Raw genomic sequence first — 104,030 nt, 5'->3', positions numbered from 1 at the left:
ATCCTCATGTTTAAATGCAAAATGATAATAATAATGTATATTTATGAATAGACCCCTGAGCTACATTATGTGCCCATGATCCTGTTGCCAGTTTGAAGAGTTTCCTTCCTTTGGGCCACTATTTCAGCTTCTAACACATCAATTTCAAGGGTAAAAATGTTCACTTGCTGTCTAATATATCCCACCCCGTGGCTGGTGAGATTAATTGTCAATTCTTACTGGACATCCAGTATAAAATTTAATCAAAAATAAATATAACGAATAAATACTAATTTCCATCAAAATTTTATTTGTCATGGAATGGAAAGAACTTATAATAGTAATTAATAATTATCCAACTGAAGACTTGATCAAATATGTAATCATAGGATAACCTGTAATTACTATTCCAAATTATACAGTTTGGCCACTAATGAATACTTCATGCTGGCTCTATCCATTCACTGTCCCACGTATCACCTACAATCACATACTCTTGTTTGTATCATCTTAATGCTGCATGTCTGGATTTATTCAGACGTATGTATGAATTCATCCCATTCCTTCTGTTGCTCCCTTCTCCTCCACTTTTCTCCTCTCTTTCCTTTCAGTCTCTACCTGTTTGGCCCAAAGCCTCCTGGCCTCATGTATGATGGCTGAAAAGTTAGTAGCACTTCGCAAAAATTGTGTTGACAGCATAAGTGCAGCAGATTTGAAGTCACGGAGTCAGGAGAGGCTCGTTCAGCTCTGTCATCCAGTGAGTATGAAGTTTGTCCCAGGCTTTTTGGTAATAGTTTGTGTGTGTGTTTATTCTGACCTGTAATTTTCTCCCTTTATATCATGTGTTTAAGGCTGAAATGCTCAATGTTTACAACTCTAAGGGAGGTCAATTATCAAATTAAGGCCGGGGATGGGAATCTAGATTTGACTCATTGGACAAGTAATTACAAGACCGTGTTTTTAATTTGTGTGGCGTGAGGTGGGCTGTTTCACATCGCAAAACCCCGAATACGTTTCAATCCTCTTCTCCAGCAGTATTCACTGAGAATAACTGATGAGCCACGCTATGGCAAATGATACTGCAAGTCCAAAACAGCAATGTGACATTTGGTGGGACCGTGACCTTCTCTATAGTGGGCTGTGGTTGATCTCACATCCTTATATGTAAGGCCATTGCTCTTTGAGCTGCGGACACTAAGTCAACCACACTGTAAGAACATCTTAAAAAAACAATGATCCTCTGCGCAAGAGTTCCCTGCTGAGAGTAGAGCCACCGTGAAATGGCAACAATGTCGCCAAGAAATTTAGTGTCGAAACCAAATGGAAGTGCAAGCAGAGTTTGAACAGAGTGTAGTTATATATAACAATTTTCTGTTGTAGTATCTACAACACTGTATAGAACAAAGGTCTTATCCTGGTCTAATCTTTGGTTGATTAGACATTTTTTTTTATATGTATCCTTTTTTTTATTTCCCCCACAAATTTTAATTCCTTTAAATAGACATTAACATGAATCTAACATATTTTAGTGAAGGGATAAATGGAGGCAGAAGATGTTATCTTTCTGTCAGCACGTCATTCATTCAGGATACAGGAGTTGTCTCAACAGCACAGTTTAACACAGTGAAGCCTGTAAATCAAAGCCTAAATAATTGGCCCCGCCCCCATCACTGCTGAGCCAATCACGAGGCCGCATATTACACACTGACTCTTGAAATAAAAACATGAATAATGTACATGAAACATGTGTATTATTTGCATAACTTAATATTTAATGCAAAATGATAATAATGTACATTTATAAGCACTAGGCTGAGTTTAATATAGAACACATATAGAAGGTAGGGGGTCCATACTTAAACTCTCCATCAGTTTGTGGGTCCTTGGTATGAAAAACATTGAAGACTTCTGACTTAGAGAGTGTGAACTTTAATCTTCTAGTTAACAATGCTCAGTTGGGTGTAGAAGAAGGAAAAGTCCATATCAGTCGAGAGTGCAAATGGTTGCTCTGCTCTTTGGGATTGATAAAGAGATACCATTGCAATCTCTGGTGAAATGTGTCTAAGACTCAACGCAACTTAAAAACTAAACAAATTGGAATCAAGTGAAGAGGCAAGGAAAGCTGATTATGGCAAAGAGTAGCTTGTGTTATGGATAGCTTTCTCCCTGTGCAGCTGACGCAAGCAATTGTCGAGACATTTGAGTTAAGGTCAGCAGTTTATATCTTAGTAACACTCCAATATTTTGTTCTCTTTTTGTTGTAATGTGTGCAGTTTAATGTCTCGTTTCACTCTGAAATGAAAGCATAGAGCAAATAAACAACTGAAGTTAAATAAAATAATTTAAAAAAAAAATCATGGAATCAATATATAACCCAAAATATATTCTAAACTCTTGATTCATTAAAATAACCATCTTCGGCTCATTTAACATGTGAACACACTGTAACAGTTTTTCTTTCTAAAACGGACATCAAACATTGTTCAGAGAGTTGTTCCCAATTTTGTTGCAGAAGTTCCCAGAAATGTGTGTCACTTGTCAGGTGCTTTGCTCTCCCTCTTCTGTCCAGTTCATTACAAACCAGCTCCATGGGGTTAAAGTCTAGAGACTGGGCCGTTTTTTATCCTGAGGTAGATCTGGGAGAGCTTGGACTAAAGTTTTGGGTCATAATCTTGCTGTAGGACGAAGCCCTGACCAACTATACCAGGACAGAGGATACTGCGTGCTGTTCTGTGTGTATGTGTATATATATCTAGTGTATCTTTAATTGTTAAAATAACCTCCATGATCAGGCACATATACTCTGGGACACATTAAGCCAATCGCTATTGTTCCTTCTAAAGTTTTATCTTCAAGCAGACAAACCAGGGTCATCATCAGTGAAGTATTGAATTGTATTGGTCCGTGATGCATAGTCACCTGACAGTGTGGTGGCATTTATCATTTCTGATCTCTTGATTGGCGGAGTGTGAAGGAGAACGAATTATTTTATTGTTGTTAATCCAGAATATTCCTATTTGAATGTGGCTACTCCATTGGACTCTTAAGTTAAAATGCTCCTCTTCATTACAATTGGTGTAAACCTAAAAACACCTTCAAGATGATGGTTGCTCTGCTCCTTGGTGGTTTCTCTGGATGTTTCACGCTACAGCTTTTTGAGACAATTGAATTGTTATTGACACATAAATAAAATTGAATTGTACGCCAGAAATGTCCCCCACAATTCATTTACATCGTTTCAGCTCACAAATAAACTCAGCTTTAATTCCCTTAAAGTAAAGCAAATTAAAGTTTAACTGTCTCTTAATCTTCCCAGTAGAGTGCTCTGTTATGTTCACCTGGAGTTTTGTATTTGGGACCTGGAATGATGTGAAGTTGACGCTTCTTAATGATAATAAAAAAAGACATGAATTAAATTTGGACGTCCGCCTTTTTGTCGGGTTATCGAGATCAAAAATCCAAAGCCACAGAAACAGTTGACGTCCCTGTGGCTGAAAAGAGGAAGAAAAGAGACAAAGAAAAATAAGCACTGAATTGCAGCAGGACAGAGACAGAAAAAAGCTTTTTAACATTATTTGTGTTTCATCCATGTACATATATCTATAAAGTATGTTGTTTTTGTCTTTGTGCTGTGCATGTGCCCATGAATTCGTCTACATGTTCCTAATCCACCTCTTCAAAGGGACTGCCCACTCGGTTGAAAAATACATGGTGGTTGGCTTGTTGGTTTGTTGGTGGCTGCTGCCTTTTCCACTTGAAAAAACAACAGGGGGACTTGGAGTACCTACAAAGACACGTTTGACTTTGGATAGGTGCTATGACGGGCTGGAGAAACAACACCAATACCTGCTCAGGACCCACAGAGAACTGACATCTGCTTTACACCAAAGTGAAGCTGCAGTCCAAAGCCATAGGAAGTGAGATTACCACAGCAACAGTCACTGTATTCAGGGCTGTGTAGAGGATTTATTTGAAGGGTTAGGAGATAGGAGTACCCAGCTTAAAAATGGCAGGTAAGCAAGAAGTACCAGAGGTTGACAGCTGGAAATGGAATACGTGCAGTGGGACATGAAAAGCTCTGCCCGTTAGCGTTTCTTGAACAGCGGGAGTCCGGCAGGTTTGACATTTCGACTGCTCCACTCGCTCGCCATGATGTCAGCTACACAAGGAGGATGTGGTGAGGCAGACAACTCGGTGAAGTGGCAGTTGTGTTATAATGTCACTGCCAAGACCTGGTGGATGGTGAGTTTGACTTTTTGACCTTTTACTTCCAAGGACACGCACAAAAAAAATAAATAAATAAATAAATAAAAATAAAAAAATGTCTAGTGCATTGATGTGACGAATTAATACTTTCTGTTGGAAACTGAAAATTTATAGGAGATGAGATTCAGCTGTCCACAACAACAATATACAGTACTTGTACTTGTGTGTCTGATCTTGAATTGTACTCTACGCAGAAACTGAAGTACTCCTTAGCAATTACCTCTGAAGCTACAGATATGCTGAAATGTTTTGCATCACATAGTTGTTTATTCCATCTAGAGGATTTTCATATGTTCACTTCTCTCTTTCTCTGTTTCTGTTAAAGTTGCATTGGTCACGCAGCCCATGTTTAAGGAAAAGGTAGAGCCTTTGTTCACACTGGTCAGAAATGCATCACAATCATCAGGTTAATTCCTGATGTCTGAGAATACACAGACACAGAAACACAATCTTAAAACTGGGTTTAGACACACTGGAAAAGTAAATTGTTGGTATTTTCAAAAATATTTTCACTTTCACAAACCCATCAAAAGGCATTTTCTACTGTGCTACTGTAGTTTACTGTACATCTGTCTTAAGTGGAGATGAATAAATGTCATATCCAGCGCTTTTGTTTACGTCACACGTCTCCTCTGATGAAAAGCTGCAACAGTTGACACAAAATCTTCACTTGCTGATTTCAGTCAAAATGAGACGAAAATGTTTGCAACTCCAGCTATTGTTTGTTCACTTAATTATATTTTTTTAAACTCTGACTGGAGTAACTGGCGTATTGAATTTCCAAAGTACCGGGGTCAGCAGTAGCAAAGAAAGACGTTTGTTTGTTGGTTCAGGGCCTCCTTACTCCTCCATAATTTTTTCCTGTTTAAACAACTTACTGGGTGGCAAGTCACTTGTAGGAGGGCTGTGGGCAGTAATGATCTTTATATTGAGGAAGAGGAGGGGTCTCGGCTCGGGGACGGCAGGCACCGCAACGGGATGAGAAGTGAAAAGGCAACACACAGAACAATTAGCCAAACAGTGTGTGACAGGTAGACAAAACTTCATGTCTCTCTCACATGTTGCAGCTTTATTAAATTAAAACACTGCTGTTGCTCAGTAGTTAGTGTGAACAAACTGTTTCAGGCCGTGCAGAAATCTACTGATCTTATTTTCTATAGAATAGTCATTAAGTGTTAATATATTTCTATGAGCGGTTCTTGTGTTTGGTTTATCTTAAGTATATTCCTAAGGGTGAAATCAACACAAACAAGGATGAAAGCACAAGCACTGGAGTTGCACTTAACATCGACGTTGCTGTAGTTTAAACTTTGTCAGCCAGTGAGGGGAGCCGAGAAGTTGTCGCCCGTAAACAAGCTGCACCTCTGTGCGAGCTGATAGCAAGGTTGGGACCAGGTAATGTGGACAGGAGGCTGAGCGTGGACTGAAGGACTCAGGACATCTAGTGGGTGGAAAGGGTGATGCATGAAACAAGAAGAGGGCTCAAGAGGAGCAGAACCATGCGATGACAGTGACGAATAATTGACTTTATTTGCAGTTTGAGATGTCGTCTGAACAAGTTTACAGATGTTTCTTATGACTGTATAGTGCATGAATATCAAAGAGGCAAGAATTTCATAGCAATAATGTAATGTTACATATTATATCAGGTATATATCTGGATGTGTTGGGCTTTATTAGGAGGTATTATGGTTATTAATTATTAAAGCTGCAAAATTATTCATTAGTAATAATATGTATGGGGCACCACCAACGTGTAATAGGCCTATATTCAGTTATTCAAAACTACTTATTTCATAAAAAAGAAAAACACTTTATATTGATTCACAAATGATAATAATACTGTTCTCAGTAAAGTTGTGTTTGGTGGATGGGGGGGAAGGAGGAGCAAGATGATAGATGTCCAATTGAGGGACGTCTGTCATCAACGGTTAGCATGGTTTATAAAGACGCTGTCTCGTCCCCCACAGGCACGAACACTAATGTGTTTATGGGTAAAGTGAGTCACTAGACTTACTGCGGCACATTTTGCACAAGGTAGATTTAGTTAGTGTCACAAATTTCTTTTCACTGCAATTTCATTTAATTTTAATGTTCAATATATTATTGTGTATTTATACTGTAAATACAATAATAAACCTGTCTATTGTTTTATTTTAAACAATAGATAGATTCATAAAGTTTAAATATATTTCAATAAGTTTGCTAGAAACCCATTTCCAAAAGTCAAATATCATCAGCAAAGAGGCTGAACATTTGGCAGAAAATTATTTACATTATTTACCCTCGAGCAATAATTACTTTTTAACCATTTTACTAAATGAGTTAAGTTTCAGTTTTTCACCATTTAAACCAATTACAATGTGAAATGTTTGTAACTACATGTAAATATGTGCTTTCATAGACTTTTAAATTAACTTACACAAAGCTAAGCTACTCTCAGATACCACTAGTGTCGATTCTTTATAGGTGGCAAAACAGTGTAATACATAGTCCATATAGAACAGTAATTACAATCATCATGTTAATTTCAATGTCTCAACGTTGGGCTATGCATTAAAATAGTTTTCTGTTGTTTTGCTTATTAGAAAATGCAGATATTTACTTTTTTGTTTTAATATATAGATTAAACAAAGCCAAAGTTTGTTTGTGAAAAGGAAGCGCATATAAAAATAACCTGAATAATATAATAAGAGTTTTGAATGTTAGATTGGATGAAAATTTATGTATGCGTGATATGTTTTGCTGTATTTCTGCATTGGGAGCATATTTACTTTTGTGCTTTCTTGTATTGACTTCATCCTTGTGGATATAGTTTAGTATTTCTAAGCACTAAAAACGTGTTTTATGTTTAGATAATAATCCATGCAATAAATGGGGAGAGCATACATGTACCCTGTCAGGATAGCCTATTGTTAAAATTTCCAGGAAGCCTTAAAAAAACAAAAAACCCAGAGCAGTAACATAAAGTTGGGCCCACATGAAAGGAAGAACTGCAGAAAATGAAAACACGTGAATTGTGGCTGCGAAATGAGGAAGGAATGGAAATGGAAAAGTGACGACACAAATGAAAGGATAAACGGTGTCCGGAACAGGAGCAGGAGAGGGGGAGAAATAACAAGCGAGGCGGACAGACAGAGCCATAGAGGAAGCTGAAAAGAAGATAGCTGAGGTTAATGTGGCGCTATTCCTTTCTGCCGCAGCCTACCGGGCGGGGGACGAACTGCCGTGGAGCCCGGAGATAGATGCGGGACGTTTCTGGTCTTGAGCACCGCGGATTTACTCCAGCGGGCACGATCATTTTTTAATAAACACTGAATTATAACAAACAACAGCGCAAGATGAGCAGGCATTCAAATCAGCTTTAACTCCCCTCCGGTGTCGGCTTAGCTTCGAAATGGTAGGACAAAAACCTATTCTGTTGTAGAGTGTTTCTTCCTATCTGTGTGCTGCTGCTTCGTATTTTTCCAAAATACGCAATGCGAGGAGCTGAATGAGTAACATACACTGCGCAGCTGAAAGTGGAGCAGAAAGCGGCCTCTTTGCATTTCTCCAAATGTCAACAAGCCAGTTTTTCTTTATTTCTTTCTGTCCTTTTAGTTTTCTTGCGGCGTCCGATTGTGGTCCCATCCGCGACGCTTGCCCGCGAAGAGACGCTGAACTTCATTCAGAATCGCCCAAATAAAATATTTGTGTGCGTGATGGCAAATAGACACTCCGGAACAACACAACTCTACAGCAACGCTGAATTGCCAGTGCCCGTCCCTTAAATTCGGCGCACACACACCGAGCGCAAAACTCTCCATACTTTCATAAAATCCCAACTTTTCCAGTCGGTTCGCTTATTCATTCATCTGGCGTTTTCCACCTTAACAAGCCGCGCTGGCATGAGACTGCAGCGTTTAACGATTGTTGCAAGTTTAATTTGTATTGTCCTAGTACGCTTTTTACCTAATATGTCTGTGCCGAATTTGCCAACAGGCCATCTAAGGAGGGGTGGGTTCGTGTCACGCGTGAAACAATGTGTACGCCTCTCGTAAAACAAATCAACTCTAAAGTCCCGCAGTTCTGAATGAAGTTTTGAATGTGTGTCGCCAAGGTGCAGGAGAGCGAGGTTATCTCGGCGTCGCGCAGGCTTGATCCCAGCGGCCAAAAATGTGCCTGCTTCTCGACCCATGACGGCTGGATGTTAATCGCAAAACACGGGCTGTGGCGTGGATCGGTTTCAGGTGTGAAAGTCGAGGGATGAAAGTTGGGGCTTTGTGGCCGGTCTTGCTGCAGCAGGCCCAGGGTGTCCTGTTCCGGTCGCTACGCCGTGTGGTGGAAGGCCAAGTTGAAGTTCAGTTCAAGCCTCTAACCCTCCCGGTTTGTGGACGAGTGGATGTTTATGCGCGTTTGTGTTAGTCAGCAGAAAATGGCCGCAGTTAGAGCCAGCGGGCTGAGTTAGAATGACAAGCCGACAGAGGCCCTCCTCCGCCGGCTCATTACCGAGGCAGAGTCCCGCTAGGAAAACACCGATCTTCCCCATGACCGAGACAACTAGTCACCCAGTTCACCTCAGTCTGAAACACACAAAACCTCTTAATAAAGTTGAGATGTGAGCCACTCTACAAGTAAGCTTTCCTAGGCTGGAGGCTATTTAATAGATAGCTGAGGCATCACCAGAGCTTCAGTGTGCACAAAGTTTGATGTTGAAGTAAAGTCCTGATTATTGATCACTTCTCCAAAACAAGACCCATCACATTTTTTTTTTGTCATACATACAACTGACACATCCATTTCCCATATTTCCATGTTTAGTTATTTATTTATTTTAGCAATGGTAGATAAAGTATTCAGCTCTTTACTGAAGTAAAAGTGGCATTAACACAGTGATCTTGTTACACATAAAAGCATTGCATGGGAGCACATCAGTGTTATTAGAAAAATGCAGCCTGGTTAACTTCGGCTATGAAAAGTATTCATTTTGGGATAAAAGCTATTCAGACAAGAAGAGGTTTCTAAGTTTTAAATCCTACATTATATGATATTTCCTAAGGTGATTTATTACGCCATTATTCGTTTTCTGCATATATGTGATATGAATCCAAGCTGTTGAAGACCACGACATAGAGCCATAGTGCCTGCTGTAGCACCCTGTGTATGAAGTAATCCTGAGATAAACTGGTGGAGGAAGAGGGCAGCAGAGCCTGCAGCTTGAATAGTCCATAGTTTGGGATGGGCTGAATTCATGATGTCATTTAACTTCTTTTTCTTTTCTTTCGTGATCCTTCATCTCCTTCCTTTCTCTTGTGACATGCTCCGTTTCACCTCTGCGCATACTCACTGGACATTGATTGCCTCGAACTTTTCTCTGTTTTGCTTTCTGCGGGGGGAATTTTCCGGAGCCTAAACTTTCTGGCATGTCATCGTTTCTGGAGTTAACGTGGCAGAGTCATCTGAGGCAACCAGAGCTCTCTCTCATGTCTGGGTTCTTCGTAAAAAAAAAAAAAAAAAAAATCAGCATTTTCTCCAACCCACAGGCACAGCTGCCTAACTACATCAGTGTGGAAGAGCATGTAGCAATCTGCTTAAGAACAGGCAACGCTATGGGGATGTAAATTGTCCACCCAGGAATATTTATGTTAATACAAAGCCAAAGCGCGCTATTATCAAAATGATGTGTTCTTCCCTCTCCGCTCCTCTACGTGTCTCAGGTGAAAATGCTTATTTTTCCCCTTCACCAGTAGGAGATAAAACACCCTGTACAGTTTTTATTATAGTTATGTGAATACAATTATAATTTCTCTTTCCTTCGGCCTTTTTGCCATTTTATTGGATAATTCCTAATTGAATAGGACGCCATGCAACAAAGGCGACATTTAAATTCCCTCATAGATTTAATAGCATTCATTTATTTTCTCCTTTTTTTTTGCATTTGATCAAAAAACTTGAAAAACATAGCCCCAGGTCATTGCTTGAGAAGTTTCAGTACTGTACTTTCATATTCGGTTTCTTTTAGCCTGGAAACCTAACAAGTGACCTAAGTAGAGTCTGAATGCCACACCTGACTCCTCCATACTTTCTTTTTTGCATATTCTCCTCTTTTCACTTTCTGACCTCTCCATTCTTGCCCATTGGTTGTGGTCTACCGCTGGACCATAGCATTGCGGTACCACAAACTGGCTCCTCGCATGCTGTCTGTTCAAAAACCAACAAGAAAACAGAGAAAGACTGAAGAGGGAGAGAAGTTACTGCCAGTCAGCAGGGAGCATGACAACAACCTGCCCACCGCCGTGATTTAGCGACATGGTCCTTAATCTTTCTAGCAGATGACATACTGGAGACAATGGCCTTGACTGTGTACATTCAGTAGCCGCTGCATTAATTCAATTCAGTTCAGTTAAATTTTATTTATATAGCGTCAACAACAATAGAAATTGTCTCAAGAACCTTTTACAGATCCCAGAGCTTGAAAGGTGACAGAGGCAAAGAAAAAACTTTGGTCAGACGTAACATTATGACCACCTTTCTAACATTGTGTAGGTCTCCCTTGTGCCTCTCAAACAGTGGTGACTCATCAGAGAATGGACATGGGCCTTCTGAGGGTGACCTGTGGTGTCTGGCAACACAATGTTGTGTTTGGGTCCTATGGGGTGTGAATCAGGCTAGCTCTAATGCATCCCACAGATCCTTGACCAGTTTGGGATCTAGTGAATTTGGAGGCCAGGTCAACGCCTTGTGTTTTTCTTCTGCATCCTGCGGTGCGACTGGTCTAGGTGGGTGGTACATGTCTAAGAAAGATCCACATGAATGTCAAGTCCAAAGGTTTCCCAGCAGAACACTGTAATGTCACAGGATGGTCAGTGTGGTTTACTTTTCCAGTCAGTGGTCATAATGTTGTGGCTAAATCGGTACACGCATGTAATTAAAGCATATATGTAGAACATAATAATGTTATATACAGGAGTACAAGGTAAAGCTGGTGCATTTTGCACGAGAGACTGAGATGAGTGAATATAAGCAAGACCAAAGTGGTATAAAAATACAGCTGAGTGTCATCTGCAGAGCAATGGAAATTTATGCAGCGTTTCCTTAATAATATTGTCTAAGGGAAGCTTGTATAATGTGAAAAGTATTTGCCCAAGTAGAAAAGCCTTTCTACCTCTAGCACAGAACCCTGAGGAACATCAAGAATAAAACTTTAAATTCAACTCCTATCAGTGTATATTTAACTTGCTGATTATATTAGATTAGTTATTGTATATTGACTGTACCAACTACTCTAATGTAATCAGAATACTGGGATTGTCTATTGTACGTCCAATATGTGTCTGTTTGTATATTGTAGTCTGTTAAAGGAAGTCCATAACTTACTTTTGTGTAAAGCACTGACAAGTATAGACACAAGTCCATCATCTGATGCCAGGAAGAGATTGTTGGTAACTTCAACCAGTGCTGCTCCTGTGCTTAGAGTAGGAGGTCAATTACCGTCTTGGGAGGGTACAGAGCACCAGTGGAAACAGCTTTAGTTCGGGATACAAATAAGGTTGGTTGGATGAGTATAGAAAGAATCAGAGAATTTGAGGTGGGCAGCGCAGGGCTTAACAATAGGCTTAACATGTTGGATTCCAACCCAATAGACATGTAGCTGTACTATCATTAAAAGGGAGTGAGTAGGTGGTTGCAGTGCTGCACTGATATTTGGGTACAGTGGCCTCCGTTTACACAGAACCTTCCCTAGTGCCTGAGATGTCCACCTTCACAAGAAAATGATGATCTGGATGAGGTCTAAAGAGGACACTGGCTGATTCAAATAAAACAAATAAAATATAACATTAACGTCGTTGGTCTGTGATATAAATATAATTCAAGTCATTTTAATCATTGTCAAAATTGTTGAATCTGTGAATTTCCATTTGTGGGCCAAGCACGTAAGTCGTTTTATAAAAGAATGGTTACAGAAAAACAACAACAACAGCAAAAAAAATCAATTAATGGCCAACAAAATGAATGTTTTGGAATCGGCAAATCAATTTCCTGACCTTAATCGAATAATAGAAATGTTGCAGAAGGAGCTGAAATAAATCCTCACAGAAATGTCAAATACAATGACACAACGTTTTAGACTGATTGTAACACAGAAGAAGAGTTGGAACAACAATCACTACTTTAATTGGTTTAACCTTCAATAACCACTGAAGACTGATGAAGACTGCTGTCTGTTTTGTCGTGTATGCTGATAACCTGGTAGAAATTATTATATACACCCACTACTACCACGTTCATCATTGTGAGTTTTGATCCATCCACATTTTCTTGAACCAAGTATAACCCCCTGTTTTATTACATTATATGCTTGGACCAACAGTCAATTAAAGCAGTCTCAGTAATGTACTGATGTTACTCTGGGATACTATTTCCATATTTAGCTTTTTAAGCAGCAGGTGGTGAAAATGTGGAAAGGTTAGCCAGCAACTGTTTGTCTATGTTCCGTTCTGATTAGTAAGCTACAGTGTTTTTCCCCTTTCATTGGTTGAATAAATGGAACCAGGGTAGGTGAGTTACACTTCTACTTTAGGACATGCATGTGCAAAAATAAGTGTTCTTTAATTATCCATTATAAAAATTGGTTGATGTTTTTTATTTATTGTAGCTAATAGAGGTGATTCAGGTTGACTTGAAGGGGCAGAACATGACTGTGATGATGATTTGGTGCTTGTGGGAGACAATAGACTGTGACTCAGTAGGTAGAGAGGTTAGAGGTTCAATCCCCAGAATGTACCACATACCAAAGTGTCCTTGAGTAAGACACTGAACCTCTGTGACTGTAAAACACTTTGAGTTTCAGTATGTAGGAAAGTGCTATATAAAAACAAGACCATTTACCATTAGCAATAGACAATAGTCTGAATTACCGAGCTAACGAATGCTAACATGAGAGAACCTGACTGCAGACGTCTCAATACTAATGTAACAGAATAATCTCTGCTTCCCAAAAGTAATTTGCTGCCTCCACGTCCCCGTAAAGTAAAAAAAAAAATCTATTTCACGAAAATAACGATGCAGTTAAGTCGTGTTTCGTCGACAGAGTTGAGACTTTTCACCCTGAATCCTGAACGTCACCCAGTCTGAGCAGACGCACAAATATTCACTGCAGTCACACGATGAAAAGCAGCTTCTTTTTGATAGGATGTTTTTCTTATTCTCGAATACAAATAATTTGAAAACTATTTGTTCGAAATAAATATTTGTATAAAAAAAAAAAAAAAAAAACGCTTAGTTATTCGTTATTTTTGCCTGTCTGAACACCATATTTGGGTTCGACTCCACCCCTTGTAGGTAGGTAGGTAGATTCTCTAAATTCTCTTTTGGACTTAAAACCACGTCTGTGTAGATTTTGCTGTATTCTTGGGTCAGTTTGTCTTCCTGGGTTTTTTGATATTTTGCTGCATTCCTTTCAACCTAGACCTTTTCAGACATCCAAGGCCTTCCTCTGAGAAGCAGTTTCACAGCATGATGCTGCCGCCACCGTGCTTCGCAGCGGGGTGCTTGTCGTGACTGTCTCATCAAAAACATTCTTCCTGTTGACCGTGGAATCCTCCACAGATGAACTCTTGTCGAGATTTATTAAGAGCTTCATCCCTCTCATAAAGCTTTCAGCCGTGCAACAGTTATTGTAAGCAGAGTCTCTCCTATCTGAGCTGCAGCAGCTTTTAACTCCCCTCTTTCTCTTTAGTCTCCTTCTTGCACGGCCGCTCATTTTGTGAGGACAGTTCGCTCTAGGCAGGTCCGCACATAAGGCCTGTGCCACCCATTTCTGTATGATGTATTTATCTGAACTCCAGAGTGACATTTTATTGGACATTTTATTTGTACCCATTCCCTGACTTAAACTTTCCATAACAATTTGTCAGAGTTGCTTGGGGTGTTAGTTTGTCTTCATGGTGTAATTGTAGCTGGGAATACTGATTCATCAGTGACTGGACCTCCCAAACACAAGTGTCTCTATACTGAGACACAGTCACCGCCCTCAGGTGATCTTCATTTGACTAATTTTGAGACTAGACACCTCCGTGGAATTAGTTCACTTGAAAGGAAGCACTCACTCATTCCGGGCTATATATATTTTATTCAATTGCCTTTTTTTTTTTTTTAGTTTTTAATTTGATAGTAGAGATTATACTTGTGATAAGAATATAGCGAGTGGACTTATTAAACCAAACTGATGGTTTCCATCATGACAAAAGCCACTCTCAAAGTAAAAGCTCCAGTAAAAAATACTACTCTCAAATACTGTATGTAAAAGACTCGCGTTGGCCCCTGTAGACCAACTTTAATATAATTTCACAAACTTACTTCAGCGTAAATATTTAACGTATAAAGTTACGTTGATTTACAGATCAATTTGTAACCTAAGATTTTTTGCAGACGTTGTAAAAAATAATTTAAATGGTGGAAAATGGTGGACTCTTTCTTCTGCAAGACATACCATCACACCCCATTCTAAGAGCAACTCAGCAGCTTAAACGGATACTGAGTCATGAAATCCTTCAGCAACCAAACCTCATTTTCATAATGAAATACACTGCAGGCGATAACCGTCTTGTACTGTGTCTTTCTGTTTTGTTTTTGATTTTTTTTCCATACAGGATGAGTTCCATCCTTTCATTGAGGCTCTGCTGCCCCAGGTCCGTGCCTTCGCCTACACATGGTTCAACCTCCAGGCCAGGAAAAGGAAATACTTCAAAAAACACGAGAAGAGGATGACTAAAGAAGAAGAGAGAGCCGTCAAAGATGAACTACTGGGGGAGAAGGCAGAGGTGGGATGGATAAGTGGAGAGGTGGATAACTGAAATTTGCATATAAATTCATTTTGAAGCAGTTTAAATAATTTATTTTGCATCCAAACTGTGTGCACCTAAGTTATTCATAGCCACACCAGGGTTTTACGACACATTCATATATTTAATGTATTCCAAAATAACAGTGTGTTATTAAATTTAGTATTAATATGTATTGAACTGTATCTCTTCCTTTACAATATCGTTATTTTCGTAGGTTAAGCAGAAGTGGGCCAGTCGTCTTTTGGCTAAGCTAAGAAAGGACATTAGACCTGAATGCAGAGAAGACTTTGTGCTGTCAATCACCGGGAAGAAAGCCGCCTGTTGTGTGTTGTCCAACCCCGACCAGAAAGGCAAAATGAGACGCATAGATTGTCTCCGACAAGCAGACAAGGTAAACTGTGTTTTATTGTATTTGTTGGAGACAAGCTAAGGTGTGTATTTTATTCTGTCTCGTATGTCGTTGAGGCACAGTTTGCCATATGCAGGGGACACCTGTCACGGCATCATTTGATGATACACAGACAGTTTGTTGATGGAGGGATTTTAGCCCGTCCCTCGGTACAGAACAGTCCTGAGATGTTGTTGGGTTTCCTCAGATGAACTGCTAGCCTTTCTGTCGGATTAACATCAGGACTGCCACACAAACGCTGGTTCATTAGCGACAAAGTGACATTTCCTTCCATTGTTGGCGCATCTAAATTTTGTCTGTACACGACAAGCTTGATTCATAACAGCTGCAGTGGCTAAGACAGCAACATATTAACAAACAACGCTAACTGATATAGTTCGATTTCGCAATGTCAGACACCTGGGTTGTGTTTCTTTTAAACTAAAGTTAGCAGCACAACAAACTTGTGCTACCACCTGAAACAACATGGAGCAGGAGCTGCAAATAATCCGTGTGAATAGCGCTGGCTAACGAGAACTATATGTGATGATGCTCTGATGTTAATTTTCTGCTCAGCATTGTCACAAAGATGCCCTTTTTTGTATTGTTCTTGCTTGATTGGATGTTACATTTGCCACAATAATTTAATGAAGAAAACTGTTTTGACTCATGATTTGTCTTGAGTTCATGTAGGCAGAAAGAAATCAATTAATATCGACAACAAACAGCAAATCGCTTATTCTCCCAGCACCATGTAAACGTATGAGTATAACTGTAACTCTTTAACATTGCCAGGCAGCTGGATTCTCAGCCAGATTAACCCTACTAAATTTTCTTCTGTGTGCTTGTGGCAGATCCATTATGGTCAGAAAACCGCTTGCAGGCATGTTTAAGTGTAAAAGCTGTCACTTAAATCTTTTATCTGCAGCTTTTTTTTAATCAGATATGGCAACAATTTTCTGTTACCTTACGACATACGAACACTTTGGTACTCTATAGTTATGTTTGTAGATTTGATTTTTTTAAGTTAGCATGTGATTAAATCTCCTGCTAAAAGTTTTTGAATGTACCGGCCTAATCTGTGCCCAAGTACAACTTGTCAGATGGTTCTACGTAACGTAGTTTGGCTCCGACATGTTTCATAGTACGATGAACTAACAACCCAAGGCTATCACAAGTTTTCACACTTTAATACTTACTATTACTAATGTAACGGACTCTTACAACATTATTTCACGTATAAAACTTCCAAGATGCAGCAGTGAAGACAAAGAAATCTGGTCTCCAGACTGGATCTGGGTGTGAAGTCAGATTCCCTGTGAGACGACCTTTGCGCAACTGTCCTGATTCAGCAGTTGCACCTGAGGTTCTGCTCTACTTTACTTTCTGTCTGTACAGTTCCTGTTTTTAAAACCAGATATCTGAATTACTACTGCCTAGAACACGTTTTCCTGTTTCCTTGATTTCAATACCACTTTCTTTGTCAGTCACGAGTTGTTTTACTTCTTGCATTCGTGCATTTTCTGCTCTTGATGATAGTTCCTGCTTTGTATTCTTGTTGTTGTTGCTAGAAATCAAATCTCGTATCAGTACGAGAGTACACAATCTATTTTGGGTGCACCGCACATGTAGCATGTTGTCAATGTGGGGCCACCTGGTTACGACACGCTGCATGGTAATAAACACACCGCAGAATATATCCTTATGAATATGTTCAGTGGTGTCGCATCCACGGCAGGACATTAGTGCAACAACATGAACCCTGAGGTTATTTTTAGAGTTATAAATGTTGTCCTGGTCAGCAATTAAATTAACAGTGAATCAGTATTATACACCTCAGGACGAGGACTGACGCAGTTAATCCACAGAACGAGTAATTATTTTGTTTTTCGTCTTTTTCCGAGGTGTGGAGATTGGACCTGGTGATGGTTATCCTTTTTAAAGGGATCCCACTGGAAAGCACCGATGGCGAACGTCTCGTGAAAGGAGGCCAGTGTTCCAACCCGATACTCTGCGTCCAGCCTCGACACATCTCCGTCTCTGTCAAAGAGCTCGACCTCTACCTCGCTTACTACGTACACGAGAGAGGTATTTACCAGCACTCATTATAGTGGCGTCCTCATATGGCCCCGGCCAGCATGGAATAGTCTACAGCAAGTTACATGTTTTCATCCTTTTGTTAGTATAAATATGTTTTATCTTTATTTTCATTCATTTTTCACAGATAACGTCCTCCACTGTAATAGCACATCACTATTATATCCAAATTTGCACATTTTAGACAGTGTGTTCCTCCTAGCAAACAACGTTTCCTCATGTAGATACATTACTTTAGATCAGTGGTTCCCAACCCGGGGTCCGCGCCCCCTTCAGGGACGTGTAAAGTCAATGTCATGATATCAGAAGTCTGACATTTCCTAGTTGGAATATAGAATTTCCAAATTTTCGTGAAGGCATCATCTAAGCCGGCGTTTGTTTCATCGAAGTCACTAAATTTTTGAAGCCAGGAGAATGTGTCCTAACTGCAGACAAAGGATTCAATAGTAAAAATAATACTAACTAATATTAAATGTTAGAATGTAAATGTTGCAATTTTAGTTTTTTTGTATAAATTGAAAATGAATTAAATGGTTAAATTGCTAATCGAATAATTCCAATATATATATATGTGTAAAGCATATCAAATGCAATTCTTATAAACCTTGTTGTGCAACCGAGTCTAAACCAATGGTCCAAACAGACCTAGCTACCTGTTGTATCTAAGTCATTCTCCAATATATTGGTGAGGTGGACCACCACTCTTTCCTAGAATAGAAAATAGAAAGGAATACTATAGTAGTAAAACACCTTGGGTTCCTCGGGTTATCCTCAGGCTCAGGCTCCATTTACACTATTGGGACTATCCTGTAGGACACCTTTTTTTAACCTGGACAACCACACAGTGGCACTTGTTCTACTTTCCTACTTTTTCTCCGTCTGTTTTTCCACAGAGGCGGACCAGAGGAGCCCTCCCAGTTGTACAGGAGTTGGTTCTGATCAGGAGGACAGTCGAACTGCCAACATAGGTAGTGTAGCTGTTAATGTAGCTATATGGCTAAACCAAAAGTTCTGTGTGACCCGAGTCATTAAATGTAAATCACATCATGTTTCTGCAGATGGTCCAGAGTTCCAAGAGAGTTTTGTGACATCAGGCGTTTTTACTGTTACTGAACTGGTCCAGGTGACGAGAAGTAAGTCTCAGTTACAACGATTATGATTATTAGCCTTTACCCACCTGTGCTACCAAAGTGCATTGTTTCACGAAATATTCCACACTGTTCATGTTTGAGCTACGTTGTGCATGGCATGTCGTTATGTCTACAGACAGACTTTCAAACCATTAAACACAGGGAATATGAACTCTTAAGGTCTCCAATTATAATGTGGATGTTTATTTTTATAGCATTTGCAAATCAGAAGCCTGCAGTTACCATCACTTGATTAAATGTCAAATAGCATACAGTATACTGTATATATAAGTAAGTATTCATGATATACTTTGTATGGGAACATATTCCATTAATTACATAAGTGCTTCTTTGCATAGGGTCAACTGAGCCACTCCGCCCACCTTAGCGAGAGTGAATTCACTAAAAAGAGACCTTGAATTAATTGATGCAAATAAGTTTACTGGTAGACGGGACGTGAGGGAAATAGACGGAGGGATGAGAGGAGTTGAAGAGAAAGCATCAAGGCTGCAGAATTTTTCCAGATGAGATGAGGGTTCCTGTAATGAAAAGTGGAAGTGGAAGAAAAGAAAAGAGTAGGGATGAGGAGGGTGGGAGATGAGAACTGAAGAGAGGGGAGAGGGTTAAGGCACAACCTTTATAGGTGAGTGCGGTAAATATTAGTAAATATCAAACATGGAGCAACACACAAGTTCAGTATTTAGCATCTGAGAGTTGAACAGGAGGTTTTACTGTTATGACTGATCCGATGTATGAATCATAAAGGAGCCAGGGTGTCATGTTTACCAATATAATGTATATTAAGTGATTACTTTAACATATTCATGCACTTCACTTCACAGCTGGTTAGGGTGTCTGATTAGCACTAATAATACTTTGGCATTAAACTGGCCAATAGACAGAAATATATAATTCATAGACACAGAGTCTGTTTTCTCTTTTGTAGCTCCGGTAATAACAGGAGTCGGTTCTGGTTTCTCCATGGGGGAGCTCCAGGGTCATCTGGGCTACGACCTCAACCAGTCTGTCAACCAGCCAGTCAGCCTCAGACGATCCCTGGCCAGCACCTCATCCAGCGGGTAATTTCACACTCATCATTGCATGTTTTGGTACGGCCACGTCTGTGAGGACATTAATGGACATGATCTGTTCCCCACCCTAAATATAATTTATTCATAAATTTTAAGAGGATCAATTATTCCATCGTGTTGAAGTAAACTGAATTTATTGTCAAAATGTCCTAGTCTGGCATAGAGATCCACCCTCGCCTCTGTGTGACCCCGTTTTTAGAGGCTTAAAATAATAATAATAATAATAATAAGTGTTTCATAAACACATAAAACGATTTTACAGAAATAACCAAAAGCAATTTGTAGAACTTAATCAACTGAGGCTGAGAGGATACTAATAGGTCTGGGGACATAGGACATTATCTGGAAAATGTCTAACAGAAGCCCCTGTTCTGTACAAGTTCCCCAACTCCAACCTTTGGAAGAACTTCTAATGCGCTAAAGTTTAGGCTGAGAACAGGAAATCTCAGTGTGCCTCATTCAAAGCCTCTGGCAGCCAGAGGGAGCTGTGGTCAGAAGGTCACTGGTGTCAGTCATGGTGGCAACCTGAGAGCTGCTGGTGGAAACCAGTGATAAAGGAAGCTGTCAAAACCAGACAGGAGGCCTTTTGGGCTTTGCCAGCTTTGGGGTCGGTGGAAGCGCTTTACATGTACTGGGAGGCCAGAGGGGAATGTAGAAGGACTTATTACAGTATGTACAAATGAAGAAATAAACGTTGCATATGCGAATACAACTAAAGACTAAGACGTGTTTTAAATATATTTGAAATATTAAACATGTAAGAGATTCTCATTCACAGCCTACAAGCTTTGCAGTTGCAATTATAATAAAATTTCTGCATTGTTCCACTCCTCAAGCTAAAATACATGTAGGGCAATAAAAGTTGGATGGAAGAGAATATTTCCATTCCTCCTGCTCTGAAATATACGAACTGAGCTAAAACTATTCAATGTGTGCGTCCACAACAAAGTTCAGAATCAGCATGTGGTTTATTGCCACTGGTCAGGAAGCCCAGACTAACTGATTAAAAGATGTTTAATAAACATATTTTGTCATACTTCGCATAGTTATTCCCATTTGAGCAGTGATCCATTGCGCAATGTTTTTATGTGCGGACAGATGCCATCACGGTCACAAACCATATTTGGAAGCACAGCTTCATTGGATGTGTTTTGTAGGGGGAGTAGTATTTTCTGTGTGCGAGCTGCAGCTGGATACGGTCGCATGTAGTGGCTGAGTGCTGTCACATTCACAGTGGGACATGTAACTTATTGTCGCAGCACTTGCGTGATCGCTCAGGCTGCAGAAAAGGGTGATGGCAGTCCTTGAAGCAGACGCATGTGATGTATAGATAGAGATTTGATTCAAGGTGTGCCGCTCAGCACAGGTGTTAACGCAGCCACGGTGCAGCGAGGATGCACAAGATGCACCATTTTCTCAGACCACATTTGGCCACATTCTCTCTGGCAGTACGAACACGATGCATCCTGGCACACATCGAAGAACCACTTACTCAACCACAAGCCTCCCGTACACAACAAACAAAACATTCCAGTTGTTTGCGTAATATTCCACTGCGCACCAAGTGATGCAGTCATTTATTTCAGTGGGTGCACGGGAACACAGATCCAGTCACAAGTGGTCGCTGCAGACACATGTGGAGATTCGTTCTCATCTCAGGTGTGAGGTGGCGTACTGACACTGCACTCCCGTGACTGGTATGTGGCCCTACTTCCAAACAGCATTTTTACTCTTAGTCTGGTGCTGCAGCCTAAGAGGTCAGATCTCCCTCGGTGCATCTTGGATGTGTTTACAGGTGCACTTGATACCATTATTGGATTATGCACTGCATGTAAATGTCAGGTGTGACTAGCGCCGCGTTAAATTAAAGGAAATCAATCAAATTCGAAACTTTGTGGGACTGAACACCAGGTACACGGTTACAGACTGACATACACATTGTTGTTGACTATTCCAGACACAGCTACAGCATCACTGGAAAGGTCTCCCTAAATGCAACCATGCCACAATATGACAAGTGAAGGACGTCTGCCCTTTTCTGACCTGGCGCTGCTTAAAAGTTTGTGCCGCTCAAAATCTAAAAATGAATTAAAACGTTGTTAGCGTTGTTTTTGTAGTTTTGACTAAAATTCTCCATTCATTCATTCAAAACATCAGCAGATCTTCCCGAAAGCAGACAAAGAGAACCCAAATGAAAGTAACACACTTTGACATAGACCTCAGATTCTCTGGGCTTACAGTGGTCTTAAACGTCTATTCCACGACTACGGACTAACTTCTTTTTAAGCTCACTGCCCGCAGCACTGTGAAACCGTAATCCTACATGTCTGTGTCTACAGGAGTAAGCGCCATAAGTCTGGCTCTATGGAGGAAGACGCTGATAGTCCAGGTGGAGAGTATTACCACTCACCTTCATCTCCTGCCAGCAGTTCCAGGAACTGGACTGATGACATGGAAGGAGGTAACACAATAACAACGAGAATAAGACTAATACACCTCCAGTCTTGCATGTGTGCACATCTGGGTGGCAGAAAGAAAGTTTGTATGAAAATGCATCAAAATTAGATTTAATTAGTAATCATTGTTTGGGCAGAAAATGTAGTCTGATACACCTCTCGCTAATTGTCGTAAAATGATTCATTTTTTAATACCCAGTGTGAAACTGGAAACATCTGTGGGTGGTTTCCACTTGTCTGTTTTTGTTTCATCATATGAAATTTCTTCGAAAAGTAAGATCTTTATCCGAATGTGCCTCTTGAGACCATAATCTGGTCGTTTTAGTGGGTCGTCTTCTCCTTCACATTATCAGTGTTGTTTCGTTTCCAGATATGAGCCTCTCATTTAAACCAAACTATTCTACTTTGGTCTCATCTGTCCACAGAAAAAAAATTAAAAAAAATACTTAAATGTCTTCTGGCTTGTCCACATGATCGTTGGGAAACTGCAGACGAGAGCTTCCCACTCATAAACAGTAACATTAGCCAATGTGAGAGAAGCCTTTAGTTGTTTAGAAGTTAGCTTGGGGCCTTTTGGTATCTCTCAGACTATTATACATATTTCTTTCGGAGGGATCTTTGTTTGTCGTCTTAAGTCTCCTCCGTTTGACTGTGGATTTGTTCCTTTCAGACTCTTTAGAGATGGTTTTGTAGCCCTTTTCCAGCCTGATGAGCAGCAACAACAACTCTTTTTTTTCTAAGGACAAGGAGAGCTCCTCTGTCCGTGCCATCGCACACTTCCACAAACATCTGTTATGATGATCAGACAGAGACAGATTTTCTTTAAGCAAAACAGGACACAGAGCAACACCTGAGTCTCATTACACTGAGTGGAAACTCTTATGAACAGATGGACTCTAATTTGGCCTCGAAATGAACTTGTAATTCTAGAGTTGCACTTCATCTTTCAATATTAGCTCATTTTCCTGAATACACAAATGCCAAAGCATAAAGCTTCAGAATCATTTATTTGATTTAGGTTCTCTTTGTCTACTTACATGACTGATGATGTTTTGAATCAAGTATTTGAGTGTGAATACTTTTAATCAGCACTGTATATATTTCTCTATTAGGCAGGCCGTGGTTTAGGTTGTATCCTGGACAGACAGTGAGCTGCATGGTCTCAGTGTCAACATCTGTGCAGTTTCATTGAATGAATATGGTGCATTTTAGACACAGCGTTATATATTAGTAGACACCTGTCCTACCATGTGATTTGTGTGTGATTCAGGTTTGTCTCCTCCAGTAAAGAAGTCAGAGATGGACAGTCCGTCTCCCCAGGAAGACTCACCGAGAATGGGCTCCTTCACTCAGCACCACCGGCCTGTCATCGCAGTTCACAGCGGTCAGTAGCACACACACACACACACACACACACACACACATACACACACACACACACACGTATACACACAGATCATTTTCTTCTGCTGGAAAAGTACAAACCGTCATTTTAATTCTTTTAATTTTTTTTCCTCAGGTCTGTCTCGGAGTCCCCATCCCTCCTCGTCTCTTCACTTCCCGTCCTCCTCCTACTTCCCCCACGGAGCAATCCGGTATCCCCCCCACCTAACCCAGGACCCACTAAAAGACCTGGTCTCCTTAGCCTGCGACCCTGCCAATCAAAGCCCCAGTTCAGTGAGTACAGTGAGTCATCAGATGGCCAAATGTTGGTCCTTTTCTTCAAGGGCTCAGATAAGATGTAAAACACTTATTTGATACCTTTACACGTTTATTCTTGATTGGTGTTAATAATTACAGTTTAAAATTTGCTTTAAAGTAATACTACTACTTGGTGTCAAGGCAGAAACACTGAAGACATAGTTTTGAAATTTAGACAAAACATTTTTTACCCTGTTTGTACCATGTACTTTCAACATGTACAGGGTAGTTAAAAAGCTTACAGTGTAACTTTGTTCTCATTGCATCAATTATTTTTACTCCTTTACAGAAAACCATTGTTATTCTTATATTTGTCTTTATAAGAACACTTTTTTACACTGGAAATGTAAATTATTATGTTTTCTCCAGCTGTATACAACACCACACTTCATGAGAGTCATCTGTCTACATATATATTCCTGCTGGCCACACTGTTTAATTTGTCTGTCCCTCATTTCTCCAGCTGAATGGCAGCAACCAGGTGAAAGTTCCCAGTCACTACATCTCCTCTCAGATGCTGACCACCCCTGGACCAGTATCTTCTCTGGCTGCTCCCCGGTCCTCCCTTCCGAGGCCGACACTTCCTACAGAGTCGAAGGCCACTACCACGTCCTCTGATGGGGGAGCAAACTCCCCCACATCACCCAGTAAGTGGTTTCAGATCTATATATGAACTATGTATAGTATGCTGCAGGCATAGAACATCAGGGGGATATTTCATCCTGTGGGAAATTTGGATTTATTGAACTAAATTTCTCTTTGCAAGCTGATAGTTGGTTGGGTAAGTTGATGGCAACCCGATGGTATCTGTAGATGAGGTCCATTTTTCACACCAGAACACACACTGTTGTTGTAATTGCTGCAGCCGACAACAGACTTCAGCACAATTTAGAGTTTAGGAGCTGTGTCCAGTTTAAGATTTGAAAGTAGGTTCAGTGGGGGCTGGGAACATGACAAGAATGCGGAGTGTCTTATCAGTAGCAGGAAGCATGTTGGACAGTCTGAGACACTTACATCCCAACAAATCAAATAGTGAGGTTAGCTCGGATGTTAACACATCAGCTCGCTCACAATAAGGACAGTTTTGGACAGATTTCTGTGTCTACCGCCAAAAAGCGATCACGGTGAATTGTGTAGTCTTGACGCAGGTTTAGACAAATCTCAGTTATGTGGACAGATTTTGTTAAAGGTGCAGCATTGTTCCACTTTTATGGCCTCGAGCTTTGAGAGATTACGAGACCTGATTTTATTTTTAAACACCCTCAGCATACTCTGCCCCTGGGACACCCCCTGCCAATCGCTCCTCCTTTGTTGGAGTCACCCCCCGAGACCCTGGTGGACTCTACCAGGCCCAGGTTAGTACCAGCAACTCTATAGACCTGACAAACCAAAAAGCAATTTCCAGATATCTGCTGGATGTCAAATTTATACTGTGATTTCTTCTTCTACAAATGAAGAAGAGGTAGAATCAATAAGATGATTGTTTCATGTATACCTCTCGACTCTGGCATAGCATCCCTTCTCTTTGTTCACTCTGTAATATTACTATAATCGCTTTCAATGAACTCTTATAGGTAAGAGATTTAGCAAATGCCAGGTTGCAGGTGTGTGTATACTGCATACTACAAAAGTTATACATAGGACGGGAGTTAGCGGATGAAGGGGAGTCTCAAATGGTTTAAGTCAGTAAATTTTAATTTGTGTTTTTGTCTCTTTTCCAGTCTTGGTATCTGGGCAACTGAGTGAACTCTGCAGGAAAGGTAATTGTCCTGGCAGGAATGTCCTGGAGGAAAGGAAACAATGTTGTCAAGACGTTGCCAAAGGAAAAATATATTCAGCTTTGTAGTAATGAGGGGTTCATACATATATAGATATACATCACAGTATATTTATATATGTGTTGGTAGCCGGAAGACACGGTCTGGATGGAAGAAGGGAGCTGCTCTCACTCTGTCTTTTAACAGCCCCATGAACTACTCTATATGACACCGCGTAGCTGACACAAAGGGGCACTTGTGTGAGCTGTGATTTTCAAGTTAAACTATCGGATTGGTGCAGTGGTCTGGTTGGTCAAAATGGACTAGAGACCAGGACCAGCCATCAACACACCAGATCCTTAGAAGACTAAGACCTAACTGTTTCCCCAGGACGTGGTCTGTTTCCCTGGGACGGATGTCAGCCTTTACCCCTGTACCCTGGGTCTTTACACTAAACCCAGTACATGGCCTATATAGACCTCGCACCCCGTTCAACAACCCAGAATGCCCCTCTCTGCTGCAGGTGCTGCTTATAATATATGCAAATAAGAAAGAACGAGAGATCCTATTGTTAACATATGTAATGTTTTGTTGCACTTTTCTGTTACTGATTCGTTTGAAGAAAATGACAAGGTGAAAGGCACTTTGTTTTTTTTTCTCTCCACCAAAAGATAGAGGCTTTGCCTTTTTTTATTATTGACAATCATCAGCCTGACACCTTTAAGTTGCCGTGTGACGCTCATGTTTTTAAGACTGTTGGATAAGGCTTTTTAAAACAATTTAAAACAATAATAGTAATATAAGAGCTATACTTCTGCCTCCTTGCAATAGAATACCCAGTAGCGTACCCGTATAGACCCACGCCCGGTTTTCCCGTTAACTGGGTTGGCCTGCATGAAACAGCCATGACGTTGGTGGTTTTCCACATGGACAAAGGTACAGTGTTTTGAGTTGACATGCACCTGTCACTAGAAATCAAGGAAACTCTTTTAGAACTAAAAAAAAAATAAATAAAATAGAGAGACAAGTCAGAGAAGAGGAAGTGTGTGTGCGTGTGAGTGTGTGTATATGAAAGAGAGATTCGTGGATCCTTGGCTAAGGTTGGGGTTATGTTAGGGTTAGACTTAGCAAATTAGTCATTAGCGCTAGGCTTAAGAATGTAAGTCTATGCACATTCCCCAGGTAAGTTTATGTCTCAAAGAACACTGTGACAGGTGGATTAGAGCGAGACACGCCTGTAGGAGGCACTGCACTATGATGACCATGGTTAAATTCTGGTGGTGCTGGTGAATTATTGAAGTTATTGATGCTAAAATGAGGTCAGGTCACGCACATTCTGACTCAATCCGAGCACAAAATCCAGGTATCTTGTCCGTCTCTGGAACGTGTAGGGGTAAACCCTTGCAGGGTCCGCTGTATAACTCAATCCCAACACAATTTGAACAGTCCGCGGAGGAACACCAGCTGTAGTGTTTGGTTACTGTTCAGGCTCAGTGAGACGGAGACAGACGAATGAAAGAGCATGTCTCTTTGGGTCAAACCTCGGTGGTTAAGCAGTGCCAACAAGCAACAAATCCAGAATTTGAAGCCATAATTGAGGATCTTCAGTGCAATGTGCATTTCTATCGTGCTTCTGTGTGTCACTTAGTTCTGGCAGACTTTTTATGGCTTTAGTTATTTTAATAATGTTTTTAGAACCATTTTTTTTATCTTTAAATGTTGAATGTTGCATTTTATCATAGTCTGGAATGTCTTCAAACATTTAACATGTCACATTTAATCCAATTCCAAACATTAATTCCTCTCTTTAGTAACTGCAGCATCTCAAAACCACATGTTTTTTGAAGTAACCGTGAGTTTCTTAACCAACAGGATACAGTCCAGAAAGAGGTTATGAATGTTTCAATGGAAAATGTCAGCGTGTCTAAACGTTGATCCGTAATTGTTAATAATTGAAATAATTCATGAATAAGTTGATTAAATAAATAATAGTCAGAAGCAGAGATGCAGTCAGATCAAGCAAAGATGAAGTTTTTGCAGTTTTGTTACTCACGGGAAATGTTACCCAGCTATATGCCATTTTTATGTCCCTATAAATATCATTTATCTGCCTCGAAGATGTTCCTTAAAGGAGGAACAATAGATTCAAATCCGTTTTTCCAACCACTGCCATAGTCTGAGCAGTAACCCAATCTATGGTCCAGTTCTTCAGACTCTGCGCTTCAGCACATTCAATATGAAATACATAGAAAATATGTATCACCAAATATATGATATTTACAAACTCCTTTAACACAGCACAGTAAACTGAGAATGCTCTCCAGAATGTCGTCTTACATAACGACTTGTAAACCGAACCACAGAGGGTTTACTGTGAGATTAAATCCCGGGTAAGCCTCAAAAGACATTAAACTGCTCTGCGGTTTGCAAAACCATATAAAAACAAATCCGTGGAATACTGAGGACGGATGAAACAAAACGAAGCCTCAATCAAACAGTTTGAAAGAGGAAAGTAAAGTGAAACTGAACATTTACTGAGTCGATAAAAGCAACGCGGGTTTTCATAAAAATATACTAACTTCATACTTTATTTTTTAATTTTATTTAAGGGGTATCTGCAGTGTAGCCTGGAAGAGCATCGTCAGAGTCTGTCTATGAGCTGACACCTGGAACATATTAAACAAGAGGATAAATAACCGTCTGCCCCTAAAGCCCTCAGCACAATGTTCTTAACCTTTGGTTTGATAAGATGGGATAAGATAATCCTTTTTTTTCATCCCACATTTCAGAATGTGCTTTAGCTCATGGCCTGAAGAACAACAACAAAAAATAAATCAAACATGCATAACTTTTTTAAATATTTATGGGTTGGACAGTACATCCAGTGATAAAGATACAGTCAGTGCGATTATTGGTTTGGATTTATAGTGAATTCACTCACCAAGCTGCAGTAAAAGATACTTTTTACGCTATTAAAGTCTTTCACTTGCAAGAATGTGCACCAACTCTACCTGTAGAGGGTGGCTGGGTATGTTCAGATGAAGAGCAGTCAGTACTGAAATATTGATTTTTATCTTTGACATTCAACTGACGGAAAGGCATCTTTCTATCGACGCTGTACATACTATGCAGTCTGGCACCACCCTGAATTCGCTTCGTGTTCCGTCCGAACACGGGTGTCAGAGCGTTTCCTCCTTTTTTTCCCAGGGGTTTGGGGTTCACATAAGTCAGTGCCTACGAAAGGGGTTCAGAATTTAGAGTGAAAGTTGCCGGTATGAGCTTGGTTTTGATTTAAAGTTCGGTTAAACTTGGCTTAAAGCTGATGTATACTGCATGGTGCTGCCCTGGTCGCTGTGCTGACCTAAAGAATGCATGGCTCAACCTGATGATACCTCTCCATCTCAGTCCTGCTCTTCGTCCTCCTTTTCCTCTCTCTTTCTCTCTCTCTTAAACTTCTATTTTGCACGATATTTCATAAAGAGACATTATGTGCCTTGCCTTTAGTCAAAGAATAATAATACATTATGGGAAAGTGATCATACTTTTTTATGGCACAGCTGATAGCGCTTAATAAACGGCATGTTGGATTGCTTGACATAGTACGTTAGCAGATGCACTGATTATTTTGGTTGTGGCTACGTGTCACCAGAGATACTAGCTTCAATATTAACTCAGTAAACGCAACACGAGACAACGGGGCAGGTGTGTATCCTCTCCTCTACTCAACTAATGAGTGAGCATTTACACCGTCGTCAAAGGAATAGTTTGTAGAATTTCCTGTCACATGAGAAAGATGATTTTTCTTCCCCCTGTAAAGTAGCCCGTAGATACTCAGCTTACTAAACACACAATGTGTTTGGCTTAGCTTTGTGCTGAGCTGACCTAAGCACACCCCAGCCCTTCCCACAATGACACTCAGTTAATTTTTTTTTATTTTTTCTGATGCTTTGTCTGACATGTTTCATCTTGTGACTAAGGTCCGGTTGTCATCCAATGACCTAAGTGTGAAATCGGTCGTGTTACATGTAAGAGGTGGCCATATGTACAAAGGTCAAACTATAGAGGGTATGCATGTGACGTCACAGCCAGCGACGTCTCCGTGGTTACGGCCACTGAGTGGCAAAAAGTGAGAGTTGAACGTGGAGATTAGCTGCATTAGTTTGAATCATAGGCTTTAATGGGGTCTAAATTATAATTTTTTATTTTTTTTTAAAAGGCGAAGGGCTGTTGTGCGAATGACTGTACCGACACGTTTGAAAAGCAGTCGGAGATGTATTTTATAGCGATATCTCCGACTGCCAAAGAAAAGAGAAGTAAATGGATCGCTGCCTTATAAAGAAACAACTGGAATCCAGGCACAGAAACCTGGTGCTGTTGTTCACATTTAGTGTCAGGTCATTTTTGCTGTATTTTTTTAAAATTTTGTTTATTAAGTCATGCCTTATGTTACTTCTGAAGTTACGTTCTGGAGAGTTGTCAGATAAGTATGTGGATGTTGTTGTCTTGGTGTAGTTACGACTGACAGTAACTATTTCAGTTCCAAGATAGGTAACAATAAAACACTAAGCGTAATATTTGTGAGCACTTACTATCCTTTTAATACAGTATTGTATGGCTAACGTTACCAATCAGTAAAGCTTTTAGCGTTACCATCTTTTAATGAGCTACATTTTATCATAACTGAAATGACCTAAAAACTAACTTAAATTAACTGAAACTGAGGCTAATCCGCTTTTCCAGTTCCATTCTAGTTCGTATGGATCATTGTCGAGTCCAGTTGTCCTTAATTTGATCAGATAATCCACATTTTTTCACAGTCTCGCTGTGTTTACTGATACATTTCACTGTGTTTTTGTCACTGAAGGGGGCGTGGCCTCAGGCGGCAGTGACGTCAATGCGTATCCTCTATTGTGCTGATGCAAAGGTGTCATGATTGCTTGTAATTTACACTCCAGATACAGACGCTTTATTTAATCTGACAGTGGAAATAGCTTCTGAATTACAGCTCCTACTTTGAGTAAGCCCTGGATAAACAGGTGGCTGGAAATGAGTTAAGGAAAAGAACTCCAGTTCCCGAAATGTTGGGCCGTCCTTTTAAGAAATGTATTTTTTTTTTCATAGATATCATTTGCCATACTCAGGTGTTGATTGCACTTGCTGATTTAATTCAGTGCCTCTGCTGTTTAGTGTTAAGTCCTTCATTAATGTTCCCATTGCAAACAAAGTGCTTTTTTTTTTCAAAGATGCTGCTCAGCATTGTCAACATCTTTTGTTTGTTTGTTTGTTTGTTTTTTTCTAAATAATTTGTGTTAAAAACATAAAAATCCCGTTCGATAGTACTTAATCCAGGGAAAAAAACTTTCACTGTATTGTGAATATTTTGGCATTTTGCCATTATTGCCAAGTCACTTATCTAATGTAACTGAAGCGTGTTAAACGTGTTCAAGTTTGAGTTTCGAAGCTTTGACCAGTCAAAAGAACAACATCAGTTCACCTGTGTGATGACTCCGACCATGTGACTAATGTCACCACGTGTGATAAGGTACTACAAAGGTAATAGATGACTTTGAATTTTACATGTTGCATGCACTTAATTCTATTCTTAGTCAACATGGCATTTAGGTTCATTTTAGATATTCCTTGAGTTGTTATATTTACTTTGCTTATAGAATAATATGTTTAAACACAGCAATGTGTATAAAAATATGTACAACATGAACTTATTAGTTATAAAACGATGTGTAGAATGCGTAAGTCTGTTGTGTTTGTGCATTTTAATTTGGCTCTCTTAAGACGGTGGCCAAGTAACTGCGTAAGTGAACCCATGAAATGGGGAAACTCTGTGGCTGGTTTAGTAATAAAGTTGAGTTTATGATGGGTAAGTCTTGGATGTCAGGTTAAGTGAAGTGAAACGGTGAAATTGAATGCATAACAGTGTTTAGAAAAATGTATGACTGGACCTGAGACTAGTACACGATTTTTTAAAAATGACACCCTTTTCTTCCATTTTTTTGAGTTAAGCTGACCTATGAGTGTTTCTTTTTTGTTATAGCTCCGCCCATGTGGAATATGTCCTTAAATTTAGTAGAATTCATGTAATTAAGTTCACGTTCAACAGTAAACAGACACGTTGCATTAAAAAAAAAAAAAAAAGCCTTTATAAAATTGTTATTAAAATGCAAATAATGTAGTAGATTTACACAGACCTAAGACCTGCAGTACTATCACACCAGACCTGGCTTGAGTTTGAGCTGAGCTACATCTCATATTATTCACCCAAGTGACAAGTACTTAATAAATAACCTCATAATGGTGCTACTTTTTGTTTTCATTACTGCAACACTGACACCCTTTTAACCTTCAAAGCCATTGGCTAGACTAACGTGAACCAGGCCAAGATTTAGTTTATAATTTTCAGTTTGACCCTGGTGATTCACCCGAGACGGATGCAGCTTAACATTGCAAGTAGGAGGATGAAAGCTCTTTCCTTTCCTGCAAAAGGCATTAAGCTGCGTTATGGCAAAACCAGTAAATGAACTAACTGAAAGGTCAAGTGTTGTATGGTTGCTGTAGCCTGTTACAGATACTTTGAGGCTGTTTTTTTTTTTAAACAGATGATTTGTGGGAATCCTTTAGCCACGTTCAACATTTCAATCCTCCATTTATGTCCTATTTAAAGGCACGTGATCGAAAAGCTGTAGATATTTTTTTGAATGTAAGGTTGTTGGTACACAGTGCAAAAAAAAAGAAAAAACAGTGTCTACAAAATGTATTAGAGACATTTCATGATCATAAATAAACCGCAAATGCAACGACCAATCCAAAGAGACATAGTTATAAAGCTGAAGTTTTAATAAGTTCTTATCGACATTTAGGGGAAATAATAGCCTGCAGACTATTTCTCTCCCTCTCTTGCAACCTCTAACCTAGCGTACCACTGACTATGATGTCTCTAATAATAAAATAAATCTCTACAAGCAGTGCCTAACATTTTACTGCTGGTTAAACTGTGCAGGATGTGTTGAATGGAAAACTGGAGCACACGGCGTTGCCATCACTAGTGCAGGTCCTGAGGTGCCGTAAACAAACCAAAGATTTGAAGAAGTTTTCAAAGAAGCGCTGAAAGAACATTTTTAAGAGGGATTAAGGTTCGGTCATTTGAGAGTTTATGGTCCTTCGCCGTTCGCTGGTAGATTTTTGTTTTGGTTCATGGACTGAAGCTGTGTCCTGTTTTCATTTTCTTTCAAGAATGCACTTTAATGAAACTCTAAATGCAGCTAACAAATGTTAAAACACGTAAAAGGGACACAAAATTGACAGAGGGCAGATTAGGGGCGAACTCGGCATGTGAAGGCTAAATAATGAACAATTACTGATCCAGTATTATAGTGAGCTCCCTTGTCTGCTTTATTTTGTGATGTGATTCGACGTATCACAAACACAATGTTGATCAGTTGCTAAATTGACAATGTTACACTGTTGCCACACACCTAATAATTATAGTGTTTCTGGCAATATGGTAAAGAGTTGCTTCGTGCTACCTGTGTTTAATTTAAGACACGGCATAAATATGACCGGTTGGTTTTTAAAAATTTTGTTTAAATATTCACATTCGAATGCTTAGCTCCTCTCTCTCTCTATTTATATATATATATTTATATATATATATATATAAAACAAAATCCAATAATGAAAATTACAATATTATTTGGTGTGGATTTTTAACCTTTTTTTTATTATTTTTTATTTATTTTCTCTGTGGTACAAATCAAGTGTTGTTCAGGCGCAATTAGAAAGTTTCCGGTGTCATTTCTCCTGCCGATTCCTTTATGTGCTGGTACGTCGCTAGCGCACAGTTTATGTCGGGTTGTTTTTCTCAGAGAATATTTGATTTGAGCGCATATTTCAATCATTTTTTTCATGAAATTGTTAAAACACTGAGTAAGTAAGTAAGTAAGTAAGTAAGAGACTGCTGTGCTGACTTGCACATACACAACACCAGCGATAGCAAATGCAGGATGAGAGCTCATCAACCTACTGCATGACTTGAAGTTTTTGTTTCAGTTCAGCTATGGGATGACAACAATAAATTTCAATATGTTGATATGTTATACACGATGAGTTTCTCTGATACGTAAAAAAATAACCAGTGTGTGGTGAAAGTGGTGTCCCCTCTCACGAGTTATTTTACTTGCTTTACTGAAACACCTCATTCACCTTGGTCACTTCCATCTTTCCTGACTAATGAGCTTATCCTGATGTCAAGTTTCACCACCCGATGACACAGCTGCTGTGACAATACAAGCAAATAGTAGATGAGGTTGAGGCAAGTCTACCATGTGCTGATAGTGGTTCTGACTCGATTGTTTCTGTGGAAAGGGCTGCTGCTCTGGACTATCCTGTAGTTAGAAGCAGCTTTAAAACAAAACCTTTAAGTACTTTTTTTTTTCTTTCTTTCAGACACATTTTCTGCTGAAGCAATTGTCATTTATCAGTGTTTATTTTGCATGATGTAAACTAAGGGACTGGACAAACGGTGGTATGGTCCTGCTTGAATGTGTCATAGTTTGAGTGACAGCTGTCCGGACCTGTGTCTCTGATCCAGTGTTGTCCATCAGCCGTGGGCCATATTGACATTTTTAGACCTATATTTAGCTATTGCTATGAGCAGATTCTGATGAATTTATTACTGGAAATGAGTATGTTTCCCTATGCAAAAATGTACCATGAATAAACAAGCTATGCTACAATTCAGCCAGTGGGATTCTTTTTCTTTTTCGTGTCTTTTATACCTGAATTTGTGGTGTGGACAACAACCCTGCCTTGCAACACAACGCATAAGGAACAGAATAACAGAGATAATAGTTTGAGGAGTTATCTGATGTTAAAAATAAATCACATGGTTTATAAGTTAGAGTGGACTTTAAATATAAAACATGACCAATTTAAGTTTCTCATCCTGCCAATTGTTGATATGAGAACAATGAGCAGGAATTTATAAAATGTAAAAAATGTGTTTTGTTGTATGTTTTGTTTGGGCTGTTTGGGATTTTCCCTCAGTGCACTACCTTGATTGTGTCTTTTGTTGATTGATGCATTTGGTTCATTTTGATTTTTGAATGAAACACAACAGAATGAACTAACCACACAACAAAGAAGGAGAAGAAGAAAGACAGGAAGAGAGTATTAAGGAAAAGAGGGAAAGGAAAATATAGATGAAGAAAGAAGAAGACAAAAGTAAGGAAGAAGACGACGACTGAGGGAAAGAAGAAGAGGGAAAGGAATACGAAAACTAAGAAAAAAGTAAAAAGATGAAGAAAGAAAGGAAATAAATGAAAGGAAAAAAATGGAGAGGAGATGGAGAAAGAAGAAAAGGGAAAGGAATAGAAAGATTCAGAAAAGAAACGAGGTGGAGGAAGAAGAAATGGGAAAAAGGAAGACAAAGACTAAGAAAAAGAAAGAATTGAGTAAAAAGGAGGAGGAGGAAAGGAAAAAAGATGAAAGGGAAGAAGAAGATGAAGAAGAGAGGAAAAGAAGAAGGCTACAAGAAGAGGTGGAAGAATAACAAAAGGATAAAGAAGAGGAGGAAGGAGAAGAATGAGGCGATAGTTTCACTCCCAGTCGATAGGGGTCACTCAGGAGTTGTGAGCAGCCACCGGAAGCGGATACATTCATTTCCGGTTCCCGGACCGTTCAGTTGGCGGCAGAAAGGCGCCAAATAAGAAATGTTGTTGTGGGTCCGTGGAATAAGATGTTGTGGACTAGCGAACAGATTCACTGACGCATCTCACGTTTAAAGTTTTAGCGATAAGCCGCGGACCAAAGTGTCAACTTAATAACCGCGTGAAGGACTTTATTTATTTTTTTAGTTCGTCAATCACCATGGAGACACTTTTCAGTAAACTTTTACAGGTTAATGTGAGGTGCAGGGACTGCGAGGAAAGGTGAGTAAAGTGTTTACACTGACATTAGATCACAGCCTGGCCAAGTTAGAGAGGTTAAATACGTATGTCAGGTTGTAAAATAAGCTAAAGCATTCCTCTGGTAATGAATGCTATTATGATCAATTAATTTCCCTTGTGGATCATTAAAGTCTGTCTAAGTCTAAGTTTGATTCAGAAAAAGATGTGTAACCTGAAGCATATATTTATTAATACAGACATCTTTACAAGGCACATATATAATCTACATATAGGTGCAAAAAAAAAGTTTGTATCCTTTCCTTATCTCAGCTGCTTGATTTCCAGGGACCAGAGGAGAATCTTTTTTCCTGGCCACACATAAAGCAGTATCTATACCTACCTATACTGGGTGGACAGATGTCCACATCTGTCCCCCCATTTAACCCCAGTTTTTTTTTTTCGGCCACTACTACCCTGCTAAGAAACAAGATGTATACAAACACTTCACTGTATAATAACAAATTAAAAGCCATGAAGAGCACCAAGGTCTTTTTTTAATAGTGTCATTTTACAGGAGAGCTAATGTCCGCGTCACCATTGAGCTTCAGTTGTCGACAAGCCCAGTGCACAAAAGGGTGAGTCTGAGTTTTGCATATAACTTAAAAAAACAGTGTAATTAGAAGTTTTAACCCTGGCAAATACACCGACCAGGGCATAACATTATGACCACATTCCTAATATTGTGAGTGTCCTGTGGTGTCTGGAAAGTGGGAGTTGGGGTTTTCTGGTCTGGTGTAGGTTGGGGGGTACAAAAGTTTCCCAGAGGAACATTGATCTGTCACAAGATGTTATTCACTTCTCAATCAGTGGTTTTAATGTTTTGACCATTTGGTGTATAAATAATCAGTTCTCCACATACTTTTTAGGCTTTTTGTGTTTCCCCAGGCTGTCCTGTACAGTCTTAATCTTGTTGTTATTAATATTATTTTGCTGTAGTGACTAAACGTCTGGTTTGTCTTTGATATTAGGATCTTCAGGTTAGACTTACAGATGATGTAGATCCATATTTTCTCTTCAAACTCTCAATATCAGAAGAAGATTTTCAAAGGTTAGTATTATATAAAATACAACATTTACAAAAATTGAATTAAGTTACATGAGCAGCTGATATTCTCTTTCTGTGTTGGACAGTTTGAAAGTTCAGCAGGGGCTACTGATAGACTTTGCATCATTTCCTCAGAAGTTTATTGACCTGCTCAACCTCTGCTATTCTGAACAGGAGTCAGACAATCCAAGGTATCAAGCAAACCACCACATGACATCACACTGTTCAGCTAAATAAGTTTATTGTTGACTGAAATTTGGTCACATATACAGTTCTGTGCAAAGATGTGGTCATGTGGAAAAACTAAGATTAGTGCTTCAGCAATAATTACACAAAACAAAATAACTGATTAGAACTAGTTCCATATTTACAATACATGGAATGTCAATTTCTCTACGTGCCTGCCACACAGATCCACTCAGCAATGTAAAGTGCTTTAACAACTATGAAGAGGAAGAAGTGATCTAAGGTGTGACTAAATGAAATTAAAATTATGCAGCTTGCAGTAAAAGCGAGGCTGGGATTTGACACAACCAGTTTTTCCCATAAATTGGCAAATTTTTTAGCAGCATGTCATATTCTCGCAACCATTCAGGGAAAAAAAAAAGGCAGAATGCAAGAATTTGGTTGCACTCTGTGGGTGTTACCCATCAGAAACTTGTATGACTAGTGTCTAGTAGAGTCTAGAAGTTCTTATTCCAAGTCAGATCCATAAATCCAGGGTTTAAAGAGTTTAAAACTTTCAACCACTGTGACCACTGTCCCAAATGACTCACTTTCAAGGAATTTCCTTCAAACACTAAATTCTTCCCTATGCACAGCTGACTTACTCATTCAAACATCTGGAGTACCTACAGCTTCTTCTCATCACTGTATATGTGATAGCTTTGCAAGTAATGCTGACATCAATTCATTTTGAACATGTAATTGTAAAATTTGGACAAAATTCTACAGACAAAGTTGTATTATAATTGTATGTAAAGTCAAAAATCACCACACGCTACATGACTGCTCATCCTCTTTTTCCTCAGGTTTCTTTTGTGCTTGTCGAGCCAGTCGCAGCTGCTTGAAGGTCCTGCCACTTTCAGTGTCGTAGAGACGAATGCGTTCAAGCACCTGAACCACTTGTCTTTACGACTCGTTCAAGGCGCTGACAAAGAGGTCAAGGACTATCTGGCGGGGTGTCTCTCTGCTCTGAAGGTTGGCTTATTTGGCATCACAATACTGTTTACTACAAACTGAACAGAGCTTTGAGTTCAACATACAATTTTTATACAATTTATCTTGTAGTATGAAATGTTTGGACATACACATGTAAATTACTGATCTGTTTCAGCCAAATGAGTAGTTCATTGAATGGATGCTGGTATTGTAGCTTGTAACTATAAAGGCAATGAGTTTTGTCATGTGTATAAAGATACGTAATCTCAATGTTTCAGGCTGAGAAGGAGGCTTTAGACATAAAGCTCAAGAAGACTGAAGATGATCTGTCCAGACAGCTGAGCTACGCTCAACAGGTGGGATAGTGTTTCGAGCTCCATATTAAGTGCAACAACTAGACTATACTGACTATTTGGGTATCCTAAAAAATTTGGGTATCCTAAAAAATTTGATCCGGTGTTGTTTGACTAAATAAAGAATATTCCAAGTCATCGCCCTGAATCACTGTCATGACAAACAGGGACGGGAACTGAATGCAAATTATCTTAATCATCAACCAACAATGTTGTCAAGCTCATGAGTCAATGCTGCTTGAAATGTGTGATTTTTGATAAACTTTAACGAAAGGCTCCCACACCATTTGTAGACGGTCAGATGGAATCACATGAACACAATAATAACAATATGTGGACATAATATCTATAAGTAAATGATCAGGGTGTGCAATCACTCATAGTTCTTTGAATATCTAATGTTATATATGAATTGCTTTTGTTGAAGATGGTTTTATTGATGGTGAAAATTGGTGGTGAAAAATGGAAATCAGAACGATAAAAATATGCACTGATCAAGAATCAGATTTTAAAATCGTAGATTAAACAGAAATGTGTTTAGAGATTTTTCTTAAGTCATGCCTTTCCAGGATCTAAAACAACTCCTTACAGACATTTTACCAAAATAAAACTGTCAAAAATAACAATGGCTGTGTTTCTCTCACAGACTCTGTCTGAGAAAACTAAAGAGTTGGACAAACTGCGTTCAGAGTGGACGAATCAGACCAGCTCCCTCTCCACTCGTCATTCTCAGGAGTTACAGCTGGAGAGAGAGAAGACCGTGGAGGTAAGGGCCTCATCCGCCAAGGACTGTTTATTGGATGTGGTTATTATTGAAGAGAGACTATGTGAAAGTTAAAAGCCCAGTTAAAAAAGGTGTTTGATGTAGTTTTTTCATTCATAGGTATCATGTTCAAACATGTCATCGTTATGTTGGAATAGAATTTATTTGGAAAAGTTGTTATATTTGAGTAGATATATACAATATGGGTTAATTGTTTTCTTCAGTCTAAAGTCTAGTCTGTCAGTCTGATCTTAAGTGACCAGTTCACGTACCTGTGGTCACACCTGGCATTATATTTATCAGTGTGACCAAATAGTTATCGATCTCTCGCCGTTTCTTGGGTTTCTTGAACTATCTTTATCAAGTAAGAGACCCAAAGTTAACGAGAGCTCGTGGATCAAGGTTATAAAGTTCTTTTCGATGCCTTTCAGCTGCAGAGGAAGTTTCAGCAGCAGACCGACCACATCCGCGAGGAGCTGGAGACTTCTCACAAGAACAACATCCAGCAGCTCCACAGCAGACTGACGGAGCTGGAGACGTCCAGCAGAGAGCTGACGGAGAAGAAATACAAGAACGAGTCGGTCATCAGGGACCTGAAGATTAAACTAGTGGGCGCAGAAGAGGTGAGGGACGTATGGCCAGTATCAGTTAATGTTTTCAAACTTTCACTTGACTGTGAAGATTGTCAGTCGTTGCGGTAAAACAACTGGAACTGAACTGAGCCGTCTGGTCATTGTGTGAGTCAGTGGTGTCACGCTGATAACTAGTCTGGGTCTGCACAGTTTTAATGTGTGGCTTTATGTTTGTGTACTGGTAGGTTAGTGTGTGTCTTGTATGAATCCTTTGGATATAAATGCTTTAAATGTAGACTTTAATGATCCACCAGGGGTATTACTTTGTCACCGTTGCTTTGTTGCACATAAAAGTAAACATTCATAAAAAACACAAGAAAGATAAAATAAAATGAGATTAGATTAAAGTAAAGTAAAATAAAAATAAATAGTGTAATTTAAAAATTTACAGAATTAGCAATATGAACAAATATACAAAAAGTAGTTGGCAAAACAGTGTCCAAGGTGATGTGGTTGTTTGCCCAGTTGCATAGCGACAGCGGCATGGATTTTGTCGATCTGAGTGTGTGTATCTGGACACAACATGACATAGATGAATGCAGACAATTAAATGTAACTTCCTAAATCCATTAAGAGTCCAGACATTGCCAAGCCTCCAATAAAGCCCTGTGAGAACGCTAAGCTCCAACAAGAAACAAATGCGTTGTTTGCGTCTTGCGTCCCCCATTTTTTTTTTTTGTTTTATAAAATTGTTGATAATTTGTCTGCTGTCCTGTAGGAAGGGCAGCATTTGAGGCAGCAAGTCCTCTCTCTGAAGAGGGAGAACAGCACTCTGGACACGGCCGTCCATGAAAAGGAGCGTTTGGTGAGCCAGCTGCAGATGAGAGTGGCTGTCATGGAGCAGGAGATCAGAGATAAGGATCAGCTGATGCAGCACTCAAAGGAGGTGCTGGAAGCCACCCAGCAGCAGAAGGTGGGAGTCGGCTCTTCTAACTTCTACCAAGTCACCAGAAAATATGAGAGTAGTTGCACCATCTGTCAGCTTTACTGCTATTCTAGTTCACCGGTTTAGTTTTACTACTTCGATTTAACACTGCGTGATCTTCTTTCTCTTCGCAGTAGAGGTTTATTGTTGTCAGAAAACAGATGTGTTCTTTGTATTTTCTCTCCCTCTGTTTATTTCTTTTATTTTGTTTTCTAGGCAACAGTGGAAGGAAATGCAGAAAGTAAGGAACTTAAAATAAGAAAACTTGAGACGACAGTAAAGTCGCTGTCTGAGGAGCTCATAAAGGTTCGTCTGCTGCAGCATTAAAACTGATGATGTTTTCTAATGGAACAGTCCAGTTGTGCATTAATATAAAATGAGCTTTGTCATCATTATTTTTAATCTAGCTAATTTTGTTGCGCTGTGTGGTGTAATAAAAATGAAGGTATTTGCATCCCTCATATATTTTTCTAATCTTTTTTTAATCCAGGCTAACGGTATCATTAAGAAGCTGCAGGGGGAGGTCCGAGGCCTGGTGGGAAAAATAAAAGTCAAAAACACTGTGACTGTGTCGCAGGAGAAGGTTCTCCAGGAAACATCCGAAAGACTCCACAGTGTTGAAAAGGAGCTGCAGAGCGTCCAGCAGCAGCTCATCACCAAGGATGAGCAGGTATGTCCTGCACCTACATCTCATCATCAGACTTTAAAGTTGTTCTCTTATAGTGTTGGCTCCTTGTGTTTGTGCAGATATTACCCTAAGTAAAACAGAGGAAGTGAGTTGTGTAGTGTTATGTCCTTTATGTTATGGATTCGATGACAGTGCGGCATCATCCGTGTCATGGTTGTGAACGTGTTATGTACTTTGTTCGCGTTTGTTCACAGGTGAAGGTTACTGTGACAAAACTTCCACAAAACATAATGTTTTACGATTGTCTGGAGAGAATGTCATCTGACATTAAGCTCCACTTGGACTCAACAATGGACTGATGATAGTTTGTTAAAGCTCAGTGTCACTGGGACCTCACAGGTCACGTTTGGGCCCCTTTATTTTCTCCCAGCCAGATAATGGGACCTCCTGTCCTCCCTTAGTCTCAATGAGATCAGGTGATTGTTGTTGCATCATTTGACAAAGTTCTCTACCCGCCCTCTTTTGTTGACTCCAAAGCTTTTTAATACATTTCATTAACACGGTGTCCCTCTTCACTATCGATCTTTTCTGTTTTTCTACTCGCCCCCGGCCTCATCCGATGAGTTTGGGTTCCGCTCAAGTCTTATTTAAAAGGAGCTTTCTTCTCTTTCCACTGTTTCCTCAGTGCTGGGTCTGTTGGTTTCCAGCTCTGGGTTTTGTAAACCCATATAAAACTTTGCACGTAGAACCTTTATCAAACACAGGTCAACTACTCGGTCCAGCCAGAGCTGTCACAAATGGGGACTGTGTCGTTCTGTTTAGAAGAACCTCCTTTAGTCAAAATGTGCTGTCTTACGAAGGAAGTTATTTGTGGAGCAGTCTACCTCCTTCTATCAGGGAAAGCTCCAGCTTTGCCACCTTTAACGGGCATCTGAATGTGATCGTGTATAATAGCACAGTTTGCACTCACATGTTGCTTTTATATCACTATTAACTCTAATGTTTTAGCTCATTCTTTCTTTTCAATAATACTACATTTCTCACTGTGATGTGTTGTTCACTAGGCTTCAGGTTATAATCTGGCACATTCACATGTACATTTGTCCCGTTCTTTCCCAAATAAAATCTTCTCTAAAGCACCTTGAAGCTATTTAGATTTTTATTGAATCAGTACAAATTAAAGGCATGAGGGAGAAACCGAGCGCTGAGATCCCTTCTGCTCCAGACTGGCCAAGTAAGGAGACAGAAAACACAGCAAGGTTGGGTAGGAGCAGATTGGAGGTATATACAGTATTTTGTATGTGATCCAAATACGATTTACATCACAAACACTCCCTGCTGCTACAGAATAGTGTGAAATGTAATCAATGACAACACTAGTTGCAACTTCTCACAGATGTTTCTCTTCAAAGACCACCGAGTACTCTGGAGGGGAAAAAAATAAAAAATATAACGCTCTGCTGTTGTCTGTCTGTACGGCAAATATATAGAAAGCTTGTCTAGCACATTAAGAAAGTTTGAACTTGATTTAGTGTGTCTCTCTTACAGGTTTCTAAGCTGAAGGAGCAGCTGGATGCAACGGTACAAAAGCTAAACGAAAGCAGAGAAGTGTTGAGAACAAATGAGAACGGTGAGGATCTTGTACGTGACGTTGTATCTGTGACGACTGTACTGTTGTTGAATGAGTGGAGACACTGCAGCTCATACTTTAACAACTGTTTAACAAGTAATCCACACGTGTCATTATACATCAGGTAGAAGCTGAACCTTCAGTGCCGACCTTTCGGTTTTTAATATTTAGTTATATGGTTCCATCTTCAGGATTAATATTATTGTATGTACGGTAATAGGGCTGTCAAATATTTAATCATGATTGGTTTCTAAATTAATCACACTAAAAGTATTTATCTTAAATGTGCCTGGAAGGGATATTTTTCTTAATTTATTAATTATTTTTTTGCTTTTATCATCATCTCTTCCAAGCAGAGAAGTCCCTGCCTTCAGCTTTGTTCTTGATCCGGCGATAACTCCATTCACATCAGCAGTAAAAGGAGATTCTTGCTGAGAGAAGAAGCTGGCAGAACTTTGCCTCTTGCATTTATTTATTTATTTTTTATCACACTGTAAATTGAACAATTTTCAGCAAAGCAACGCAATTCTTTTCAGCTGATTCAGCATAAAGGATTTCCAGCCAGACGCGGCAAACTCTTTCAGCAGTAAAACAGGAGAGTGATATTCTAGGTTTAAATTACAATTTAAAAAAAGAGATTTTAAAATTTGAATGGTGTCCGTGGCATCACATATACCAGTGTTGAAGGTTATAAATAACAGATAAACTGCCAGTAATAGCCGTCATGGCAACCATGTACTTGGCGAATGAGCTTTGGAGCAGATCTAAATTGTTTCCAGCAATCACACAATAATAATTAAATAAACAATCATCTGATTTTTTGAGTCATTTTTATTTGTAACTGGTGCAAGATGGCATTTTTTTTTTGGAGTTTACGGTTCGTAAGGAAAGAGTCGAGCCGCTACAGTTGCATAATTTCTGCGTCCTGGACTCGTCTACGGTGATGAACCCGAATGGGTCCATCGTAGTTATCCGTCCAAAAGCACGAGCTTCACACCTGTTTTTAATACAAACTGGTGTTTTGTCGTTTCTGTTTGCATACCACAGTTATAGGTTGGCTTAATAAGCAGCTGAACGAAAGGCAGCTCTCCACGAAGGCCCAGCCTCCCGAGGCTTTGGAGAACCCATCGGTTTTATCCACAACAGCAGGACTGAGGGTAAGATGAGCTTCATACGACGCTGTATAAACACACTGTTATTTATCAAACTGTGGTTTTTGGTGGGCGCAGTGCTTGATTTTGTGGTCACATAGCACATTATTCTGAGCACATCAGTATTTCTCGTTGCCCAGTTTTATCCTCAGACGTGTAAACTTGCTGGATCCCCTGTGACCGGGGCTGAAATCACTCTTGCTGAACAGCGAGCAGGACAGGCAGCCAATAAACACATGTGAGTTTGTTTTCTTCTTCTTCTTCTGCTTCAGGCTGCCGGTAGCATTTTTCCAAGATGTCCGCATTATTTGACAAACACTTAAATTTTTATTTGTTTTGCTGGAAACGAGGCGTGCTGTCCTTATTTGGGCGTCAGAGGCTCTTGGCACAGATTTAAAAACTATTTACCGGGGCGTTTAAATGAATAAGAACAAGGTTTGTCTGGGCAGGTTTTATGAATCTCTCTTGGGTTTTCATATTTTCCTTGTTTTTCTCAGGCCTCTGTCTACGTAATGCTGAGAAATGAATTAGATTCAGTAAAAAGTCACTTTCATGATCTTTGAACAGTTGTGTCAGGATTTATTTAACGTGTGTTCTCTTCTTTGTTGTCAGTGGGGACTCTGTGGGTCTGGATCCTAAGTACTTTGAGAGGAGAGATGTTGCCAGCACGATCTATACGCCCTCGTCTAATCTTCACAGAGGTAAACCCTCCTACCGTTTAGAGCACATCACGTTCAGTGGTCAAATGAAGCCAGTAGGAAGTAGAGCAAAATAAACTTGCTCTACTTTATATTATAAAATAATATAAAATGTGGCCGAGTCCAAGTGACTCAGATCAGACACAACGTGCAGGACATGGTCGCTTTTCAAAGGATAGAGCAGGTTTAGATCTTAACCCTCCTGTTGTGTTTGTTTCAGCTGTATCTGTATACAGGGTGAATAAAACACACAAAATGTGAATGAATTTTATGACAAACAAATGAAATAAATCTGCATTTTGTTAAGAAAAAACAGTCACATTTGACCCAACACAACAGGAGGGTTTTAAAATATTCAGATGAGCAGTGAAATATCTGCAAGACAATCCAACATGTCCAGTTGCTTTTGTTTCAGTTTTGTCTTTTGAAAAGAAAGTGCCATGATCTGGACGCCTTGTATTACTGATGAATCTGCTACAGTGTCATTAGTTATTAGTATATCAGATTTTGTGATTCACGTCCAGGAAACCGATCATATGAGCTGAGTATTTGTAGTGTAATGTTTAGTTTAACTCTGATTTTGACACATTGGTAGACATATTATTTTTGTTTATTTCCATTTTTTTACAGACTTTCCTCAGCAAACAAAGCCTTCCATAGTGTCGGCTTACTTCACTGCGTAAAACAGGATTCGACCGGGAACAAAGTTGTTGCCATTACAACTCGAAGAGGAAATGAAACCACTAAACTTCTCGTTCTGTGTAATATCTTCTGCTCCTGTGAAGTATTATAACCGATGTGCTGTGTTGTAGATGCTCTTTTAACTGATGTCTCTCTGTTTTGTCGTCCAAGTTATTTCTGTTGAATTATTTATAATGGATTCCAGTGATGAAGGATCATATACAGGTTTATCCCCCTCTGAATTTTCTATATTTCTGTATAAAAAACAAAAAAAAAAAGACTCAAAACATGAGCGGACTTTCACACCTGTCTTGAACGCAGACAAAGAAAACCCAATGAAATGAATTAAAACACAAATATTATATTTGAGCATTTATTTGTTCAAGAAAATGAGCTACTGTTACATATCTGAGAGTTGCACAAGCACAGATTGGGATTCGAAATGGATTCTGCTTTGGCCTTGAAATAAACTTAGAGGAAGACGTTATTTGCACAAGTCTAATATTTCATTTCCCTTTAACTGAGTTCTCTTTGTCTACTTTCAGTACTTGTTTTTAAAATAAGATTTGAGTCTTTTTTAATGCAGAAATGTCAAAAATTCTTTCACACACCACTGCATTAATGTCCTTAGATTAGCTGAAATCTTTCCTCATGCTGTCCAGTGTGTTTACAGTCCTTAAGTATTTATATTGTAGTTGTGTTTTTAACAGTATTTCAATTTGGAAATGTACATTTTAATAAACATGATTTCCATGCTGGTCTTTTAACCGAGTCGCTTCAGGGTGTTAATTTTATCCATCTCCTGTACAATCCTTTCTCCTACTGTGTTTAGCTTCAAACTCCGGCTGTGATTTTTGACTTTAAACCAAGGTAGTTGTATTTGGACCTGAGCACCGCAGAGATTCCGTAATCTACACCTCTAATAATTACACTGGATGGATAAATAGGCCTAGAATATGTTTGACCCGGATGTGTCCTTTCATCCACACACATGGATTCCTTGCTTCTAGTTATGTTTCTTTCGACTCCAGCTCACTTTAATGACCTTATTGTATTAACCCAGTAGATCACATCTCTCTCAATGTGCAGCTTTACCTTGAGTTTCAGGAAGTAGAACCAGGATGCAGAGTCTCCTGTAGAACCGGCTCCCAGTTTGGTCTGGGCTTGGGAAGCAGAAGGCTCTGGTGTTTCTCCACTTCTTAGCACACATGCAATGACACTTTTTTTTTTATTATTGTGGATTGTGTTCTCTGTTAGCCCTCTGACTATTGTCAGTATCTGTAGCAGCCCTTGTCCCTCTGCTTGTGTGTTTATTAAATGTCAAATCTGACCACTGAGCTTCTCCCTCCTTGGGTTTTTAAAGTCGCACCTCGTCACTTTACTGCCGTACACAGCAAAATCTTAAAAGTACAGAGCCCAGTTTGTGTATAATTTAAATATGTATCTCTGATTTCTGAATGAGGAGTTGTTCACATTGCACAACAATCCACAGAACATTTTTTTGACCGATTTATTTGCCGTTTCATAAATGTTTTCGCCGCCAACAGGAACCCTAAAGGAAATCCAGTGCTGACCTGCTGTAAAGGAGATGTGTTCAAATTAAAGCGGCAAAAATAGTGAGATACAAATAAACTAAGTACAAATTAGCATTTTATTTGGAACATTTTATTGTTTAAAACATTTTTTTTAGCTGGACGCAAATTTGTGTTTCGTTGAATTCAGCTTAAACTTAAACGTATCCTCTTTGGCCAAATGTCTGCACCAATGTCATTTTACAAGTCATGCAGGAAAATGTCACACATGCTCATATTTATTCATGATCCAAAAAAAAAAAAAAAAAACACCCATCCTAAGCTCGGGAAGACGGGTACACTCTGAGATTAGATCAGCTCATTTCTTGTGCTTCAGAGTTTAACAGAGTCGAACTGGACTAGACATTAAGCAGAACGGACGAAATGATAAAACTAATAGCAAGAATTTTAAACATTTCCCATAAAGATCCTTTTCCTCGTTTCCTTGGTTTCATGATTAATAGTCACAAACTGGCCGTTGCTGTTTTCCGATCCTTCGCTGTACATCCTCCAGGTGATCAACACCCTGAGATTAAATTAAAACGGGACGAGACATTAACAACAATTATATAATTCACAAGGCTTCCCACACACACTCATAAACTGGAAGATTCCTTCATTTGTCTTTTTAAATTGGTCTGAATCCTGCTCTGTCCAGAGTCCTCAGGAGGATACGGAGCAAAGATGGTGGAAGGTTTCTGGAACGTCCAGTCAGTATATCAACACACACACACACACACACACACACACACACACACACACACACACACACATACATATATATATGTACCTGAGTCCAGTTAACATCTTTGAGTGTGTCTGAATGATCGTTTCCCCCTTTCGATGTAAACCAGATTGTGATCAGTCTGGTATCAAAAACAAAAACAAAAAACATCTTCAATAAGATCCAGTGTGAATTTTAAGAAGATGATTCCGTCCACAGGGATCAGTATTTCTATCGCTCACTGGCAGGACTCTTTCCCCTCCTTCAGCAGTGGATCTCATAGGCAATCTGAGAGTCCATAAACAGGCCCGTGTGGTTAAGAAACATCCCTTCGGCCTCTGATGTGATCACCGGCTCGGCCTCCCCTCCTTCCCCCGCCATTCTCCTCATGGTCCCTATATTGCTCTCCTGCTTCTGCTGCTGCTGCTGCTGTTGTTGCTGCTGCTGCTGCTTCTGTTGCTGCTGCTGCTGCTGCTGCTGTTTGCTGGCGGCCAGAGCAGGACTCACCGTCTGGCTCAACCCCGAGGAGAGGGCGTGGCTGCAGGTGTCGGACGGCGCGGGGCACCCCAAGTTCGTGGTGGAGACGGCCGCCGCCGGCGGAGCCGGAGGGAGGACGGGCTTAGCCCTGTTGAGGACGTACATTTCGTGGCCGCACTCATCGCGGTACTCTTCCAGCTGAGCGAAGGTGGTGGGGCCGTCAGAGTAGTCATTGACATACAGGATGCTCTCCTCCTGCAGGTTAAATCTCACCGTCATTAGATTTGATAAAGGGGAGAGAACAAACTTTACAACAAATCATAGTGAGTAATTAGCTGCGTGTCATCGTTATGCTGAATGATCACATGTTTTGTGAAGAGAGGGGGGTCTCTGCTTCATACGTACACTGATCAGGCATAACATTATGACCACTTTCCTAGCATAGTGTACGTCTCTGTGGATCATCCCACGGATACTTGATCAGTTTGGGATCTAATGAGTTTGGAGGCCAACACCTTGTGCTGTTTTTCATGTTTTTTTAGTTGTTCCTAAACCATTTTTGTGTGTGTGTCAGTGTCAGGCTGCATCCTGCTGGGACGACTGTCATTACTGTGAGGTCCGGTACCCTGGTCTGGTCTAGGTGGGTGGTACATGTTTAAGTAACATCCAAACCAATGCCAGGTTCCAGCAGAACACTGAATTGTCAAAAGGTGATCAACATTATTCCCTTTTCCTGTCAGCGGTCATAATGTTGTGGCTGATCGGTGTACACAGACCACATTCTTACTTTTGTATCTTTATGTGTCTTTGTTTGAGTGATGTGTGCTATTCTTTGATCTTTACTTAAAACAAGGCTCACGTTGAATCTGAAAGCTGAGCGAGTCAAATGTTCTCAGGAAATCTTTTTTTTTTTTTCCATTTGACTTTGAGATAGGAGCCAAGTTTGAGAAGTTTTAATTAGGTCCCCAAAGAGCTCCTGCCTCCTCTAAAATCATAACCCGTAAGACTTGTTATGTGCGGGATTGTCGACTTATTTATTCCCTTCTAAACACTCTCATGTATCCAGTTGTTGGTAGACATGTATCATGTCTCAGCTGTCAATAACTTCACATTTAAATTCATGTCTAATTACTCTGCGATGTATTAAACCCCATTAAACCCCTAAAATTTCATCTGTCTAAGTAGCTCCCATCACTCATCGGACTCAATATTTTTACACTTTGCTAGACTCAAAACATATGCACCTTTTCAGCACCATCAGCCTCCTTGTATTGCTGCTGATGTCGGCTGTAAATCATGGCGAGGAGCAGCAGAGCGGTCAGAGCCAGCAGGGAGATGCCCACGGCGATGGCGGTCTGAGTGGCAGCTCCCAGAGCGCTGAAGGCCATGCTGCCCAGGGCGTAGAGAGGCTCCCGGCTCACATCTGAGCCCAGCGCGGGGCCGTGGTTCCTCAGCCGGGGCCAGGCCGGGGCGTACGGCGAGGACACCTGGGACCACGAGGCCCACACGGAGGAGGAGGTCGAGGACATGGACGAGTTTATGGCGAGCTGGAAGGTCACACGGGCCACGCCTCCTGGGTTCCAGGCCTCGCATTCGTAGAAGCCCGCGTGGGCGACCGTCACATTGCTGAGAAACAGCATGCCACTGCCGGTGTCGGGGTCAAAGCGCTCGGCTTCGGTCTTCTGCTGACTCACCCCTCCTTCCTCCGAGGACTCGGCCGCTCCCCTCGCTACGCCTCCTCCGGTGCCCAACTCCTGAACCAGCCCTCTGGGGGAAAACACTACTTTACCCTGGGACGCTTTCCTCCAGGTCACCTGCAAAGGTATCCAGTGTTTTGTGTTGAGAGGCCTGGGATGGAGGAGGTTCTCAACACTGACAGAAAGTTGAGCTGTTACTTGCAATTAATCTCAATAAAACTGAACTAAACCAATATGCACAGTTATGGACAATGCAAAGAAACATTTAATCACACACAAGATCTAATAATGTCCATGATGACATGTACATGTACTGTATCTACTTGTGCAATGTTGATGTCAAAAAAATAAGAATAAACTTGTAAAAAAAAAAAAAAGAATGGCAATGGCTTCAACGGGATATTTTGTGAAAGCTGCAAATTATTTCTGGTCTTTTACTGGAGAAAGCTCAGTTTAAAAACCCTGTTTACTTTCTCAGATGAAAGTCTGGAGCCAAATAATGATTCAAACTGTGTTTAACAAGAGCTGTAACAAAAAGTGTGGCAAACGTTTTAAAAGGTAACATTCAAGATTTAAAATCATCAGAGACTACTAATGTCATATGTCATGTTATACATCTATGGCATATCTTAAAATATAATTTAATTCAATATTCCAGTCTCTTAACACAGCACTAAATATTAAGCTATCCCTTGTACCTTTAATAAAATATGTTGGATTCATGTCAACGTGTATTTAAAGAAATTTAAATTTGTGGGGGGAAAATTTAAATTTTTTTTTTTTATTAAATGTCTAATCAACCAAAGATTTTGCAACTCCCTCTTAATATATTATGACATTAACATTCAAGATTTCATTTCATTTCATTCAGATTTCATGCACATTTCTGCCTCAGACTAATTAAGCAAACTGTTGGAAGGTCTCTACGTTTCCCCCTACCTGTGGCCTGGGGTAACCGGAGGCATGGCAGGACACCTTGAGGCTCTCTCCCAGGCGCACCGCGAGCCTCCTGGGCTCCAGCTGCACCAGCGGAGGGATGCACACCAGGCTGTTGAGGGGCACCTCCACCAGGCTCAGGTGGGAGAGGCGCGGCGGCTCCGTGCAGACCAGCCGACGCTCTGCGGAGCTGAGGAGCCTCTGACCTTCCTCGTCGATCCAGCTCCTCAGCCAGTGGAGGGCACAGTCGCAGCGCCACGGGTTGTCTGCACAACAGCACAGCACAGCACAGGAGGGTTTTGGGTTGGGGGTGGGGGTGGGGGTGGGGGTCCCTCTTGATGGTGAACCACTTGTGGTTCTGGGCAGGTCCACTGGTCTAAAAATCAATTCTTCCATGCTGCAAAAACAACTTGTTTTCTTGTTTCTCTGATGCGCTCAGTTAAAAAAAGCCTGTCTGTCTGGATCAATCTGACTCAAGCTTGAACCTCATCGCTTTACATGATGGTTACCATGGTTACGGCACCCTTCACGAGTAGCTGTCTTCGAGTATGAATTAATGATCATGCAAAATCACAAAAAAAAAAAAAAAAGCCCAAAAAGTCTCACCTGTGATGCGTAGCACCTGCAGGCTGACCAGGGGGCGCAGTGACGCGGGGCCGATGGTGTGGAGATTATTCCTGCTCAGGTCCAGCAGGGCCAGAGACGTCAAACCGACCAGAGCCTGGTCTGCCAGCATTTCTATGCTGTTGTGCTGCAAATGCAGCTCCTGCAGACGCTGAGACACGAGCAGAATAGAGCACACAGTATATCCTCTGTAAAATACAACAAACAACTAAAGAAAAGTACGAGACTCGCTGTTGTGTATTTGGGGAACTAATTCATCTTGTGCCCAGTAAAGCCACGAAAATAACCTCGAATGCAGCTTCCACAATCTAAACGTCGGCTGTGAAAAATATCTTCAGGTGTGCAAGACCCAGCAATAATAACAACAACACAAATAAAAATATGTCAGGTTTAAAACTAATCAGAAATTTCTTTTTTTAAAGCTTTAAGGAAAGACAGTTTTTTCACCCACTAATCAGAGATCTTTTTGCTATTTTTGCTTCATTATCATGTCTTCTGTCAAACTAGTTTAAGAAAAAGCAGGCAAAATACACGTTTAGGTGTTCATTTCACTACACTTTTTCCGTGTTGCGCCTCTAATTTACTCGCTAAAGCTCAAAACCGGCTCGCGGCACTGTCAGAATCATCTTCCCCCTCTTCTGTAACAAGAAAATTACAGCTCAAATTAGCAAGAAAAGGCAAAGAAAAGACACACGGAGGGGAGGAGAGGGGAAGTCACACTCATCTGAGCTCATCTGAGCTCATCCTGCCGTAAATGGTGTTTGGTTAAAGGAGACGAAGGTGGAGACGATCAGTAACGATCATCATTCATGCTTCACACTTAATGAACTTCCTGAAAATTTAATCTGATATTTAGATATTATATATAGTAATATGATTATGTGATATGTTTTAAAGAGTTTGAGTAGATTTGTTAGTGGTTTACAGTAAGAATCTACATGATTTTGCAATGTAAAGATTTAAAGGGCGTTTTCTCCAAATGAGTTTTTCTGCTTCTCTGAGCCAGAAATCTCCACTTCAGTAGCTCTTACACATACCAGACTTTCCAGATTTACTCCCAGTTACATTCTGCAGAGGTATTTACAGAGGGGATTTTTCATATATCATTCAGAGCCTGATTTATAGAACATTTTATTCCTAAAAACATGGAAAATTGATTTTTTTTTGGACTGTTGAGAGTATTTTTGATTTATAAAAAAAAGATAAAAAGAGATATCCAAACGTCCCTCTGTAAATACTCGGAAATTTAATATGTTAACAAAATGAAACAAGAATCTTGAACGTCACTTTAGCTGTTATTCAGATTTCTGTTCTGGAGATGTATGCAAATTAGCCCATATTTATGTAGATAACTCCTCATTTGCATATTTAAGTATAAATTCACAGAAAACTTGTAATTTATGTAAGTAACCAACTGGAGTCGTTTCACCGTGATATCTATTAGATAGAAATTTTACCCTATTCGCCTGTAGGGTCTCGCCTTAACATGAAGGTGTTTTAACAAGCTTTACCTGTAAGCCACGGAAGGTGTAGTCCAGCAGGCGCGTGATGTCGTTTCCTGCCAGGTACAGAATCCTTAGATGTTCGAGTCCCTGAAACATGTCGGCCGTCACCAGGTGGATGCGGTTCCCGTTCAGCGCCAGCTCCAGTAGCTGCCCCTGATTCTGGAAGGAGCCTGGCTCCACTGCTGAGATGGTGTTGTTCTGGAGGACACGAGGAGTTTATGGTTCACTGCTTGAACGTACCCTGACCGTGTCATTCATTCATTCATTCATTCATTCATTCGTTTCTGTGCGAGTGTGTATACCTGCAGGTACAAGTAATGCAGATGCTTCAGCAGAGTGACGTCCGTCTGACGGATCTGACCAATCACATTATCCTGCAGAAAGACGGTCTGGGGAGACGGGGAGACGGGGGGAGGAAGGCGCGCTCTGTCATTATTGACGAACGTTTTATTAAGGCGGTGGACTCTTTAGGCACAGTGAACTTACGTGCGTGGAAGGAGGGATGTGTTTGGGGATGTCCCTCAGGCCTGTGGACCCACACTCCACAGTGAGGCTGTAGCAGCGGCAGCCCACGGGGCAGGAAGGGGAGGCTCGAACGGGCATGTGTGGGGACAGGAGCACCATGGAGAGGAGGAGCATCAACAACACCACCATGGCGTCAGGACACAAGACTGAGGAAGAAGGAGAGCAGAGAGTATATATATATATATATATATATATATATATATATATATATATATATATATTATATACATATATATATACATATATATATATATATATATATATAGACATTTATATACATGTATGAATCTGTTCCATTGCTCTGTGGTCCAGGTGTGATGCTCACATGCCCACTGGAGACACTTTCCACAGACAGGGATCAACTGAACCAGTAATAACCAGAGCAATAGTAACTCGTCCGTTGGATCAGAGAGGATAGATATTCTCTGACTTCCTCCATAAATGAACGGTAACGGAAGATATAACTCTTCGTTTTTCATAACCAGCTTTGCTGATGCTTGCCCACGCCACCTGCTACTATTAATCACATAATCACACTGGACACACACACTCTAATGTGTTATTTGTGTCGGGACAGAAGAAAGCTGCAGCAGCAGCAGTGAAGCTGATCCTGAACCAAATAACTAAACACACATTTACTCAGGCTGTCTTGCTTCAAACTATGCCGTGTGTAATTGTGTGTTTCTTCTTCCTCCTCCCTTCTCCACAGACCTGTGCTGGTAATTGAGGACACACTACAGTCTGCACAGGTAATGACCCTGAAAATCTGCTAGTGTGTTTGGGGTTAAAGATGAAAATGTGCAAGTGTCACAGTCAAACAACCCCATAGCCAATGAAAAAAAAGAAGAGAGAGAGGGTGCCAACGTGGACCAAAGAAATAGAGGAGAGATTAATAAGTTGTGGCAGGAGGAGCGTGAGTTCCTATCTAATGTTGGTTGCAGGGCATGAAACAACTGTTGCCATAACCGTAAGAGTTTGTGTGAGAGTTCGATGCGTTCATTTGGCCTTAGCTGGTTTGACAAAATCATGCAGATCTGCTGAAGCCAGCCGTCAGTCAGCGTGCACCCTTAGTCTTTTAAAAAAAAATCTGTGTTGAATTAAACTGTAGAATAGTAGAGGTCTCAACTAGAAGAACAATACTAGTGTATTTTATTATGACTAAACCCATTAGGCCTTCAGGGAGCTGTGATTTCCTGACTGAGGAACACACAAATTTTTTCATCCATCCAAGCTCCAAGCAATGATACCACCACAATGAAATAAAGCCTTCCTCCGTATTTATCACTGCCTGTGGATCTCCGTTACCATAGAAACAGCTCGTGCCAAGATGCGTGTGATTTACATGAGAGCATCAATCACCGGTGGCTTTTCTTTGTTTCTCTTACAGTAGATCTACACCTGCACCATCACTCCGACTCCGACGACGACGACGACTTCCGATTGAAATACCTCCGGACTCACTATTATTAATTAACTTGTGTAAACACGGCAATATCCTCCCGCTGATTGCATCCCGCTGATAACGCCATGTGTCTCCTGGTCTCAGCCAGAAAACGCAATTTTCTGTCGCGCATGTAATCGTGAACGACTGGTGTGTGGATGAATCTCCATCAGTGCTGCTGCTGCAGGCCACCTGAACGCACCAAGCACACAGCACATAATAACACACAGCAACAACAACAACAACAACAAAAACGACCGTAGCTCCATACATGCCGATGCTGACCTCAAGGGTAGAAACGCATGCACCACAAAAAAAAAAAAAGAAAAGAAAGGAAAGAAAAAGATTTACCAACCAATGACGGATGTTACCTCGCTGAGGAAGGACGTGGGAGACTCCGACAGTGATGTCTGCCCCGCGCCACAGCATCTTATTCCCCTTCACTCACACGCCCATGATCATAGAAGTGACCTATTGTCGGTAAAAAGATGACGCTTCTGGGAGCAGACTAGTAGGTGGTGGATGTGTGGATGTCTGTGACGCTCAGGGGACGCCAGGCTGACGCAGATCACACAGTGCAAACAGGAGGAGAGCAGCGGGTCGTCAGGTGAGGGCTTGATTGTGCAGCACTGCGTAAATCGTTGTGAAACGGGTCGGCCGCCTTGGTTTGGTTCCTACATCCAGATGTTCGCTCCCTCGTCCGTCCCGGCGCAGGAAATATGCAAATTTCTCGATCGGGCTTTACGCACGACACAGCCGCTGCTCCACAGCAGCACAGTCAAGTTGTCCTGGAGTGATCTGGACAATGGAGATGGCCCCACACTAAGGCTGGTTTCAGCTGTCAGTTTGACCCCATTCAATGTTTAACGTATATAATATATAAATAAATATATGAATAACTTTTATTAAACTATTATTATTTTTGCGTCATATTTTATGACTTTTCCTAATTTAATGGAGACGATTTAATGGAGACAATGAACCCGACATAATATATATATATTAAACTCGGCCTAGTGCTATTTATAAATATACATTATTATTATAATTTCATTTGCATTAAATACTAAGCTATTCAAAAAATACATAGGTTCAAATATTCATTTTTTTTATTTCTAACATGTGGAGCAGTAGGGTGGATGTGCAACTGCTGTAAACATACCTGACATAAACATACCTAACTGATGTATGTATAAATGATTGACAAACTCAACATAGCTAAATGTAGTAGGGACAATGACTCGCCAAGCCATTTTGCCTCCATTTATCCTAAAATATTCTGGAATTCATTCATTCAAGTCATGCACGTGTTCAGTTCCTTTTCTTTTTAAATCCAGACTTTTCACATGTTCTTTTCATATTTTAGATTGTTTTGTATTTCTTCCTTACATCTATTGCACCAAACACCAAGACAAAATCCTGATTATGTATCAGTAAATACGAGTCTGATTAAAAACTTTGGTTTACTTGGAGGTTGGTGCTCTTATTTACATTAATAAGAAAATCAGGAGAATATTTGTGAATGGGGGCCAACTGTAATGGACAGGGTTTTCATGTGCTTATACAAAAACTACACAACCTTCATCCGAGGCCACAGTTCAGAAGTTCTTTGTCTCTTACAACTGGATACCACGAGCATAGGTTTGAGTATAAATCTGCTTTTTACTGCAGCACAAAGATGATATACAGTCAGTACCATTTCTGAAGGATTTTAATCATAATATTTCATTGTAGAGTATAATCTTAGAGTGCGGGGACAGGTTACACATGCTATTTTTTCAGTGCTCTAGATAGTTTTTATAAGCCCTTACAATTATACATCTTAAATTTGAAATCAGATCGATGTTCAGGAGCTTTGCATAATAAGAAAATGTATTTTAAAGTAAATTTTTAGGTGCATCTACACAAGTAATTTTCTAGGGACTCCTCTCTTTTTGTTAGTGTAGATGGTTTTCTGACCATCTGGGTTAGTTCCTCAATAATCACAGCAGGGTGACTGGTTCCAGAAGTTGAGCTATGGAAGTTAATATGGTGAAGGTCAAAGGTTGCATTTGAGGCAAATATTAGGGTGTGACTTATTCGTCTTTGGTTTCCCGGCTCTTTTAAGGGGTTTAAATAATCAAAAGAAGCGGAGTCAGTGTCCTGGTTGAACACTCGTGTGGAGCATCCGTCTCTGTGCAGGGTGCTGACCAAAGTAGATAAATATTTGTAAGTGGTGCATTTTGAACACGTTTTATATGTCTAATCCCTTGACCAAGCATGAAATTTGATCATCCATATTGCAGATGTAAGCGAATACGTAGCACTACACACAGTAAACCGGAAACAAACACAGATATGAATACAGTTAAACCCTCTCGTTGTAACAGATTAGGTCATTTAGATAATTTTTTTATTAAATATGAGTTGTAGGAACAAAAAACTTCAATGTTGTCTACACAACTGAATGAACGTTGAGTAATTTGCAGCAAGCACAGTCGTGTTTGTTTATTGTTTAACTTATAACTGCATCATGATCCTCACCTCTCACATACTATAAAATAATGTAAGAATTGTATCAAAGACAGCAACAAAATCAACAACTCAACATCTTCTAATCAGTGACATCGTTTCCTGTGATGACAGGTCAGAGTTCATCAACGTCACTTTTCTGTCCTTGTCCCTCTTTGGCACGGTTGGTGGCGTGGTTTTTTCATTCAAGTGATTTCGCCCACATTACACCAGGGTCCTCCGTTCCAGCGCCACGTGGTTCAGCTGGAACCGAACTGAATCACTGACACGTGAGGGATCTCCAAGCTGGCTGCTCTTCTTCGTACTGTGATGCCATTCTCTGTGGAATGACTCTATAGTCAAAACACATTAACGGGATTTTACTATGTACAACTAGAATGACAATCAGCTGTGGGTTGTGAAGAGCCGGGCTAAGGCTTCACGCTGGTTAAGACGCGTTTTCTGGGAACACAATGGGGTAGATTTGACTGTAGTGATCCACGAAATGAACCTCCAGGCCCTGTGTGATGTAGTCTGCCAGGTCAGAGAAGTCTTTCTTGTTTTCAGCAGGGAGAATGATGCAGGTCACACCAGCACGACGAGCCTGATCCAACAACAAAAAATAAATAAAGAAAGAAATTAATATTCTAGAAAAATGTACTTGTATCTGTGTGTATGTGCATGTGTGTCCTTTACGTACAGCGATGGTTTTCTCCTTGATCCCTCCGACTGGAAGTATTTTGCCAGTTAGTGACACCTCACCGGTCATGGCTAAGTTCTGAGGAACTGGCCGGTTCAACGCCAGGGACAACAGGGCTGTGACGATGGTGCAGCCGGCGCTTGGTCCATCCTTGGGTGTTGCCCCCTAGAATCAAGTGGTGGTTAAAGACCAGCCTCAGTGACACATCACACAACGCACAAAAGAGCACTTCAAGCACTAGCTTTAAAACCTGAAACATTGTTTACTAGCCACAAAATAGTATTTGGCCACAAAATAGTATTTTGTGGCTAGAAAGCAATGACTAATCATTAGGTAAGTCATCAGTTTACAGAACTGTGTCGCCACGGTTACCTCAGGGACGTGCAGATGCAGGTGGGAGTTGACCAGGAAGTGATTTTTCGGCTCTTTGGTCATAAGGAAAGCTCGGGCAAAGGTTGAAGCGATCTTTGCACTTTCCTTCATAACGTCTCCGAGCTGACCTGCAGAGGAACAGCACACACTATATTAAGCCTTCTTCAAAAAAAAAAAAAAACAGGCACTTTAACACTCCCCTTATTGGCATGTTCAGTGCTCACAGAAGTGGTACAACCTTCCTACAAAAGAAAAGACATTTGCTCCTCATATTATGTATTTTAATTGTTTACTTTTGCTAATTTCCCAAAGTGACTTTGTGTTTGAAACTCACAGTTCCTACTATGGAACAACCAAAGCAAACAAAAATGTTTTAATTTTGTTCTCACAGCCCTCATTTACGAGTTCTTGCAACTTCTACTCACTATAAAGAGTCGGCTCTTTCAGCTCCCAACTGGCTCTCAGATTTTTTGTCACTTAAACTAATTTATTACCAAACTAAATGTAGTGTAAAGGGAATTACATTACATCAACTGTTTATTATTTAAAAAGCTTCATTTAAATCCTCATTGAGCTGCTGCAAAACAAATTGCCATCTGCAGGGTTGCCCGAACCCAGACTTGAACAGGGAATCTTCTTGCTGTGAGGTGTCAGTGTTAACCACCACTCCATAGAGTCTCAAATGTTAAGTTTCAATTTTAACACAGACTCTACACCCTCTGTCTTTGTGCTATCAAACGCAGTAAAATGTGTCCAAACTTTACTCTGTTTCCTTTCACTCATTTTCTTACCCTTTCATGTAGTTTTGTCTCGTTCTATGCTAATATTAGCAGTGTGACAGCTAATATCTCCTAGGTAGACGAACAATCCGATGGACACAGTCGTTTTGATGACTGTGTCCATCGGATTGTTCGTCTACCGAAAATATTAAGAAAACTGCCTCTTGTCATCTATCTCCCGTATCTCCCACAATGTTTAGCACGTGTGATGTGCGGTGCTGCAGTGGGTGGGCCCCACTTCATGAGCACTACCCCAGAGTTTCTCACTAAGTATAAATTACCTGGCCAAAACAAACCTAAGAGTGAGAACAAATGTCTATATGTAACAAGTAACAAGTCTGAGGAGCTAGTTTTAAGACATTTTGTGAATCAACTGAGAGAGACTGTGATTGTGTGGTTAAACTCCATCCTGCAGTCACACTCATTTCTCCTGACTGACCTGTGACCTCCAGTGACCCCTCCTCTTTGTCGCCCGCTTTTCTTGAAGGGCGGCGGAGCGAAGTCTCAATGAACAACGTCGACCCTCCTGTACAGTTGACAAAAGCAGGCAGGACCTTCAGTTTGTTACATTTTCAGCACTAGTGTCTGTGTCTGTGTGCGTGTCCGTGCGTCCTTCTCACCTAGAGCGGTCCACGCCAGGCCCATAACCACCCCTGGTGGTGTGACATCGTACATCCGATCCACTGTGAAAACAGGTTTACCCACAAACTCCTGCAAGTTGTCCGGTGTAACAGTCACTGTGTTTTGGTCCCCACTGACGATACAGAACGCCACTTTACGGAAAACCTGACGGACAAAACAATGGGATTACACACCAAATAAAAACACAATCAATGCTGGAAACAGTTTTGTTATGCAGAACTACAATAACTATAGTTTCCACGTAAACGCCACTGATTAACTAACTGATAATTATGCGAGCAGGTGGTTTTTCTCTCTAGAGCTTTCAGTCTTTTACCTTTTCCACTTGTTTTTGCAGGTTTCTCACTCCAGACTCTCGGCAGTATTGTCTGATGAGCAAACCGAGGGCATCAGAAGAGATGGAGGCTTTTTCCTCTGTCAGACCACAAAGTGTGCGGAGCTGAGGGACCAAGTAGCGCTAGACAGACACAGAAATGTAATGTGAAACCACGATGTGCTAAAAATGTTGGATCAAAAAAAAAAAATGAATGGGAAAAAAAAAACAGATAATCAAAAACTCCTTTGTATTGTCAATTTACCTAGATCATTTTTAAACTGCACAAAATACAATGTGTGAGTGATTATTTGTTGTGCATCGTGTACAAAAAGTCTACTTTGACACAAACACAAAATTATAACCAAATACCCAATGATTATTTTAATTCAACAATGAACGTACACGGTTACTGACTATATTAGCCACTAGTGCTGGTTGTATCGATCTAAATATCGATAGTATCGATACCAAGGCCTGTGTCGGTAACAGATGAGAAAGTTTTATATTTTTTACATTGTTGCTTTTGTTTCCTTATTTTTTTCCAGTTGATTTTCCTCCTTGGAGTTATATTTGATGCTTAATCACATAAAACAAGTGATCAAGACAAGAATTTTTTTCACTATGCAACATTGACAGAACCAGGAACATCTTGTATCAAAGTGATGCTGAAAAACTAATTTATGCATTTGTTTCCTTACAGGGAGAGGTCTTTATTGGCTCCCAGAATATAATTTAAAGACGTTCTCCTTACAAACAAGGCTCCATCTGATGTTTAAGACCTCGTGGTACCATACTACCATATCACCATTTGCTTTTAAAGTGCAGACTCAGTTGTGAATCTTAGTACACAAGTTCCCACAATAAATTATTGTTTTTAAGTGTTTTTTGGCAAAATGTGACTCATGTATTTCTGAATAGTATATCCAGCGAGCTTTCCCACCATTACAAAACAAATTAAAAATCAACATTAATGGTAATACTGTGATCTAACACCAGTGTTACCTCAGCGATAGCCAGCTTCTCCTGAGCCACGTATCCAGACACATTGATCATCTCCATTCTGTCTCTCAGGGGCTCTGGGATGGTGTCGATCACGTTGGCCGTGCAGATGAACAGCACCTTTAACGGAGCAAACAAAAATGACGCATTCTTTGCATATGTTTTTCACTGGGATCGTTACACTACAACGCTAAACACGAACACAAACCTTTGATAGATCTACAGGAACGTCCAGGTAGTGGTCAAGGAAGTTGGCGTTCTGTTCAGGGTCCAGAAGCTCCAGCAGAGCAGAGGACGGATCACCCTGGTAACCACGGCCCATCTTATCCACCTGGTAACAATAGATCACATTAATATATATATAGTCACACAGTTGTTATCTGACAAGCAAAAGCAAGGTCAGGTTTGACACATTTGAAGGAAACACTAAGACAGGTCACATGACAGAGAGGCTTAGTTAATTAGTTAATGTGTTATATGTGAGAGCAAGAATTACACTAAGAAGATATATTTGCATACTAATGACTATAGTCCACACTTCACCCACAATCACAATAGCATCATCACTACACTGACCTCATCTATTAGCACCAGAGGGTTCTCCGTCTTGGTTTTCTTTAGGCACTGTATAATCTTCCCAGGCATGGCTCCAACATATGTCCGTCTGGAAACAAGTAAACACCCTTTAAAACATTTCATCAAATAATTCTGTAACTAGGGATGTATGGCGTATACAGAAATGTAGCTCCTTTAAATGCGTTCATGGAAAGAAAAAAAAAACAACAAATATATAATTATTGTTGTAATTAAAGCTTAGTGTTAATTTGTTGCGTATCCAAAACAGCTGGAACAAGGACAACGGGACTTTTTGGTGTGAAGTTGTGGCTTAAATAGAAACATCTGTGAGTGACTCTAAATGAATGAATTAATTAGAGGGTATGCACGTGACGTCACAGCTAGAGGACGTCTCCATGGTTACGGCCACTGAGTGGCAAAAAGTGACAGGTGAACATGAACATTAGCAGCATTAGTTTGAATCATAGGCTTTAATAGCGTCTAAATAGTAAAATTAATTTTAAATAAGGTGAAGAAACAACTGGAATCCAGACGTCAATGCGTACCCTCTATTGACTTTAAATTAATTAATATAATAAATTGTGTTTATGATGATGTCTCAGTGAAGTGTCGCCTTTCTTGTGGTGGGCCAGCTATGCTAAAGCAGCTAAGTTAAGGCAATGTAACACTCCAGGATCTATGCTTATATCACCATCACACTGTAGTTAAAATTATTTTTGTTTCCCTGGGTGCCTCCTTCCATTTTTCCACCTCTTACATTCAAAGTACCAGAGACAATAAGTCATACTGCTAATGTGAGCTTTTCCCTCTAGATTTCCAGACCTGTGCCCTTTAATCTCAGCCACATCTGTCATTCCTCCCACGCTGAACCGGAAGTATTGTCTGTTGAGGGCCCTGGCTATGGAGCGAGCGATGGAGGTCTTTCCGACACCGGGAGGACCGTAGAAACACAAGATCTTCCCCTGGGTGGAGCCGCGGAGCTGGCTCACCGCTATGAATTCCTTCACAAAGACAGAGAGGAGGTCAGGGTCACAGCTACAAACAGCAGTAAATCACAGTAAAGGAAAAGCTACAGTTTCTAACTAACCAATATGCGTTTCTTAACATCATCCATCCCATAATGGTCTTCTTCCAGAACTTCTTTGGCTCGGTCTAGTGCCAGGTTTTCCTCGCTGTTGGTACCCCAGGGCATGCTGGTCAGCCAGTCCAGGTAGTTACGGGTTACACTGAAACACAGTGTTGTTGTAGTTTGTTAGTGTTTGTTGTAGTTTACGCACTATAATCACAACCACCAGGGTGAAATGTGTCTATAAAGAAGGGGCTTTCTGCCATCCATCTCTAATACAGACAAAAAAAAATCAACTTTGTTCCATGAAGACCATCAAAGCTTCCCTGTGGTGTTTTCTGGTTAAACTATATTCAGTTATTTATATTTATTCCTTTAGCAAGTGTGCTGAGAGAACGTCCTTTCCATACAAACCATTTACATTTATTTTGATATTTTCAAATTTTCCTAACTCTTCTTAACTGATCTGTTTGGAAGAAAACACTGCAAATAGTAGTAAAAAACTACACAAGTTAGTTTTTATATATATATGCAGTTTCTGACCTATTGTTCAAAAAAAAAAAAATTATGCACATCTGTTAAGCTGAAAGCAGTGAGTGCACTGCCTCTTTATTTTCAATAGAGTATAAAAAAATACCTTTTTATTTACCTTTTTTATTTTTTATTATTAAAAAATTACCGTTTTAATTTATCAATTTATATTTGAGACCCTATACAGACTGAACTCCACAGGAAAATATCATCTGGTTAAAAATGTGAATTTCCTCAAAACAAATTATCTCAATATGTTTTAATAAACACCTAAAATAACACAAAAAGAATCCAAAGCTGGTTATAACTAGTCTTATAAAATCTATATGGATGTATAACTTTGTAACTATCTTTATAATAAATATCTTTATTTCTTAAGAGTCGATTCTAACAGGAACAACTTTATTGGCCAATAATGATTGGATTCATTTAAGAGTGTTTAAGTGTTTTTACACAGGTAACAGACTTCAAAGGGGGTTCTTTGAAAAAAAAAAAAAAAACCCAAACTAACTTGAACTCAGATGAATGGTTGTCCAGCAGGCCCAGTTTGTTGAGCTCCTCGTTGATGACGTCCATTATGTGTTGAGGGACGGTCCGGTCTTTCAGTCTCTCCCTGAACTTCTCCTCAATAGCTTCTTTGTCCTCTTTTTCCAAACCCAGCTCCTGGAAACAGCCACAAACAATATTCTTTTAAACATCACAGCCCACTTCCTCAAACACATCTATCTGCCATACGTAATGATTTACATTGATCGTTTGATTGCCAAGAAGAGGTTACATGGACAGTCTGTTCTACCTTCTTGATGATCTTGAGCTGCTCTTGTAGCAGATATTTCCTGTGGGTCTGTTTGATCTTCTCTTCCACCTAAAACCAAAGCAGTGAGACAGATGAAGAACGGAGCGTAATGAGCCGAGCAGAGGTTGATTAAATCTCATTCGCTTGGCGAGGATCTCTGACCTCTCTGCCCAGGCGCTGCTGCAGTTTACTCAGCTCGTATTCCTTCTTCAGCAGAGACAAAGCCTTGTAGAGACGCTTTGGGATCTGCAGAGACGCACAGAAGGAGTTCAGTACTCATTTTTCCAAAATTATTATGCAGATGATAAATAATAAATTCCAGTTTGGATGATCACATTGAGACGAAAAAGGAAAAAGTTGAAATGATCTATATCATTTCTATTAATGACAGGCTGGTTAGTTTGGCAAAAGCGCATTTAATTAAATTCCCAAACTCCATTAATGAGCCCTGCTAATCATCCAGGATGTCCCACACATTTCTATTTTCCTCTATATGTTTTTCAGAGCACCATTATTTCTTATATTTTCTTTCAAATTTTTATTGTTTTTTATTCTTGTCTAATTCCACGCTACTGTGACAAGAACATTTTCCATACGTGGGATAAATAAACTTACGTCTCTCCAAGGCAGAACACAAATAAGATATTTATCTACCAGATAATTCATCCTACAGTAAATAAAATCCATCACATCACATGTCATCGTGGTTTCATTCTTCTGATGGTTTAGAGTTTTTTTAATGTGACAGACTCTGGTTTGTATTTCCATGTGTCCGTCACATCAGTAAAGACGGAGCCGATTTAAATCACATCAGGGAAATAAAGACGCTCACGTTCATCTCTTCCAGGACGTCCTGCAGTTCATGTGACTCTGCTCCTGTCAGAGCTGCTCCCATGTCACTGAGGTAGATCGGATTATCGACCACTCTCTGACCAGCCTGCATCATCTGGAGGACAGATTCTCTGACAGACACACACACACACACACACACACACAAACATTTCAGAACACTGCACAGTCTCCACTAAAAGAAAACTTACAGAATCTCCCACATGAGCTCCCACTTATGTTACAACCCAAATCGAGAGCAAAATCATTTACTAGCTCTAATGCAGGTCAAGTTTATTTTGCAAGATGAACATTTTAAAGAAAAAAAATAATTTAGTTAATAATATGACAAATGACTAACTACATAAGTGCTGGGACTCACCTGTAGAGGGGATTGAGTGCAATGATGTCCCTGATGGTCTTCACTATCTCCGCCGTCAGCGCCTGTAAATCATTACAGACATTACAGGTGTTTCCTTCAGTCACACACCACAAACGTCTCACAAAGTCTCACAAACCTGAGACTATTTATGTTTCATGGTGAAAATTACTTGAAGAAACCTGCCATCTTGCAACTCTGCTGCTTAGACACTAATAAATCACCAAGGAAGCACAAGCATGAGGAAAGAAAAGTTAAACATGTTTTAAGTTAAACTGAGGGGAAAAAAAATCACCCATGCATTCATCTCATCGTGTGTAGACTCCTGTAACTTTAGGTATTGAGGAAAGTTCTTGCCTTTTAATTTTTGTTTTACCTTGACCTCCTCCGTCATGGTGAACTGTTCGTGTTGGATGTTGTCCACTTCCACCATCAGGATGTTGGAGGAGGGCAACGGCTGAAGCTCTGGACTCAGGTCTACTTCTGAAATCTGACAAAATTAAAATCGTTAGCATCAAGATGGCAATTAACGTAACTGTTCATGCACAATTACGACAGCAGTGAAAAGAAGAGGTCCAACAGAATAAGAAGGTGTTGTCTGGCTGCTTGTTTTCTGCATGTGCCAAAGGGCAGATGTAGCACATGGAGCTGACCTTGTCCTCGAGCTGCTCTTTCACAGATTCGGGTGCGTCCTTGCGGCTGCGTTTGGATTTACGTCTCTGTGGTTGTCTCAGGGGAGACTCTGGCTCGGACTCTGGCCACACAGTGGCTGTTTCCACCTCAGCTGGCTCCACCTCCAGCTGTCTCGTGATCCGGATCCTGATTGACCAAAGCACAAATACACATAGTTGTTGTACACAAGGTTTATTCAGCAGTGTGGTCTGGACAGAAGCTCTCTCCCGCTAGCAGCAGTAACATGTCTAACCTGCGATGTCCCATGACAATCATCCTCAGCTTGTCTCCCAAGTCCTGCATCTCGTGAATCTGAACGAAGGTCCCTGTGTTGTAGACGGCGTCCAGAGACTCCACCACATCAGACTCATTACTGCAGGGACAGAAAGACGTATTTACTACCGACATATGAACGTGAAATTCAGAAAATGATCTCGGAGCCAAGTGAGTATCGATTTCTTAAATACTTTTATTAAGGGGTCAGTGGTTAATCACTAAACGTTTTCATGTTTCATTTATTATATACTTAAACAGTTTATTACTAAGCCATGTAAACACACAGGCCTTCGTCTCGAGTCAGTATCAGCCGACAGTGACTCCAGCAGAAGTTTTCAGACTTACGTGTCGTCTCTCTTCAGGAAAACTCCAGCGTACGGCTGAGCCAGACGCACTTTCCTCCTCAACAGCTCCATCAAGTCCTTGTTCTTCACCTGACGGGACAAGAGAAGCACAAAACACACATAAGCAGCACATCTAAAAAAAAAATAAATAAATAAATAAAAAACTCTTCAATGCCCGAAATTTTGATTCACCTGGATTATAAAGTCAGAAATTGTTTAATACATGGTCCAGGGATTGTCTGGAGCACAACCACAACAGATAAACACAACAATTGTGTAAATTTCTTAAACAAAAAACACCAGTAACACAAACTGTATACTGAACTGAGGCAATTTCTGCTCATCTTTAGGGGTGCTAGAGAACCTCCTACATTTCACGTTAGTACTCCTAAAACAATAAATTATAGAAAAGAGAAAATGAATGATAATAATAACACAGCGTTTCATTATTCCTTTCTGACTTTGTCTTCTGGGGTCATATTTTGTCTATTAGAGACATTACAAGTTCAAGTACTTGACATTTAATGACTGGTCACACTCGTACCCTCAGCCCCGAGGTACAGGAGAGTGAAACAGGACTGAAGAAGTCCCATCAGGCTCATTAACAGCTGACAGGAGTCTATAATCACGGACTAATTCATGTCATACAACACAAAGTTAATGTGTTTCCGTTTCTGTGCACATTTCAGCTCATTGTTTACATTCCCATTCGGATATTTGCACCAGTTATTTTATTTTTGCATTACACAAATCTTTTTATATTCTATTTCTAACATTTTTTTTATATTGAGAAGCCATTAAATGGGAGTGGGAGCCATTAAATCTGCCTAAATCCAAGTGGAACTGTGCTGCTCACAGATGCGAGTTGATTTCACGTCTGAGCTTTCAGCGTTCAGGCTGCAGCCAGTGAGATGGTGTCTTTCATTACTGCAGTTAATAGGAGTTTCCTGTTTTGACCGAACTGGGCCACGTGCTTTGATTACAGTACATACATGGGCAGCTGAAATACTAAAAGGCTGATGTATTGAAAATGTAATTTGTGTCAGTTAAAAGTGTCTGCATATGAATATTTGCACAAAAAAAATGGATGATCATGTGAAAAACCAGCAGCAGCCAAATACTGAATCAGAATATGCTTCTAAATGGATCAACTGATGCCTTTTACTGGCTACTATACTCTGTTTGGTTGTTATGTCGGTTAAGATCCTCCAGGTCATATTATATCCATGATTTATCTTAGTTTTTTTGGCTTGTTAGGTTTACCCTATGGATGACAGCACAAAGACTGAGGCGGGGAGATACAGAGGAAGAGAAGACGCAAAGAACAACGTAGTCAAAGTCAAAGCCATAGTTATAAACCCACTGAGCTTCTCCACAATGTTTTCACATAAACCAGGAGTGTGTGGAGAAAGAGAGATTATACAAAAGCAGGAAGAAGTGGGGAAAAACAATAACAATGTAAGTAAAAGTTAAATCATTTCTTTTTTAGCATTTATTTAACTTTTTTATACTTTCTTTTTATTGCTTTTTCTTTTGAAACATAGACACATTGACAAAAACAGAACAAAAAGCAAATACCAACATCATAAAGATAAAAACTAGGATGTGTAAACAATTCGTTTCTCTCATTTTTCTCTACATTGTTCCTCTTGGGTCTTTATCTCATGAATATTTCAGTCGCAATTTTCAACCACTTGTTTTGCGTTAGTGGGTCTGGCTTGTACCACTTCCTCCAGATTGCTTTCTTACAGGCTACTAACAAGATTTTCAGTAAATATCTGGCCTCTTTTAACACATTTCCTGTCACACTGCCTAATGTGAACATCCTCCCAAATGTTTATTATCTTAGGATGGGGCCAAAAAAATGATCTATATCTCCATGTTTTCTCCCACATGGCTGTAGTTAATGTTTACTTTTTTTTTTATCTCCTGGTTGAACTGTCCTTAAACTGTCTGCTGCAACTTTCCCCACTGAGGGGAAATCACAACATATTATCGTAACATTCATCCAGAAAGACATACCAGAAGCACACTTAAATATAAGCGTACTTAAGTATTTCAGTGGGCTTCCCAAACAGGACACATTCATTAAAACATATATTTGTTTAAATTCAAAGTGCCAATGAACAGATGAAGTGACAGAGATAGAGCAGCCTGTGTGAAGATGTTACACAGGTGGAAACTTGCATAACACGCTACTAGAAGTAATTCATCAAGTATTATAGTTGTTTCAGACTAATGAATTAACTGCGATTCTTTTTATGTGTGAATTTGTGATGGGGAAGGCTGTCTCTCAACACCAGCTCAAGGCCACATCACTGTGTGAGATCATCACCCTGCTGCCCTTGAACCAGGCGGCACACGAAATGTTACATCACCCTTACCTCTATTATCTTTATGAATCGAGGAAACACCGGATTCCTGCTGACAGCAATCAGCGGCACATTTGGAAACACCTCGGGGACCATCATGGGGGTGAGAGCCGTCATCTGAGGTCCGCTATAAGCTCCCCCATCTCCGCCGGACTCCTCTCCCCCTGAACCCGTGCTGTCCCCGCCGTCTTCCCCGGAGAACCCCGCGCTGCTGGCCCGGTCCCCGTAATGCCGAGCCTGGAGACTGTAGGTCCCGGACTTCGGGGCAAGGAGGCTGGAGTCTGGGAAGCGGACAACTGCCCCCACCCGCATCCACCTCTGAGGTCTGGCGTTCAGCCTGCACCCAGCTGTCATTGCTGTGTTGACTGGAGAGTGGAGAGGGACGCATGTTTTCTCTGAGCCCCTTGTAGTGCTGTAGAAACGCGGAGGCTGGAGCCGGCAGCTCGGGGCTGGTGTCCGGGTCAGGGGACAACCGACGACTCCGGGCCACTTTAGTCTCACAACTAAACCCGAACTTCTGTGCAGATGTCGAGCCGCATCCATCAGTTTCATGGTGGACGCCATGTTTATCTGGAGCTTTCTACGGCAAACACGTGACCCCGACCGCTTTCCGTCACCGTTTGATTACGTATGAGGCAAGTTAAAAAAAAAAAAAAATCATCCCTAAAAAAACTTTATTGACAATTTCAAGAGGTTCACACAGTTTTGGTATGAGACCTAGAACTGAACAAAAATTGTACTTCTTTTTCTTAATAAATGTCCAATTGTTCATTACATTAATTAAACTTATTAAATCTAAACTAATAATGTACTTTTTTCCACTAAAATAAAAGGAAACGTTCGAAGTTGTTGTTTATTTATAGGTTAATTGTATGTGGCCCGTGAACTAAAATGAGTTTGCCACCCGTAACCTTTTTAACATGTTTATATATTTAGACTGAGCAGAGTATCCAGGTAAATAAGAAAGCAGTTAAAACAGACTAAAAAGATAGAGCAACAATAATAATTATAACAAAAAGGGAACAGTGAATGAGTTAGATAAGATAGTCTCAGGTCAAAAGTTAAAAAAAAAAGGAAAAGAAAAGAAAAAAGAAAGTTTAGGTAGAAATATCCTCAACTTTCAGCTAAAATAGTCTCTACTGCAAACCACCATCATGATTTCTTTGTCATTTAATTGTATATTTAAAAAAATACATAAATGATCAAAAAGTCTCGAGAGTCTAGTGAGAGGCGTATTACCACCACCAACGGAAGTGGAGTGTGAAACAAACATTAAATGGGGATAAAACTACAATCTTTTATTTAAATTAGATCATTTTAAACATGTTTATCAGTGTGTACATCTTCAGTCTTGCTTGGTAATAAGTTCCAGATCTAAATGGATCTGACTATAGATGGACTTTCCTTTAAGAAATCCTGATTGAGTTCTCATTGATAATAATCTTGCGTTTGTCCCATTTAAATCTTGTCGCCAAGACAGTGGCGTGATATATATTGAGGAGAATGACCTTTCTAAATGTGGCTAATGATTTAATTACATGTTGTAAATAAGTGTCATTCCATCATAAACCTCCAGACAAAAAAATTTCCATTTGTCTGAGATGGCTGTAGTGTCCACAGGTGTATGATTTTAACCATTTGTTTCTATAGTTATGGAAGAATCAGATTTATATTAATTATTTACCCAGGTCTTACCACCATCACCTCTGTACGACATGACTTTATTATTCATTAACCAATGTGTTGTTGATTTTTTTTTTTTTTTTTACATCTTGAATTTGTTCATGTCTAAAACAAGCTTATGTTGATGTTGGGATGGCTAGCTACCAAGCGGTACCAAAACAAAACCGGGTGGTACTGTAAAAGCAAACTACAAATCACCATTGACATACTAAAACGAAACACCAGTAAAAAAAAAAAAAAAAAAAAAAAAATCTGATAACTAGTTAAATGCCAGCACTTTATTCTGGAGCTATCATGTCGTGTAAAGGAGAGAAGTAGAACCTTATCAAGTAAAATATTCAAACCTTGACACCTTATAAAACTCTGTTTCCTTCATTCGTTACAGTGAAAAGCATTTCTGTCTCTGAAAGGACAGAACAGAGATCAGCACAGAGAAATAAATTCCTTTTGAATTAGCCTAGCTTTATATTTATGCACCAGGCATGGCTGAAGGCTTGAAGCAAACTCAGCATGACTCAGCAGATTTAAAGCGACGTTATTTTTCACTGAATATGACACTTGACACACGTGAGCTGCTGACTTTGATTTGAAGGCAGACTCGTGCTCCTCAGTTGGTTTTCTACAGGGAGGTCTGTTTATTATCGCCCCTGTCGTCCTTTTCATAGCCCCATGTGGGGTCCTCCTCCCGCCTGTGACACGAAGGACAGATTGAATTAATTGAATTAATCAGATCACACTTTTGTGTTTAAATAGGACTTTTTTTGAAAACTTGTGTTTACAAACTTCTTCTTCCTAAGCAGTCTGTTCAAAATCAGAACAACGAAGACGATGAAGAGGAAAACAACGACGGCCGTCAGACCCACCAACCACGGCTGAAGAGTCAGTGACGAAGATCCTCCTTTCGTGTCAGACCGCAAACCTGAATAAAAACGCACACACGCAACAGATTTTACAATTTAAAACAAATTATTAACAGTTCATAACTACATTGGCCTAAACATCTTTTCATCTTTATTTTACACCCATTAGCCATAACATTATGACCACTGACAGGTGGATGAAATTCCTGTGGATGTTACTTAGGCCTGTACCACCCACCTAGACCAGACCAGACCAGACCAGACCAGAGACCCCCACCCCATAGCGATGACCCTCCTTGATGTCTGCACTAACTGCACTTTACAATTACTTTACAGTATAATAAAGCCATAAAGTCATGTGGTGTTGTTTCACATCAAATATTAACTACACTGGCAAGTTTCTTCCGTGGTTATCTAATGTCTCTCTAATCTTCATATAGACTTAAACTTAACCTAGACAGACTCTAACAAAGGAAATTACTTGGTCACAGTAGCTTCGTTGCACATGAAAGTAAACGCTCTTAAAAAAACATTAAAAAAGATAAAATGAAATAAGATCAGATTAAAATAAAATAACATAAAAATATCGAGAATTAGCATCATGAATCTAAATCTGACCTAAACCTTAGCCTATGCTCAGCACTTTTTCTGTATCATTGTGTTATGTTTATTATTTCTGGAAGGTTCTGAAGAAAAGAAAAGCATTTTGAGGATTTAACTAAAATCTAAATCTATGACGGGAAAAAGTGCATTACATTTGAGATAAGCTATTGCATCTGGAAACAGTTTACTAACTTAAACACACACGTTTCAGGATAGGTCCATGGAAGGACTAAATAAAAACATACATACATATATATGGACATGTATATAAATATATGCATAAAATTTTAAAAGTTTTACCTTTGTTTGCCAAGGAACCGCTGGTAGACAGCAGCAGCACACACAGTGCAAGCAGATACATCTTGACAACAACAGACCAAGTGCACTGTACGCGGGAAACTACGACTCTGGGTCAAGAGAAGAGCTGAGAAACATATGAGCACTTAACTGGCCAAAGTGCACAGTCCACATGTATATTATCAGGGCGTGTATTCTGCTGTGATATTCGGAAGCAGTTTTAAGACTGTCCCTGTATAGACATGTTACATAAGCAGAGACAAGATTGGCATAAATAACACAGTCGCATTTTTTAAATTTCGTTTAAATGTGTGATAGTGATGAGCAGGATTTTCTTAACAACAATGTAAAGACGTTTTGTTTTCACTGTCAAATGTACGGTTTAATTTAACAGTCACGCATCTTTTCTGGTCACATGTTGCAACTACATCCCGATGTTTTCTTCACTGTGGCCTTTTCTTAGAATGGGAAGACCAGAGGTTACCTGCTGCTCTCCTATCTCATTTACCCGTAAATGAACTGAATCGCTTTAATGCATAAGTCTTCAATGTCTTTCAGTTCGGGGACCCCCGAACAAAATCGTTGGTTGATTGGACATTTTTTTTCTTATTATTTTATAATTTTTTAATATAGTTTTATTGTGATATTATATATATATATATATATATATATATATATATATATATATATATATATATACCCTCAAACACCTTACTGTTGCACAAATTTGAAATAATAATAAAAGAAAAAAAAATGAATATTTGAACCTGTATATTATTTGAATAGCTTAATACTGAATGTAAAATGACATATATTTATAAATAGCCCTAGGCAGAGTTTAATATAGAACACACTTAAGCTCTCCATCAGTTTTGGGGGGTCGTCCTTTCCTTGAAAATCATTGAAGACCCCTGATCTAATCAACCCCTGCAGCACCTCTGCAGACCCCCTGTTGAAGACCTTTGCTTTAATGGATTGATGGATGTTCTCCAGATGTTCCCTTTCACTGACAAATAACTTACTGGACGAACATAAACTATACGGCCAACAGTATTCACTCACCTGCCTTTACACACATATGACTTTAAGTGACATCCCATCCTCAATCCATAGGGTTTAATGAGACATCGGCCCACCCTTTACAGCTATAACAGCTTCATCTCTTCTAGGAAGGTTTTCTACAAGGTTTGGGAGTGTGTTTAAGGGAATGTTTCACCATTCTTCCAGAGGTGTATTTGTGTCAAACACTGATGTTGGAGAAGGCCTGGCTCACAGTCTTCATCTAATTCATCCCCGAGGTCTTCTGTCGTGTTGAGGTCAGGACTCTGTGCAGACCAGTCAAGTCCTTCCACATCAAACTCGCTCATCCATGTCTTTGTGCAACAATGTGCAGTCATGCTGGAACAGGAAGGGCTCATCCCCAAACTGTTCCCACAGAGTGGGGAGCATGGAACTGTCCAAAATCTCCTGATATGTTTTGTGTTGTGAATTAGTATTCGAACTAACACTACGGCGCGCAACACCACAAACTAGTAGAACAGCAACTCCTGTATTCTGCAAGGTGAAACGACTGATTTGTCAGTTCCATTAATAGCTTTACTTCTCTATTCGCACACTTAAACTGTTATTGAATGGTCCAGTTTGTATGTAGACCAGCAACTCCCAGAAATAAAACAGAGAGATGACAACTGCATCTGTGCCCCTCGTTAAGTTCCTTCTTTTTTTTTTATTGAATTCAATTTTATTTATATATTTTCAACATCCTGAGCAAGTACGTAGAAGATGTTGGAGAGAAAAACCCTTTTAACAGGATGACAGTTTGAGCAGAATCAGGTTCACATGTTCGGACACATGTACTTAACGCTGACCAGAGAGTAAAGGGAGGAGGAGAGACGAGAGCAGCAGGAGGAATGAGATTAAGCCTGCAGACATGATACCAAAAATATATAGGATGTATGTTACATGCATGTTACATGAGAGACCGACAGTGAATAAAAAGAACGTATAGACTTAACATTCAAAATATTTATTGCAGAAACACTTTGTGTACAGAGTGCTCTTAACGTTACTGATGATGAATTAATAGAGACATAAAACTATAAACACGACCATTTCCATTTTCTTTGACGATAGTTATCTGTGTTTGTGAGACGCAATCAAATCAACTCCAGTTTTGACTTGATCAAGGATTTTATTAAATAAGGTCTCTTTACAACATACTTAAGCTCACAGACATTTCCATCCTATAGTTTAGGTCCGGAAATCCTCCATCCCTCCATCTTTGCGACCTTTGTGAAGAAGGCCAGCGTTCCCAGACACAGACACGCTGATGTACCGGTCATAGCACTGTGAGCTGGGGACAGACAGGTGAGCAAACCAGACAATGTGGTTACTGTTTAACAAACACTATAGTTATGTACTACTGCATAAAACAGTAGCATACATTTATTATTCACATGTATACACATCATGATGACAGGTGGGGGGAAAAAATCGTCTATTGATTCAAGCACAGCAGAAAAGTCCAGACATCCACTGACCTTGCAACATGGCAGAGCCCTAAAATGCTATTAATGGTGTCAAGTTGCAGCCTGATCTGATCAGACTATGCATACTTGCAGCACACAGTAGGAGCTGTTTTGTTCTCAGCATAATGTATTCAGGTCGACAATATAGATTTCATTGTTGCAAAGCATTTCTTTCTACCGTGTCTTTATTAGTGACGTCATCAACTGGTCGACTTCACTTTCATCACAATACTTTAAAAAAAAAAAAATGAAGTCGTGCAACTCCTTAGTGTGTACTACTTCTTTTTTGAAAATATTGTTTTAGTCATTTATTTCAGAGGTCAATCAAACGATTCAAAATCTGTCCAATTTGACCCTGAATTTCTGTCTGTGTAGTTAAGATGGAGGAATTCTTTCTAGTCTAGTCCCGTCTGCCTGGAATGATACTTACTTCTGGCCCCCAGGAAGATCCCAGATGAACAGCCTCCGATAAAATAATTCAGTGGTTCATCCGGGGCTTCACGAACTTGAGCACTGATGCATGTTGCCATTCCAAAGATGGCTCCCATGGAGGCTGGCACAACAAAGAGATACAGCCATATCAGAATTAAACACACGACCATCACACAGTTACTGGATCCCTAACATCAGCGCTTCTGCTCATTAAGACAAAACGGTTTAGTAACAAGGTTGAAAATTGTTGCTCTGTGCAACATTTCGAATTAAAAATACTTCCATTTTTATGCAGGGACAACACAATAAATGGGCAACACAGTAGTGTGATGGTATAGTGGTCTCACAGAAATAAGTTTCTGGGTTTGAATCAGCTGGCTACCTGGGGCTTTTATGTGCTGAGTTTGCATGTCCTCCTCGTGCCTGCGTGGGTTTCCCAAAAAAATCGGTGACTCTTAGCTGGCCATAGGTGTGCATGTGAGTGTGACTGATTGTCTGTGTTTCATTCATGCAAAACCAATACAAGTAAGCCATTGGTTCAAACTTTTGTGAACCAGGCCCTTTGTTTTTCCTTCACAGACCAGGAGATTAGCAATTACCACATATCATCACTTATTTGGCACAATAAAGAAGGCTATTGTGCAACTATTATGTACAAAGATTTCATTTTATTTCATACATGAATATGTAATCTACTCAAAGGACCCCAGTTAAGAGAAATAGTTTACTACTACTGAGGTGTTAACAACTGGGATTTTGGACTGTACGAGTATGGAACACTCTTAATTTGACATCAGTGTTAATCATAATATATTTACCCAGGGTAACTGTTGTGTTGGTAGCCTTCTGTAGCGCCAACAGTGCAGTGTCAGGCTGGTATGCCGCAATGTAGTACGCCGAACCGACCAGGCCTAAAAGCACACATATTATTTTAATAGCAACATATAATAATAATAACAATAACAATAATAAATAACAAAATGTACTTTTAAACTTTGCAGATATGTTCAAACTTCGAGCAAATTTCAAGCAATCAAATTTGCTTTGTGTTGATACAACATATAAAAATTAAGAGTTTTCAAATGAAAAATCTGGACACACACACAGGGACAGGGATTTAATTTTAGACTTTTGATCCGCACGTAACACACAGTCATCTCAGTTTATGGCTCCAACATGAGTCTATCCTCAAATAACTTTATGATAAAAGGCGAACCTTTCCATTACCATAGCACAACACGTGTTGTTATGAAGGGAAGTAGTAAATAAACAACGTCCCCATCTTCTACTCGTCCATGACACCCGTCGTGTCAGCGACCACATCTGTTCACTGTGTTTGCAGAGAAGATGTGAAGCTATAGCACACGATGTAAACCTTCTTTTGACAAAACATAATACAACATAACATGATGTTACTGGTTGTTTATTGCTTCCGCCTGTTTGTGAGACCCTCTCCATGGGGTTATTTCATTATTCCAACTATTTCTACCCATCATTCGGGTACAGGTGAATCTGAGCCACATCTGTCCAAATAACGCGGCTCCGAAGGTGCTCTGACGTTTTCCTGTTGTTGTTGTTTTTTCTTGTAAGATGTTTAGATCTGATCGACTCTTCTCAGACTTAACTCAGGTGCATTAGCATTAGCTAAAACATTGGCACTAGCTGAGCACGCTTTTTGTACTTTCTGGCGGCCCTGCAACACTCCTGCGTTTACAGGCAGCTTGACTAGTTCATCTGTGCGCCGATATTTACCCAAAACTGTGCCCATTTTGGTCGAAATCCATGTTTTTTCCACGCAGCTTGTGCCCTCTGTGTCGTCCCAGAACCCCATTTCTGCCTGAACAAGGACACCACTGGAAATCTCGCGAGAAGAAATTTTCTTCTTCTGCTTCATCCGGTTTTTAATGTGTGACGAACTTAAAGGCGCATTAGCGCCACCAAGTGCTCGAGATTCGGCCACAGACTGGATAAACATTATATACAGTAAACAGGTCAAACCAAGCGCATCAAAAAGCAAACAAACCAAAAAAAAAAAGGAAAAAGAAAGAAAGAAAGAAAGAAAGAAAGTAAATGCGTACAATCTTTTATCCAACTGTCATTTCGTCAGTCAATTCAGTTTATGGCGCACTATCGCCATCTGCTGGAGTGAGAACGTAAAGAACTACACTGAGACCTTGAGAGATACGAGATGATTGTTTAAAATCACATTAAATTACTTGTCTTTAACCCTTCAACAGCTTTCTGCACAACTGTTTCTGGTTTGTGCATGTACTTGTAGTGAAATGTGCAGAAGACATTTCCCAGGTCACCATCTTCACAGCGGTACAGTAGATACACATTTTCAGTGTTCAGAGTTTAGTGGTGTATGTGAAACTGTATTAAATCATTTAAATTAATTTCAGGTTTTAATATCTTCCTCTTCATCTTCAGTAAAAGAACACCCTGTATACTGGATGACGAACATCTTTCAACAATGATAAGTGGAGACCATCCAACAAAAAGCTTTAATTCAAGTCACCTCAGCAATGACATGGCAACACTGTGGAATTTTCTTCTAGGACAGCAAGACAACAGCACAGTTCCATCACACACATAGTCATGACATAACACACCTTTCCTCCCATTTCAGTTCACTTTTAATTTGTTTTGAAAAAAAATATCACACAGCTTTCTACTGTATGTGGATGAATGAGAGTTTGAAGAGAGTCTCTGTTTGGGAGCGTTGTCTTAGTCACACATACAGTCACATATAAAACTATTTCTTCTTCCACAAGTGGCTGTATTTATCCGCTTGGAAGTCATCTTCGTAGTGGATTGTCGTTTCTTTTGTTTTCTTCTTCCCTTCTCTCTTTTTGTGTCGAGCGCGACGCTCCTCTTCAGACAGAGTGGCCAGATTTACTGGCATCTATGAAAACACAAAAGATCAACTTAAACACTTGAAATTTGCACTAACATCATTAACACATACAAATTATTACTTTCTCATGTTCACGATCTCTGTCCACTTAAAATCTGTTATTGCTTTCATTAAATTATTGTATATAATTATAATAGTATTACTTATTTCACACACACACACCCAACACATCTGAGGAGATGCTTCTTGAAATTCCCACTAGATGTCCTGTCAGCCTAACAATATCTCAGAAGTTGCGTGGACTACACATTAATATATAGTCTAGTCTATTCATTAGCAATGCACCTATATTTAATTTCTGTTCAAAGGAAAGTGTTTAAGTTTAGACAGATTGCTTTCTTACCGCTGGATAGGATGGCATACGAGTCTGTATTTTTTGCATAAAGACAACAAAGATTCTGACTCTAACTCTTGGTACAGACGCAGAACACAAATCAAAGGAGGTTGTGAACTAACCACGAGGATGCGTCTGGGTTCTTTGTATCTGATGTTGACCGCGGCGCCATCAGGGCGGACGAGCATAACTTGGTAGAGTCGCTCATACTTCTGCCGCGCACAGCGCACCACCGACGTCCTGTTGGAGTTCATCTGAGCGGCGTGAGTGTGGAGCAGCGACGGCTGTCCGAGCCCCGCAGTGTGTGTCCGCGCGAACAGAGGGCGAATACACCTGACAACGACAAAATAAAACACACTGTGATTCTCTAATGCACCACAGACAGAATCAGACTCAGGGCAACTATTTTGGGGGGCGGGGTCAGTCACATTTGAGCAACTTAAATGTGCAAAATAATTTCACACATGGCAATCTGAAACATATACTGTAAAATTGCGTTTTGAAAATTGCTCTGCAAAACCCAAGGTCATGTTATGTCAACCTACAACTTTCAGAGATAACAGTGATTTTGCAAAATGAAAAACGTGGTTTGCAGATCTTTGAGTAAAGTTGGTTGCAGTTGTTTACACTGTGTAATGACAATTACCAGTTTAGGTGGTATTCATTTCTTTACCTTGTGCTAAGGCAAATAGAAACGTGAGCGTGTACATCAGTACTTGATAATATTACCAATACCTTACTTGTATTATTGGATGGATTTCTTTATTGCAGTTTGCAGGTACAGATGAAATCTAAAAACCTGCAGCGCCTAATTAACTACAGCTAAAACCAAACTTAAGTGACACTCGTCTTTTATATCTGTATATAAATGATAGCATAACGTTAAAGCACATTTAGCATAGATGACTATCTCGTCCTATTTTATAACATACAATTTACAAATAGCCTTTAAGCTGAGAATAGTATGAACAGAACCCTCCTTTCAATAAACCCTGAGGATGTTAATTATAAATTATTCAACTGTCTGGACCCTAGTTAAGAAGCCACGCGCTTCAATACATTATTATTCTACTAAACTTACCGTAATAACAGGTTGTTCGGAGCACAAAGATTTACTAAAAACATGTTAGCTGTAACAAATGCAGCAAATAAAAACACAGAAGTTCGGCTTTAAATGTCAGTCGTTAGCTCCCTGCCAGTAGCACACTAACAGGAAGTGTTTGACCGGGAGGTCGAACGTGGGACTTCACGATTTAAAGGCCGTAGTGAAACACCGTGAAACTAACATTGGTTCCGACTAATACAAATAAATACATAAATAAAGAAAGAAAAGAAAAAGAAGAGCGGCGGCTTGAAAGGTCTATTTTTTGCCTTGTTTTCAATTCCATTTTTTAAAATTTGAAATGAAATGTGAGGACACAAAGAATTACTGTGAAGACCGGCCACACACTATCAAATCAAAGTGGATACTGGCCCTACAGCAGCTAGTCTAGTGTGATGCAGATTCATCCAACAAGGCACTGGAGGAAAAAAATAACAATAAAATAACAATATTTTTATTGATATTACAGCTGATTGATGAGAAATACACTGAGAACCAATCCAAATATATCATTATATATTGTACATATAATACGTTGTGGAGAAAAAAAAAAGAAAAAAGATAAATAAATATCAGCGAGAGACGTATACTAGAAATATCTCTAATATATGGCTCTGGTATAAGCAATGACTTCATAACGGTTGTTTCCTCACAGGGAGGCGTTGTAGAGTGTTATGGCCTCAGGGACAAACAACCTCCTCAACCACTGAGCCTCTCTGTCTAACTCTGGTGTGAGGTGAAGGTGGTGGACAATCTTCACGATGGACCAGAGTTTGTTCAGGGGTCCTTGCTTCTTCCACTGATGTCAGGGACTCTAACTCTGCCCCCATCACAAAGGCGGCCTTTCGTATCAGTTTGTCCAGCTGTGAGGAGTCCTTCTTTCTTTTTAGTGCTGCCTCTCCAGCACACCACACCGTAGCAGAAACTGGCACCAACAGACTGGTGGAACATGTCAAGCAGCTTTTTCCAGGTATTAAATAACTGTAGCCTCACGAGGAAATAGAAACTCTTCCACAGTAGCAGTTTATCTAATGAAACATCGTTGTATGAGATGTTTGTCTTGTTACGACAAGATAACAAGTACAATAGTAGATTATTTATATATGTAATGCATTGGTTGCTGCTGGAATTTTCATTTTGAATACATTTATCAGGGAAAAAAAAAGCTTCACTTTCTCTAATACATATCTGGTGAAAATAATTTCACAGATGCTCACATAGCAGCCTGAATAAACGTAGTAAACTATCTGTGACCATGTGACGGTATTGTTGCCGAATTTATCATTTGGGGAAAAATGTGTGTAACCAACAAAACATTACATTTGTTTTTTTTTCTTTGCAAATCTAACTTCGTGTTTTACCTACCGTTCCGAGAGTTGTTCACACTGTATAATGAAAAATGAAAAAAGGGCTATTAATTTCTTTACCTTGTGCTAAAGCAAGTTGAAGTACGTGAGCTTGTTATTACCTAAAGCTTGTTCTATACTACTGGGTGGAAGTTTTAATCTATTTTTTTATTACTATTATTTAAGCTCGCAGGTATAGGTAGAATCTGAATATCTCTGGGGCCTGAAACGTGATCCCTCCTAATTCAGCGTCTCCCCGTCGGGGCTGATTTTATGAGACCCTCAAAACGACGACAACCCTGAGTTGGGGCCAAGAGACATAGTTGTAGTCTTACACTCTCGCCCTGCAGCGTCTTTATGACTCATGTCCCAACTCTGGCTCCAAGAATCCTCAAGCACAATGAATGTGACGAATGAGTCATAGTCATAGAAAGTTCACAGACCTTCAAGCACGGACAGAAGAGGAGGCGTGTCAGCAATTTATTTGTCTAGAAATCAAACCTTTAACTCATTTGAAAGCCTTACTCTTAGTTTTGCTCATCCAGACAGAGAAAACACAATTTGTTGTGGTGTATTGCCCACCTGCTTTTACTCTGCTGAATTCTTTGACTTTTCTGTGTGATTTAGTGCTTAGAACAGATAAAGTCATGATAGCAGACGGCTTAAACATCCATGTTGATTTTGTCAGTGGCAGCCTGAGCTCTTCATTTCCTTCATTTTTAAGTTTTAATCGCACCTTAGATCTTGGCCTGATGTACAGCAGAAACAGAAACTGAAGGTTTGACAGTATTATTGCCCGTGTTGAACCCAATAAACGTGTCTTTATTCACAGGATAAGAACCCGTTTTACGTTTTAGCCCCATATCCAACTGTCCTTTTATTCATAAATTTCTAGAAAATGTTGTAGCTAATCAGCGCGTGACCTGATTTAGCAACAAATAACAACTTGAGCGTATCTTCAGAGACTCCTAAAGCCACAGCCCGTTGGCCTTGTGGTGCCAGGTCTGAATGAACTCTTTTTGGAGTTGACAGCTTCCTTCTCCGTTGGTGTCCACCAGCGGGCTCTAAGGTTGCAGCCACAGCAGGCACAGGTGACCTTCTAACCACAGCTCCTGTTGGCGTGGTGGAGGATTTGACCATCGTTGGCCTCTTTGTTTTGGTTGGTTTCGGTTTTTACCAGATCTTACCTTCCCTCTTCTTCAAATTCACCACCAGGGGGTAATAAAAACGAAACAAAAAAACGATAGCATCCACTTCTCATCAAATTCTGACATTGTTATTCTAATTGTGTCCATTAAGTTATTTATTTTATTTTGTTTTTAAGTGCTAGGTAGTTAAAACCCTTAAAGTTAAAATGATCTATGTCTGCATTTGCATTTTCATCTTTTTTTTTAAAGAAAAAGTAAGCTAGAAAATAGGTATTGCACAGAGATTCACTCTCCTCTGTTTTGTGCAAGATTTTGAAAGATTGTACCTCTAGTAAACTTTCAGCCTGTTCATAGATTTGCAGTGACTCTGTGCCTGTCGCCTATGCAAGGGTGTGGTGTTTTTTGAACTATTATGAAAGGGATTTAACTCATTGTTGTTTAAGACAGACCTGAAAACTCTGCCCTTCTAAGTATAAGTTGTAGAGTGAAGCCTATTATGTAATAATTGTCTTGTAGTTACATGATGTACTAACGCCTAAAAATAATTGCATTAAACTTCTGCGTTCTTTTGATTTTACGGCATAATAATGACAGCAGAGTTGCCAGTAAATTACTTTTTTTTAGTTTGCTGTAAAATTATTTTACAGAGCATTAGTATTTTAGAACCTAATTCAAATATGTAGCATAGGTCTATATTTTGCATAGAGTTACTAACATACTCGTGCCCTTTATTATTACCTTTTTTTTTAACACTTTTACAGCAACATTCTTCAGCAAATGCTTTAAGTTACTACAATATAGATAAGACACTTACAAATACCAACATTTATTTATAATTCATTCATAAATAAATGTTGGTTTATCTTGAATAAATGTTAGTATTTTTTAAATACATTACATTTATTTAAGACTATTCATATTTTTGTTTACAATTACAATTCATTTTTGCTTACAAGATACAGTTTTTATGTGCAGCATTTTACGGGAAATGTCAAATTTTTTAACAAGAAAACAACAATATGACGATGGGACAAAGTTTTAAGACATAATTGACAAACGGGATTGTAGTGATGATCTCGCTTTTGAAACTCTTCCTGGATTAATCCTCAAGAAGCACCTGAACGTAGCAACACAGAGGACGGACATAAAACAAAAGTAGTGAAAATAATCACAGCTGGTTTTAGAAAATCGTTTTTACCTTCGGTAGCTACTCTAAAAACACCATAATCTGGATAGATATTTACTACTGAACAGACACGGGGAAAGAAAAAAAACAATGAAAATAAGAAATCGTTTTCACCAAAAAAATATGTGTCAAAACTTACCGTCTAATTTTCTCTTAATCTGTAATTTTGTATTTGCAAATACATTGATTTGGACTTCACTCCCACAATGCAATGCAATTTAAAGTTTAATACAGTATTTTGTAAGACACTGATTATTTTTTGGAGTTGGGTTACAATAGAGGAAAGAAAAACTTTCTTAAAAAAATATATATTTTTAATTCATTATTCAGATTTCTCTCTATATTTTGCGATAAAGTAACACACTAAAGCTGTCACATAAAGGAAGGCGAGTAGAAATTAGTTTTTCCTTCTGAACTATGGGAGAACAAAAGTGTTATATGAAAAACATCAAAATTATCCTACAGTGGTAAATGTGCTTACTTTTCACAACTGATTACAGCAGAAAGCACTCATTTGTTTTCCAGGTAAAAATCAGAAAATGCAAATATTGAAGTTCTGAGAAGGTGGAAAGACTCAGACCCTCATCGGCGTTTGATCCACAGACCACAAGAACGAGGCATAGCTCACCTCTAAAACCGGATGATAATTCAGGATATAATTACTTTTACCTCATAAAACCACAATTAAAAAGAAAGATAAAATAAACTAAGATTACATTTAAATAAAATAAAATAAAATAAAATAAAATAAAATAAAATAAAATAAAATAAAATAAAATAAAAAATAAGTATTATCTAGTAAAATAAAATAAATTTCCTGAATCCAAATTTCCTAGAATAACTGTTGTCTTGAATTTTGTGTTTATTTATACACGGTATAAAAATTAAAATTGAAAAAACATGATTGATTTCAACTAACTCTATTGTTAATAGTATTTTTCTTGCCTTGCCCCCCAGGTAAGCATAACACCAAGAGAATTTTACGCTTCAGATACTGAAGACTTCATACAACCCCAGTGGCACAATGCTGCGACGCGGGCCTACTGTTAAGAAGGTTTATAATGTAAGAGGTACCTGGGATAGAGATACCTGGAGCCTCTCTACAGAGTGGGTGTCAAATTCAGTTTAGTTCGTGGGCCACGTTCAGCCCAATTTAATCTCAAGTGGGGGCAGACCACTATCATAACAGCATAATAACAACAAGTTACGACAACTCCATTTGTTTTAGAGAAGAAGAGCAAGTAAATAAGGAGAGTGTTTACATTTGATTGGTAAAATAATAAATTATTGTTTAAGTCTTTTATTACAGGCATAACCTGATTAAGTGAAGATTTGTTTTCCTACTTCTACTTATGACTACTGCTGGTACTTTGCACCCGTAATGAACCCGCAATCAAGCCGTAACTGCACCCGCAATGTGTTTGTAATGCACTCACATGTTTCTTGGCAGCTGAGAAATTATGTAACAAATTTTTAAGTACGGCTCTGCAAAAAAAAAAAAAAAAATTCAATAGAAGAGTGTGAGTTGCATTCAATCAGTTAGTACAAAAGGATTCATGTTTAACGAAAACAGTGCCACTGTTGAATAAAACAAAAACTAAGGAACAGTTAACTAGGCCTGACTGCAAATAAATCAAACAAAGAGAATCACATGAATCACATTAATCAGTCTTAATCTCACAAAGCACAACATGCTCTTGGCTAAAAACACAAATGAGACACAGCGGCCTTCCCGCGAAAGGCAAGTGATAACCTCTGTCTTGATGCAGTTTCATTCAGGTTGCCCATGCAAATCAGCAATGCAAGGTTGGCACCAGCTTCCAGACATAATCACATTAAATAGTTCTCAGGTATTTCTCAGCCACACCCTACACTGGAAAATCGTACATGAAAGGGCTTGTCGAAACTTTCCACCGTGAGTTTTCCATTAGTATGAGGGAAAAAAGTATTTAACAAAATCCACTTAATAATGAAACTGCATCGAGAGTGCTGACATTTGAAACAGAACAGTTCATGCCGTTGAAGTGGTGGATAGATAATGGCGCAACGTCTGTGTTGAGAGATTGTTGTAAAGTGTTAAAATGTCAGTTGTCAAAATGATGAACTAGAAACTAACAACCCTGAATAGATGGTCAGAAAATGAAGAAGAATTGCTTGCTGTTTTCTATGTTTGAAATAGCACATGTAACTTGCATAATATAATATATAAGTTACAGTAATACCACCTGGAGAAAGACAATGGTACTAATATATTTTGAGTTGTCCAGGCTTTTCTAAAGCTGGTCTATTCTAATTTCACTGAGAATAAACCCTTTAAATGTTCATAAATAGTAAGTTTAACAGTAAATTTAATAACAAATTACCTTTATAAATTAAAGCATTTATTCCACACAATCTATAAGATAAGATAAGATAAGATTTTAAGCCTTTATTCATCCCACAGTGGGGAAATTCCGGTTGTTAACAGCAGCAAGACATTCAACATTCAACATCACAAACAGTGCACACAGTGCACACAGTGCACATATGGGTGGACTAAAAAGAATAGAATATAAAAATATCAAACATATATAAGAAACCTATATTACAACAAACAAGGCAGTGTTCACGTAAAGAAGTGGGTATGCTTATAAATATAAATGTACGTATGTGTTCACACATCTCCAGTGACAGGGAGATGCAGACAGTGCAAAAAAGAACGGCAGGTGTATAAACGAAATGTAAACGGTATATGTACATGTAGTTAAGATTGAGAGAAGTATTGCACAAGTGTATGTAAGAGATATTGCACATAATTGCAGTGTAGTTGTTCATCTACTGGGAGCAGACCTGGTTGTAGAGTATATGCATGGTGAAGTAGTTACCTTCCATAATCACTTTTTTTTTTAAATGGGGAAATAAGAATATATTGGTTTATGCCAACATGAAACTATATAGTATATAATGCAAATATAAAGTATGCATACCATTATGTTGGGCACCTGCTTGAACAGGTGGGCTATACTGGGAAAAAATAAAAAAAATATATATATATAGAAAATACAGCGAGAAAGATGCGGCGGCCATGCGTTACTGTAAGATGGGCCAGTAAGAAATTACTTCTGGGGAAATGTGCATAATTTTTAATGTCAGTAGGAGACACGACTGCGTGCCCAACCCCATATGTGGCATGTACATAACTGTTTAATAGTTAACGAGAAAGAGGGGGAAACAAAGAACAAGAAAGAACACGTTTTTTTTTCTTTCTTTTATTCTTTCTTTGATGGTTACATTAGTTAGCTCTATGTGTGCGTGTTCTGCTCTGTTGTCCCTGTTGATAATGTGTGCGAGATATGTATATTTTCATCACGCTGTAAGTGTAAAAGCCTAACTGGCCACAGTTTGGTCTGAAGCACGAGTTTAATTAACTTTCCTGGAGCTGTGTTATATTACAAACAACGGAAGGCTAAGACAGTCTGAAAGGTTAAATCGTACAGTATGAAAAGATTAATTTACCATGTTACTATGACAGGTTTCGTGCACTTGACCTCATCTTTCCCCTGGATCACGGTCTAAGTTTCTTATGATAGAAGTTCCTTACACCACCTAAAGATAAAGATATGAGGGATAACACATGCACCTTCCAGCTGAATAATCCATCTCCATCCTACCATGAACCAGGATGATGATACAACATCAGAGCAAGAACAGGTACATCACAAACCCTTTTGAAAGGGCTGATGCTGCTATGCTGTTTATAAGATTATGCTGGGAAATACTTGTTGAGGATGTTCCTGACTTGATTCCCAATAGACTAGACCAGATTCGCCCCTGGGCAGGGCGTGCAAAACGGGTATGTAGAGCGTGCGCACTATTGGTACGAGCCATTGGCTGTGCAGGTGCGACACGCGATGTTTCGCCTGGTTTGCACAGACTGACATGATAGCGAGGCGCACAGATGGATAGAAGGTGTCAGACTTCAGCAGGGTTTTGAATAACGTGGAACTTTTTTCGACCATCAGCTCTCTTGAACCGAACTTTTTTTTTTTTTTTTTTTTTTTTGCCCAGCCATGATCTCGGTTTCTTCTTCCGTGCCTTTGTTGCTACTGATGGTGAGTGCAGATGGAATTTCGTTTCCTGTCTTTCCACTTTTAAAACCCAAACTAGTATGTTTGGTCTGTTTCTCTTGTCTAATAGTCTATTAAGTTTATGTGCAAGCTGCATGTAGGTAGGAGATTTTTCTTCTTATTATTTAAATTTCATTAAAGCTTTTTTGTAGTACAAAGATATAGGCAATAAGAACACAACACAATACAGAAACTATGCGGACGAATACGAAGACAGAACAAAGTAATGAGAAGGGGTGGGGTGAGTGAATGGTAATGGATAAAGACGATGAACTGAGGCAGCACGCAAAGAGAACACCGCAACAAGTGTGCAGAGGCAGAAAATTGTTCCAGTGATTTTACGTAATAGTGGCATATGAGAGCTTTGGATGTTTAAAGAGAGGAGAGGAGAGAAGCTAAGTGCATCGTGGGAAGTCCCCCAGAGGTCCCACAGGAGGCCAAGTACCAGAACAAAGTAACACTGTAGCTGTGCTGCCCTCGGATTTCTTTGCTGCATTATGTAACTTTTGGGCTTTCTGACGAAGAAATACAATAAATCAGTTGAAGGAGTTGAAGGGTGTTTTTCTATCCCATTTATCTGCCTACCCATCCAGATTAATCAGTCTGTTTATTCTAACTAATCCTGTTTGACCTAGGATTCAGGCCAATGTGAATTGTAAATCCGTTGAAGATTAATTACACTTCAACAAAGACTGAGGAGTTAATCCAGTATGAGCTTTGTGTTTGGTCATTTTTTTTCCTCAAATGTACCAGGTGAGTCACCAGGTATTTTATTGGATTGTGAAACTGCTCTGGTATTTTCAGTTAATTAAGTGTCTGCGATGACACCGCGACTTGACAGTACACTCAATGTGAAAAGAACATCAAGGGAGTGGCTGAGGGTTGTTTACCTCATAACAAGGTAAATAGCTTTCAGCAGAACTGTCATTTTACACGGAAGCATTTACATCTTCTTTTAAGTCAAGCCAAATTCATTTTGTACAAATGCCAAGCAACAAACTAATTATAACTTATTGTAACTCACAGTTGTTCTGGCTCTCGTATAATATCATTTGTGGTTCTATGTTGTGGAAAGAAGTTGGGTTTGTTTCAGGACTCAACCCTGGGGTCACCCAAGGTGAACATAGAAGTGTTTTTCCCCCTAGAGTGAATTACTTACAGGTCATGTTGGTTCACAAGCTGGGATGCTTGTAAGTGGTAGGAGTTGTGTCGCTGTTACCGCAACAACGGGGCTTATCTGGTTCTTTATTAATGCGCATATGTCGTTTCCATTACTAAATAGTAGCTATTATCATGATACTTGTTTTGATTTTTTTTTATTTGTCACATGCAGAGTTATACAGTGCACAGTGAAATGTATTTCAGTGCCTTCAGTCAGTAGTAAACAAACAAACAAACAAACAAACAAATTTATAACTAAAAAAAAAGTATAAATAAAATAGCTTGCATCTGTGCTACGTAATATTTAGGCATTTCAAACATCGTAAAATGCTCAATAAATGACAGTGACACAACAGAGAAGAATCACCAAAACTGTTAAAAACTGCTACAGAGACGATAAAAGAGAGGAAGCATGGCTTCCATTGGCCTCCAGGAGCAAACGCCACTGCTGGACCCTATCACTTGACTTGACCTCATCTTTCCCCCGGCTCACGACATAAGTTTCTTATGATATAAGTTTCTTACACCAGCTAAAGAGGATAAAGTGCCGTTCAGGGACAACACCTGCAGCGAGCAGACAGAACCATCCTCTTCCAGCTGACTAATCCGTCTCCAGCCTATCATGGAACCAGGATGATGATACAACATCGGAGCAAGAACAGACACATCACAAAGCCTTTGAAGGGGGCTGGTCCCTGATATATTTACAAGGTTATAGTGATGAATGCTTGTTAGAGATGATCATGGGAATGCTTGCCTCGGGTCCCAGTAGACTCTAGATCCGCCCCTGGGCAGGGCGTGCAAAGAGGGTATGTAGCAGGTGCGGATGGCGCAGATGGATAGAAGGTGTCAGACTTCAGCAGGGTTTTGAATCACGAGGAGCTCTCTTCGACCATCAGCTCTCTTGAACCGGACTTTTTTTTTTTTGCCCAGCCATGATCTCGGTTACTTTTTCCGTGCCTTTGTTGCTACTGATGGTGAGTGCAGATGGAATTTCGTCTCCTTTCCACCTTTAAAACCCAAACTAGTATGTTTGGTCTGTTTCTGTTGTCTGATTATTTTTTTTTATTTATTTTTTTTTTTATTTTTTTTTTGGGGGGGGCTTTTCGTATGAAAGAGAGGAGAGTAGAGGAGAGAACTGACTAAGAAATAAATAATAATAATATCTGTCTATCTATTTAGATAAATATATATCCTATTCAATCCTGTTTGGATTAGGATTAAGGTCAATGTGAAATACAAATTCATTAAAGATTAATTACTCTTCAACAAAGAATGAGGAGTTAATCCAGGATGATCTTTGAGTTAATGTACCAGGTGAGTCACATGTTTTGTTGGATGTGAAAAACTGCTCTGATATTTTCAGTTAATATTCATTTTAAATTAAGTGTCTGTGATAACACCGGCTTGACAGTACACTCAATGTGAAAAGAACATCAAGGGAGTGGCTGAGTGTTGTTTACCTCATAACAAGGTAAATAGTTTTCAGCAGAACTATCATTTTACACGGAAGCATTTACATCTTCTTTTAAGTTAAGTCAAATTCATTTTGTACAAATGCCAAGCAACAAACTAATTATAACTCATTCTGTCTCACAGTTGTTCTGGCTCTCGTATAATATCGTTTGTGGTTCTCTGTTGCGGAAAGAACTGAGGGAAGTTGGGTTTATCTCAGGACTCAACCCTGGGATCACCCCAGGTGAACATAGAAGTGTTTTTCCCCCTCCGTCCTTCTAAGATCCCCACTTGTAGAGTGAATTACTTACAGGTCGTGTTGGTTCACAAGCTGGGATGCTTGTAAGTGGTAGTTGAGTCGCTGTTACCGCAGCAACGGGGCTTATCTGGCTCTTTATTGATGCGCATATGTTGTTCCCATTACTAAATAGTAGTTAATAATATATAATAATTAACAATAATACATATTAATAAATTAATAATAACATTAATAATAATATCAAAAAATTATAATGATAATAACTTATTATCATTATAATTGTTTTGATTTTTAAAAGGAAATAAGATGAGTTGTTTTTTACTCGTCACATGCACAGTTATACAGTGCACAGTGATTTGTGTTTTAGTGCCTTCAGTCAGCAGTAAAAAATAAATAAAATAACATAAAATAAAATAGCTTGCATCTGTGCTACGTAATATTTAGATGTTTTACACATCGTAAAATGCCCAGTAATTACGGAAGAGAAACAAGGAAGAGATGACAGTGACACAACAGAGAAGATTAGCACGCACATACAGTGCACAGTGAAATGTATTTTAGTACCTCCAGCCAGCAGTAAAAAAAAAAGAAGAAGAAAAAATCATAATTCCACAAAACACACAACATAAAAAATAAAAGAGGGAAAAAAAATAAAATAAAATAAAATAAAATAAAATAAAATAAAATAAAATAAAACAACATCTTCCAATGTCAAGGAACACTTCACCCGCGGTTTCCTGCTTGTCAAGAATCATCTGAGACAAATTCACTTCTTCATCAGAACTGGTTTTTGTTAATTCAGGAGAAGTTTCAAGACTCCATCCATTAAATTCAATAAATCCCAAGCCGATCGAGTGTCTGTGGGATTATCCGCCGAGGCCACTCCCCTCAATCCATATCACTATCAGGTGTGTCAAGTTGTCAAGTTAAAAGTAATAACATGTGTTGTGTTACAGCTCCAGGTGGTTGCTGTGGCGGGAGCTAGCACTGGAGGCAGTCTGGTGAGAAGAAAAAGAAACTGGATTCCTCCGGCAAAAAAAATTAATGAAAATGAAGAACCTCCTGCAAGCCACGTTGCCTATGTGAGTCAATGGTCTTTAACTTCAGCTGCTTAAAGTTTTCTCGACTGATGTTTTAGTTTTTGTGCTAATATTCAGGAAGAAGAAGAGGTTTAAAAACAGATGTGGCTGAAGAAGCTCTTGGCTACTGTTCACATCACCAGTGTAACCATTGTCCTATAATGCAGTGAAATAAAAATCAACTAACATACTTTGCTTCTCTCCTCTTTCTATTTTAGATTCATTCAGATAAGGATTCGGGCAGTGGTAATGTTCAGTACTCCCTGAAAGGCGTTGGCGCAGATAGGTATCCATTCCATGTGTTTACAATTAACTCTGAAACTGGACACATTTTTGTGACCAAAAAGCTCGATAGGGAGTTCATCGATTCGTACAACGTGAGTATTTAATGTTTATTTCCCTTCACAAGAATTTGAACTTGGTGCTTTTGATTTCAACAATTGAATAATTTGGCAAAAGAAATGTTTGTGTTCCATCTGCAAACACGTACAGTATAATAGGTGGATAACATTATTTGAATTTGTTTCAGCTGACGGGTGTTGCAACGTTCACTGACGGCACAGAGGCCGAGGAAAATGTCATCATTCGGTTCAAGGTTGTAGATGAGAACGACAACAGTCCAGTGTTTGGAAAGATCCAGTCCGGGAGGGTGCCTGAGCTCAGTCCTCCAGGTTAATATCACGATACACAAAATGGGTCCTTGAATACTAAGCAAAGATGTTGAGTGCATTTCTAGCATTAATTTAAAAACAAATGCTTCAAAGACAAATTTTAAGATATTTTACTATACAACATGATTACTTGCTCCGTTGTTTTGTACATCACACATTTCTGTATCTTAGTAGAATATTGTGTGTGTCTGTCAGTGTCTTTTTTGTATACATAATATCTCAGGAGAGTCATGACAGAATTTCTTCAAGGCAATAACAATATCAAATAAACTGGCTGGTGCAGGCATGACGCCATGAAGCCACAATTCAAGCGTATATTTATTTCATTTGATGTCATCCAAGATGGACAAACTTGTGCACGGTTTCCTCTTCATGTACCTCTCCTATACCTGTGTGTTCATGAAGGCTGCAGGCACATAAACACAGACGTGAACAATGCACAGTTAAAAAATAGACAGAAAGTTGTCTTGCATATATTGTACGAGAAAGGATATGCACCCAGCACAATGGTCAGGCTTCAAGTGTGAGTGTAAAACACTGGATGTAGAACTAGAAGTTTCATGACTGTGTCTTTCAATGCTTTTTTCAGGAACTTCGGTTATGAAAGTCGTGGCAACGGATGATGATGAACCTGGCAATAACAATTCTATAATTGCCTATAGTCTCATAAGTCAGAATCCACCTCATGACATGTTTTACATGAAAAGAGATGGAACCATCTACGTCAAAAACCCTTCCCTGGATAGAGAGGTACGAACTATACCAACAGCATTTCACTTTTAACCCTCAGGCAACCTTAGGGACATTTTTGTCCATTTGGGCAACATTTTCCTCTTCATTTGGCTGCCATTTTGGCTTCGTTAGCGCATATGGCACAGTTTTTGTAACAAAGTATATCTCTACACAAATTTTGAAATTCAAAACAAATAGGTCAATAGAACGCTGTGAATTATTTATTTATTTATTTATTTTATTTTTTTTACCAAAAAATCTATGCACACACACACACACACACACACACACACACACACACACACACACACACACACACACACACCCCTCATAGTAGCCTGCTAAGCTCAATAACAGAAGCACAAAAATGAATGATATAACAAACATTTTATGCACAGATTTTTGTGTTAAACACTAAGAAATGACTAATTTGACCATTTTTTCTCATAAATTAAACCCTAATGTTCCATAATGAATGATTTCGTTGTGTCATGGCTGAGAGATCAAAAAATGTAGTTATAATGGAAGTCAATGGGACATATTTGTCCGCCAAGGTTACAAGAGGGTATTAAATTTTAAATCTTTGAATCTGATGCTACGCAAAAACTAACAATTCAATCAAGTCAGTATTTTAGATAATCTTGGTAATACCCAAGACTGATATGAAAAAATGCCAGAGCCAACCAACATTAGCTTAAGCTCAGCTCATTTTTCATTTTTTGTTTCTTTATTTGTTTCGTTAAAACAGCGGTGACTTTGAGCAATCAAACAGGCATTTAAAGGGTTAATGTGTGTGTGTGTGTGTGTGTGCGTGTGTGTGTGTGTGTGTGTGTGTGTGTGTGTGTGTAACTGATCTATGATTTCTTGTCTTTATCATTTCAGAAAACCCCCCAATACACTCTGGTAGTGAAAGGACAGGATCTAGATGGCCATCCAACTGGAAATACTGCAACTGGCACTGTTGTCATTAAGATTGATGATGTGAATGACAATTTGCCCACCCTTGACAAAGACGAGGTAGTTCTCTTTCTCACACTCTTCTACATGTTCATGTTATGTCGTGTTTTCACAACAATTGTTGAACTGATAGATGGTTATAGTAAGGGCTGAGAGTAATTTTTTTGCCTGTATTCTGTTTTGTTTCATCTGTTTACTGAGTGTAATTTAATTAAATGAAAATGAATGAAACTGGTCAACTCTACCCATCTGACCTAAAGCAGATGAGTCCACCTATATAGAACTGGCTTCTCCTCAGTGTTAACACCTGCTAAAAGTTTTGACTTGCCACCCTCACCTTACTGCTCCCTCTTGGATTTTAGAGCTCTGAGTTTGGCAAAGTGTCCCTGGACAAGTTTTATTGTTCTATGAAAATAAACCTTGAATTTCATTGAATATGGCACTAAACTTAATATGGTTTAATTGATCTTTGAATGTGTTTTTACTCGTAGTTTTCAGCAAGCATTGAGGAGAATACATATGGCATGGAGGTGATGAGGTTCAAAGCAGAGGACATGGACATGGTGGATACGGACAACTGGGAAGCTGTGTTTGATATTGTCAAAGGCAATGAAGAGGGTTACTTCACCATTAGAACAGACCCTGAAACCAATGAGGGCGTCCTAATGCTTGTCAAGGTACTGCAGTTTTAACCCTACGAGCCCCAGACTATTTGAAGTGTAGCCTTCACTTTTAAAAACGCATCATGGTCATTACAGAAGGATATGCATACCTTTTGTATCTTGTATATATTTATTTATCAGAGAATATGACAAGTAACATTTACGTAAGCATTAAGATTATAATATTATCTGCCATGCAGTGATATAATAATAATCATTAATATAGTAATGAATGTGTTGGGGACAGGCTGATGGCAACTGGGCTACTGGAACAAGACACACTCGGACCAATGTTCACATTGATTAAGAAACAACTGGATGTACAGTGCTCAAATATTAAATAAAGGGAACTAGTATAACAGCTAGAGGCTAAATTTTATTGTGGTGTATTGGGAAAGTACTACTGAACAACACATGAATGCTCAATGACGCAATAACCATTTAGCATCTAACCCCGCCACGAGCCAGGACTGCTCCATCCACTGAGCTCAGGAGGAAATAGTTGACAGACTGAACACAGTCCAGCCCCCACATCAATGAAAAAGTCACATTAGAAGAGCAGCTCAAGTTGTGTAGCTACCCGTCATGAGCACAGAACATTTAAATAAAAGAATAAAATGATCTAAACCTATATTAATATAAAAACTGATTTTTTATACATGCATCATATGCACGTCATATTTATGATACTAAACTATGTTCTTTATGTTCGTATTTGCCATTTCACAGCCTGTTGATTATGAAAATTTGGCAAACCTTGACCTTGGACTGTCTGTGAGGAACAAGGCCCCGATGCACGGAGGTGGAGGAGGTGGAGGAGGAGGCGGAGGAGGTGGAGGTGGAGGCGGAGGAGGTGGAGGAGGCGGAGGAGGCGGAGGAGGCGGAGGAGGTGGAGGAGGCGGAGGTGGTGGAGGAGGTGGAGGAGGCGGGATTGCAAGTGGGTCTATATCTGGTGCAAGTGGATCATCATGGCTAATCTCATCATTTAAAACCTATTCCGTCAAAATCAACGTGAAGAACCAGCCTGACGGACCAAGTTTCAATCCCAAAGTCAAACCTATTCCCATTTCGGAGGGATCCACCTCCATCAAGGTTAACGATGTTATTGCCCGCTATCCTGCAATAGATGGAGACACAGGGAAACAGGCTGAGAATGTCAAGTGCGTGTACACAAACACAAATGAAATTGTCTACAGATAATGCTACAATATGGTCAATATTATTAACTGATGGGGCCTGTTTCCTGTGTAGGTACGCCAAGGGCTCAGACCCTGACAACTGGATAACCATTGATCCAGAGACAGCTGAGATCAAACTGAACAAGATGCCTGACAGAGAATCCCCAGCCTTGATCAATGGGACATATTACGCTGAAATAATCTGCCTTTCCGACGGTACGTCCTTCTACTAGCTCCAGCTAGATGTTTTACATGTCAGAGTAATACTCTTGTGACAAGCTGCTGTCGATAAACTGTTGTGGATTTAACCTTTAGGCTGTAATCTCAATTATTAGATTCTACAAGCTACATGGTTTAACTCATATACTGTATACGTCACATTATGAATGCCAAAAAAAAAAAAAAAAAGTGCTGAGTAGGCTGGCATAACGTATGTATATGTATATGTGATTTTTTTGGTCAACATTTAGACAGGAGTGGCTAACTGTAATGAAAACTGGGAAGGTTGTGACAATGATGACAAAGAATAAGTGGTCTCAGGCCAGAGACAGAAATCGTAAATCTGGACCTGCAGAAATATGAGCTCCCAAATGCTAACACCCATCAATGCCCTAACTGCAAGTTAGTTTGTTTCAAGACTTATTACTGAGCCATTACGACGTGCTAAGAGTTACAATAGTGTAGTCTGGACACGTGCATTAACTAGTTTTTCAGAGTCACTAGGAAAGAGAATGTTTCTGATATTGCGCAGTCCCACTCACTTGTTTTATATGCAGTTGCATTAGACATACACCCTTTCTAGTCACTTCCTGCAGATTTAACACATTACCACCTGGACTCCTGAGCTCCTGTATTGTTCGTACTGTCTCTTCACCATCCACTCCTCATCGATTCCAATGGCCACAGGAGGTGCTTTCTCCAAATGTTGTGGCACATTTCGGCATCCAAAAATGAAAAAAACACATTTGGCCCGCAGCTAGAAAACATAGTATACCTGAACAGACTGGACTTTTCTGGCATGTAGTGTGTCGTCTTCGTCAGACTCACCTATATTTGACTCTAGGCAAATTCTTGGTCTACCCCAGGGTATCCTTCCAGCTGGCCATGCCTGATAAACTCCCACAGATTAGGCTGTTTGACTGCACTTCAACACATTATTGGAAGAGCAAACTGCAGAGGGGATTGAGAAGGACAATTTAGCCAAAGGAAAAGGTTGAACTACAGAATATCTACAGTAATGATATTTCTTTTTTTCCCCATCACAGACATGCCAAGCAAAACGGCTACAGGCACCGTGGCCATCCAGGTGGAGGATGTTAATGACAACTGCCCAAAGCTGACCAGTAACTACCAGTTTCTGTGCACCACGAATAACTCTTTTCAGCTGAACGCTCACGATAGCGATGCATACCCCAATGGACCACCTTTACACTTTTCCGTTGTCGAAGAAAACACTAATGGAAAATGGCAATTGACTCCTATCAATGGTGAGGAGAAGCAAGATTTTAAATTTTACTTTCCTAGAAAGCCCCAACATAAGGTTTCTTCCACGTGCACCGAATTTGATAACCACATGTATTGTCTTCTGACTTGACAAATAAGGCTTTTAGTGCCACATACTGCACCCACCAAAGGTTAGCTATTTTTAAATGCACTGCTTCGTTTTTGTGTGTTTTAGTGCCGTCTTTACACATCAATTTTACAAACTTCAGCTTTATATTGAAAAGAATTAGTGATTTGAAAAGTAGAGTATTTTCTTCAATAAACAAATACTTACAATATACTGTATAATAATAAAATACAATTTTCACTGTAGTTGCTATGTCAAAGCATTTCTGCATTGCCTGATACCAATGTACTGTTAGCGTCTGTTAGCTTAACATGCTAACGCTACTGCAGTCCAGTTTAGTTGTCTCTGCCTGCATGATATTATTAAGTAGAATTAATGTCTCTGGGTTGTGTGTAGGAGCTCTGTGCTACATTCTCAATAACAAGCATTCACACTCACACCTACGACCAATTTAGAATCACCAATTAACCCAAACAAGCATGTCTTCGGACGGTGGGAGGAAACCTGAGAACATACAGACTCCACACAGAAAGGCTCCAGTCAGCAGATGTATTCCAACCCAGAACCTTAAATTGACTTCTTCTTTGTAGGATAATTGACACTGATATTCAACACCTTTCCTTTGTTTGTTATTAAACAGATACTGCAGTCACTGTGACGTCTCAAGATTCCTTATGGCCTGGTATCTACAAGTTGGAATTTGAGGTGGAGGACAACCAGGGAAAGTCCTGTCCAGAACCACAGGTTGTGAAGGTCGAAGCTTGTACCTGTGGAGATGACGGATTGTGTGCAAGTCAAGATTCCAAATTTACCGCTGATGCCGTCAAAGGAGCGAGCTTAGGTTCTGCAGGCATTGGGACACTAATACTGGGCCTGTTGCTGTTACTATGTAAGTGTTTTTTGATGCACGTTCTGATGAAATCTCTTTTTTATTTTGTAATAATGGTCTTAAGGGAAAATCCCATTTTCGCTGAAATACTGGGAGTGACATAATGAAAGGGTTGAGTGGTGGCTGTCTAGCGGGCTACCAGATTGGAAACAGGAGACATCAATCAGATGATTTTTAACATAACCAGAAGTATGCAGAGCGTTGTCAAGTATGAACATTTCCACATGACGCCGTGCATCACAATACCAATTGTGGTGCAAGCCAATGCCAATCTACTTTTTTCTAAAATGGCAAAACCCTTGAGTCTGTTTTCAAGTGATCAAACTGTCATTCTGTCCTCAAGTTTAAAAAATATATGTAAAACGCCTCCTGCTTTACAACATGTACTTTCAGTGGCACCAAAATATGTTTTATGCAGGATTTAATTCATACTAAATAAGACCTAAAATCCATGGGCTGCCATTTTCAGATGGAATTCAATCGTGTAATGTTTAATATTAGCAAAATAGATTGTGACAACCAAACTGCCAATTGTTTTAGGTACTGCAACATGTTATTTCATTTCCTACCAGAGATGTGTATTAAAGATTTACATTTACTCCATTACTGGTCCTTAGTAAACTGTGTCAGACGGACAACAACTTCAGGTGCTTTCAGTAGTGTAACATAAAGTTGCACAATGGGCCTGTTGGCACATTAGACTGTAGTGCTTACAGACATAATTGCATGTCAGCACAATACTTTGGGAGCCTTTAAGTTGGAGTAAGACTTTCTTTTAATTTTTTACAGTGGTTCCTCTGTTGATACTCATGTGCCAGTGTGGGAAGGCTGAAATCTTCCCAGATATGTTTGCTGAGATGCCTTTTGACACCAAGTCACACCTCATTAGCTACCACACTGAACACCAGGGAGAGAACACGGTGAGACATGCCATCTTAATAAATTATTATTATTATTATTATTATTATTATTATTATTATTATTATTATTATTATTATTATTATTATTATTATTATTAGTAGTAGTATTAGTATTAGTATTATTATTATTATTATTATTGTAATAAAAATTGGCATTAATAGTGGTGGCCTGTTGTGATTTATTATTTAAATTATGCCTGTTTGAAAACTGTGTAGATGTGAATTCTGTGAACTTAAGAACCAATGTTGACTCTGTAGTAATATCTGGATCACCTCCTGATTGTAGGAAGTGCCACTACTGAAAAGTCCAATCCCGGGTGATGACAATATGGTCATGTGTTTGGCCAAGAATCAAAGAGGTCCAGTAATGGCAAATAGGCCAGTTATGGATTTCCCGCAGTCTATTTCTTCTCGGGACCCTGTTGAAGATATGTTTTCAAGTGCACATGGATTTGAAGCGTGGAATGTGAACCATGGTGACAGTGGCCTCTACTCTCAGTTTGATGGGAAGGAGTCAAGACAAAACGGTGCAATTTTTGATGAAGTTATACCAGACCACTTCCTGGAGAGGTACTACCTTCAGGTGAGGAATTTACTGACTCTTGTGGTGAAGGTGAAGTAAAGCTGGATCAGCTGTCTGTGACTTTTACAAGCTGCAGCTTTTCTATGTACTGCAAATTGCTGTGCTCATCAGATCAGTCTAACCAGACTTTGTTTGGAGATATTAGTTTTGTTTTATCCTATAAAAATACTTGCCTATGGGCAATAAAACATTTTCAGCAAGAAGGTTCTAAAAATGTAAATTTAAATCTATGTAATGGAACTCATAAGGATAACCTTGGTAATAATTTTTTATTTTTTTTCACAATAGGCAATGAATGGTTATGACGGTGTTGGAGTAAAGGATGCTCTGCTGGCATTTGACTTTGAGGGAAATGGCTCTCCTGCTGGTTCAGTGGGCTGCTGCAGCCTTCTGGAGACTGACAATGACCTGCAATTCCTCGATGACCTTGGACTGAAGTTCAAGACTCTGGCTGAGGTATGTGGAGGCCAGAAGATCACAACTGAAGTTCCACCTTCTGTGCCCCGTGCCTCTGTCAACACTAAGACCACAGTCACCGTCTCAAGTTCAGTGGAGGCTCAGCAGCTCCCTCCGCCACCGCAGCTGCAGCCAACCGTCGTCAAAGCTGAGCAGAATGAGGTCAACGTGAGTTCTCAAAAAGTGACCAAAAGTACAACCACTGTGAAGGAAGGAATGACAAAAGTAAATACAGGGATGGCAAACCAAGGCCAGATGTTTACATTACAGCGGCAGCAGCCCATCTACTACACAACTGCTCCTGTGTTGCAGCCGATGCACTATGTAGTCCAACCACAGGTCCAGAACACTGTGCTGCTGGCTGAGGCACCAGCCACCAACCTCCAGTCCATGGTAATGATCAATGCCACTCAACCTGGACCTTCTCAGACCGTGATGTCCAGTGGACAGCTCCAGGGGCCTGGGATGGTGCTGGTGGACAGCAGTGGGGTCCAGAATAGCCATGGCAACCTGATCCGCACAGGAACCTTATCTGGTGCCCAGTCCATGATGATTGTCGAGGGGGCAGCCCCTCAAAGCCCAATCAGTGCCACTCAATCTGGATTTTGCCAGACCGTGATGTCCAGTGGACAACTCCAGGGTCCTGGGATAGTGCTGGTGGAAAACACTGGGGTCCAGAATAGCCATGCCAACCTGATCCACACAGGATCCTTATCTGGTGCCCAGTCCATGATGATTGTCGAGGGTGCAGCCCCACAAAGCACAATCAGTGCCACTCAATCTGGACTTTCTCAGACCGTGATGTCCAGCGGACAACCCCAGGGTCCTGGGATAGTGCTGGTGGACAACAATGGGGTCCAGAATAGCCATGCCAACCTGATCCGCACAGGAACCTTATCTGGTGCCCAGTCCATGATGATTGTCGAGGGTGCAGCCCCTCAAAGCTCACTCAAGAATGCCCGACATGGGAGCCAGACACACCGCGTTCAGGGAAGTAACCAGGTAAAGTGAAATAAAATTTAAAAAAGTACTCTGAACTTAAGTATGCTCGGTATACTTCTACAGATTAATTATGAGCTTAAAGTGTACTATTTGTGCTATAATAATATTAATGTACATATGTACGTCTTGCAGGGTACAATTAAGTTTCAATTGGCAAACTGTAGAACTATTTTTAGACAGCATTAAGATATGCGAAAGTGCAGACAGTTAAGACGAGGTCTTCAAACGGGCACATCCGAGGTTATTTCTACGAGATGTTTGGAACAAGAAGAATTGATGCTGTCTCAAAGGCAAAGGATGGTCACACAAAATATTGATTTTGTTAATTCACTGCATTTTGTTAATTGGTGACAATAAACTGTTAATACTTTCATTTTTGAAAGCATTCCTATTTTACAGCTTTTTTTTCTCACAAAGACCTCAAACTTAGTTAAAATAGTTATTAAGTTATTATTTAATAGTTATTAAGATCACTTGACAATACTGTGAATGCAGTCAAAGACAACTCCTAAGTAATGCTCCAAGAAACGTTTTTTTTCTTTATAAAAATACAGCAATTTATCATTTTGATTTAAGTATAAATGATCAGGTTGGTAGGGGTGCAATGTGATTTTAATCTTAGCAATATACTTCAAATGTGCTTACTGATACTCATTACATTACATTTTTTATTATATTAAAATAGCCTTTTTTTTTTCTTTTTTTTTGCCAGAGTACTTCACGGTCAAGACGGCTTTCATCATCTCAGAGAACCGTGGTGGTCGGAGAAGCAACAAGCAATGGAGGACAGCTGGTTCAGGAGGCTGAAGAACTGCCCTAGAGGACTGAGTCTTCTGCAAAGGAATCCCATCTACTGGCACATAACACGCAAGTCAAGCCTTTATGCTATAAGAGAAATCATTGCTTTACCATATGTAAGGTGGTGGTGCAGGAGATGTTCACTGACCTGGGATGCGGGGGAAAAAATTACATTTAAATGCAGCTGAAAGTTTTAGTAAGGCTATCTCTCAAGTATCAAGTATGATTGATGTTCTGTATGTGCGTGTCAGTTTAATGGTGGAGGGTGTGATGCTGCAGTTTGACAAGGAATAAGCTAACTTTGCCTACGTGTTCACAATACAGCTTCCAATTAAGACTAATGGGAAAGAAATTCTCATTTGGAATAGCTGCAAAAAACAGATATTGCCTTTTTGTTTTAAAATGTAGCATTTTAAGTAGCATTTCATATTTGAGACGGATTTGTATTCACAGCTTTTCTAGACTACATACGTCTTAGAGAAGTGCCTTAACTTTAAAGTTGATGACAATTCATTTGTTTTTCACATCGCCTTAATAGCGCAACCTCTTATTTGTTGATTGGCACAACAAAATGCAGATCGTTACTCCTGGAGATTACCTGACGTTCATAATTATCAAGTCAAGCTCAGTGAGCCGTGCCACCAAGTTGTTATTGTAAAGTTAAGATCATCCACAAGATTCTCCTTGTGGATGAGCAGGTGGAGTGATTATTACTCATTACTGTTATTATTAGGGCAGCATTGAGAATGGTTTCCAACTTATATAACATTCATTAAGAAATTTTATTTTTGACTCCACTGTTTCCTAAATAAATGTCACTCACGGTTTGCTGTAGTTTTCATACTGTTCCCGTACTGTTCCTTGTGAAAACAGCTAAAAAAAAAAAAAAAAGAAAAAAGAAAAAAAAAAGGCTCAGACAGAATTCGCTAACTGGAGCTTAACCCTTTATTCTCATCAACTGGGTCTTAAACATAGCATCCATAGCAGAGATAAGTTTGTAGTACATGCAGCTAACCATAAATCTGCTCAACTCTTTCTGTGTACAACCACTGTTTTGGGTTATTCATTGAATGTTATTGTTTTAACTTTTCATAGTTGGGTTATTAAGTTGTCTGCTTCACACAGATGCAGTGTTTTGCAGAGCAACCATATTCATGCCTATGGGATTTATTATTATTAATACACAGTATGTTGAACATGCCTGTGTCATATAAGACATTCAAAGCCGCTGTTCTGCAACATTCACCAGCTACTTTAGGAAAATCTGACTTGTTGCACAAGTAACCGAAACAGCTGTTAATGCTTATTGACACAAGTTTTGTACCAACATATTCCAGACATCTACTTTTACATGATTCTAATGCGAATGTTTCATGATGGCAGAAGGGTTCTGTATGTACATATAATCTGTTCAGACTTGCGCTGAATCTTATGTCAGAAAAGCTATTCAACTTCACGATACAGTTCTGTACATTTCTTAGTCAACGCTTGTGTTTCATTTTCTTTAGTTTATGTACAACGCAATGATTACAAATGATAAAAATGAGGGTTCATTTTCTACCATGGTTCTTCACATGCTCATGTATTTCTTTAATAAACTGTGTGATGAGGACTTGATGTCAGTAAGTTTTTATTGCCTTTTCCTCCGTGTGTGCACAAGCATCATACTTCATACCTTTTCTGGTTTTTGATGCCAGTGTTTGACTGACTTAGAGTCGGCTACACCCTATAGGAATACTTATGATACGCCTGAGTATACATTTCCCATATTATCCTCGAAATGTACACAGACTCTCTGTTCATTTTGATGATTGCATTTTTTCACTTTTTCAATTTTAGATAGAGTCCCTCAAACACTTTGTCCAGCCTTGAGGTGTCCTTCTTCTTAGTGCTGCCTCTCCAGCACCACAGCGTGGTGAAGAGGGCACTGACAACAATAGTCTGGTAGAACATGTCTGGTAGCTTCTTTCAGATAAAAAACAACCTTATCCTCCTGAGAATTAGAGACGACTCTGACCTGTTTTGTATACTGAGTCTATGTCGGTTGCTAGTCCGGTGTATGATCCAGCTGTAGACCCAGGTCTTATGGTATTTATAGGTCTGAATCACCTCTACACACTCCCTCTTGGCTGCAGGTTGGGCCTGGAAATCCGCTACC

At 39.6% G+C, this 104,030-nt stretch overlaps 7 protein-coding genes across 12 annotated transcripts; 3 read left to right on the top strand and 4 right to left on the bottom strand.

Moving 5' to 3' along the window:
• The first annotated feature begins 7,187 nt into the window (after positions 1–7,187).
• Positions 7,188–34,445, top strand: nfic (nuclear factor I/C). Of its 3 annotated transcripts, none has more exons than XM_047587252.1 (13): positions 7,188–7,645; positions 14,877–15,068; positions 15,286–15,462; positions 17,364–17,547; positions 18,450–18,524; positions 18,615–18,689; positions 19,633–19,765; positions 22,117–22,238; positions 23,519–23,617; positions 23,753–23,910; positions 24,398–24,581; positions 25,201–25,289; positions 25,656–34,445. In XM_047587252.1, the coding sequence occupies exons 1-13, from the start codon at positions 7,643–7,645 to the stop codon at positions 25,674–25,676; spliced, it is 1,512 nt and encodes a 503-aa protein (XP_047443208.1). In that variant the 5' UTR covers positions 7,188–7,642; the 3' UTR covers positions 25,677–34,445. The 3 variants fall into 3 exon arrangements, with proteins under 3 accessions (XP_047443208.1, XP_047443207.1, XP_047443209.1); XM_047587251.1 differs by having other exon boundaries at positions 7,190–7,645; positions 23,504–23,617; XM_047587253.1 differs by having other exon boundaries at positions 7,193–7,645; positions 14,877–15,047; positions 23,504–23,617.
• Positions 34,446–35,170: 725 nt separating this feature from the next.
• Positions 35,171–46,094, top strand: sass6 (SAS-6 centriolar assembly protein). Its single transcript, XM_047586313.1, has 16 exons — positions 35,171–35,635; positions 36,168–36,228; positions 36,622–36,701; positions 36,785–36,889; positions 37,730–37,898; positions 38,138–38,215; positions 38,859–38,978; positions 39,407–39,598; positions 40,326–40,520; positions 40,749–40,838; positions 41,023–41,202; positions 42,709–42,790; positions 43,838–43,947; positions 44,082–44,179; positions 44,554–44,642; positions 45,270–46,094. The coding sequence occupies exons 1-16, from the start codon at positions 35,574–35,576 to the stop codon at positions 45,320–45,322; spliced, it is 1,764 nt and encodes a 587-aa protein (XP_047442269.1). The 5' UTR covers positions 35,171–35,573; the 3' UTR covers positions 45,323–46,094.
• Positions 46,095–46,969: 875 nt separating this feature from the next.
• Positions 46,970–55,629, bottom strand: LOC125008884 (leucine-rich repeat-containing protein 24-like). 3 transcript variants are annotated; one of them, XM_047586238.1, is made up of 8 exons: positions 55,172–55,629; positions 53,341–53,525; positions 53,157–53,243; positions 52,861–53,052; positions 51,332–51,500; positions 50,729–50,991; positions 49,337–49,906; positions 46,970–48,347 (listed from the first exon to the last, which is right to left on the bottom strand). In XM_047586238.1, the coding sequence occupies exons 2-8, from the start codon at positions 53,506–53,508 to the stop codon at positions 47,880–47,882; spliced, it is 1,917 nt and encodes a 638-aa protein (XP_047442194.1). In that variant the 5' UTR covers positions 53,509–53,525; positions 55,172–55,629; the 3' UTR covers positions 46,970–47,879. The 3 variants fall into 3 exon arrangements, with proteins under 3 accessions (XP_047442194.1, XP_047442192.1, XP_047442193.1); XM_047586236.1 differs by having other exon boundaries at positions 55,192–55,629; XM_047586237.1 differs by having other exon boundaries at positions 55,176–55,628.
• Positions 55,630–57,195: 1,566 nt separating this feature from the next.
• lonp1 (lon peptidase 1, mitochondrial) lies at positions 57,196–69,584 on the bottom strand. The gene is made up of 21 exons (XM_047587525.1): positions 68,971–69,584; positions 66,588–66,676; positions 66,220–66,339; positions 65,948–66,113; positions 65,671–65,784; positions 65,298–65,359; positions 64,920–65,049; positions 64,250–64,333; positions 64,088–64,156; positions 63,803–63,954; positions 62,782–62,920; positions 62,517–62,695; positions 61,695–61,782; positions 61,327–61,449; positions 61,122–61,238; positions 60,120–60,260; positions 59,782–59,947; positions 59,601–59,687; positions 58,383–58,510; positions 58,011–58,175; positions 57,196–57,914 (listed from the first exon to the last, which is right to left on the bottom strand). Exons 1-21 carry the CDS (start codon positions 69,520–69,522, stop codon positions 57,759–57,761), a joined length of 3,027 nt encoding a protein of 1,008 aa, XP_047443481.1. The 5' UTR covers positions 69,523–69,584; the 3' UTR covers positions 57,196–57,758.
• A 4,827-nt stretch (positions 69,585–74,411) lies between these two features.
• Positions 74,412–77,267, bottom strand: ndufa11 (NADH:ubiquinone oxidoreductase subunit A11). The gene is made up of 4 exons (XM_047588224.1): positions 77,114–77,267; positions 76,180–76,272; positions 75,360–75,482; positions 74,412–74,754 (listed from the first exon to the last, which is right to left on the bottom strand). Exons 1-4 carry the CDS (start codon positions 77,253–77,255, stop codon positions 74,645–74,647), a joined length of 468 nt encoding a protein of 155 aa, XP_047444180.1. The 5' UTR covers positions 77,256–77,267; the 3' UTR covers positions 74,412–74,644.
• Positions 77,268–77,846: 579 nt separating this feature from the next.
• mrpl55 (mitochondrial ribosomal protein L55) lies at positions 77,847–79,860 on the bottom strand. The gene is made up of 3 exons (XM_047588225.1): positions 79,694–79,860; positions 78,735–78,945; positions 77,847–78,266 (listed from the first exon to the last, which is right to left on the bottom strand). Exons 1-3 carry the CDS (start codon positions 79,735–79,737, stop codon positions 78,117–78,119), a joined length of 405 nt encoding a protein of 134 aa, XP_047444181.1. The 5' UTR covers positions 79,738–79,860; the 3' UTR covers positions 77,847–78,116.
• A 7,388-nt stretch (positions 79,861–87,248) lies between these two features.
• On the top strand, positions 87,249–103,484 carry LOC125009845 (desmoglein-2-like). Of its 2 annotated transcripts, none has more exons than XM_047588063.1 (15): positions 87,249–87,485; positions 91,332–91,457; positions 91,673–91,831; positions 91,984–92,125; positions 92,715–92,875; positions 93,740–93,874; positions 94,306–94,491; positions 95,206–95,636; positions 95,728–95,870; positions 96,920–97,141; positions 97,865–98,113; positions 98,903–99,033; positions 99,320–99,616; positions 99,905–101,074; positions 101,787–103,484. In XM_047588063.1, exons 1-15 carry the CDS (start codon positions 87,444–87,446, stop codon positions 101,892–101,894), a joined length of 3,702 nt encoding a protein of 1,233 aa, XP_047444019.1. In that variant the 5' UTR covers positions 87,249–87,443; the 3' UTR covers positions 101,895–103,484. The 2 variants fall into 2 exon arrangements, with proteins under 2 accessions (XP_047444019.1, XP_047444020.1); XM_047588064.1 differs by lacking the exon at positions 87,249–87,485 and adding an exon at positions 88,977–89,638.
• The last annotated feature ends 546 nt before the right edge of the window (positions 103,485–104,030 follow it).

Source organism: Mugil cephalus, chromosome 6 (assembly GCF_022458985.1).
Source record: "Mugil cephalus isolate CIBA_MC_2020 chromosome 6, CIBA_Mcephalus_1.1, whole genome shotgun sequence".
Classification (NCBI taxonomy): Eukaryota; Metazoa; Chordata; class Actinopteri; order Mugiliformes; family Mugilidae; genus Mugil; species Mugil cephalus.
Note: the sequence above shows the minus strand (reverse complement) of the source record. Positions and strands in the feature narration are given on the sequence as shown.

Excerpts from the sequence above, each read along its gene's own strand:
- ndufa11 (XM_047588224.1), bottom strand. The coding sequence starts at position 77,255 with ATGAAGCAGAAGAAGAAAATTTCTTCTCGCGAGATTTCCAGTGGTGTC. Across the intron at positions 76,273-77,113 it reads CAAAATGGGCACAGTTTTGG|GCCTGGTCGGTTCGGCGTAC; the intron begins GTAAATATCGGC and ends GTGTGCTTTTAG. Across the intron at positions 74,755-75,359 it reads GATCTTCCTGGGGGCCAGAA|CTCACAGTGCTATGACCGGT; the intron begins GTAAGTATCATT and ends GTCTGTCCCCAG.
- sass6 (XM_047586313.1), top strand. The coding sequence starts at position 35,574 with ATGGAGACACTTTTCAGTAAACTTTTACAGGTTAATGTGAGGTGCAGG. Across the intron at positions 37,899-38,137 it reads GGTGTCTCTCTGCTCTGAAG|GCTGAGAAGGAGGCTTTAGA; the intron begins GTTGGCTTATTT and ends TCAATGTTTCAG. Across the intron at positions 39,599-40,325 it reads AACTAGTGGGCGCAGAAGAG|GAAGGGCAGCATTTGAGGCA; the intron begins GTGAGGGACGTA and ends GCTGTCCTGTAG.
- LOC125009845 (XM_047588063.1), top strand. The coding sequence starts at position 87,444 with ATGATCTCGGTTTCTTCTTCCGTGCCTTTGTTGCTACTGATG. Across the intron at positions 91,832-91,983 it reads AGTTCATCGATTCGTACAAC|CTGACGGGTGTTGCAACGTT; the intron begins GTGAGTATTTAA and ends AATTTGTTTCAG. Across the intron at positions 94,492-95,205 it reads GCGTCCTAATGCTTGTCAAG|CCTGTTGATTATGAAAATTT; the intron begins GTACTGCAGTTT and ends GCCATTTCACAG.
- mrpl55 (XM_047588225.1), bottom strand. The coding sequence starts at position 79,737 with ATGTTTTTAGTAAATCTTTGTGCTCCGAACAACCTGTTATTACG. Across the intron at positions 78,946-79,693 it reads CCGAACAACCTGTTATTACG|GTGTATTCGCCCTCTGTTCG; the intron begins GTAAGTTTAGTA and ends TGTCGTTGTCAG. Across the intron at positions 78,267-78,734 it reads AACCCAGACGCATCCTCGTG|ATGCCAGTAAATCTGGCCAC; the intron begins GTTAGTTCACAA and ends GTGTTTTCATAG.
- lonp1 (XM_047587525.1), bottom strand. The coding sequence starts at position 69,522 with ATGGCGTCCACCATGAAACTGATGGATGCGGCTCGACATCTGCACAGA. Across the intron at positions 64,334-64,919 it reads ACGTCCTGGAAGAGATGAAC|ATCCCAAAGCGTCTCTACAA; the intron begins GTGAGCGTCTTT and ends GCGTCTCTGCAG. Across the intron at positions 60,261-61,121 it reads AGAAGCTGGCTATCGCTGAG|CGCTACTTGGTCCCTCAGCT; the intron begins GTAACACTGGTG and ends GTGTCTGTCTAG.
- nfic (XM_047587251.1), top strand. Across the intron at positions 17,548-18,449 it reads TTACTACGTACACGAGAGAG|AGGCGGACCAGAGGAGCCCT; the intron begins GTATTTACCAGC and ends GTTTTTCCACAG. Across the intron at positions 23,618-23,752 it reads TGTCATCGCAGTTCACAGCG|GTCTGTCTCGGAGTCCCCAT; the intron begins GTCAGTAGCACA and ends TTTTTTCCTCAG.
- LOC125008884 (XM_047586236.1), bottom strand. The coding sequence starts at position 55,249 with ATGCTGTGGCGCGGGGCAGACATCACTGTCGGAGTCTCCCACGTCCTT. Across the intron at positions 51,501-52,860 it reads ACACCTTCCGTGGCTTACAG|CGTCTGCAGGAGCTGCATTT; the intron begins GTAAAGCTTGTT and ends CTCGTGTCTCAG. Across the intron at positions 50,992-51,331 it reads GCAGGTGCTACGCATCACAG|ACAACCCGTGGCGCTGCGAC; the intron begins GTGAGACTTTTT and ends GCTGTTGTGCAG.